At 41.8% G+C, this 112,247-nt stretch overlaps 3 protein-coding genes across 4 annotated transcripts; 1 reads left to right on the top strand and 2 right to left on the bottom strand.

The window, feature by feature from the left end:
• Positions 1-268: 268 nt before the first annotated feature.
• On the bottom strand, positions 269-18,691 carry LOC124112780 (elongation of very long chain fatty acids protein 7-like). The gene is made up of 8 exons (XM_046472920.2): positions 18,421-18,691; positions 11,745-11,837; positions 10,942-11,129; positions 8,879-8,959; positions 7,630-7,686; positions 6,676-6,781; positions 4,785-4,921; positions 269-905 (listed from the first exon to the last, which is right to left on the bottom strand). Exons 2-8 carry the CDS (start codon positions 11,800-11,802, stop codon positions 690-692), a joined length of 843 nt encoding a protein of 280 aa, XP_046328876.2. The 5' UTR covers positions 11,803-11,837; positions 18,421-18,691; the 3' UTR covers positions 269-689.
• Positions 18,692-58,919: 40,228 nt separating this feature from the next.
• Positions 58,920-87,715, top strand: LOC124112779 (neurensin-1-like). Of its 2 annotated transcripts, none has more exons than XM_046472919.2 (2): positions 58,920-59,472; positions 85,063-87,715. In XM_046472919.2, the coding sequence occupies exon 2, from the start codon at positions 85,111-85,113 to the stop codon at positions 85,840-85,842; it is 732 nt and encodes a 243-aa protein (XP_046328875.1). In that variant the 5' UTR covers positions 58,920-59,472; positions 85,063-85,110; the 3' UTR covers positions 85,843-87,715. The 2 variants fall into 2 exon arrangements, with proteins under 2 accessions (XP_046328875.1, XP_048255489.1); XM_048399532.1 differs by lacking the exon at positions 58,920-59,472 and adding an exon at positions 70,325-70,419.
• A 10,631-nt stretch (positions 87,716-98,346) lies between these two features.
• On the bottom strand, positions 98,347-111,843 carry LOC124112778 (phytanoyl-CoA dioxygenase domain-containing protein 1-like). The gene is made up of 4 exons (XM_046472918.2): positions 111,479-111,843; positions 102,212-102,428; positions 101,648-101,736; positions 98,347-101,149 (listed from the first exon to the last, which is right to left on the bottom strand). The coding sequence occupies exons 1-4, from the start codon at positions 111,603-111,605 to the stop codon at positions 100,797-100,799; spliced, it is 786 nt and encodes a 261-aa protein (XP_046328874.1). The 5' UTR covers positions 111,606-111,843; the 3' UTR covers positions 98,347-100,796.
• Positions 111,844-112,247: the final 404 nt, after the last annotated feature.

Below are 112,247 nucleotides of genomic sequence, written 5' to 3'. Positions count from 1 at the left end.
GTGGTTCAGCACTGAGTAATCAGCCCTCGATCCGCAATGGAGCAACCGTCTCATGTACCGTATTCAACATAATAAACGCCCACGGCGCTCTCAAAATTAGAAATAGGGAGCTCTTATGAGAATATTATTTTGGTGAAAAAAACAGAGTTGAAAGATAAATTTCGTGGTTTATGCTGATAGCCTGAAATGTTTATATACGACAGATATAATTTTCCAGAATTTAATTGCCCATAATTGAGGGTGCATATTACACACGAGTATGTATTATACACGAATAAATAGGTCTTGTGTACATTGATCAATCGGAAGGGGTGCTAATTGGGATTGTTCACTAGCCAATATATTAGCAAATATCGCTGTGGGCGCTTATTACGTCGAATACGGTAATGAAAATTCTCAGCAATAGTCCAATGGAACTGATTTACTGAAGCTGATTTGTGGAGTGCTGTGTCAACCACAATCGGTAAAGAAGACCCAGTGCGCCTGATGCCAATGAACCCATCTATAAATTAACAAAGGGTACCATAGAGTAACAACACAAATTTGAAGTATATTCCAGTGACGAAAGACCAAGCTACTATTACAAATGTGGTCACAGGAAAGGACAACGAAACAGACACGACTGGTTGGCGCATCTTGACATAAACTATACATCATCACTGGACTATTCGGTCTAATAAGTGCCTCGATCATCTTTCCTTTTTTAGTCCATTTCTTTTCACAGAGCCATTTTCAAACTTTTCTGATTTCGGCTTGGGTTTTATGTAAGCCTTCCTGTAGAAATCAGCGAAGAGGATGAGGAAAATGCCAGCATAAGCTCCGATCCAGTATATGAATAGCACGGGGTAGTCACATTCTCTGAACAACAGCTGGGTCGAGTGGATGACGACTAAGATGAACTGTGTCTGAAAGAATTGGCATTATAATAAGATAAATACATTAACACAAACTGGCGTCTTACTAAGTAATATGCTACCCAAAAGAAGTTAAAGAAATTGTCATGACAGATTAAATATAGTAACGTGTAAAGAATAAAGTGGTATATGAGTAGTGTATGTCCACATATTTTTCACCTTTTATTACCTATGAGGGCAAACATATTGGGGTTCCTAAAAATCATGTGCCCTAGGGTCATATCATGTCAAGAGACAACAGTGTATTGTTTCCGTCATACGGACGGCATTATTGAGGTCATTGCAATCTTATTGTGATGTGAGGTCGGAATTCTAGTGTATTGTTTCTGTCATATGGATGGCATTATTGAGGTCATTGCAATCTTATTGTGATGTGAGGTCGGAATGCTAGTGTATTGTTTCCATCATACGGACGGCATTATTGAGGTCATTGCAATCTTATTGTGATGTGAGGTCGGAATGCTAGTGTATTGTTTCCGTCATACGGATGGCATTATTGAGGTCATTGCAATCTTATTGTGATGTGAGGTCGGAATGCTAGTGTATTGTTTCCATCATACGGACGGCATTATTGAGGTCATTGCAATCTTATTGTGATGTGAGGTCGGAATGCTAGTGTATTGTTTCCATCATACGGACGGCATTATTGAGGTCATTGGAATCTTATTGTGATGTGAGGTCGGAATGCTAGTGTATTGTTTCCATCATACGGACGGCATTATTGAGGTCATTGCAATCTTATCGTGATGTGAGGTCGGAATGCTAGTGTATTGTTTCCGTCATACGGACGGCATTATTGAGGTCATTGCAATCTTATTGTGATGTGAGGTCGGAATGCTAGTGTATTGTTTCCGTCATACGGACGGCATTGTTGAGGTCATTGCAATCTTATTGTGATGTGAGGTCGGAATGCTAGTGTATTGTTTCCGTCATACTGACGGCATTGTTGAGGTCATTGGAATCTTATTGTGATGTGAGGTCGGAATGACGTCACCATAGAAACACATAATAGCTGAAGATTGTTGACGTCAATCGACAAATTGTTATGGTTCCGCTGCTGTTGCTGTCCTTATACGTAAACACAAAAATTTGTCTCTGTATGTAGACATCTTCTTCAGTAATGAAAAGAACATTATATTCGTGTTCCTGTCATACTCTGTCTACCACACTCGTCCCTAAATTCCGGCATAAACTGTTAAACAAAAACTTGAAATGTCTTGTGTGACTTTCAGGCTGCCTCTGTTGCTCTTGTCTCTACAAGTTACATACAATGTATTCCACCTCCTGTTTGTCAAGACAAAAGCCTGATAATACATGATGATGAATCCATCAACTTCATAACGTAGCAGTTAGTTCCTGCCATGCTGCACAAAGCTGGGGATCATGAACATTTTGGGGGATATTCTTATGAAACTGAATGTTTAAGTACCTTTCTCCGGATATGTATTCGGTTATCACCTTGAACCATTGTTGTAAGCTGTGCTTGTGAATTAGCCTTGATTGGATATTGAAATGTTGTTAGAAAGCATCCTGCCTTTGATGTAATTGTGTCAATCGCAGTGAGGTCAGTCAATTGTGTGTGAAGTGAGTTGAAGGATGAAAGTTTGGCAAGTGTGGGTGTGTTGATGTATTTTTTTAATTTTGAAATGTTCAAGTTATCGGGGTAATTTTATGCTTAATTTTGAAATTTTGGACTCCTTATGAGTTAAAGACACCCGGGAATTCAACACATTCAGTTTGACAGATCCTAGTATAAAGGATAATAATTATAGATGGAATTAACAGGGACTGGAAGGTGAGTTCAAGACAACCGGGAATTTGACACATCCAAGTTTGACACAATGAGGTTCGACTGTATATCACAGCAGCCTCGGAATCCCCAGTGCTGTTTGATATCTATGAGTGAGTGAGTGAGTGAGTTTGGTTTTACGCCGCTTTTAGCTATATTCCAGCAATATCACGGCGGGGGTCACCAGAAATGGGCTTCACACATGGTACCCATGTTGGGAATCGAACCCGGGTCTTTGGCGCGACGAGCGAACGCTTTAACCACTAGGCTACCCGACCGCCCCTGATATCTATGAGCCAACACATATGAGGGAACCAGTTTCAGAGAGATCTAAGTTTTCTCTCCTTTCTGCACTTTATTAGTATGAAGAAAGAAGTGATGGAGAGACCATACAAAGAAACACTAATCCCAATTGCATGTGACTGGGGAACTTTGCTTCAATAGCTGACTTCAAATACATCATTCCTCACTCTTTAGCTTTTTATCAATTGATTATCAAGTTTATCAAAAAATGCAAGAATGGATAAATGAAAGTGCCACATCGATTAATTAAGTGATGCTACATTGGGGAAGTTTCATATGAACACACTCATTAAATAACTAAAAACAGACATCTTTTGCATAATATATTGTTTACAATATCGTCATTACATTCATATCAATCATCTGGCGACTGTTTGTTGTTAAACACCTCACTCAGCAATATTCCAACTATATGATGTGGTCTGTAAATATATACAAGTCTGGACCAGACCATCTTCCTGAGGCAAGGGAGTTAACTGACTATAAAAGTCCAGTTTCCACCTGTGCTGAACTAGGCTGGAATTCCTGGGCTCGATCGTAGCGCCACCAGTGGCTATTACGAGTCATGTCCCTTCTATGCCTCTCCTAGGGACCAATCAGATTCCACCTCTCATATCATATGCAATTGCTTTGAACAAAATGGCGACACCCAGTCAATACGATCTGATCGATAATCAAGATCTATATTGTGATAAAACGGGTCTTACATCGCGAAGTGCATCAAATCACGTGAGCACTTTGATTAAAAACATGAAAAGATTTGGAAAATATCTGTTGACAAGTTGGCCGGGCACATGTTTTGCAAATCCTGCAATCGACCGAAATCTGCACGACAGTTTACGAACCGGATTTCGATTGCGTTGCGTGATTGTGATTGGACTATGCATAGACTCATTAGTCCAGCCAAAATGTAACTCCATAATACCAGCCTAGTTCGGCAAGGGTGGAAACTGGACTTTTATAGTCAGTTAACTCACTTGCCTTGGGAAGATGGGACCAGACAATCCAGTGATTGATGACAGAAACATTGATCTACTCATGTGGGATACAATGACATGCAACAACCAAGTCACCACATCTGACCACACAATCTCGTTAGTTGCTTGTAACGACAAGCAGGGGCTGCTGTAGACCAATTCTGAGCTAGATCTTCATTGGCGGACACAAGCATGGTTTGCAAAGACAAATTCTAACCCGGATCTTCATGGTGGAGATAAGCATGGGAACCTGGGACTTCACTGGGTGGCTCACCTACAGTGTTCCCGCTGACTTTTGAAACTGCCAATCAGGTGGACTGGCAACTATAACAATTACCAGTCCCCCCTAATTTTTGTCAGTCCCAGCTTTCAACAATTAAAAAAACATATTACCTGGTTTTAATTCTTTCAGTCTGACGTTCAATGCAATGATGTCTTCTCTGAAGTAACTTAGTTAGATCTACAAGTCATTCACACAAAGTTCATTCACACTTTTCTCTCTTTTTTAAAAAGAAGAAGAAAAAAGTCGATACAAATATATATTTAACCTCAAACCAAAGCAAAATGTTATTTCCTTGCATTAGAAATAGATAAGGGGAAACCCTGATGGTTACAGACAAGCTGACTTCATTTGAAAAATAAACTTATACGAATATCGCCGATGTTTGGTTCAACTACAAAGATTTATTAGGTTCTTTATTTGCCGGTCCACAGGGACTGGCAGTCACATGAATTACCGGTGCAAGTCTAATTTTACCAGTAAAAACTGGTAATTACCGGTAAAGGCGAACACTGACTTACTAGCTGCATGGACGTCATGTACTTCTTCCACCACAGGAACTTCTGGAATGCAGGGCCCAGGGCGGCCAGGAAGTAGTATGTGTACATCATAAAATGAATGAAGGAATTTAATAGTGAGTGGAACGTCCCAAATCCTCCTGTAATGTAGAAAAGACAACCGTGAATTACAATAAAGTTATTATAGAATTAGAATGACACATCTCTGTAAGGCCCTTATAAATTAATTATAATATTTTCATCAATTCCCGCTTCACTATCAAACACTGAGCATCACACAATTATATTGTCCCTATAAAGTACCAATTTGTGTGCCAATTTTACTTGATGAAATACACTGCATATATAACATTCAAACATTCCTGCTTCATGTGGATGGGGGCGGTCGAGTAGCCTAGTGGTTAAAGCACTCGCTCGTCACGCCGAAGACCCGGCTTTGATTCCCGACATGGGTACACTGTGTGAAGCCCATTTCCGGTGTCCCCAGCCCTGATATTGCTGGAATATTGCTGAAAGCAGCGTAAAACCATACTCACTCACTCATGTGAATCCCATCCATTGACTGTTAATGTACACAGTAGAGTGAGTGAGTGAGTGAGTGAGTTGGGTTTCACGCCGCTTTTAACAGTATTACAGTTATATCGCGGCATATACACAGTAGAGGTGTAACAAGACCGTTCGATACTATTGGCAGGATACGATTCGTATCCCAATACAGTACTTATATTTCATAAGTCGATATTCTTTTTGCAGGTCCCAACCCATAATCATTTGTTTTAAAAGCTCCGAGATCTAAGATGGTATACTGTAGGGCAGAAACATTTTGACCAGATGGTTCTGTGAATGTTATGCTATTAATAGTTAATCAGGAAAATACCGAGAATCTGGTCTGTTTTTTTCGCCACTAGAACTTGTAATGTAATGTATTGTGTGTACCGCAATACAGAGGTTGTAAATCGATGTATAGCATCATGGGCCTTGTACCGGGATACAATGCTGTATCGTTATACCAACAGTACACAGATGCCTCAAACCTTCCAATATAAGATTCCTGCTGCATCTGATCAATGAAAATTTTTGAAATAATAATCAACTAATTTATTGTGAGCCGATGCTTGTTTAGGATACCCCATGTAAATCACTATATTGTAGCCATGTGTTCACTGCTGGTATTGAAGTTGGCACTGTATCACTAAGTTCACCATCTGAACTCTTACCCAAACCCATTAATGTTATGCTCAAGACTATCTATGTAATGCAAGTTGCCAAAACCAGATGTGAAATAATTTTTACAATCAAACAGGTTTTGACAATTCTACAAGCTACTGAGAGTTGGATGTTAGTCAATTTTGACTTCAGCGTTTGCCTGAGTCACTTGTTGTCTCCCAATAACTAACTAAACCTTAAGTTTCATTCCAGCGAACCAAATCATTTTTAGAAGCTGTCCTACTCATGTGAAATTATTTATGCCAGGTGTTGACTGATTAGAAGTTTAAGTCACTAGATATGCTTGAGATGCAACTACATTACTCCATGTATAGTGAGTGAGTGAGTGAGTGAGTGAGTGAGTGAGTGAGTGAGTGAGTGAGTGAGTGTTGGGTTTATCGCCGTTTTTAACTGGGATTTGAACCCACAATCATAGGTTTCTGGCGTGTCCAAGGGACGCAACTCTGCACATGTAGAAGTACCTGAGACCTAGCACTAGTAACAGTAGCAGAACCAAAGGGTCTTCCCTTGAACCTAGGTCTGTGCTGGACTCTGTGAAACAGGATAAAAAGAATGTAACCAAGGTGTGTCATATTCTACCCACATGTTGGATTGTTGTGTGACTCCCACAGGGCTGAAGATTGGCCACGATGGCGGCAATAAATACATTATCGATGGCAACACTGACCTGGTACAAACTTGACTCCAAACCACCATGAGATGGGCATGATGCCATGGTGGAAGACATGGAGGAAGGATGCCTGATTGTACTTCTTCCTCAGGATGAAGAATATCTGAAAAAAGAGAAATAAGAGGTCAGTATAAAAAAATATTACCTGCGCTTAACTATGGAGCTAAAGAATCCTAATGTTACAAAACTGGAGATATTGGGAATCCCAAGATAAAATACGACAGAAAATCTTAGGGACCCAGACTCTGGTCCTGACTGCTACATAAATACTTACACATTTGATCACTTATCTTGAATTATACATAGCTGTGTTCTTAACATCCTGTGTATGCAATCGTTTTGGTATGGGTCGATAATACTTTAACTGGTACTCGCTCTGTCCATCTTCCTGAGGCAAGTGAGTTAACTGACTATAAAGTCCTGTTTCCACCCTTGCCGAACTAGGCTGGAATTATGGAGTTACATTTTGCCTGAACTAACGAGTCTATGCATAGTCCAATCACAATCGCACAATGAAATCGAAATCTGGTTTGTAAACTGTCGTGCAGATTTCGGTCGATTGCAGGAACAGATATTTTCCAAATCTTTTCATGTTTTTAATCAAGGTGCTGACGTGATTTGATGCACTTCGCGATGTAAGACCCGTTTTATCACAATATAGATCTTGATTATTGATCAGATTGTCTTGGCTTGGTGCCGCCATTTTGTATGAAGCAAATGCAAGTGATATGAGAGGTGGAATCTGATTGGTCCCTAGGAGAGGCATAGAAGGGACATAACTCGCAATAGCCACTGGTGGCGCTACGATCGAGCCCAGGAATTCCAGCCTAGTTCGGCAAGGGTGGAAACTGGACTTTTATAGTCAGTTAACTCACTTGCCTCGGGAACTGTAGTTCACCAAGAACAGTTTATATAAATCCTCCTTTTGCTGAAATCTTCCAAACTACTTACTGTGTCGAGAAGTTCTATAAACTTGGAGATGTAGAACATCCAGCACACTTTAGCCATCTGCAACAAATGTGACAGAGATAAACAGAGAATGACAACAAAACTGATTAACACATACAGCATTGACACCAATCATGCCTTACTGAGAGGACTTTTTTGACACAAGCTTCTGCAATATTCCAGTATAATCACAGTGGCCTGTAAATACAGTAATGTCTCGTTAATCTGGATATTAGGGATATTTCTATCTTTCCTGATACACAAAACTGACTCTCATAGTGTCAAGTGTATGCTTAAACAGAATGACATATCTGATAATCCCTATCAAAAGTGGAGTAGTATAGGTGTGTACATGTTTCAGTAAGAACTGCACAAACACATTTTGAATAATAATCTGTCAGGGATAGAAATTAATCTAGAAAGTCTACTAGCCCCAATAGTGATAACATAGAGCAATATCTCCTAAAATGTTTGAAATTCTACCAGCCCTTAGGATACCTCTAACATAAACAAAGCTGGCCTCAATCTCATTAAAATCAGATCTATGTTCTCGCTGCCGCTAAACAAAGATCTGAGGACATCCCGTCAGAACTACCTTTCGCGAACTTTGACTGATCACTGAAATGACCAACAAGAAGTCGACATCAGCCAATTAGAAAGCAGCTTCCTTGAGCTTTACGGCACTCGTTTCAACCTGGTGACTTCCATTTCACACTACGCTTGAAAAATGTGTTGACACAGTTCTCGATTAAAATTTTGAAAACTGAACAAACGAACATTCCGGAATGTCTAATATATAGTTGAGATTGTATGGCAGTGCTTCCCACGTACTGTGCAACGCTTCCTCCGTTCAAATGTTTATCCCACAGAAGCGAGAGATAGACCATAATTTTGACGGAATCAGTCGTACAGGCTGTAACTGTCGTTCGGAATACCCCGTGTGAACGTTTTCGAGGTTGCATTATTAGAAAACACATTCCGACTGTCACTTTCATGATCTGGTAAGCGACGCTTTGATTGGTTGGATGAAAGGTTGTTCTGACGTGACCCGTAATGGGATGTCCTCAGATCTTTCTTTAGCTATAGCGAGAACTAAGATCAGATTTTAATGAGATTGAGCTGGCCTGGGTTAGCAGGCCAGTGCTAATTTCTATCTGTCTCTATGTATCAGTGTCATGTATGAAGGATGTTCATCAATTCATGATGATGCATCGTCCAATCCTACCCAAATGTAACCATGACGACAACTTACCCTGACTGCTTGTGGGGAGTTGGAGTAGTCGACAGGTTGACATCCGAGGCTGTACCCTGCCATCCAGCCTGATGCCGCGAACTGGAACAGATGAACATCATGAACTAGAGGCAGTATAAGTACAGTGCTGTTTTACAGCGCAGTCAGCATATTCCAGCTTTGTCACAGACCTAGAAACATATTCAGGGTGAACCTACTCTAACGACAAGCATGAATCTGAGGACCAATTATCAGTTTTGTTTGTCTGCATTATTGTTTGTTGGTTAACGTCACACTCAGCAATATTCCAGCTATATGACGACGGTCTGGACCAGACAATCCAGTGATTTAGATCATGAGCATCTATCCATGCAATTGGGATACAATGACATGCATCAACCAAGTCAACGTGCCTGATCACTCGATCCCGTTAGTCGCCTCTTACTACAAGCATAGTTGCGTTTTACAGCACTTATCAGTGAAGTAAGTGTAATAGTAATGTAAATCCCTGACAATACGTTCCTCTGTGATCTGTGAATACAAAAGTCCTATGTGGTGTAGCCGCTAGTTTTAACCAATGACAACAAGCACAGGCCAGGTTCCAAGACACGACTCGGTTGACATCGCACAAACGGTAATGCTTCTTGCAATCCAGAGATTGAAATCATGAACATCGATCCACACAATTGGGATACGATGACATGCATCAACCAGCCATCAGCTAGCCTGACCATCCGCCTCTTACAGAAAGCATATTGAAATAATGGTGGTGATCACACACCAAATCAGTGATCTCATTGGAGGATAGGCAAAAATAGATATCTCTTTTCTTGTTATCCATTTATACAGTCCATAACAACAAGTTCTAACTGCACATGCACCAGTAGTGTCTATTCTGCCTTACAGTCGGAGTCCCCGAACATATTTTCCCTCGGCCCGGTCCATACTGTCATGCCATAATCCTAAATGAAGCAAGTCTAGATTTTCCACATACTCCATTACAACAGAAGGTATTGTGTTAATTGATCACTATATCCTCTGTGTGACAACTGGCAAAATCGGAGTGTGTGACAAATGGGAGCCTTACAACCAGCATTGGTTCCACACCATGGAATTACTCTTAGAAAGCATGAAGTCATAACCTACACCAAGCAGATGCATGTTAATGGTGTTTGAACTTGAATCAAATTTGCCAATTGCCTAAGCCTAGACTAACTTTAGCGCTGCTTTAAAAAGTATTTAAGCTTTTATCCCTATGTGTCAGCCTAATCACACTTTGGTGAAACCCAGGTATCAAAATTAGTAGTTGAACTCTACGATCAATGTATCCTAGTCCTGAGCCCATCCCAGTCCCTGAACATTATTATTTTCCCTTCGGCCCAGCCTTTACTGTAATGCCATAGCCCTGAATAAAGCAAGTCTAGATTTTCCACATCTAAATCTCCCATCTCACTGGGGCTCCTTTTCAAATTAAATGAAGTTGTTTCTTTCTTTCAAAATTATATATTTATTTTCCGAGACTAAGCATTCGTCTACAGTAATGTCATGCATCTAATTTCAAGGTGGACAGGTACCATATCAGTGCAGAGCATCTAACCTTTCAAAGAAATAGAAAGAAAAATGTCCATATATCATGTTATCAGAGTTATATTTTGTCTAACAAATGTCATATTTGGGATAACACTTTCTTAGTAAAGTACAGATTCTTGTACATTTTGGGGTTGATATTTGTTATATTTGACCACTTTCTAAATGGCATTGTGTGTTCATAGCTTTCGGCCATGGGAGCTGTGCCAATTTACGCTTGTCAGACGGGTACACAAGGTACGTAGTTTACCAGTTGTCAGACTTTTATTTTTGTGGAAGCCTCGGTGGCTGAGTGGGTTAGATCACTGACTTTGTGTGCTGGCGATTAGATGCCTCACTCTGGCAATGGGGGTGTGAATCCCAGACGGGACTCAACCAAAAAGTACGAGAATCTGTACTTTACTAAGAAAGTGTTATCCCAAATATAACACTTGTTACATTTGACCACTTTCTAAATGACACTGTGTGTTCATATATTTTGCCTGTTATAAACTAACCTCGATGAAACAATATGCTGAGAGAATGATCATGCAGAAGTTGTAGACCAGCATGACTTTCTTCAACTCGAGTGGCGGCCTGTTGCCCATCAAGGTCGGCCCCATCTTGATGATGACCACGTACAGGACGCAGATGAGGAAGCTGGGCCACGGGGTGGACATCATGAACCAGTCCGCAACACGCGGATCTTAAACAAACAAACAACTTTATTGGGGAACACTTGTTTTGCTTGGTTATTTACACAGAATGTATTGTGGGAGGAAAGCTGAAACTGATGAAGGTTTAGACGTTTGACCACTTTGGTGAAATCCATGAACACGTCTATGGTGCTGACAAACCTAGAAACATAACCTGGGCAAACCAGGATTTGAACCCACGGTTATAAATTTTTTGGCGTGGCCAAGGGACACCTCTGCAGAGTGAATTGGACCACCAGTGCCCCTGTATATCTTCTAAGGCACCGATACTATCATAATATGTATTCAATGGTTAAATGACAAACTAATTACTATAAGCTGATACTTATGTACATTCAGTCAGTCATACATCCTGATCCAAATATATAGTCTTCACATGCATACTATCATTATACAAGATCTTTTCACAAGGCCTTAGCATCATACAATTGGCTAAAGTTGTTGACCGCAGCAAAATTGAAGCTGAAGTTGCTGACTGCAGCAAAATTTGAAGCTGAAGTTGCTGACTGCAGCAAAATTTGAAGCTAAAGTTGCTGGCTGCAGCAATATTTGAAGCTAAAGTTGCGGGCTGTGCAGGAAAATTTGAAGTTCAAGACCTGACTTACCTGCTCTCAACATGAGGTCATCATAGGACTTGACAGCATCAGCAATTAGACTGGCCATGACGAAACTGGCACCACCCTCAGCAATGGTCAACCCTACAACACATGGACATTATGATGGGTACAGACTACACACTGAAGCATCGTACGACCTATAGATAACACTAATCACTGACACAGTACTAGACTCAGGAGTAGTGTCATGTTGGCCTTGAACCTTCTGGTGTCACTTATGTCATTGCATCACTTGACGCAGGAGCTGTCAACCTAGTCATGTTAGACTGTATCCCTATCAGTGGTTAAAGACATTCAGTGTCCGCATGACATGGACACTAAATGGTCTTGGCAAGTGAAAAAGTTTGAACATAAGTGAAGCAAGTTTTGTGGTGAGTTACAAAAGTTATAATCAAGCCACTGGCAACACGTTTTCTCCGTCTTGTCTGAAATTTCGCTGGCTAAGGGGTGTTTAATTTTAGAAGTTGAACCACTGAAGTGAATAGTCTATTCATTCCATATCAAAATTCGAAAATATATCATATGAACTGGTTCTGAATATTTCAACATAAAACATTTAATCTTATACATCAACAAAGACAAGATAAGAATCGTTTTTTCTTTTATATAAGAGCCCTCCCCTCTATCCCCCCCTCCCCCCAACAAAACAAGCAAAACAACGACACAAAAAAAACCAGACTGAATAATAATAATAATTTAAAAAAAATAAAAAATAAAATAAATATATCTGTGTAAAGGTGATAGCTCTATACTCAGAAAATGATTAATTGATTTTTTCCTCAGAGAAAAAACACATTACTGCTGACTTAAAACCAGATATAACTTATCAGCAAATCCACACTGAAGTATGCCACTTGTTCCCCTATTAAATATGGCATTATGAGATTGTGTATCAATACAAAAAGAACAAGGTGAAATGTGACAGCTGACACACTTGGGGCAGCACAGAAGCAAACAAGAACACAGCAATACCCAAAGTTATTGATAACATGTGAGTAAATACTCAGTTGCTCAAAAAAATGTGTATACTCCCAAAAGTTTTATTTTGCTTACAACATAATCGCTTAAGTCACTCCAACCCTCTGATTATAGAGCCATGGGAAACCCCTACATAGCATGCTGAAAAGACGACGGTTGACACTGTTAAACAAAATGAATACTAAAATACCATTTACTGCCAGTATGTACACAAGGTATAAAGCCACAGTTTCATTCATGATCAAGTCCAATCTACTCAAGGGTTTCTTGGTCTTCCCTAGCACGACCCGGAGTCATGTTACCTCAAGTATCAAACAAGTCAGCATATCACAACCTTACGATCCTGATATGTAATGTTGGGCTATAAAGTGTATTATTGCAGTTGCTGTGTTCAATGCCATGGTTCATATCTAAACTAGCAGTGCAATTTGAAATTTTAATATCAACTCAAAAAGTATCATGATAATTAAATATTTTGTGTTTTTATAGATAAATATTATGTGTAGATCTGCAATTAATTAAATTAATGCAAAATATGAACTCGGGTCATCCATTAAATGTTTAAAATTGAATTTTCTGCCTTCTCACTGTCCGCATTAGCCATAGTAATCTAAACTCTGAGGGGTGAATTATTTTTAGTATCGACATAAATAAAGTTGTATCATTATAGCATCAACATTAATAATTTTACACATAAAAATTTGTGATATATGATGTCAGATGACACTGTATTCGCACTGGTAAGAACTTTTCTCAGCATTGTACATGAAATTATTACCTCAACTTTTAGCCTACTAAAACTGAAAACTAACATGACTGTCCGCATATTCTTGTGTATATCATAAACAGGAAACAACGGTGTAGAAGGGAAATATAACTGCCTGGTATCTAGAAATGAACACATGTAGTTTCATTGATGTTTGAACTAAATTTGTTCCTTACAGCATGATCTCTGACAATAAGATACTTGTTGTCAATCGCTCTTTAATGCAACACCTTTGTCAACTTTCAAAGTGCCTGGAGCATTTTTTACAGCGAATACGACATTTATTCCCTCATTTTATCGTGTTTATGGACAAGCCTTTAATTTGTTTTATCCATTTTTAAATAAATGCTATCTTTGATAAAGAATTGTTTTACTAAACATCTTTGTGTTCTTATTTCCTTTACATGCTTCAATGGAAATTTATTTAAAAATTTATTTAAGAATGACACTTTTATTTTGTCCTGCTTTTTGACATATTTACCATGTTTACCAAAGAAATCTGTAAAATAAGAAATTAAATTGGTCTGGGCTTAAATTGGATACTTGCCATTTGAAGATACACAGGGATGAGAATAATTTATAAAAAAAACCACTGAAAGCTGCGGGTCAGGGATTACTAAATGATTTATGTGTATACTGTAATGGCATTTATATAAATAAAATGAAGCTTGACGTTACACTATTCATGAAAACTTCTCATCCCTGAATATAAACAGTAATAAATGAGTGTCAGCTTCAGTAGAGGCCATGGCATGACTACAACCAGCTGCCACAAATGTTGCTGTTGAGCCCAATAAAATATGAATAGGCCTGATACCACAAAATCATTAGAAACGTTGGCATGCTGGCTGAATATTTCAGTGTCTGACCATATAATGTTTTAGATCACTAACATACTAGGATATGCTGAACCGGTAATGCAACATCAAGACTGTCCAGATATAGCCTATGGCTGAGCCAGCTCATCGGCACATCCCAGTCCACATACCTTGTCAAAGGTTACTTGAACAATATTGATTGCTCGAGTCTGGGACAGAGTACACCTAACCGTCGTCTTATCAGCATGCAATATAGGGGTTTCCCATAGCTCTATAATCAGAGGGTTGGAGTGACTTAAGCGATTATGTTGTGAGCAAAATACAATTTTTGGGAGTATACACATTTGTTTAGCAACTGAATATTTACTCACATGTTATCAGTAACTTTGGGTATTGCTGTGTTCTGTGTAACAATATTAAAAGGATTTTGAATAAAATTAATAAAATAAGTTACAAACATAAGTCCAGATATACAAAGAACACTTTTTATAGCCAGACAGTGTAATTACATGACTAATTTGTGTACTTCGGTATGGATTTGTTGACATGGTATTTCCGGTGTTACTCGCTCACGGTAATGTCTTTCCATGGGGGGAAAAAAACATCAAAACTCATTAATTTGTGTATAATGCGCACCCCCTTCTACTCAGCTGTTTTGGGAAAAAAAGTGTGCACTACATCAAGAAAATACGGTACTTCATTGGGACTAGTCTATTGGTTATTTTTAAACCAATGAGACATTTCAGAAATAATTCTGTCTCAGGTAGCACCTAATTTGCTTCTGTTCATGTGCTGCCCCAAGTGTGTCACCTGTCGCATAGGCTCACAGCAGCAGTACACGGCTCAGTTACACTAAGCCAGACATAGCAGTTTTGTGCAGTATTCACTGCAGTAGAGTTTAGGAGAAGGTGATGCCTGCATTCAATCATGTAATAAAGATTTGTATCGATATTTGTGTACTTGTGCTGAAATGCTACAATGGGTTACACAAAAGTTCTCATATCTTGGATATTTAAAAGATTTCACTGTGTATTTGTACGCAAGCAACACCAAATTAATTGGGATATGGTGATTACAGTGTATATTTTACGCAAATACACAGCTCATCTAGAGCTCTGAATATATGACACTTAACGTAATTCCTTTCTTAGGTATCTTACAGAGTCTGGTATTTAACCAGACTGCCATGGGCTACTAAATCACAATCATGAAATAACAGGATTGACCTCAGATGCAAGAGATAACAGGTTTGACCTAAGATGCATGAGATAACAGGATTGACCTAAGATGCAAGAGATAACAGGATTGACCTAAGATGCATGAGATAACAGGATTGACCTAAGATGCATAAGATAACAGGATTGACCTAAGATGCATGAGATAACAGGATTGACCTAAGATGCATAAGATAACAGGATTGACCTAAGATGCAAGAGATAACAGGATTGACCTAAGATGCATGAGGTAACAGGATTGACCTAAGATGCATAAGATAACAGGATTGACCTAAGATGCAAGAGATAACAGGATTGACCTAAGATGCAAGAGATAACAGGATTGACCTAAGATGCAAGAGATAACAGGATTGACCTAAGATGCATAAGATAACAGTATTGACCTAAGATGCATGAGATAACAGGATTGACCTAAGATGCATAAGATAACAGGATTGACCTAAGATGCATAAGATAACAGGGTTGACCTAAGATGCATGAGATAACAGGTTTGACCTAAGATGCATGAGATAATAGGTTTGACCTAAGATGCAAGAGATAACAGGATTGACCTAAGATGCAAGAGGTAACAGGATTGACCTAAGATGCAAGAGGTAACAGGATTGACCTAAGATGCAAGAGGTTACAGGATTGACCTAAGATGCATAAGATAACAGGATTGACCTGAGATGCATGAGATAACAGGTTTGACCTAAGATGCAAGAGATAACAGGATTGACCTAAGATGCATGAGATAACAGGATTGACTTAAGATGCAAGAGATAACAGGATTGACCTAAGATGCATGAGATAACAGGTTTGACCTAAGATGCAAGAGATAACAGGATTGACTTAAGATGCAAGAGGTAACAGGATTGACCTAAGATGCAAGAGATAACAGGATTGACTTAAGATGCAAGAGGTAACAGGTTTGACCTAAGATGCAAGAGATATCAAAGATTCATCCAGAATTCTAAACTCAGTGACCATGGCAGTCAAACAGGGTAAAATGTTTTGCAAGGTTCTTACATTTACATGTTTAGAGGTCATTTGATTGAATGCACGAATCAGAAATGTGAAAACATGTCACATATGCAGGTATTCAACAAAGTAAGCATCTGATACTCCTAACTGGGATTACCTTCAGTTTAATTGTTGGAACTGTTACCAACATTCGTTCCTTTGAGTAAAAGTGTAAAGAATATTTTTCAAGTTTTGTTGCATTTTGGTTTACATTTCCAGCTGCCTCTGAGAATGTGAAGATAAACCTCTGGATATGGTAGGAGTAGTTTTCTAGTGCTGCAATGAATACACTGTGAGGCGAATACGATCAGTCAAGAGTCAAGAGTGTGGCGTTTAACATCAAACAAACAATAATTTGCTTGGGAGAGTAATGACGTAGGATGATGTTACCATGGTTACATGACACTACTGCATACTTTATGGATTCCTTGGATACACCTCTATCAGTGAAGAGTCAAGAGTATGGTGTTAAACAACAAACAAACAATAATTTGCTTGGGAGAGTAATGACGTAGGATGATGTTACCATGGTTACATGACACTACTGCATACTTCATGGATTCCTTGGATACACCTCTATCAGTGAAGAGTCAAGAGTATGGTGTTAAACAACAAACAAACAATAATTTGCTTGGGAGAGTAATGACGTAGGATGATGTTACCATGGTTACATGACACTACTGCATACTTCAAGGATTCCTTGGATACACCTCAATCAGTGAAGAGTCAAGAGTGTGGCGTTAAACAACAAACAAACAATAATTTGCTTGGGAGAGTAATGACGTAGGGTGTTGTTACATTGACACTACTGCATACTTCAAGGATTCCTCAGATACACCTCTATCAGTTAAGAGGGGTTAATGTTACATGAAATCACTTTTTGCTTTTAACACTCATGATAGAGGGTGAATGTCTTTTTACACCATAGTAATACTAAGCAATATCAACTGAATATTAAAAGAAATATACATATAAATTAGGGCTGGGACGAGTCCGAAGTTACTACCCGGGTACCCACCCCCCTATTACCAGACCCTACCCGGGTACCCACTGTAGGTCTCAAGAGATAGGTACAAAATGTCATTTTTTTTACCATAGCACTGGCAAAACATATTCAGATACATGTATTAAACAATCTGGTCATGCATACACCGAAGTTGACCCAAGATACGTATCTTTATTCAAAGATATGAAAAGTCAGAAGCAATGGGTGCATAGTCAGAAAGAAATGCAGACATTAGTGACTTGTAGTGTAACCATAGAGTTCTAGATATTTTTTGTCATTAAACAATATATCACGTGACTAACCACGGGCCCGGGTAGTCCTGTGGGTACCCGGGTCCTACTCAGGACCAACCCCACCCGTGTACCCGAGTTACCCGTCCTAGCCCTAAAATAAATCAAGTCTGGACCAAACAAATCCGTTATCTGGTTATACTATTAGCAATTGTATGAAATTAATTAAATAACACTTCTTTGGCGTGTTTATCAGCTCGGTCAATGTCCGTACCAACAGACGTGTATTTGTTTATTTTGGATATAGGCTATAGATCTACGGTTAGGTGCAAATGTAATTTTGTGAAGTCAAACCATAATTTATACTAACGTGCGTCAGGACATAATCGATTTCTTTATAAGAAACCGTCCTTTACACTGTACGTGGTCTGAAGTAACATTGCTGAGGCCAGGGAATGTTCACTAGGAGACAGTGCAGTGTTATGGCATTCAAGTTAGCCAATGCAACGTGCTTTCCTCGTGGTGTAAAAATAGCTGAAATAGCTCACCATTCATGATTGTTAACTGTTAATTTACCATCATGACAACTTCGGCATGTAGTGAAATAATACCAGAGATGGAACACTCACCAAATCCTGATCAAATTTCACCAAAAGTCCTAACGACGAGAATATATGCACCTTCGTCTGATCCCAGTGGGCAGGGCAGATATTCCCCCTCACAACCGGCTTGATAATGCGCATGCGCGGGCAGATTACTTCACGATCAGACGGGAAAGTGGAGAGCGTTAGTTATTGGCCAAGGTTGACCTCCCCGAGTGGCCTGATTGAACGCCGTGATTGACCGCCCCCTAATGGGTTATTGTAAGTCCTCATGCAGTACCGCTAACCAAGAATACGACAGCCTCGGTCAAGGACAAATACCCGTGACTGTCCAGTGTATTGCCGGATGAGATGTTTACGGTTCAGTAATTTTAACGGTTGAGTTGACACATCTACTCCGGAAATATCGAACATGCTGAATGGTTAGTTTATGAAATAGTATTTACCGTGTACATTAAGCTGTGTGTGATATATCTAACTGACTTCATGGAAGAGTATTGTCATGTTAAATGGCATGGTTTTCAAAGGGATATCAATCATTTTTTATACTTTGTGAAGATTTGCGTTTATCATGCACGTCCAGATTTCTTCTAAACCCATACAGTCGGTCAGGTCTGTTTTTGCTATGTGAACGAGCCAACAATCAAATTGCAAGATTCAAAATATAAAAAAAAACATGTGCTCGAATTAAACTTAGGTTTTATACCATATTGTTTTCTATGGTAGATCCATCAGGTAACTGACATTTTATTTAAACCATTTAAATTAATTAAGGAAAAGAATATATGGATGTCAACTTTTTTATTATTGAGGTGATGGAGGAGTAAAAATATACTCCGAAACATTGTGTTCCTCATAATAAAGAAGTTGACATCCATATATTCTCTTCCTTATGTGTATCACTTCTAAATGCCTTTCAAAGACCTCATTTAAGTAATTTTTTAAAAAAAAAGGATTTTACGCGATTTTATCTTTTTAGCACCTTAGCACCTTAGCGGAAACATGTGATATTGATCTTTCTAGGAAACAATGTTTTTTTCATTTTTTGGAAAATTGTTATTCACTGCTCTCCACCTAAACATCACCACAAACATCTTTCGATTGATGTTTTGTTTACATCGCTATACCCGAAATACCTACCCTGAACCTCATCGGCTGTGTTAGTCTAAATGTTATGTTACTGTCATCGATGTTTGAGATCAGAAATATTACATGTTTGGTGATCGTATTCTATGGGTGATTTAATGGCCGCATCGCTGAATGTAAGTGTAATATTAAGTGAAAGATGCGGTCGTTAAATATCCTTATCTTTGTGGAAATAAAAGACAATTCTGGACATGCATGTTAACGAGATTTATGTGACTCTGATTTTGGCGTTGACGGGGCATTGTTTGAAATAACATGTGGCATAATAAAATAATGTGTATCATACTATGCGTTGTCGGAGTGGTCGGGCTCAGAATGAAGTAAACCACTTGTATTTAACAAAGCACTATATGATAACTGTTGATTAAAAATAACTCTAAACACTCCACTACAAGACCCATTCGTCACCACTCGCCCCTTTCCGTAACCTGCAAGAAGACTCGTCCCCCTATCGATGAATGTTATGTGCGAAAATACGACAAACCAATCAGAATGCGCGTATGATTTCAAGTTCTTCGTCAAAGAATCCTACAGAAATAATTTTTGATTTTACATATATCTTACATCTAAAAATATACCCAAGACACAGTTAAATGTGTGCAATCATACTGTATAATTCCGCATGTCCCGATGTGCTTTAAATTGCATCTGAAATGTATATATAATATATGCATTGGGGAAATTAACCATTAGCAACGAGTTGACAATTGTTTTAGGTATGCCCGTTTGCGCTAAGACGGAACCCGGTCGCAAAAATGGCCATGAGAGGGACACGAGTCGCTATTCGGCTTGTCCCGGAATAACACGAGTTGGTCACGAATGTACAAGACCATGCGACCCACTGGCTAATTTGTATCTCTGAAAAAACCGATTCACCACAACAGCTTCGTTTTGAGTGAGATTCCAAATACACGACTTAAAAAAAGCTCTCCAATCAAATTATATTTATGTGCGAAATGAAATCGATGCGAATTTAATGATGGAGATTGTGACGTCACTTCCTAAACTGAGCCATGGTAACGAATGAGTCAAGGTGAAAAATACTATAATGAATGTTAATACACTGGATAGGCGAGGATGAGCCCGACCTCTCATAGTCAAATTTTACAACATAAACTCCGAATTCGGAAATAAAATGAAAAGTTGTTAACTTTATAGGAGAAACAGGAAACTCTATCTCGGCCGAGTGGCGAATGATTTGGGGATTATTGCTGTATGTGAGTGAGTTTATTTCAGTAAAGAGGCCACCGGCCCATTATACAATATGGATACCGTGGATTACAACAATAGCAGGCGCCAGATAATATAAGGGGTATACATAGTGAAACAATTGAATTATTGCATACCTTTGAAAAAACTGTTGTCGTTTCTTTAAAGCAAGAAAAATATATTTAGCTAATTTATTAATAACATGTTCATTTTGGCAAGACATAAGAGTGCAAAATTTATCAAATGAAGGTTGTGAATGGTAATACTTAGGTATAGGTATATTTCTTAGGTCTGAATAAAATTGACATTCAATGCAGAAATGATACTCAGTTTCAATTACACGGACTACACACAATGGGCATAGGCGTTCATCTCTAGAAAGACCAATTTTTCTACCTTCTTCAAGCATTAGGTTATGGCTAGAACAACGGAAAGAAGGCGGATTATTGGTCGATTACATTTCGCAAGTGGTGGTGAATATTGGACAATACATGCAGTAATTCCCGCTGAGTATTACAGTTTTGCTTCACGCTGACTGGCTGTTCCCTTGTATTCATTGTTTGTGAAGCGGACAATGGGAAAGTGACATCACCACAATGCTAATTCGCAAATAATTGAATTTTACGTCATTCATTGTTCATGACGTCACAGACGAGTTTACGTGACTATAAATCCAACAACAGTTTGAATGAGCTGATTGTCTCTCTTTGTGATCAGAAAACCCACATTTTTTGGTAAACATTTTCTAAGAAAACTTGCAACTAACTTAATTCGCTAGGGGACCCGTGAAGATCCTGGGTAGAATAGGTTTTCAGTAAACCGACCATGCTTGCCGTAAAAGGCGACTATGCTTGTCGTAAGAGGTGACTAACGGGATCACACATTGTACCAATGCGGGAAATTGAACCCGGGCTTTCGGCGTGACGAGCGAACGCTTTAACCAGTGGGCTACCCCACCGTCCATTTTACCTCAGGACGCCATGGGATATATCTATAATAGTGATACCTAAACAATTATGAATTACAGTTACAACTGGAAAAATGCCAATTGTTATCTTTATGTTTTCTATTTTAAATCTTAATGTGAACACTGAGAAGTGTAATGACTTAGGATGTTGTTTCATGACACTATGCATACTTCAAGGATTCCTTAGATACACCCCAATCAGTCAAGAGTGCGGCGTTAAACAACAAACAAACAATTCGCTTGGGAGAGACACCCCGTAATTCCTCTGAGCTTGTTGGTTATTCTGTAAATATTTTGGACATGGGCGTGGTTAATACTTTCAGTCTCATTTGAGAACAATATTTAAGTCTTGACGCCAATTTTTCATTGTTTAATTGTTTGCGAAACCACCTTTAATGTGAGTGAACTGTCTCAGACCCATTAAGATCCGGGTTAGAATTGGTCTTCAGCATCCCATACTTGCTGTAGGAGGCAACTTTGCTTGTCGGGTGGTCAGGCTCGGTGATACGACAGATACGACGCCACGACATGCATCGTATCTGTAGATCCTTGCTCACTGGATTGTGTGGTACAGACTCGATTATTTACAGACCGCCATCATTTAGCTGGAATATTGCGGCGTTAAACAAACAGACAAACAACAAACACTGTCGCAAATAACCGTTCATGCTGTTACTGAAGATTTTACGTGACTCCATTCTAACAAAATTGAGCTGATGGGTTATCTCCCATTTGTCATCCATGCAGGTCCCGTTCCACAAAGCGATCTTAGCGCTACGATTGTCGTAAGTCTGTGTTAAATTGAGTGAGTGAGTGAGTTCGGTTTTACGCCGCTTTTAGCAATATTCCAGCAATATCACGGCGGGGGACACCAGAAATGGGCTTCACACATTGTACCCATGTCGGGAATCGAACCCGGGTCTTCGGCGTGACGAGCTCACGCTTTAACCACTAGGCTACCCGACCGCCCTGTGTTAAAAAATGGGAGTTGCGATCGTCTTAGCGATAAGATTGTTTTGAGGAACGGGGCCCTGCCAGTTTTCACTTGAGTGTGGACATTATTAATAAAATACCAATAATAAAATTAAGAATAGAGCAGTCCCAATGAGCGGGCTCTCTCCCAGGAAGGAATACCTTGACCACATAGATACTAAGACAGAAAGATTGTCTTTGTTTCCTCAATTTTGAAAGTACAGATATAATATGCCAATCATCACTAAATACAATACATTGTTTATGAACAAGTTCAGTGAGGACACGGAAAATGCCGCCATATAGATGGATCTCTTGGATGTATCCAGGTGCCTGGCGTTCCCCTCTTCGTCTCCAAACACTCTTCCATCAACCCGAGACCGCCTCCGTGGTCTAGTTGAAGAGCGTCTGCCCGGAGAGCGGAAAGTCGGGGGTTCGATCGCCGACCGTGTCATACATTAGGATGTTAAATAATTGTACTTCTTGTTACCCCACCTGGCGCTAAGGGGCTAAAACAAGGAGTGGTCGGCTCGGAGTCAGTATACTGTGTCTGAGTGGGGTATTCATGTTAAACTACTGCATGGTATCTCGGTGGGATAGCACTATAAATCGGCATCAGTCCGGGCTAGTACAAGCAGCCACACAAACACACACACGTGCATGCACGTCGCTATATAAGTGCAATAATCTTGGACGCGACGTTAAACCCCATTTCACCTCACCACCTTGTTTGGTGTCGTCTAAGGGAAACCTGCCGCCTTACCGACATCGTCTTTCCGTGTGGTATCTCGTTGGGATAGCACTATAAAATCGGCATCAGTCCGGACTAGTACAAGCAGACACACACACACACACACACACACACACACACACACACACACACACACACACACACACACACACACATGCATGCACGTCAATATATATAATCTTGAACGCGACGTTAAACCCCAATTTACCTCACCTCATCTTCATAATTTGGAAAGATATAACTTCTTTGCCATGTACTCCGTAGGACAACATATGGAAATGAGAATAGAGAACAACCTACTACACATGCATTTTATTTTCAAAACTCGCAAGTAATAAATAGCTGGGAATAATGACTATTATAGATGGTAGAAAATAGTTTTACGCCCTTCCAGCACTATAAGCTGTTTATATTGTGGGGATACCGAGAATGGTCTCCCCAGGTACCTATTTGCGTCAACGGACCCGAGCCTCCGACTTGACGAACTAACGTTTGAAGTATATTAACATAACTCATGAACCTTTGCTATATGGAAAGGTCCGTACATGCAGCTTCAAAATTTACTTTTCAGAGTAAAGTCAATACAGATTGAGTCAATACAAAATCCTGGTTAATTAACCCTTGAAGATCCGGGGTAGAATAGGTCCTCAGCAACCCATGCTTGCCGTTAAAAAATGACAACAAACAAACAAAATTAACACTATACATACAACATGCCTGACATGGTGCTACATGTATTTTCCTGGCTTAGTATCCCCACAAGTGTTTACCTCCCACCTATTACAATTATCTCCCCTGACGTAGGGCCAACTCATTACTGGTACCAGGGAGTCTATATAGTCTTTGTATAGCCTCCCTGCTGGTACATACCGCTAGAGGCGCTGCACTAATCAGGCCAATGCCGGACAACGTTTTCGCGTGGAGAAAAGAATAGATATTTGGAAATACCTCACTTTCATCCTCACTGTGGCCCACAGCGAAAAGTTATGTTATGGATGGCGCTTCTAGCTGCGTAAATGCCAAATGAGAAAGAAACTAGCGCAGTTATATGGTATAATCGTCCCTAGGGGCCTGGGAACACGATGTGTGACATATTAGTCCAGTGGTTGTACCCATTTTGAAGTTACTCCGGAATATATCCAGACAATGACCATAGATAGGTTCAATGATTACTATCGATAACCAACATGATTTAACTCATTGTTTAGAGGAAATTGGCAACGCCAATGACAGCTTAGTTCATAAATCCCGGTATCAAACGGTATCAAGGACCACCCGGTACTTTCATATTACTATAGTTTGATCTTATTGCTAACTATAGGAATACGACAGAATCGGGTGGGTTAACTTCTTTTGGGGAGTATATATACTCAACAACGTACGTTAATGTGACGTGCACTTTGACAATGCAAGACGCTGGTTTTTATCCAGAGCAAGAAATCTACTCTATTCGGATGGTCAGAAGAAATTAAAAAAAACAACCCGAAAAAACAATCTGAAATTAAAATTCAATGCCGTCTGGTACTGAGACTCGGGACGTGGTGACCGTTGAAAGTGAGAATGGCAAAATGGCAATTCACAATTAAGTTAATGTCTCCTAGGAGCTTGGTTTGTCGCATGGAACCTACAAAACGTCGGATGGTGCCCGGGGCATGTCATTCCAAGGGGCAGTGGGGTGGCCTAGTGGTTAAAGTGTTCGCTCGTCAGGCTAGAGGCCCGGATTCGATACCCCACATGGGTACAATGTGTAAAGCCAATTTCAAGTGACTCCCGCCTTGATATTGCTGGAATATTGTTTAAAGCGGAGTAAAACCATGCTTACTCACTCACTCCAGATCCGAACTAGTGAGTCACGGAGATATTCGTCGATTCATTTCATCTCACACTTGCTATATTATAGAACATCGGGAAATCGAGCATTCCAGGCCATAACATTCACATTATTCTGCGCAAGATATTGCTGAGCAATGCGTGCGATATGTGGGCTGACGTCGTGTTGAACGTCAAACCACGGGGACGTACTGTTAGGAACGGGATGACGACAGACTGTATGATATAGAGAATCTCACCCGAGTGTCTTTTGATATCAAATATATCAACACGAGTTGATAAAAGTGGAAAAATTCCGAGGCTTGCCGAGGACTTTTGCCACTTTTATCAACGAGTGTTGATATATTTGATATCAAAAGACACTCGGGTGAGATTTTATTTATCATCCAACATCATTCTTCCAACTTTTTCAATTTGTAGACAGTAATTAGCAGTGTCTTCAGTGTAAAACGTACTGCTAACAGCTTCAGTAGCAGAGCCATTAGTGATGTCATTTGATTGTGATGTCATGGTAACCAGTGAAGCCACAATGGTCTGCAAAGCATTGTGATGTAATTTCATTGCAGCGATATCTACAGTGTAGATATCGCTCGACCTAATCCAAGCCATATCTCCTGTGGGAGCCAGTTTTGGATGATAAATTACGGTAACGCTGACTATTCAAGTTTCCTTTACTCATAATCAAACAAGTTATCTGCGTTAACCAACCCCCCACCAAAACGCTAATTCCTCCAAAGCGATCTTCTTCAAGGACACCCAACTTTATCGACGCAACCGTCACCTCGACGTCGGTATACACGAATACGTCCGTCACAACTTTTAAAGGGTAAGGGCAAAAACGGGAATTTATCTCATCTTCCCGAGGCAAGGGAGTTAACTGACTGTACAAGTCGAGTTTCCACCCTTGCCGAACAAGGCCAGAATTTCTGGGTTCGATCGTAGTGCCGCCAGTGGCTATTACGAGTTATGTCCCTTCTATGTTCCTTCTATTGACCAATCAGATTCTACCTCTGATATCACTTGCTTTTGCTTTAAACAAAAAGGCGGCGCCCAGTGATGGCGGTCTGATCGACAATCAAGATCTATATTGTAATAAAACGGGTCTTACTTCGCATCAAATCACGTGAGCACCTTGATTAAAAACATGAACAGATTTGGAAAATATCGCTAAGCTGACGGTACACATGCTTTGCAAATCCTGCAATCGACTGAAAACTGTACGGCAGTTTACGAACGATTTACTCGATTTTGACTGGACTATGCATAGACTCATTAGTCCATCCAAAATGTAACTCCATAATTCCAGCCTAGTTCGGCAATGGTGGAAACTAGACTTTTATAGTCAGCTCCCTTGGCTCGAGAACATGGACTCATCCGTAAATATTATGTCTCCAGGGGTTTGGAGGTGAGGTGAGGTGAAATTGGGTTTAACGTCGCGTCCAAGATTATTGCACTTATATAGCGACGTGCATGCACGTGTGTGTGGGTGTGGGTGGGTGGGGGGGGTGGGGGGGGGGGGGGGGGGGGAGGGGGAGGGGGCTGCTTGTACTAGACCGGACTGATGCCGATTTATAGTGCTAGACCACTGAGATACCATGCCGCAGTTTAACATGAATACCCCACTCAGACACAGTATACTGACTCCGAGCCGACCACTCCTTGCTTTAATCCCTTAATGCCGAGCACCAGACAGGGTAACAACAAGTACCATCTTTTAACGTCTTTTGGTATGACGCGGCCGGGGATCGAACCCCGGACCTTCCGCTCTCCGGGCGGACGCTCTACCACAAGACCACGGAGGCGGTCCCAGGGGTTTGGAACCCAACGCAATCGTTGATGTTGGCATTATGAAGGTAGTCTACTGTGACACTAGCTGTGTGCGGTGGAGCGTTGTCCTGTTGAAACAGCTCCCTCTGGCTGTCAAGAAGGTGAGGTTGAAGAATTTGATTCATGTAGTGATTTGCTGTCAAGTTTTCCTGAACCACAACCAAGTCATATGTCGTGGGGTAGGATATGCCCCCCAACACAATGACACTACCGCCACCGAATTTGCAACACAATGTGGGGCAAAACGCTCATTTGGACGACGATAAACACGTTATCTTCCATCTCGCCGGTAAAGAGGTAAGGCACTGCAAGGTATGGCACCAACGCAAGCGTCGATGTCGATGGATCTGTTGCAAAACAGGAACGATAACTGATCTTCTGTGTCGGATTCCAGCCTCGCGAAGATGGTTCCTGACAGTCCTGACAGCTATCCTCCTCAAACCAGGGATGCGTCCGTAGCTGTGGCATTGCGATGACGTAGGTGGAACAGTCGAATGTAGCGACCCTGGGCAGGGGTGGTAACTCTTGGTCGGCCGGTTCTCGGGCGGTCTGCAGCGAATTGAACTGTGTGTATCGGTCCCAAATGGTGCTGTGGTGGACGTTGAAGTGGCGTTCGAGAGAAGACTGCGAATCCACCCTTTGGATACGTCCTATGGTGATGTTCCGATCGGCAGCGCTAAGTCTCGGCATTTTCGAACTTGAAAAATGTTGACAATTGAATGACAAATGATTGGCTTATGCTTGCCTTTTATAGCCACTACCACGAGTTACAAATGCCATAACTTGCACGTGCATTTTGCTTTACTGTTTTCCTCCATGACATTTTTGAACAAATGTGAAAACAATGCCGTTTAAGACATTGCAAATCGACAATGGCTGCGTTTTGACGCACCGTTTGTCGAATATCAGGCCACCAACATTTTCCACTCACATTTATCCAATTTATATACCGGATTTTTTGTGTAGTCAGGTTCAATGAACTACATACTACCTGTGCGTTTTTTGTTTTGAAGAGTGTATTAGGACAGTCTGTAAATATTCGCATGAATATAACAGACACACTAACGGTCAAAAGGATGTGCAGGGTCAAAGTTTGTTTGTTTCATGTTGTTTAACGCCGCACTCACCAATATTACAGCAATATCACGGCGGTCCGTAAATAATTGAGTCTGGACCAGACATGGGTCAAAGTACTGAGTCAGTCAGTAATGGCGTGTGTTGTAAGTATCCGATCCCGATTTAAATCGCTCCATCCAATCAAGGCGTCCTCAGGACCCATGCTTGTCGTAAAAAGCGACCATGCTTGTCGTAAGATGCGACTAACGGGATCGGGTGGTCAGGCTCGCTGACTTGGTTGATAAATGTCATCGTATCCTAATTGCGATGCTCGTGATATCAATCACTGGATTGTCTCGTCCAGACTCAATTATTTACAGACCGCCGTCATATAGAATATTGCTGAATGCGACTTTAAACAAACAAACAAACAAACAAACAAACATACACAGCTAAAATCAACTATACACATTGTATTCGATTATTTGATCTACCGACATAATGTAATAAAAAGATATTTAAAAATCAGTTTTAACTAACAATTATTATGATGTTTTAAAATGATCACCTTTAGAAAAATGATAACTTTAGTTGTTAACAGTTTACACATAAAACAGCCGTATCGAGTAGGAAAGTAATAAAGAAAACGGATATTAACCAGCTTCCAAGCTGAATATCCTCACACGAATAGATATTTTCTTCACGAGAGTGTTATTACTAACATTCTGGTACACAAACAGAACCGATTTCATAGTCCCGCCCGGCGCTTTAGAGCTGCATAATATGCCAAGATTGGTGTTGAAGAATCTACACTGTGTCAAATGGTTTTTCAGTTTCCAACAAGCCTTGCAATCCTCTTCTGCCGACCTTTTACTTTTACATTGGAGAAAATCTTTTGTTTCATGCGTAGAGGATTCGTAGATAACGACCCTGTCGTTAGTCCAACAGGCATCATTGTGAAGATATACGTTACACGTTGGAAAACTCGTTATTAGGCTGTTATTGGTGAGTCTCATGTCGTGAAGAGCGGCCGACTATATGTGTACTAACCCTTCGGCATGTTTCGAGACACCCCATTTCAAAATGCTGCGGGTGTAATCGAAATATAAGTTCATTATAAAATATCCACGTGGAGACTCGAATTTTTTTTCGAGGTTTGTTCTTTCTGGATCCTGTGTTCAGCATCATGATGTGTGAAGAGCTTTGCGTGTCCTTGGCGTAGAACACATTGTCAGAGCAATGATCTACTTCCAAACTGCGTATGTCAGCTTTCGTATGCATAATGTGATGATGTTTACTAAAACACATGCTCTTCAGAACGTTAATCTCGGTTACATATTAAAGCATACATTTTATCGAAGACACTCGCAATAGGAGAAGACTTTTAAATTTTAAACCAGTGAATACCATAGCTTGTTTTTTTCTATTGAAAAAGTAAAGTTTATGTTTTTGATTTTTTTTATCAACGAAAACAACAAACATATTCTCGTTCCCTTCTATTTTCTGTCCCTGTGGAAACCTGCAGTTACATCGAGTCTTGTGACATGTTCTGGGTCTTGCTGACAATTGTGATGTTGACATGGAAGTCTGTCTGACGTTTGATATTGGGGATGTTGTCGTGGCCTTCGAAGTCGACGTTGAAGTTTCCGCTGGCACTACATCTTTAACAGTAATATAAACTGGAGGCGGTTTCGTTTTTGAATAGATGTTTGAATCCTTTTTCGTCACATAGTATTAGACGCTAGGAAAAGCAGATATTGTTGTGGGTCGGTCGGACGACAAAGTGTGTCCTTCAGATCTGGTTTGGTCTGCTGTTTGATGACCCCCGTGGTCAAACACTTGTATTTGAAACACACAATGACCGTTGTCCGGGTCCTTCTGTTTCGTTATATAAACGTACATGTCCGTGGTCCAGGTCATTTTTTGTTTTTTAATTCCATGCCTCGTGTCTTGGTTACAAACGGCACCGGTCTCTTTGTCGATGGTCAGTCTTACACAGGACACGCGATGACCCAGACACGCCCCCTGGCAGTCAGCCCAGCCTCTGATGGGTAACACTGATGTCGCCTTTAAAGTCTCGTTGTCATAGAAACCGTTCATTTGTATATCTGTTGCCACACATTTTGCGACTATGTAGAGAAGAACAATCACCATTCTGCACTCGTCTTGAAGACAATTAAAGATGCTCATGTCGTAGTCTTGAGGTAGACTTGAAGTACTTTGTTTTGCTCTTTATATGAAGGACCAGGAAACTGATTGAATACTTATCATATTTTCAAACAAAAGGTGCCCGGATACTCTGCCCGTTCTCATGTAGAAAGGTATCGGATTCTCATGTGTCATTCATGAATGACATCTCGCATGACAGTGTGAAAGGTGAACCGAATCTATAAGTTTACAAAATATGTTTTCATACATTTCCAACATAAACAGTTGTCTAAATATAGGCTTTCTGAAAGATAATTCCGAAATATGGCAAATGACGTTTCAGAACAGGAATTATTATCAAATATACACAGATCGTGTGGATTCCAGGCGAGTATCCAAATGCTTGTTGAAGAAGAGCAAATTGTGTAACATCTTTGCCCGACGGCCTCTATCGGTGCTCATGTTATCAACCAGTGGATTACTGTACCCAGACTCGATTATTTACAGATGTCGTGATATGGCTTATATTCCATTATTTTTGTTTGGTCAATCAAAGCAACTGCTTCTGACAAGTGTTTCTGGGAAAGTTTATAAAGAAACAAAGGATCATATTTGACAATGGCCAAGTGTAAAGCTTCAAACTACTCACTGTCATTCTCGCAACCCCAGAATTTATTTTGACACTGTTTTCATGTTCTAAAGCTTGTTTTTTATCAATTCGAATATGTTTTATCATTTTTGATAAAAAATTATCAGAACTGGTACTGCACTTATAATTAAAAGCAACAACACAATCACAATCATAAGAAATCTCTACTAAAAGCCATATCAAAAGGATATATTTATGAATCACTCTCAAATAGTGATGATACCAAGTGTTCGTGAAAAGCTGCCTCACTTGTGGCACCGTTCACAAACACTTGCAAAGGCAAGTCAATTGTTCACATGCAAAAAAATACGGGAACACACGGTCAAAGTCAAAATAGTGACAAATTTTTTGTCATTGATCGTCAAATTTGAAAATGTCCTCCATGTCTAACATACAACTTTTTGAAAGCTTTACCGAGGCCTTGAATGTTGTAACCTTGATCAAACAACTTTGAGCAAGGGTCGCATAACATTCTTTAAAATCTTCGTTGAAAAAGCATGCTGGATTGTGCATCAACAGTTGTGAAATGTAGACACAAAAGACTGCTACTGGGATATTGCTCGACTTAAAGAGAAAGTTGTCTGTTGAAAAGTTGAAGTAAAAGGAGAATAGAAAAAGAGTGCTTTGAATGGCTGAAGTCGAATGTCGTTAATGTTGCAGCGAATAAATTAGACCCTACTTCATTCACGCAAGGAATCTGTCTCGGATATTTGCATTCTATGTAAATGTATTTCAAAGTTCTTAAAAAGGCGGCTCGAGTCGATTCCATGGAAGCCCAGAGTGTTTGTTTTAAGTCGTTGATGCGAAACCTTTTGTTGTACACCAGCTAACAGTTAATGACTTGACCACTCTTGTTACACAGAGACAATATCTCAGTTTCAAACACGTGGGTGAGTGAAATGTGACTATGCTTGTCGTAAGAGGCTACTAATGGGAACGGGTGGTCAGTCTCGCTGACTTGGTTGATGCATGTCATCGTATCCCAGTTGAGTGGATCGATGCTCATATTGACAATCACTGCATTGTCTGGTCCAGACTCGATTATTTACAGAACGCCGTCATGTACCTGGAATATTGCTGAGTGCGGCGTTAAACAACAAACAAACAAACAAACGTGGGTGAGTGAGTGACGTTTTTACGTTGCAACGTCGCTTTTAGCAATATTCCAGCAATATCACGACGGGGGGACACCAGAAATTGGCTTTACACCTTTTAACCACTAGGCATGATGGCTTGTTTATCATACTCATTCATGATCAGTCACATAAAATGTCTGTTTTCTGAGATTGTTATGAGACTTTTTCAATTTTGAATGAACAAAATGCTTATTAAAATATATTGTGTTAAATATATTGTGTACTTGAACAAGAGAGTCAAGAAAGAGTTTAAGAACATTGTGAAAGTGAAAGTTCAAATCAAGACTGTTATTCCCAACACCCCGGACAAGTACTGAAGTAATTATTAACTGGTAAGCCCAGAAATGATGCGACCTGCGTCGTGCCCCCAGTAAATATGGAGTGGTATGAGTGTATACCATGGACAGCAGGTATTGAATTGCTCCGAAAGCTTGACGACGTGTGTGGCTTAAGCAGTGGCTGACCAGCGTGTACATCATCAGTCCTCGCGCCAGAGTGTCAACTGTCACAGTATCGTGCGACTGACCGCAAGGCAAGACTGCGGTGGAATTCTCTTTCTGTACCAACACCAGTGTTATAACTGCAACTTAGGAATTGTGTGAAGGAAAAGAATGAAAATAGGACGTTAAAGGCTCATTTGAGGTTTAGCAGTTCCTGGAACTTCAAGTACAGACTTTAAGGGCGGATCTAGCATTTTTGATAGGGAGAGGTCCAAAATACGAAGTCCATCTCAGATAATGTTACTGCATACAACATACTACATTTGGTTTTTAAAAGGGGGAGGGGGGTCGACCCCCACACCCGCCCCTCTAGATCCGCCTTTGGACTTAGTTGATCGGGTGGTTGGCCTGGGAAAGTGCGTCATCGTCCCCCATCGGCAAGGGGCCCTTTGTCCGAAAATCGCTCAAACATGCTGGGCGTCCAATTTTCCCAAATGTGCCTCAGTGTATTTTCAACACATGTGTCTACAAGTAAGCTGATTTCAAGAGGAGAGCTAGAAATAAGACATGCTGACCATTAGTTGTACGCCCGTAGGTACAGATAAATGGGATTTATTTAAATGTGAGACGAAGGGGAGCGCACAAGATTGAACCCACGGCCTTAACGAGATCCAACATTCGTTCCTCAATACCCTCATCAAGGTCGGAACCAATGCCGATTTCCGGGGGCGAACGTGGTTGTGTCCTGTGTTCGTGGTTGTCAGACATCGGAGAAACTGACGAGGGGCTGACAAGATTATTTTATACACTGATTATGCAGGAACAGCCTCAAAAGAAGTGACAACGAAACCGTTCACTAACTGAATTATGAAATTCTATAATTAAGTAAAGGCATTTCACTGTTTTGGTTGATGCTTTAATTCGATCACATGTTTTCGATCACATGTTTGTTTCTTTGTTCTTTAACGCCTCACTCAGCTATGTGAGTAATGTCTCAGTAATCGAGTCTGGACCAGACAATGCAGTGATTGACATCATGAGCTTCTACAGAATTTGGATACCTGTATCAACCAAGTCAGCAAGCCTGACCAACCGATCCCGTAAGTCGCCTCTTACGACAAGCATGGCTACTGAAGATCAATTCTAACGCGGATCTTCACGGGTTCGATCACATGTAGACGGAAAATTGGTTTTGGGTTGTTCAGATGACAATGTATATCTTCTTGTATTCTTTAGGTAGAATTAAAATGTTTTACTTCTGTCCTTGACCTCAATAAGAATAGACAGGAAACGCATTTAAGATTAATCTTTTTTTCACAAAACGTTTCCCGATTGCATATTTAAATTGTTATTGATGTCTCGAATAACGTTGTAAAAGGTCAATTAAAAAATCATGCACACATACAGTATTGATACTTGACCGGAAGAACAACACTTGTCGAAGTGACAAAAGTATTTGTTGAATATAATTTTGAGACCATTAAACTATCTCAGTCTGTGGAAGATTTCACGGGATAAAATTAAATCCAATCGGTAAGGTAAGATGGCATAGTGGTGGGAGTGAGTGAGTGAGTGAGTGAGTGAGTGGTATATAACTCATCCAGAGATTTCAGTGAGTGAGTGAGTGGTATTTAACTCATCCAGAGATTTCAGTGAGTGAGTGAGTGAGTGAGTGGTATTTAACTCATCCAGAGATTTCAGTGAGTGAGTGAGTTAGTGAGTGAGTGAGTGGTATTTAACTCATCCAGAGATTTCAGTGAGTGAGTGAGTGAGTGGTATTTAACTCATCCAGAGATTTCAGTGAGTGAGTGAGTGAGTGGTTTTTAACTCATCCAGAGATTTCAGTGAGTGAGTGAGTTAGTGAGTGAGTGAGTGAGTGAGTGAGTGAGTGGTATTTAACTCATCCAGAGATTTCAGTGAGTGAGTGAATGAGTGAGTGGTATTTAACTCATCCAGAGATTTCAGTGAGTGAGTGAGTGAGTGGTATTTAACTCATCCAGAGATTTCAGTGAGTGAGTGAGTGAGTGGTATTTAACTCAACCAGAGATTTCAGTGAGTGAGTGAGTTAGTGAGTGAGTGAGTGGTATTTGACTCATCCAGAGATTTCAGTGATTTCATGGCTGGTCAGTTTAATGTATGAGAAACACCGGAAGCGACATTTATACGTTCACTGCTGTGGTGAAACCCATAAGAATGGGTGCCGAGAAACCGGGGTTCACAATCGAGGCGTTGCTGGCACAGATGAAGGAAGCTGTCGAGCCATACCTAAATGCTGGAAGACCTGAAATAGTTGTTAACCTAATTATATCACAATGGAAGTCCCTTTCTGAACACGACACCAATGTTATAACGGCCACAGGAGGTAAAACACTCGTTTGGGGATCAATCATGCATGCAATGGATTGGGCGTCTATTAGACTAACTTGATGAGGCTACAGGCTCGGTGACACGGTTTATTGCCTGTAATTGTACCCGGACGGCGTGGGACGCTGAACATAGAAACATAACTTGGCCGAATCGGGGATTCGAGTCCATGATTACAAGTGTCTGGCATGCCTAAGGGACGCAACTCTGCACAGCGCGCAACAGCGCCTAAGACGGCTTGGCCACCCGTGCTTCCCAAACGATGTCAGTGACAAATCATGAAATATTGTATATATGACACAAGTTTTCTGCCCTTAAAGTCAATATACCTCCTGGAACGGTTGTGTTGTATTTTTAACGACCATCTGCCATGAACACGTTGTTTTTCTGTCATGTGTACGGTAAGGGTTTACAGTGCAAACACATCCTTGACCTACCACCTTCGCGTGATGGAGTGTGGGTGCAGATGAAGGTGATCGATCTCAGACGAGGGGGAAGTACATGGGATGGCGACCATAGCAGTAATGAGACGCTGGTTCTTCCATAACCACATCAAGGTTAGAGCCAAGGCCGATTTCCGGGGGCAATCCGTGCTCGTCCATATCAGATCAAGAGACAATGAACGTCTCTTAAAATTTGACCTGACCTTAGCGACTAACACTACTTTAATACGTCGTCGTCGTCGTCGTCGTCGTCATCATCATCATCATCATCATCAGCAGCAGCAGTAGCATCATCATCATCAGCAGCAGCAGCAACAACAACAGCAACAACAACAAAAGCGAAAGTGCTATGTTCAGCAGTTTGACCTGTACTGATGGTACCCCAAGTTGGTGCTATCTTTAGTCGTATGCCCGGAAGGTGGCACCCAGGAAGCACTGGAATAAGGTAAGGGGTGGATGTGACGGGACAAGAGTTAGGGGTGGATGTGACAGGAGTAGAGTAAGGGGTGGATGGTGACAGGAGTAGAGTAAGGGGTGGATGTGACAGGAGTAGAGTAAGCGGTGAATGTGACGGGAGAAGAGTTAGGGGTGGATGTGACAGGAGTAGAGTAAGGGGTGGATGGTGACAGGAGTAGAGTAAGGGGTGGATGGTGACAGGAGTAGGGTAAGGGGTGGATGTGACGGGAGTAGGGTAGGGGGTGGATGTGACGGGAGTAGAGTTAGGGGTGGATGGTGACAGGATAGGGTAAGGGGTGGATGGTGACAGGAGTAGAGCAAGGGGAGGATGGTGACAGGAGTAGAGTAAGGGGTGGATGGTGACAGGAGTAGAGTAAGGGGTGGATGGTGACAGGAGTAGAGTAAGGGTTGGATGGTGACATGATAGGGTAAGGGGTGGATGGTGACGGGAGTAGAGTAAGGGGTGGATGGTGACAGGATAGGGTAAGGGGTGGATGGTGACAGGAGTAGAGTAAGGGATGGGTAGTGACGGGATGAGGGTAAGGGGTGATGGTACCATGAGTAGGGTGAGGGGTGGATGGTGAAGGGAGTAGGGTAAGGGGTGGATGGTGACTGGAGTAGAGTTAGGGGTGGATGTTGACGGGAGTAAGGTAAAGCATGGATGGTGACCGGAGTAGGGTAAGGGGTTGATGGTGACAGGAATAGAGTAAGGGATGGATGGTGACAGGAGTAGAGTAAGGGGTGGATGGTGACAGGAGTAGAGTAAGGGGTGGATGGTGACCGGAGTAGAGTAAGGGTTGGATGGTGACAGGAGTAGAGTAAGCGGTGGATGGTGACAGGGGTAGAGTAAGCGGTGGATGGTGACAGGGGTAGAGTAAGCGGTGGATGGTGACAGGAGTAGAGTAAGGGGTGGATGGTGACAGGGGTAGGGTAAGGTGGGGGTGGATGGTGACAGGAGTAGAGTAAGGGGTGGATGGTGACAGGAGAAGAGTAAGGGGTGGATGGTGACAGGAGAAGAGTAAGGGTTGGATGGTGACAGGAGTAGAGTAAGGGGTGGATGGTGACAGGAGTAGAGTAAGGGTTGGATGGTGACAGGAGTAGAGTAAGGGGTGGATGGTGACAGGAGTAGAGTAAGGGTTGGATGGTGACAGGAGTAGAGTAAGGGTTGGATGGTGACAGGGGTAGGGTAAGGTGGGGGTGGATGGTGACAGGAGTAGAGTAAGGGGTGGATGGTGACAGGAGTAGAGTAAGCGGTGGATGGTGACAGGGGTAGGGTAAGGTGGGGGTGGATGGTGACAGGAGTAGAGTAAGGGGTGGATGGTGACAGGAGTAGAGTAAGGGGTGGATGGTGACAGGGGTAGGGTAAGGTGGGGGTGGATGGTGACATGAGTAGAGTAAGGGTTGGATGGTGACAGGAGTAGAGTAAGGGGTGGATGGTGACAGGAGTAGAGTAAGGGGTGGATGGTGACAGGAGTAGAGTAAGGGATGGATGGTGACAGGAGTAGAGTAAGGGGTGGATGGTGACAGGAGTAGAGTAAGGGGTGGATGGTGACAGGAGTAGAGTAAGGGTTGGATGGTGACAGGGGTAGGGTAAGGTGGGGGTGGATGGTGACAGGAGTAGAGTAAGGGTTGGATGGTGACAGGAGTAGAGTAAGGGGTGGATGGTGACAGGAGTAGAGTTAGGGGTGGATGGTGACAGGAGTAGGGTAAGGGGTGGATGGTGACTGGAGTAGAGTTAGGGGTGGATGTTGACGGGAGTAAGGTAAAGCATGGATGGTGACGGGAGTAGAGTAAGGGGTGGATGGTGACAGGAGTAGAGTTAGGGGTGGATGGTGACAGGAGTAGGGTAAGGGGTGGATGGTGACTGGAGTAGAGTTAGGGGTGGATGTTGACGGGAGTAAGGTAAAGCATGGATGGTGACCGGAGTAGAGTAAGGGGTGGATGGTGACAGGAGTAGAGTAAGGGGTGGATGGTGACAGGAGTAGAGTAAGGGGTGGATGGTGACAGGAGTAGAGTAAGGGGTGGATGGTGACAGGAGTAGAGTAAGGGGTGGATGGTGACAGGAGTAGAGTTAGGGGTGGATGGTGACAGGAGTAGGGTAAGGGGTGGATGGTGACAGGAGTAGAGTAAGGGGTGGATGGTGACAGGAGTAGAGTTAGGGGTGGATGGTGACAGGAGTAGGGTAAGGGGTGGATGGTGACTGGAGTAGAGTTAGGGGTGGATGTTGACGGGAGTAAGGTAAAGCATGGATGGTGACCGGAGTAGAGTAAGGGGTGGATGGTGACAGGAGTAGAGTAAGGGGTGGATGGTGACAGGAGTAGAGTAAGGGGTGGATGGTGACAGGAGTAGGGAAAGGGTGGATGGTGACAGGAGTAGAGTAAGGGGTGGATGGTGACAGGAGTAGAGTAAGGGGTGGATGGTGACAGGAGTAGAGTTAGGGGTGGATGGTGACAGGAGTAGGGTAAGGGGTGGATGGTGACTGGAGTAGAGTTAGGGGTGGATGTTGACGGGAGTAAGGTAAAGCATGGATGGTGACCGGAGTAGAGTAAGGGGTGGATGGTGACAGGAGTAGAGTAAGGGGTGGATGGTGACAGGAGTAGAGTAAGGGGTGGATGGTGACAGGAGTAGAGTAAGGGGTGGATGGTGACAGGAGTAGAGTAAGGGGTGGATGGTGACAGGAGTAGGGAAAGGGTTGGATGGTGACAGGAGTAGAGTAAGGGGTGGATGTTGACGGGAGTAGAGTAAGGGGTGGATGGTGACAGGAGTAGAGTAAGGGGTGGATGGTGACAGGAGTAGAGTAAGGGGTGGATGGTGACAGGAGTAGAGTAAGGGGTGGATGGTGACAGGAGTAGAGTAAGGGGTGGATGGTGACAGGAGTAGGGAAAGGGTTGGATGGTGACAGGAGTAGAGTAAGGGGTGGATGTTGACGGGAGTAGAGTAAGGGGTGGATGGTGACAGGAGTAGAGTAAGGGGTGGATGGTGACAGGAGTAGAGTAAGGGGTGGATGGTGACAGGAGTAGAGTAAGGGGTGGATGGTGACAGGAGTAGAGTAAGGGGTGGATGGTGACAGGAGTAGGGAAAGGGTTGGATGGTGACAGGAGAAGAGTTAGGGGTGGATGTTGACGGGAGTAGAGTAAGGGGTGGATGGTGACAGGAGTAGAGTAAGGGGTGGATGGTGACAGGAGTAGAGTAAGGGGTGGATGGTGACAGGAGTAGAGTAAGGGGTGGATGGTGACAGGAGTAGAGTAAGGGGTGGATGGTGACAGGAGTAGGGAAAGGGTTGGATGGTGACAGGAGTAGAGTAAGGGGTGGATGGTGACAGGAGTAGGGAAAGGGTCGGATGGTGACAGGGGTAGAGTAAGGGTTGGATGGTGACAGGAGTAGAGTAAGGGGTGGATGGTGACAGGAATAGAGTAAGGGATGGATGGTGACAGGAGTAGAGTAAGGGGTGGATGGTGACAGGAGTAGAGTAAGGGGTGGATGGTGACAGGAGTAGAGTAAGGGGTGGATGGTGACAGGAGTAGGGAAAGGGTGGATGGTGACAGGAGTAGAGTAAGGGTTGGATGGTGACAGGAGTAGAGTAAGGGTTGGATGGTGACAGGAGTAGAGTAAGGGTTGGATGGTGACAGGAGTAGAGTAAGGGTTGGATGGTGACAGGAGTAGAGTAAGGGGTGGATGGTGACAGGAGTAGAGTAAGGGTTGGATGGTGACAGGAGTAGAGTAAGGGGTGGATGGTGACAGGAGTAGAGTAAGGGGTGGATGGTGACAGGAGTAGGGAAAGGGTTGGATGGTGACAGGAGTAGAGTAAGGGGTGGATGGTGACAGGAGTAGGGAAAGGGTTGGATGGTGACAGGAGTAGAGTAAGGGTTGGATGGTGACAGGAGTAGGGAAAGGGGTGGATGGTGACAGGAGTAGGGAAAGGGTTGGATGGTGACAGGAGTAGAGTAAGGGTTGGATGGTGACAGGAGTAGGGAAAGGGGTGGATGGTGACAGGAGTAGAGTAAGGGGTGGATGGTGACAGGAATAGAGTAAGGGATGGATGGTGACAGGAGTAGAGTAAGGGTTGGATGGTGACAGGAGTAGAGTAAGGGGTGGATGGTGACAGGAGTAGAGTAAGGGGTGGATGGTGACAGGAGTAGGGAAAGGGTTGGATGGTGACAGGAGTAGAGTAAGGGTTGGATGGTGACAGGAGTAGGGAAAGGGGTGGATGGTGACAGGAGTAGAGTAAGGGGTGGATGGTGACAGGAATAGAGTAAGGGATGGATGGTGACAGGAGTAGAGTAAGGGGTGGATGGTGACAGGAGTAGAGTAAGGGGTGGATGGTGACAGGAGTAGAGTAAGGGGTGGATGGTGACAGGAGTAGAGTAAGGGGTGGATGGTGACAGGGGTAGGGTAAGGTGGATGGTGACAGGAGTAGAGTAAGGGGTGGATGTGACGGGAGTAGAGTAAGGGGTGGATGGTGACAGGAATAGAGTAAGGGGTGGATGGTGACAGGAGTAGAGTAAGGGGTGGATGGTGACAGGAGTAGAGTAAGGGGTGGATGGTGACAGGAGTAGAGTAAGGTGGATGTTGACGGGAGTAGAGTAAGGTGGATGGTGACAGGAGTAGAGTAAGGGCTGGATGGTGACAGAGTATAGTAAGGGGTGGATGGTTACGGAGTAGGGTAAGGTGGATGTTGACAGGAGTAGGGTAAAGGATGGATGGTGACAGGAGTAGGGAAAGGGATGGATGGTGACAGGAGTAGAGTAAGGGGTGGATGGAGACGGAGTAGAGTAAGGGGTGGATGGTGACGGAGTAGGGTAAGGGGTGGATGGTGACCGGAGTAGAGTAAGGGGTGGATGTTGACGGGAGTAGAGTAAGGGGTGGATGGTGACGGGAGTAGGGTAAGGAGTGGATGGTGACAGGAGTAGGGTAAGGGGTTGATGGTGACCGGAGTAGAGTAAGGGGTGGATGGTGACAGGAGTAGGGTAAGGAGTGGATGGTGACAGGAGTAGGGTAAGGCGTGGATGGTGATTGGAGTAGGGTAAGGCGTGGATGGTGACGGGAGTAGAGAAAGGGGTGGATGGTGACGGGGTTAGAGTAAGGGGTGGATGGTGACGGGAGTAGGGTAAGGGGTGGATGGTGACATGAGTAGAGTAAGGTTGGAAGGTGATTGGAGTAGGGCAAGGGGTGAATGGTGGCTGGAGTAGGGTAAGGGGTGGATGGTGACAGGAGTTGGGTAAGGGGTGGATGGTGACGGGAGTAGGGTATCGGGGTGGGTGATGACGGGAGTAGGGTAAGGTGGTGGAAGGTGATTGGAGTATGGTAAGGTGTGGATGGTGACAGGAGTAGAGTAAGGGTTGGATGGTGACAGGAGTAGGGTAAGGGGTGGATGGTGACAGGAGTAGGGTAAGGCGTGGATGGTGATTGGAGTAGGGTAAGGCGTGGATGGTGACGGGAGTAGAGAAAGGGGTGGATGGTGACGGGGTTAGAGAAAGGGGTGGATGGTGACGGGAGTAGGGTAAGGGGTGGATGGTTACATGAGTAGAGTAAGGGTGGAAGGTGATTGGAGTAGGGCAAGGGGTTAATGGTGGCTGGAGTAGGGTAAGGGGTGGATGGTGACAGGAGTTGGGTAAGGGGTGGATGGTGACGGGAGTAGGGTATCGGGGTGGGTGATGACGGGAGTAGGGTAAGGTGGTGGAAGGTGATTGGAGTATGGTAAGGTGTGGATGGTGACAGGAGTAGAGTAAGGGTTGGATGGTGACATGATAGGGTAAGGGGTGGATGGTGACGGGAGTAGAGTAAGGGGTGGATGGTGACAGGATAGGGTAAGGGGTGGATGGTGACAGTTGTAGAGTAAGGGATGGATAGTGACGGGATGAGGGTAAGGGGTGATGGTACCATGAGTAGGGTGAGGGGTGGATGGTGAAGGGAGTAGGGTAAGGGGTGGATGGTGACGGGAGAAGGATAAGGAGTTGATGGTGACTGGCGAAGCGGTGGATGGAGACAGGGGTAGGGTAAGGTGTGGGTGGATGGTGACTGGATTAGGGTTAGGTGTGCATGGTGGCTGGAGTAGGGTAAGGGGTGGATGGTGACAGGAGTTGGGTAAGGGGTGGATGGTGACGGGAGTAGGGTATCGGGGTGGGTGATGACGGGAGTAGGGTAAGGTGGTGGAAGGTGATTGGAGTATGGTAAGGTGTGGATGGTGACAGGAGTAGAGTAAGGGTTGGATGGTGACATGATAGGGTAAGGGGTGGATGGTGACGGGAGTAGAGTAAGGGGTGGATGGTGACGGGAGTAGGGTAAGGGGTGGATGGTGACATGAGTAGAGTAAGGTTGGAAGGTGATTGGAGTAGGGCAAGGGGTGAATGGTGGCTGGAGTAGGGTAAGGGGTGGATGGTGACAGGAGTTGGGTAAGGGGTGGATGGTGACGGGAGTAGGGTATCGGGGTGGGTGATGACGGGAGTAGGGTAAGGTGGTGGAAGGTGATTGGAGTATGGTAAGGTGTGGATGGTGACAGGAGTAGAGTAAGGGTTGGATGGTGACATGATAGGGTAAGGGGTGGATGGTGACGGGAGTAGAGTAAGGGGTGGATGGTGACAGGATAGGGTAAGGGGTGGATGGTGACAGGAGTAGAGTAAGGGATGGGTAGTGACGGGATGAGGGTAAGGGGTGATGGTACCATGAGTAGGGTGAGGGGTGGATGGTGAAGGGAGTAGGGTAAGGGGTGGATGGTGACGGGAGAAGGATAAGAAGTTGATGGTGACTGGAGAAGCGGTGGATGGAGACAGGGGTAGGGTAAGGTGTGGGTGGATGGTGACTGGAATAGGGTAAGGTGTGCATTGTGGTAAGGGGTGGATGGTGATAGGAGTAGGGTAAGGGGTTGATGGTGACAGGAGGAGAATAAGGGGTTGATGGTGACTAGAGGAGGGGTGGATGGAGACAGGAGTATGGTAAGGGGTGGGTAGATGGAGTAGACTAAGGGGTCAGTTGTGACGGGAGAAGGATAAGGAGTGGATGGTGACTGGAGTATGGTTATAGGTGGATATATATGGATTCCATACCACTCTTATGGAATAGAAACTATAGGTAAAAGTCGAGTTTACATCTGATAGAATGACCTCAGACCTCTCGCGTCAGAGTGTTTTCGTTTACGAAACACGTATGATAGAGATGTTCTCTAAAATCCGAATTATATCGACAAGTATTTTGTGTATGCCATTGTATGACATAGCCCAGTATCCCTATCAAAGCTTGGGTGGTATATGTTATAGGAAAAAAACAGTTATGAAGATTTATCTACATGTTGGCTTCACGGCCACAGAATCAATCCAACAAAAATATTTTTTTCTTTCGACACACGTCATCCACGTGCAATCTGCTTATGCGCGCAGGCTGCGGCCGTCTTTGAACTTCCTCTTCACGAGAGATCTCTATCAAATCTTTGACACCTGTATCGGCGGGCACGGTCAGCTAGAACAGAGATGGACAGGGCTGAAGGGAAACTAATTGTGAAGTAAATCGCATTTAGAGTAAAACCATTTCTTGTTTCCATAGCAACAGCGATCCACGTGCGACATTTCCTCCCACGTACCTGTGACTATTTCTATTTATCTTCATTGACGTTCACTAGTTGCGTTTTGGCGATCTAATCAATACTGTGTACAGGAACAAGGATAATGGTGAGGTGAGGCGAAAAGGGGTTTAACGTCGCGTCCATGACTATTGCACTTATATACACTTGGCGACGCATGCCAAGACGGTAACAACTCGCGTATAGTGTTACGTAGTAAATTATTAAGTTAAATTACCTCCCTTTCTCAGCTGACGTGGTACATCGACCATTCCAACTGTGGTTAAGGATTGCCTGTCTGCTGTTTTTGCCTGAACGGTTGATTTAAAGTTTGACGGTTAAAATGTTAAAATGATTGTTGTGGTTGATTTTAAACATATTTACATGATATAGCTACCTAACGTGTTAATGTGAACTCGATGGTTAAAGATACATTAGAGGGCTCGGTTGCTCCCAGTACTCGGCAGGGGCGTAGCGTAGGTGTGTGTGTGTGTGTGTGTGTGTGTGTGTGTGTGTGTGTGTGTGTGTGTGTGTGTGTGTGTGTGTGTGTGTGTCTGCTAGTACTTGCCCAGGCTGGTGCTGATATATAGTGCTAGTACACTGAGATACCATGCCGCAGTTTAACATTTAACCAGTAAACTGACGCTGAGCTGACCGGTCCTTGTTTTTAGCCCCTTAAGGATAATGATGTTGCTGCTGATCATGATGTGATGTGATAATGATGCCGCTTTGAACAGTATTTCAATTATATCATGGCGTGTTAACTTGAAAGCCGAAGTCATGCAAGTCGTAGACTTTTTCAAATATGGCAAAACCCTTAAACACGGGAATTAGAAACAAAATGAGTAACCCTCGATCCCAAGATTATAATTTCCTTGCACGTAAGAGACGCACGTCACCTTAGACTTCTTGGCCACTCGTGTCCCCTGTACAATGTAGGCTCGAACCCGAAGCCATTTTAAAATGGAAATCATTTCGAGATAACCAGGAGTTGATAATAGATCATGGCATCGATGTGGATTCCGAACATGGATTCAGACCATGGATTTAGACCATGGACGGGCAATAAAGTGATACAGTCTTACTTTATATATCGAGTTAACAATATTCCAAGTTGGTTCCAACTTAATGTAAAAAAAACGACTAAACAGGTAGTTAAGGCTGAAAGCATGATTAGAAATACCAACTGTATCTAACGTAACAGTGATACATCGTTTAATTCGTTCGCCATTAAATCGATGAGTGTAACAATTGGCGACAAGCGGAGTGTCGATATTAAACCACGGTGTCGTTTAAGGTTCATTCCAGTTATGAAGTTAAAGAGTGGTGGAGTTAAACGTTTCATTAACCATTATAAATATAAATGACACCAGAAATAGGCTTTACACATTATAACCGTATGGGGAATCGAACCCGGGCACCAGCACTGCCGACGAGAGAGAGAGAGAGAGAGAGAGAGAGAGAGAGAGAGAGAGAGAGAGAGAGAGCGGGAGGGAGAGAGAGAGAGAGAGAGAGAGAGAGAGAGAGAGAGAGAGAGAGAGAGAGAGAGCAATATTAGGGAGGAGGACACCAGAAATGGGCTTCACACATTGTACCCGTATGGGGAATCGAACACTTTAACCACTACCCCACCGCCCTAACTTGAATAGTAAGTCAGAGAAGGAGTTGAGTTTAACGCCGCTCCTTTCACCACACACAATGGCCATGGTGAAACCCAAACAAATTCATGGCAGAATGAATTATAGTATTTATTTTTCACTCATTTTCCAAATAATACATTCATCGTTCAGTTTTATCGTTACTGATGATATCTGAAAATAATTATCAACAACAAACATTGGTCAACGGCATGGAACTGACCGAACAATGAGTAAAACCGGTTGACGATCGGTAGCTCTGAAACGCAACCTCTCTGCAGTCGTCAGCGTACCGCCTTCCCGCGGCGTCATGGCCGGCTAATACGACCACGCTTGCTGCGGTAGATCCTTTCAATAAGCTGGCGGACATACAGTCTTGTAAGATAATAAGGGCCAAATGACAATACACATCATTGTTCGAGCTGCCGAAGCACAAATCACCTCGCAATGAGCTTAAAGACAGATGACACTGGCCTCATACTGCTTGGGAATAACAATTATTCCGAAGACACAGAGCATTCAGGCGGTTGCATTTAACACCGATGGGACAGAGCAGTGACACGATTTAAACCTGGCAACATGAAAGGCCGTGGGTTTGTAGGACGTGTTTGTTGTATCGGCAAGGTAAACAAACAAGGTGGTGAAAGTTGTTGACCCTCAGGGAGATACCATTCGTCACTTCAGTTACACAACCGCTCAGTTCGGCCGAATAGTTCACACAATACAACCAGATTTGAGAACCTTGTCTCAATTTAACGAGCCATTGAGTCGTGTCTAACGCTGAGATATAGTTACCTAGGACGGACAATGCCTATTTAAGCCCGACCCAGTGTTATAGCAAGTGGGGAATACAAGTTGATTTCAAATGTTCGTGAAAAGTAGACAATAAATCAAATAACCAGCCCTAGTTTATCTAACTCCATTTCAATATCATCACTATCAATGTGATACCACACTACGGCTATTTAATTGTCCTCGCCTCTCTTGCTGCTGCTACTTCACTGTCATGTTTCTTCTGCTGCTGCTACTTCACTGTCATGTTTCTCCTGCTGTTGCTACTTCACTGACATGTTTCTCTTGTTGCTGCTACTTCACTGTCATTGCTTCTGTTGCTGTTACTACTTCACTGTCATGTTTCTCTTGCTGCTGCTACTTCAATGTCATTGCTTCTGTTGCTGTTACTACTTCACTGACATGTTTCTCTTGCTGCTGCTACTTCACATTCATGTTTCTCCTGCTGTTGGTACTTCACTGACATGTTTCTCTTGCTGCTGCTACTTCACTGTCATTGCTTCTGTTGCTGTTACTACTTCACTGTCATGTTTCTCTTGCTGCTGCTACTTCACTGTCATAGCTTCTGTTGCTGTTACTACTTCATTGACATGTTTCTCCTGCTGTTGCTACTTCGTAGTCATTGCTTCTCTTGTTGCTGCTACTTCACTGAAATGTTTCTCCTGCTGTTGCTACTTCACATTCATGTTTCTCCTGCTGCTGCTACTTCACTGACATGTTTCTCTTGCTGCTGCTACTTTACTGTCATTGCTTCTGTTGCTGTTACTACTTCACTGACATGTTTCTCTTGCTGCTGCTACTTCACAGTCATTGCTTCTGTTGCTGTTACTACTTCATTGACATGTTTCTCCTGCTGTTGCTACTTCGTAGTCATTGCTTCTCTTGTTGCTGCTACTTCACTGAAATGTTTGTCCTGCTGTTGCTACTTCACTGACATGTTTCTCTTGTTGCAGCTACTTCACTGTCATTGCTTTTGTTGCTGTTACTACTTCACTGTCAGTGTTTCTCTTGCTGCTGCTACTTCACTGTCATTGCTTCTGTTGCTGTTACTACTTCACTGTCAGTGTTTCTCTTGTTGCTGCTACTTCACAGTCATGTTTCTCTTGCTGCTGCTACTTCACTGTCATTGTTTCCGTTGCTGTTACTACTTCATTGACATGTTTCTCCTGCTGTTGCTACTTCGTAGTCATTGCTTCTCTTGTTGCTGCTACTTCACTGACATGTTTCTCCTGCTGTTGCTACTTTACTGACATGTTTCTTTTGTTGCTGCTACTTCACTGACATGTTTTTCTTGTTGCTGCTACTTCACTGACATGTTTCTCTTGTTGCTGCTACTTCACTGACATGTTTTTCTTGTTGCTGCTTCTTCACTGACATGTTTCTCCTGCTGTTGCTACTTCGTAGTCATTGTCTATCCTGCTGCTACTTCACTGACATGTTTTTCTTGTTGCTGCTACTTCACTGACATGTTTCTCTTGTTGCTGCTACTTCACTGACATGTTTCTCCTGCTGTTGCTACTTCACTGACATGTTTTGCTTGTTGCTGCTACTTTACTGTCATTGTTTCACTTGTTGCTGCCACTTCACTGTCATTGTTTCTCCTGCTGTTGCTACTTCACTGACATGCGTCTCTTGTTGCTGCTACTTCACTGTCATTGCTTCTCTTGCTGCTGCTACTTCACTGTCATTGTTTCTCTTGCTGCTGCTACTTCACTGTCATTGTTTCTCTTGCTGCTGCTACTTCACAGTCATTGTTACTCTTGCTGCTGCTACTTCACAGTCATTGTTTCTCTTGCTGCTGCTACTTCACAGTCATTGTTTCTCTTGCTGCTGCTACTTCACAGTCATTGTTTCTCTTGCTGCTGCTACTTCACTGTCATGTTTCTCTTGCTGCTGCTACTTCACTGACATGTTTTTCTTGTTGCTCCTACTTCACTGTCATTGCTTCTGTTGCTGTTACTACTTTACTGTCAGTGTTTCTCTTGCTGCTGCTACTTCACTGTCATTGCTTCTGTTGCTGTTACTACTTCACTGTCAGTGTTTCTCTTGTTGCTGCTACTTCACAGTCATGTTTCTCTTGCTGCTGCTACTTCACTGTCATTGTTTCTGTTGCTGCTGCTACTTCACTGTCATGTCTCTCCTGCTCTTGATACTTCACAGTCATGTTTCTCTTGTTGTTACTACTTCACTGTCATGTTTCTCCTGCTGTTGCTACTTCGTAGTCATTGCTTCTCCTGTTGATGCTACTTTACTGTCATTGCTTCTGTTGCTGTTACTACTTCACTGACATGCTTCCCTTGCTGCTGCTACTTCACAGTCACGTTTCTCCTGGTGTTGCTACTTCGTAGTCATTGCTTCTCCTGTTGTTGCTACTTCACTGTCATTGCTTCTCTTGCTGTTGCTACTTCAGAGTCATTGTTTTTCTTGCTGCTGTACTTCACAGTCATTGCCTCTCGTGCTGTTGCTACTTCACAGTCATGTTTCTCCTGCTGTTGCTACTTCACTGACATTTTTCTCCTGCTGTTGCTACTTCGTAGTCATTGCTTCTCCTGTTGTTGCTACTTCACTGTCATTGCTTCTGTTGCTGTTACTACTTCACTGATATGCTTCCCTTGCTGCTGCTGCTTCACAGTCATGTTTCTCCTGTTGTTGCTACTTCGTAGTCATTGCTTCTCCTGTTGTTGCTACTTCACTGTCATTGCTTCTGTTGCTGTAACTACTTCACTAACATGCTTCCCTTGCTGCTGCTACTTCACTGTCATTGCCTCTCTTGCTGTTGCTACTTCACAGATATTGCCTCTATTGCTGTTGCTACTTCAGAGTCATTGCTTCTTTTGCTGTTGCTACTTCACTGTCATTGCCTCTCCTGCTGTTACTACTTCACTGTCACTGTTTCTCCTGCTGCTGCCTCTTACTGTCATTGTTTCCCTTGCTGCTGCTACTTCACTGTCATTGTTTCTCTTGTTGCTGCTACTTCAGAGTCATTGCCTCTCTTGCTGCTGCTTGTGATGAATGAATGTGGAAGCGTGTGTGTTTTGGTCACACAAGTATGACACTAAACATAGGGTTTAAATGCAGCTTTCAATAATTATTATTTTAGTCTTTTTCACGGCGTGTCTGCTTGACGTTGGGGTAAGCCATGTCGTGAACGTTTACTAATTTAAAGGAAACTGCGGGACCCCCCACCGCCCCTGCCAGGATCTGCTGATAAAGGGTTCGAATACCAAGAGTTCGAAAAGGACATATCCCACATTGAGTTAATTGCCTTTATCATTTCTGGTTATTGTCGATTCCAAAACTCTACTGTAGTTAGACAAATGGTCTGTTATTCTAAAGTAGTTTACATTTGGACCGAATTGTAGCGTTGTGCAATCATCAATGGCCGAGTGGATTCTGTAGCAGATGATGTATCTGCGCATGATGCTTGTCGTCAGAGTCCACAGATCGGGTGGTTACCTAATGCACGATCTAGACTGATTGAATGTCACCGTGTTTTGCAAATCCTTAAAGAATATTCCCTTTGCCTGCTCAGCTCGTTTCCGTTAAAGCTTAACACATCCTAATGCGGGATGACGCTCGCTCACAGCTATGACCTTTCGACGTCCCCCGCCGTGATATTGCTGGAATATTGCTAAAGCGACGTAGAACCATACTCACTCACTCAGCACAGAGAGTGTAATCAGTGAAAACCTAACAACGACCCTTTCGTCCCATTACAGGTGGAATAAGGCGCATATTAATTGAGTCTATTTTTATCCGATACCCGAGCTGGAAATGCTCTTGTTTGACATCCGGTATCTACGTAGAGTTTGTTTGTTTAACGTCACACTCGGCAATATTCCAGCTATATGACGGCGGTCTGTAAATAATCGAGTCTTGACCAAACATGAGCATTTGGATACGATGACATCATCGACCAAATCAGTGAGCCTTACCACCCAATACCGTTAGTCGTCTCTTACGACAAGAACCGTGAAATTCCGGGTTAGAATTAGTTTTCTGCAACCCATCTTCGCTGTACAGGGTACATAACGTCATGTTGTAGCAATTGTTTACCTACATCAAACTAAAAATGAGTGCAATGTTGTCTGACATTCAGTCTGCAGAGTTGCCTCCCGTACGCGTTTCAGGATACTATGATCATGGGTTCGAATCCCAGATTTGTATGTCACACCATATCCTTGTTCGCGGGATTCATCAACATCACGCTGATTCGGTGTGATATTACTGAAATAAGGTTCAACGCGGCGGTATAAAAAGATTCAAACCAGAACGAGACTATACAGTATTAAATCTTTAATGACGTCCCAACATGCCACGCATGAGCTTTACTTAAACGACCATTCCAAGCAACAGGCATGACTAGAGTAGTGGAAAATCAACGGAATCAACGGTAAAATTAACACGAGTACCCCTCAATCAGTCTACCACAAGAGTTCATCCAACACGAACGCCACATTACTACTTTCTTCACGTCTAATGCAGCCAGATACGTTTATAGTTTCCGACGAAGATGGTGCAACGGTGTGAACACGTCTCAGCCAATACGGACGTAGAAGACGACGTTTTAAACACACAGCCACGTCAATGCCCCGGGGGGTGGCTGTTTGGTTCATTTCCCTCTCAATGTCTCCAATTACCTTGTACCACCCCCGGGCCAGGGAAGACGATTGCGTACCGCCACTCCAGTACTTAGATTCCTAGAACTACATTTATGTAGCGTCTTTACATCCACTGTGGCTTCACAATAACGGCCGTGTCTTTTCTAATGGGATTGTATCTGTCTAGCTGACCTTATGTGACAGGGTTGTCATTTGGAGACAGGCATGCACCCACACAAGAAGTGATGTAGATGTAGATGATAGATTTAGATTATTACCATGAGTATGATGACGTCATACAACTCGAAATTAGGACAAGAAGACTCTAACGTTTGCTTGAACGAGATGAGGTGAAATGGAGTTTAACGTCGAGGCCAAGATTATTACACTTATATAGCGACGTGCATGCACGTGTGTGTGTGGCTGCTTGTACTAGTCCGGACTGAAGCCAAATGTATAGTGCTAGCCCACTGAGATACCATGCCGCAGTATCACACGAATAACCCACTCAGACACAGCATACTGCCTCCGAGCTGACCTGTCCTTGTTTTAGTCCCTTAATGCCGAGGGCCAGACAGGGTAACAACAAGTACCATCTTTTAACGTGTTTTGTTATGAAGCGGCCGGGGATCGAACTAAAAAAAACCCACTAATTTTAGTTCGTTATATAACCGTAGTTCATTATAAGCATATATGCAGGATATATACAGCAAATGTCCGTGACCAAAAAAACAGTACGTTATAACCGTCAGTTCGTTATAAGCGTGTTCGTTATAAACGTAGTTTATTGTATATTTAAACGATTGCCTTATTAATTTGGGGTGCATGTGGTGTGTGTTGGGTGGTGGAAGCATAAACAATGTTACATAAAATTGAGGGGGGGGGGGCACAAAATATCTTACAGTCCTAAGACCAATCTTACAGCCCACCCCATCCCACCACCCCCAACCCCTCCCTCTATCGTATTTGTTTGTTTGTTTGTTGTTTAACACCGCACTCAGCAATATTCCGGCTATATGACGGCGGTCTGTAAATAATCAAGTCTGGACCAGACAATCCAGTGATTGATATCATGAGCATCGATCCACGCAATTTGGAGACGATGACATGCATCAAACCAAGTCAGCGTGCCTGACCACCCGATCCCGTTAGTCGCTTCTTACTACAAGCATTTTCGCCTTTTTACGGCAAGCATGGGTTGCTGAAGACCTATTATGACTCGGATCTTCACGGGTCCTATCGTAATTGACCAGTCCCTAATGAAAATTTCTTAATATTCCGTAAACTGCATTTGTCTTCAGACAATTTGTTCCCAACTCTCATTGGGCATTGAAGGGTATGATCAGTCTTGCCACGCCAGTGAATCACGTGTGATCTCGCGAGAGTGCTGGTGATGCGCTGGTATTTTAGATGGACCGTTTTACCAGCTGTGAAAGGAAGCATCGATACCAATTGAGCCAATTCCTCGTCACGTGGAGTAGTCCAAGAGGACTTAAATCGTAACCTACTCCATCTGAATAGGATTAAAGTAGATTCTCCTACCGAAAGTAGTTCGACCCATGTTTGCTGAACATGAAAGCGAGGGGAAATATTGTTTCACGCCTCACGCGTGCGTGCGTGCGTGCGTTTGTGTGTGTGTGTATGTGTATGCGTGGCTGCGTTTTTTTATTCGGACTTATGCCGGTTTCATAGTGCCAGCACACTGAGATACCATACCTAGCCGACCAGTCCTTGTTCTATCCCCTTAATGCCGAGCGCCAGGCTGTGTAACAAGTACCATCTTTTAACGTCTTTTAGTATGAACGCAGCCGGGTTCGAACCACTGACTTTTCGCTCTCCAGGTAGGCGCTCTCTCCACTATACCACGGAGGTTGTGTTGAATGCAGATACATAATACCAGAGACGCCAGAGAATAACCAGTCTTCATCATCCGAAGAAACAGATTCAACTGTACGTTAGGCAAAATAGCGGTAAGAATTATATGAATGGATCAATGAAAATCAGTGATGATGTGTTTACAAAAAAAGGGTGAGAAAATAATAAAGTATAATTTTATCAGTGTTATGCATTAACAGAAAAGTCACACTCGAATAAACACACACACACACATACATGCACACAGACTCAAATACACACTCGCGCGCGCACACGCATGCACGCAAATAAACACACGCGCGCACACGCACGCACACACACCACAGAGATGATCTGATACCCAGCTGTCACTGGCAGACCTGACTGGCACTGCATGTCCACAATACATCACACAAAGACAGCGGTTTAACCACTTAGGCTGTCTTCGAGAGGTGTATGCCATGAGGTAACCTGCTGTGCTTAGAATTCAGATATATGTTGTGATTTGGTTTAGGCTGGACTGTAACCCGAAGGCTATTGACATCAATTTGAAACCCGCCAGTATTCAGAATGTTTTCCTCGGAAGCAACGACTAGCTGCCATTGTGTTCCCGGATGTTTCTGTTTCAAAATACCCCAGTCTCGAGACACACACACACACACACACACACACGCACACACGCACGCACGCACGCACGCACGCACGCACACACACACACACACACACTGATGTACTGACACATTAACAGATAATCAGACATACCTGCAGGCAGACATACAGACATACAGACATACAGACAAACAGGTAGACACACGTACAGGTTGACATACAGACAGACAGGTCTACTTACACATACTGACATACCTATGTACATGTAGATACACATACATACATACAAACATACATACAAACATACATACATACATACATACATAGATACATACATACATACATACATACATACATACATACACACACACATACATGCATGCATACATACATACATACACACACACACATACATGCATGCATGCATACATACATACATACACACACACATACATACATACATACATACATACATACATACATACATTTAATTTTTACAAGTTTTAAATCAAATTTAATAAATAAAACCATATAGAAATATTCTTTAAGTGTTGACTAACACCAGTACAGTTAATTTTCTGGAAAAAATATCACTAACTTTTAAATTGAAAATGAAACATATGATAAAATCAGCTGAGAGATACGTTTATTATGACCCTCAGTGTATTTGGGTCTTATTCGGTAATTCGGTAATTAGAACAAAATGACATCGAAATAATATGTAGCCGAGTTCTCTATTTACAAAAACTGTCTGGTAAATGTGTAGGTGTCAATTTGAAATAAATTAAGTTCGAAACATTTGCATTTTCAAACAGGAAGAGTATCATTCGTTGGCTTAAAACCCCAAAGACCAAACAGATCTCGCCTGATACTGGAGACTATCACCACAGACAAAATATATTGTCTCTGAAAATATATATAGCATTTCAGAACTGGACATGATTGTGTTAGCAACAGATGTAGTGGGCTGGTGTTATTGGAAGAACGTGCAGTGAGAAAGCTATTTTCGACCTCCGAAGCAGAACATTCCGTTCCAATCTCCCCCGGCTCCTGGAGATTATACCAGTAATGTCGGGAAGCCGCACGAATGCCCGTCCGGATAATGGGGACCTAGAAATCATCAGAAAGTGCAATGGGAATCTGAGAGTTGTACATGGATTTAATTTTTCAATGAATTTATTTGAACGCGTTAACGTTAAAGCCATAGCGACCTTGTTCTGTAGGTAGTGTTGAAACACTACCATCAGCTTTTCATTCGATTCCCGCAACGAAATCTTTCGATGTTAATAAACATGTATCGTACATATAACCATGTGCTCAGTGAATGTATGAGTGATTGAGTATTTCATTACGCCGCTGTCGGCAATGCGTCGTCTGACGATATTAGGGTGTGGACCAGACAAACCAGTGATTTGGATACTTTGACAAACATTCAGCCAGGCCACGTGTTGCAACCACCGATTTCAAGGTGAGGTTAAATGGGGTTTTAAGTGCCAGCACACTGAAATACCATGCCGCAGTTTTACATGAATACCCCACTCAGACACAGTATACTGACTCCGAGCCGACCAGTCCTTGTTTTAGCCCCGAGCGCCAGACAGGGTAACAACAAGTACCATATGCTGGTATTACGCGGCCGGGGATCGAACCCCGGACCTTCCGCTCTCCGGGCGGACTCTCTACCACTAGACCACGGAGGCGGTCAAAACATATGATAAAATACAACATTAAGTTGCAAAAATACATAAAAGCGAACATAGTTTGCATTAATAATTACATTACCCCCACTCCATAGCATAACGTGAAGTAATATTACTGGGGGCCAATTTTACCCCTGAATCACCATGGCACGGTAAGATACAGTTCACGTTCACAATCATTCGAAATAACCGAGTTCGCGACAACCAGGGTAAACTTTCATCATGGATCAAAGAAAATCGAGATGAAAATGTTTATTGATAATATAAACTGCCGGGCAAAAGAAAGTATACACTTGAAAATTGGGTTTAACTTACGAGCTATAAATTTTTATCAACACATTACTGGGCTGAAAATTATGGAATCCGAGAAGGGACATTGTCGCGTTGTCGCCTTGTCGTCCTTACAAAAACAAGCAAAAAGAGTCAAAATCAACTAAAGCGCGACAATATGACAATGTATCAAACGACATTTTGGCCATTTGTCGCATTGTCGCGCTTTGAATAAGCTCTTTTGTTTTACCAAAAGGCGACAAGGCGACATTTTTGTCAAGGTCAAAATCGTCGACACCCAAATACACCACCATCGAATAACCATTTCTTGCTTGTGTCACTTTTAGCCACCAACTTATATAAGCCGACATTTCCGATGTCTTACTACCGTGTCCCTGTATCAAATATTATTGAACATTTGTATTGCGCATTTAAACGCAGAGCAACAGCTCAAATGCGCTTAGACCAATATTGATCTAGCCAAAGGCTCTCAAGGAGAGACAGATTTTGAATGTAGTTTGAGAATAGTTTGTCAGATATTCTGTTCTCGGTTTTCTTGTGGTACATTGTTCCATAGCAATAGGCCAGTGTGTTGAAATGACCTATTGCCATATGTTTTGGTACGTGACTTTGGCACCACTAGCAGATGTGGATCTTCTGATCGGAGAGAACGTGCGGGCTTGTATGGTACTATCAGTTCCTGTAAGTCTGCAGGAGCCAAACTTTGCATTGCCTTGTAAACCAGAGTGAGTAGTTTAAATTGCACTCCTTGTTGGATTGGCAGCCAGTGTAGCTCAGTCAGGATTGGAGTGATGTGATCTCGCCTTGGTGTTCTTGTCAGAATTTATGGAGCTGTATTCTGAACACGCTGTAGTTTTTCTGCATCCTTCTTTTGTATGCCACAGAGGAGCGAATAACAATAACCCAACCTGGAGACGACAAAAGTATGGGTCAACAATTTTGTAGCCTCGACTTTGACATACAGTAAACGACGTTTATAACGAACACGCTTATAACGAACTGACGGATATATAGTACATGTTTTGGTCCCGACCTTTTGCTGTTTGTACATGTATATATGCTTATAACGAACTACGTTTATATCGAACTAAAATCAGTAGTCCCCTTGAGTTCGTTATAACCGTAGTTTACTGTATCTCCTGATTTGCCCGATGTTGTGAATATGGTAACATGAACATTTGCATGTGACTGTGATATGCTTATGAAAGAATGGAGATCGATCTTAAACTGAATAAGTAATCTCGAACGCTAATCACGATACGGCCGTGTATCAGTCAGCTCGCGGTTTGATTGACGTGAGGCAATATTGCAGGTCTACCCCGGGGCCTAAACTATACAGAAATGGAAGATGATTAGCAGTGACCAAAGACAATTATTGGTCGTCCAGTACAAACCATCTCACGGAACGGAATTGGTGTCATATTATTTCCGATCCGGCGCTCGAAAATTGAATCGGAAGCAAACCATGTCCCATCCTTCCGCGTATGCGGCCTTAGTCCATGAGGGCTTCCGTCAGCTTGTTGTAGACAGTGCTGACCACGCCCACCTGGGGATTAGGTTAAAATTACACCACCTTCGGTATATTTCCTGTAACCGTATCTGATAATATTTTTTGACACGTGTAATATATTTTAATCGCACTGTTATCCCCTATGATTGTGTTGAATACAAACAGAAGGCAGCAGCTAGGTCTCAAATGGATTCCGCAAGTCACCCCGGAACGGGTGTTGACTGATTTTGGATGACGAAGAATGTTGAATGTGCGGTGTTGAGATGTGAGCGTTAACTGTTGGACTGCTGAATTCTAAAACATGGGTGTTGAATGTTTGGAGTGGAATTTTGAATTTTGAATTTTGAATCCTAAGTGTTGGGTGTTGTGCATTGGATGAGGGTGTTGGATGTTGTATTTTGAGAATGTGTGAATGGTTTAACCAATAATAGTGAAATCAGTCATAAGGCATGCTCTACGGGGTGATATGATCATTAACATAACTTAAACATGTATATTCGAGGTGTAGTCAACAACATGGGTACACTGTGTTCCCTGGTCAAAGAAGCATCCAACTCACTCACTCACTCGCTCACTTTAATCGGTCTTTAGAAGCAGTGCTTGTCTTAAGATGCGACTAACGGGATCAGGTGGTCAGGTTTAACAAGCCATGCTTGTCGTAAGATGCGACTAACGGGACCAGGTGGTCAGGTTTAACAAGCCATGCTTGTCGTAAGAGGCGACTAACGGGATCGGGTGGTCAGGTTTAACAAGCCATGCTTGTCGTAAGATGCGACTAACGGGATCGGGTGGTCAAGTTTAACAAGCCATGCTTGTCGTAAGATGCGACTAACGGGACCAGGTGGTCAGGTTTAACAAGCCATGCTTGTCGTAAGAGGCGACTAACGGGATCGGGTGGTCAGGTTCGTTGATTTGCTTGATGCTTGTCATCGTATCACAATAGAACGATGCTCATGATCACTGGATTGTCTTGATCAGACTCGATTATTTAGTGACCATCGTCATATAGCAGGAAGATTGCTGAGTGCGGCGTTAAACACCAAACAAACATATAAATAATTCAGGTAAGACCAATGGCGCATTTGTACCAAATACCCGCCTCATTTCCATTTGTGTCGATTTCAAAGTCCATCTGCTTTTTGTTTCAATGAGTTTGATCCAACGCCTGTTTGAAGTGTATGTCTGTAATATCAAGGCTATGGGAGTCTTATTTGTTGAGTTCGCCCCGATTATGTTTCTAGGTTTGTCAGCACCATACCCGTGCTCGTGGGTTTCACCGAAGTGGTAAACGTCTGAGACCTGCATCACTTCGGGCTTTCCTCCCACATTAAGCTGACACGCCGCGATATAACTGGAATACTGTTAAAAGCGGCGTTAAACCCAACTCACTCACTCACTCACTCACTCACTCACTCACTTATTTGTTGAAGCTTGTAGACGTTAACCATTTGGTGAAACCCACTAGAACGGGTATGGTGCTGAAAAAACCTTGAAATTTAAGGGTGGCGAATCTAGGTCTTGATCCCTCGAACACAGTTTTTAAGAGACAAAATCCTTCTCAGCGATTGCGGTGCTATAAACACCACAGCCACCTGTGGCCCTACACCGACAACAGCAGTATGCCCAATAATGATATTCATTATTGATTGAAATAGCTCGGTAAACGTACAAGTAAGATGCGACAGAGATTTATTGGTGAAGCGCTTGGCACCAGGATACAAAACTGATGACATGTTGGATCTGTCAGACCCAGTGTTTTGCTCTTTATAATTGGACAATTATATTTTTCACATGATCTAAAGATCGAAAAGAATAAATTGATACTTTGTATATTGATCGATGTGTTTTAGGTCGTATTGTGGGTTTCAAAGCTCTAAGTTTGGTCTCTATTCTTTTAGAAAACAAATCTTGGTTGAAATCAAGTGGTTTATGCTGTAATCGAATTATCTGAGATATAGGGTATCAACGTATCTAACCCTACCGCTGTTATTCGGTTTTCAAGGCTTTGTGAGCAGTTAACAAAATGTCTGACATGGTGTGGAGGTATCGGTGTTATGGGCCTCCACTGGGTAACTGAATCACTGAATTGTCTGGTCCAGACTTGAATGTCTTCAGGCCGCTGTCACATGGTAGAAGTACTGTCAGGTGTGGTGCGGGTTCAGCAACGAACAGAAGTGACTTTATCTGCAATTTGTCTGAGTGGCGGGTGCTACGGAACAGCCAGACATTCTTATACTTTTCATCACAGATTTTCAGTGATACATTCATGTAATTTTCACCACTATTTTGCCTTTAAAGCCCAATGGGTTTCTTTCGGCAGATAATCGAGACTGGTTATTGTCTAGCGCTGACGTTATCTGTCTCTATATAATTGAGGAGTTTTGTCCTATTAACAATGTTTTCTATACAAGTGTGAAAGATGTCGTTGCCATAATCATTGGTTACTATGACATTGCCAAGGGTCTCTGTGACGTCATCAACTGTTTGTGCGTTGTTACCGAGTTTTCAATGCTGATAAGGAAGGTCTGTTATTGATTGAGGCTTTTTGATGTTAGGGATTTTTGTGCTCTTACGTGGACTTTCTGTGTGAGTATTACGGGAACCTAGAAGTGACAGAATTCTTCTTGTTGACAACCTGTCATGTTTGTGTGATCGCTGGCAATAATCACCCTTACACCAAGCCAAAGACAAAGCTGATTTTGGCAGCTTAATATACTCACAACTGACCGATAACAGTGGACCGACGTGAGAAGAGAATTAATTCTGACGCGTTTTTCCCCGCTAGTATCACCAAGCACTATAAACACCTCACATGGCCACGCTGCTGAGAAACCGGCGGTCAATGAGCTCCGCCGTATTTGGCATACGCCTCGCCCTTTGTCAAGGACATTGTCGCGCATGCGCAGTGCAATCTCCTGCCTAATCGATATTGCCGTGATATTGGATGTGCCAAGTTGTGGCATGGCCTCCGTATCGGGAGCGCTCGCTACAGTATAGGGAAGCGTGCCATTGACGGTCAGTGCAAGGCGAATAATAACCCTAGCCATAGCTATGGAACTGACCGCTATACGGTCAGCCGAACTTCCTCCACGCGTATAACTGGGTTGTACCGCAAGGAAACACTGCGACCATAATGCCGGTAAGTGTACTTTAATTGATTTCATAATATTCCAAAAATCTAATTGCCGTATCCATGGTGATAAATGGCACCAAAAACAACAGCCTGTTTTGATGGTTAAGCCGCTATTAACCTCTTGGTGAATCAAGTTTGTATTTTTATTATCGCTTAACTCCCCAAGCTTTGATCAATCATTTGCCACTTCTGAACCCAGGTCTATTAAGTCGCACGGAACATGATCAATTCGTGAAATTCCCCCTTGTTTGTGTGAGACGCGATAGAAAGCAGCCTACGCGAATGTTAACGACCTGTCCATCAATTTCAATGACCCGGTAGAATTATCCTGACAGATTTTGATCGTTCCTTGGCCCAAATCCACATATTCCTATGACAATCGTCAATAATAAAATACTTGTTTATGTGCCGTGCAAGAACTTCAATACAATTACGCTAGAGAGCAGGTTATTGTGTGGGTGGGAGGTGTCATTCCATATGTATTGGTTTTGTCATCAATGGTTAAGCCGTGTCATTGTTGGTTTATTGGGTGTTTATGACGTATCCCTTTGTACGCTAGACTGCCGCAACCAACACATGATAGATACAGCAGAGAGTCAGTTGTTGATATCATTTGCTGAATATTTTACCTCGATTCTATAAGAATGTTTTTGTTCAGTGAATCATTGAATATGTGAATGAATCATTGGGACACATATGTTCAAGCACTTCGTTTGAAATAGTGTTCTCTTCAGGAAATGTTGTTTGGATTTCATTGGATAAATTATAATAAAATAATGTTTTTGTTTATAAATGTGATGGCACGTTTTGAAACTTATGTTAAATGCTTAATTGAAACGTGTGCTTCATGACGGAAGAATTTGTTCTGATTTGCCAAGCTTGACCATATGTCTTCCAGTGTGGGTGGCCATAGTGCCCGGATACATCTTGAAGCCTAGCGATCCTTTTGACGTTTAAAACCCCCCATTTAACTTAATGACTGATAACATTCTTTTAATAGACTAATTTTTGCCTAACAAACTATTTCCGTAAATATGTTTCAGCACTGTTGTATTTTAAGTGAACAGCCTTTAGCAAAAACCATGATCCGGCCTTGTTGCAGTTCCGTTCCGGTTTTTGTATTTAATTATTATTACGATGTTTGGTTTAATATTTGTGACAGTTAACAGTTGACAGTTAAGATAAACGTTTCATCAGCTGTATGATTTGAAACCTTCGCTAGTTTGACAGGAAACATTACTCCGTTTTTACCTAACCCGTGGAGGCCAGTCCTTGCTGAGGGATTGCTGGTCCAACATTAAGCATGGCCGCTGTTATCTGTCTTATCGCCGTCAGTGCAGCAAATAGCAATCAAACATAAACTACCCGGACCTATATTAAACGAATTACTTCAATATATTGATAAAATGAAAATGAAATTCCGGACCCTGTTAATCTTGAACAGTTGTGTGTAGTGTTCTGTGTGTGATGCGGTATGTGTGTGTAGTGTTCTGTGTGTGATGCGGTATGTGTTTGTAGTCTTCTGTGTGTGATGCGGTATGTGTATGTTGTGTTCTGTGTGTGATGCGGTATGTGTTTGTAGTCTTCTGTGTGTAATTCGGCATGTGTTTGTAGTCTTCTGTGTGATTCGGTATGTGTATTTTGTGTTCTGTGTGTGATGCGGTATGTGTTTGTAGTCTTTGTGTGATGCGGTATGTGTGTGTAGTGTTCTGTGTGTGATGCGGTATTTGTGTGTAGTGTTCTGTGTGTGATGCGGTAAGTGTGTGCAGTGTTCTGCGTGTGATGCGGTAAGTGTGTGTAGTGTTCTGTGTGTGTTGCGGTATGTGTGTGTAGTGCTCTGTGTGTGATGCGGTATGTGTGTGTTGTGTTCTGTGTGTGATGCGGTATGTGTGTGTAGTTTTCTGTGTGTGATGCGGTATGTGTGTGTAGTGTTCTGTTGGTAATGCGGTATGTGTGTGCAGTGTTCTGTGTGTGATGCGGTAAGTGTGTGTAGTGTTCTGTGTGTGATGCAATATACGTGTGTAGTGTTCTGTGTGTGATGCGGTATGTGTGTGTAGTGTTCTGTGTGTTATGCGGTTTGTGTGTGTAGTTTTCTGTGGGTGATGCGGTATGTGTGTGTAGTGTTCTGTGTGTGATGCGGTATGAATGTGTAGTGTTCTGTCTGTGATGCGGTATGCGTGTGTAGTGTTCTGTGTGTGATGCGGTATGTGTGTGAAGTGTTCTGTGTGTGATGCGGTATGTGTGTGTAGTGTTCTGTGTGTGATGCGGTATGTGTGTGTAGTGTTCTGTGTGTGATGCGGTACGTGTGTGTAGTGTTCTGTGTGTGATGCGGTATGAATGTGTAGTTTTCTGTGTGTGATGCGGTATGTGTGTGTAGTGTTCTGTGTGTGATGCGGTATATGTGTGTAGTGTTCTGTGTGTGATGCAGTATGTGTGTGTAGTGTTCTGTGTGTGATGTCGTATGCGTGTGTACTGATGTGTGTGATGCGGTATGTGTGTGTGTTCAGTGTGTGATGCGGTGTGTGTGTGTGTTCTGTGTGTGTAATATGGTATTGATGTGTAAGATGCTAATTGCCTGGGATGCGGGCCTCTGTAGGGTGTGGTATATATACGGGGTGCCGGTGTGCGGTTCTGTGTGTAATGATATTTGTGATGAGGGCCTCTGTATGTAGCGGTCTGTATATGGAATGCGGGTCTGTGTGTGTGATATGCTATACTTGTGGGATGCGGTTCTGTGTGTGTGATATGCTATACTTGTGGGATGCGGTTCTGTGTGTGTGATATGCTATACTTGTGGGATGCGGTTCTGTGTTGTGCATTTTCGTGGTATACGGTGGTGCGGATTGTTTGTTGGATGGAGTTCTTTGAAGTGTGTTGTATATTTATGCGGTGATGGTATATTTGTGGGGTGCGGTTCTGTGTAGTTGGGTATAATTGTGGGATACGGTTCTGTGTAGTGTAGTATATTTGTGGGACGGTGTTCTGTGTAGTGTTGCGTATATTTGTGGGATGCGGTGGTTTGGTATATTTGTGGGATACGATTTTGTGTAGTGTGGTGTATATTTGTGGGATGCGTTTCTGTGTAGTGTAGTATATTTGTGGGGTACGGTTCTGTGTGGCGTGGTGTATATTTGTGGGATGCGGTGGTTTGGTATATTTGTTGGATGCGGTTCTGTGTAGTGTGGTGTATATTTGTGGGATGCGGCTATGTGTAGTGTGGTATATTTGTAGGATGCGGTGGTGTGGTTGATTTGTGGGATACGATTCTGTGTAGTGAGGTATATTTATGGGATGCGGTTCTGTGTAGCGTGGTGTATATTTATGGGATGCGGTTCTGTGTAGTGTGGTATATATTTATGAGATGCGGTTCTGTGTAGTGTGGTGTATATTTATGAGATGCGGTTCTGTGTAGTGTGGTGTATATTTATGGGATGCGGTTCTGTGTAGTGTGGTGTATATTTGTAGGATGCGGTTCTGTGTAGTGTGGTGTATATTTATGGGATGCGGTTCTGTGTAGTGTGGTGTATATTTATGGGATACGGTTCTGTGTAGTGTGGTGTATATTTATGGGATACGGTTCTGTGTAGTGTGGTGTATATTTGTAGGATGCGGTTCTGTGTAGTGTGGTGTATATTTATGGGATGCGGTTCTGTGTAGTGTGGTGTATATTTATGGGATGCGGTTCTGTGTAGTGTGGTGTATATTTATGGGATACGGTTCTGTGTAGTGTGGTGTATATTTGTAGGACGCGGTTCTGTGTAGTGTGGTGTATATTTATGGGATACGGTTCTGTGTAGTGTGGTGTATATTTATGGGATACGGTTCTGTGTAGTGTGGTGTATATTTGTAGGATGCGGTTCTGTGTAGTGTGGTGTATATTTATGGGATACGGTTCTGTGTAGTGTGGTGTATATTTATGGGATACGGTTGTTTAGTGTGGTGTATATTTGTAGGATGCGGTTCTGTGTAGTGTGGTATATATTTATGGGATGCGGTTCTGTGAAATGTCGTGTATATTTATGGGATGCGGTTCTGTGTAGTGTGGTGTATTTTTATGGGATGCGGTTCTGTGTAGTGTGGTATATTTGTGGGATGCGGTTCTGTGTAGTGTGGTGTATATTTATGGGATGCGGTTCTGTGAAGTGTCGTGTATATTAATGGGATACGGTTCTGTGTGGTGTATATTTATGGGATGCGGTTCTGTGTATTGTGGTGTATTTTTTTGTGATGCGGTTCTGTGTAGTGTGGTATATTTGTGGGATGCGGTTCTGTGTAGTGTGGTGTATATTTATGTGATACGTTGGTGCGGCATATTCCCGGGAATAGATGTTAGTCAAGGAGACCGGGAAAAACCTTATAGTCACAGGAACACGTTTCAGGTAAAAGGGATCAGCTAAATAATGTCCAAATAACCATTACATCCGTATTGGGCTATGTGATCTATCATAAAGGACCAACCAAATTTTCAGTAATTTAATTACCAAATTTATAACCAAACATTCGCATTTATTTTAGCATTCAGTTTCCCGACAATTTCAGCAATTATGTACCCCAAAGGCTTCTGTGTACACGAGCACTCTCTGAATCAAATTGACGCAGTGCATCGTAGAGAAAGTTAATCTTCATCAAACACTACAATGCACTTACATGTAGATTTGCCCCTCTAAACGCTCTCATCGCATGTTAATCAAAAAGAGTTTCATTTCTCTCAATGGTTACATTGTCATCGGCCGTATTTACATGGGTTAAGTGTCAGCTGACATCAAACAGCCATTAGTAACGTCATTCTGATTGCTTGGCCTCCACCCGCAATCAATACATAGTCGTAATAAGCGATGTCCGTGTTTAGCTGGAGGACTGGTGTACCGTGATTTGTGGTCTGTAGGTACATGTTCACGGTGTAGTTGCAGTTGTACACGCTCACGTCTGTGGCGACATTGTAGTCAACGGCTGCCTATGATCTTGGACCATGTCATGCTTTCACATTGTTAAACACTACAGGGATCCGTGGGTGAGAGAGGGAGGAGCGAGAGGGAGTTTGGAAATGGTGCTGGAAGCTACAGTTTTTCATCAATGGGGATAAGCCAAATGGACTTACATATGAGGCGTATGACGTCAATGTCACAATGGAGGAACTCAGCCTTCGGATATGCCATAAATACCTATGATTAAAGTTCTTCACACAAACATATGACGCGTTGATATATGCTGGGAGCGGTTTATTGTTTTGATGTTTCTTTCCGCCTTGGATATTTTCCATTGCCCCTTAAAGCTGCCCGTCGAAGTATGTTTTACTGATCGTTTTCTTCAGGAAGGGCGGATAACTCTGATACATTTAATGTATCAATTATTACATCTTATTTTTAAGACCCTTACTTTGCGTTCTGCATTCGTGACCAACTCGTGTTATTCCGGGACAAGCCGAATAGCGACTCGTGTCCATCTCATGGCCATTTTTGCGACCGGGTTCCGTCTTAGCGCAAACGGGCATACCTAAAACAATTGTCAACTCGTTGCTAATGGTTAATTTCCCCAATGCATATATTATATATATATTTCACATGCAATTTAAAGCACATCGGGACATGCGGAATTATACAGTATGATTGAACACATTTAACTGTGTCTTGGGTATATTTTTAGATGTAAGATATATGTAAAATCAAAAATTATTTCTGTAGGATTCTTTGACGAAGAACTTGAAATCATACGCGCATTCTGATTGGTTTGTCGTATTTTCGCACATAACATTCATCGATAGGGGGACGAGTCTTCTTGCAGGTTACGGAAAGGGGCGAGTGGTGACGAATGTGCGTTCTGTTGACCCCCTGAAAACAAACAAACTGCGACTTACTTTCTAGAGAATTACAGACTTATTCAATGTCATTGTTGTCGGTGCGTCGCAGTTGCAATGCAAGGAAATATCTCGTTGAATTTACTGATGTTATCGTAAATGACAAACATATATATAATATATGTGATGAACAAAACCTGTCGGCAGTAATTGCAGTTTTATCACATCAAAAGTAGGACACCACTTTGCGTTCACATTATTTTAATCTTTTCAGGTTTCATAAAAAACCTAAGAGAGATTTTTAAACAATAAGAAGTATTTTTATATATCTTTAGCAACGTAAATCAAACGTTTATTGTATGTCAGACAGTCCTTGGCGTTGAATACCGGACATTATATAGCGGCTATTCCGAGACGAAAACAATGAACATGTCCCTAGCTTCCACTCTGGGCTGAGGTAATCTGTTTTACGGAGCTACGCGAGACGCTCCTGACTTTTATGCCAGTATTGGCGGATTGGTGATCTGAATTTCAAATCAGGGGTTCCGACTGCCGTTAATCCAGCTGCCGGATGACAGCTATGTATAGTTCCGATACTCGTATGGGGATGGGACTGGAGATACAGAATTCAGTGTCAACCAAATAAAGATGAGTTTGGATCTGGTGCGAGCAAACCACGGGTGATGTTTTAATACCATTAATGTTTAAGGGGCAGTTTAGAAGGTGTAGTGTCAATGAAGACAGATCCGACTTATGGATTTAAACTTTATTCTTTATTCATTCTGTTTCGTGCTTGTACCTTTCAAATCTCGTTTCGTTCAGGGTCATTAGGATCGGGTATATAGGCAGTCCTAGAATATTTGATTCTTGTCATTCAAACACCACTTTGGTTGTCTGTTGATTTTTTTTTATAAGATATATTAATATAACATAAAGTAATATCCTATCTAAAACGTCTTGATTTCACAACAATACACTAGAAACAACGCCTAGATTAGATTGGGTGGGGTTCAGGGTGCAGGCGGTGGAGTATATACCCCTTTTAGACAGCTTCAGTCTCTGTCGGCGGCACGGGTGGCCCAGTCGCCTAAGGCGCCACAATTCGCTGTGCAGAGTTGCGTCCCTTGGGCACGCCAGAAACCTATGATTGTGGGTTCGAATCCCGGTTCGCCCCGATTATGTGTCTAGGTTAGTCAGCACCATTCCCGTGCTCGTGGGTTTCACCGAAGTGGTAAACGTCTAAGACCTGCATCACTTGGGGCTTTCCTCCCACATTAAGCTGACACGCCGTGATATGACTGGAATACTGTTAAAAAGCGGCGTTAAACCCAACTCACTCACTCAGTTTCTGTCGTTATAGATAACTCTTAGTGTCCGATCTTCGTAACATTTGAAATCATATCTCAGTCAAGGATACACTAAACTAATGAGACGGAATACACTGGCACAAGCACTACGCCAAGATATCATCGAACTATGCCGGGTATTGCAAGGATTCCTATATACATATAAATGGTCAATGCCATTGGCACAATGAGACAAAACAAACATATTACACATGTGATGGATGTAAACAATAGTCTTTTCATTTAACGATGACCAATGTCTTAAGAGAGTTAGCCAATGTTTATAACTTCAGTTACGATATCGAAAAACGATCTGAGATTCGAACAAAATATCAATGGAAAATGTTAGCTAAGGGAGACGACTCTCCAGGACGAATTGTCTCAGACCAATGCCCTTCATCAATCGTTCCCCATCGTTCGTCATGTAACTTGAACACGCAATAGGCTTTTAAATCGAAGGTCAGTTCCAGCTTCTGATGGTGGAGACCCGAACACTTTTAATACGATACATCAGCTTCTTCTGGGGAGTCTGATTGACGAGATAAGCATAAAAACCATTTCCTTTGACAATAGCTAAACACAGACGCTCAGATTACCAGCTTGCGTTTTTGTCCAAAAAGGTCATATTTCAAAAATCAATTATGGGTTTATGTGCATGTTCGTCGCGTACACCGTCATAGATGTAAGGGAGGTTTGCGTGCACTGAGAACTTATGTCGGCCGTTGTCAACACGTCCGTCTATTAGATTGAGCTAACGAAGAAGTACTGCAGGATATTGCGTGCACTCTTGTTCTCGCAGATCTCAAAACCACCGTGAGGGAGACCAAGGATTGGTACAGCTAGCCATTTTATCGACAGGGCTTTGTGCTGTGGCTAGTGCATTCGCTTGTAGCATGGAAGATATGGAGTCGATTTCCCAAATGGGTAGAATTAGAGAAGCGTAATATTAAATTCCCCATCATCTTTGCTGAAAGGATACTTCTACTGAAATATCACCCTCACTATTTTGTATTAAAAATATGTGCTACTCAAAAAAGGTTAAGGACGACCCGTCCTTTCCTATTACTATACAGTAAACTACGGTTATAACGAACACGCTTATAACGAACTGACCGATATAACGAACTTATTTTTTAGTCCCGTCCATTTGTTGTATATATGCTGTATATATGCTTATAACGAACTACGGTTATAGCGAACTAAAATTAGTGGTCCCTTTGAGTTCGTTATAATCGTAGTTAACTGTACTTCATATGTCATGGTATGACAGATTAACCACAGTAATATGAAAGAATCGCGTGATCCTTAACTTTTTTTCAGTAGTATACAACTGGAAAACAATGTTTGTTATGAAATTAAGAATGAAACATTAAATAAAATAGTTTTTTTCTTTTATATTTTTGTCTGCATTATGAGGAAAGATTAGTAACGAGGCACAACTCCGAGTACAACATTCTACGTGCGTGTAGAAATGCCCGCGTGGGATCCCGTGTGAGGACAGACGGCGGGCACCTCATGCTTGTGAGATACACTAAAAGTGGGTTCGGGTGCAAAAGTTCTGTGACTTGGTTGATTGCGTGTCATCGTAACCGAACGTTGCTCATGCATTCGGCAATTCTCGCGCCTTTCCGTAACCGCAAGGATGTGAGGTGAAATTTGGTTTATTGCACTTATATAGCACGTGTGTGTGGGGCTGCTTGTACTAGTCCGGACTAATACCGATTTATTGTGCTAGCCCACTGAGATACCATGCCGCGGTTTAACACGAATACCCCACTTAGACACAGTATACTGACACCGAGCCGACCAGTCCTTGTTTTAGCCCCTTTATGCCGAGCGCAAGACAGGGTAACAACAAGTATCATATTTTAAGGTCTTTTGGTATGAGGATCGAACCTCGGACCTTCCGCTCTCCGGGCGGACGCTCTACCACTAGACCACGGAGGCGGTCGTAACCGCAAGGAAGACTCGGTTGTGGATGTAGAAAACGGATCAACTTGTGGGTATACAGGATCATAAGTAAACATGCCTCCTAAATATAATCCAAAGATACTTGTATACAACCTTTTTAAAATAAAGTTACAACCTGGTGACACTACAACGCACGAAGATTCCCGCACTAGAATCATCATGGCTGTCCTTGACTACAAACGGTCATTGAATTTGCCAAAAATATATTAGATATCGGCGTTCACAGTCACATACCACTACCAGTTACAAGTTTTCTGTGACGTTTCCATCTGACAAGGCGTTCACGGTTGCAGACTGCATGCTGGGATGTTTACATCACGTGACGGTCATGTGCTAGCGAAGTCAACGGGTCAAATTTAGCCCTGGCTAACAATGGCTACCAGTAATTTCAGAGGTCTATTTTCAGCAGAAATGACAGATCGTGTTCAGAGTGGCTGCTCATGCTATCAACCTCTCGTTTGTGACGCAGACCCATTTATGTACACGTTGTAGCCCTGTAGCTGGAATATTACGCCCTGAAAATATCATTCACGCACTCGCTTATCAAAATACTTTTGCCAGTTTAACCAGTTTGGAAACAAATCTTTCGTCACGATATGGCTGAAATACTGCCGATGTGACTATAAATCTTAACTCACTCACTCACTAGAAACATATGTTATTTGATGCTGCTTCTATGGATGCAACGGCCAGTGCCGTATGAAACGCAATCTTCATCTCTCATCTCGTGACATGCAGTCACAGTATACTGACTCCGAGCCGACCAGTCCTTGTTTTAGCCCCTTATTGCCGAGCGCCAGACAGGGTAACAACAAGTACCATCTTTTATCGTCTTTTTGTATGACGCGAACGGGGATCGAACCTCGGACCCTCCGCTCTCCGGGCGGACGCTCTACCATTAGACCACGGAGGCGGTCCAGGGCCTTGTAAATACTAGTATCTACCTGTCTCATGTGCCCTACAGCGGAACTGTGTAATAACATGCATGAATTTACCTAATGTTTTTGACCCGTGAAGATCCGGGGTAGAATAGGTCTTCAGCAACCCATGCTTGACGTAAAAGGCGACGATGCTTGTCGTAAGAGGCGACTAACGGGATCGGGTGGTCACAGGCTCGCTGACTTGGTTGATGCATGTCATCGTATCCCGATTGCGTGGATCGATGCACATGATGTCAATCACTGGATTGTCTGGTCCAGGCTCGATTATTTACAGACTGCCGTCATATAGCTGGAATATTGCTGAGTGTGACGTTAAACATCAAACAAACAAAACTTATTGTTTCTACATTTATAAAGGCACAACAGAAATTTGAGTCTACAACAATGTTGATGAGTGATATTTAATCTACACATAAATTCTGATATGAAAGTTTTATTATATATTTGTATATTGAAATGCATAGAATAGCCCAAGCCCTCCTTGTTCTCAAGGCCCTGATATGTCAGTGTGACTGCTATAGACAGAGGATCAGATAGTGCGGTCAGATATTGACTGATCAGGAAGAGATTATTTTTAGCACCACCTACATACATGTATGTCATATGTCGGATGTGCAATTTGTATGCAGAAACAAATCCATTTGAATATCTTAACACTCTAATCATTATCAAACACAAACGTATTCAAACCAGATTTCCTCGACACACCTTAAACTCACCCGTTGTTCTTGAACCTTAACTATACACCACGGCCCTGTCATCAACGGGATGGAGCCAGAGACTATACACACCGTGGGCGTGTCTGTCGTCACTGAGGTCTTTATTGACGCTCATAGTATTGTCTCACGCATACTTATCATCTGCCAGTGTTATTGACAAGCGTCAGTCATGGAGCTTCTCGGTGAGTTTGTCAGCTGGTCTTGATATGTACATCCTCTGTGAATGTTCATAGCATGGAAGTAGCACATGCGTCTGTAATTGATGTAGTTTGTCTGACTTCCCATCTCTGTCACTGTCAATAAGGACTCTATGGCTGTGATATTCCTGTTGTAAGGTTTCGGTTTGTGTTGGATGACGTCTTTGTCAACGACGCCTCTGGTTGCCGTCGTGTGTATATTTCAGTCTGCCGTTAGGGACTGGTAGCGAGTTTTTCATCATTCACAATGGACAACAGGGCTTGTACTGGTAACTGGCATTTGCTCATTCACAATTGACAACAGGATTTGTATGGATTTTCAATTTCCATGTTTATCGTTGACGTGAAGGTGTTGAGACGAGTACCCGTGTCCTCTAGGAATACTGTTTCTGTCATAAAAGAGTTGAAAGTCCATATAAAAATATGATATTACATATATTTCGTTTATTATATACACGTTTAGTTGCATGTATTACATTTTGTTAAGTATATTACAAATATATGTACACCAATATATATCTGTCTTGTTGGTTTTGTATACATATTTACATGCATATATTTCCGTCTTGTTGGTGACATGCATATATTTCCGTCCAGTTGTTTTGTATACATATTTACATGCATAAATTTCCATCGTATTGGTTTTGTATACATATTTACATGCATATATTTCCGTCTTGTTTTGTATAACGGTTTACGTTCAATTATACCCATCTTGTTGCTTTTGTATGCATATTTGCATACAGATATGTCCCTCTTGTTGGTTTTGTATGCAAATTTGCATGCAGATATGTCCCTCTTGTTGGTTTTGAAGACAGATTTACATGCATATATTTCCCTCTTGTTGGTTTTGTGGACAGATTTACATGCAGATATTTCCCTCTTTTTGGTTTTGTAGACAGATTTACATGCGTATATATCCTTCTTGTTGCTTTTGTATGCAAATTTGCATGCAGATATGTCCCTCTTGTTGGTTTTGTAGACAGATTTACATGCATATATGTCCCTCTTGTTGGTTTTGAAGACAGATTTACATAAAGATATTTCCCTCTTTTTGGTTTTGTGGACAGATTTATATGCAGATATTTCCCTCTTGGTTTTGCAGACAGATTTACATGCAGATATTTCCCTCTTGTTGGTTTTGTATTACGATTTACATACACATATTTCCCTCTTGTTGGTTTTGTATTACGATTTACACGCAGATATTTCTCTCTTGTTGGTTTTGTATTCAGATTTACATGCAGATATTTCCCTCTTTTTGGTTTTGTAGACAGATTTACATGCAGATATTTCCCTCTTGTTGGTTTTGTAGACGGATTTACATGCAGATATTTCCCTCTTGCTGGTTGTGTAGACAGATTTACATGCGTATATATCCTTCTTGTTGGTTTTGTATGCAAATTTGCATGCAGATATTTCCCACTTGTTGGTTTTGTAGACAGATTTACATGCATATATTTCCCTCTTGTTGGTTGTGTAGACAGATTTATATGCAGACATTTCCCTCTTGTTGGTTTTGTATTCAGATTTACATGCATATATTTCCCTCTTGTTTGTTTTGTATTACGATTTACATGGAGATATGCCCCTCTTTTTGGTTTTGTAGACAGATTTACATACACATATTTCCCTCCTGTTGGTTTTGTAGGCAGATGTACATGTACCAATATATCCATTTTTTTAGTTTTCTACACATACTTATTTCTATTTATATACTTCTTGTTAAATATGTGCCATTGGTTGCATGTATGCTTCTTGTTATGTATAAACCTCTGAATGAATTTGTTTGACATTTTCCGCTCTTTACTGTCTCGTATTTGTGGTGGAGTGTCAACAAAGTCATACGAATGGTATGGAACCCGGGTGTTTGGCGTGACAAGCAAACGTTTGACCTACTAAGCTACCCAATCCTATTGGGTTGTGGTGAGTTAGTGTAGTTTAGGTGATCGCCAGATACTCTTCTTCTGTAGTACTGACGTAGTACGCAGGAATATTGCCGTGGTTTGCGGTTTCAAATTAGCGGAGACATATACATGAGATAAATGAACTTGGTTGGAACGTCCCGGCATTAATTGGTATCTTCAAAACAAAATGTTTTGCGCTCATACTCATAGTCAGAAAACCAGTCTAAAATGGGGAAATCAACCATACCACGTGACCTGTTCATATTTCCGGTGTGGACAGAACAGTATGGAGACGGGACGACAGACATATCTTTAGTGATATCTTTCAACAGAAGGAAAAATATTTTCTACTTATCTAGCGACATCGAAGTGTACTTATTTAACTCAGCGTATCTGTCCTCTTGTGTAACTGTTTATAGATCGATATGCTTACTTATGCAATGATCAGTCCATGTGTACTGTATCATCATTAGTTGCCAACTAGTCACGTCGCATCAAACAGAATAAACCAGTTCTTGATTATACGATGAAACTAGTTGAACCATCAATCCATTAATATGTAAACGGATATTACTGACTGGGGGAAAAGAACCTATGTATTTCCGTTTGCAACAATGCTTAAATTCCAAATGTATATACATGTATATTCCTGAAGTAGAAATAGTAAATAATTGTCATGCTTCACTGATAATTATCTTGATGATGTAATTTATGCAAGAATCTGTAATAACGTATGCAATAGTCACAGTTCATTTGAGACGAAACTGACGTCATAAAATCACAATGAATTATTTATACAAATTGATATAAATGGATTCTTCAGTCAGCGATCTGGGGTAGCCTAGTAGTAAAAGCGTTCGCTGGTCTCACCGAAGGTCCGGGTTCGATTCCCCACATGGGTGCAATGTGTGAAGCCCATTTTGGGAGTCCCCCTCCGTGATATTGCTGGAATATTGCTGAAGGTTGCGTAAAGAGCATGATAGCATGCTCATTTAGTCAGCGCTTGATATATGACGAAGGTAGATAATGAAAGAAGTACTGGCAGTCGGTTATTTCACCTCGGCAATGTCATTTTAAGTTTTAGATAAATTATACCTTTTATTATTATAGAACTAGTTCTAAGACTCCTCAAGCCTCCAACAACAACAGTGTGGCACTGCAGTGAAGTTGCGTTGGCGTGTCCCTGGGGCATATTCATTCCGTGGTGTTGGACAGCATAATCTGTCAAGTCTCCGCAACCAATTGCTGCATTTATACGCCCATGCTATAACTAGTACACGCACACTAGCGTCCCTGTATTAATCCCGAGATCAGTTTCTCATTACGCTAACCACATCACAATATAAGCTGGTCAAAGAAAATTTATTTATTTTGCAATTTTGGTGAAATTGTGAAATTTCAGAATCGATCGTTTCCTGTTTGAAGTAAGTTCTGCTCTCAAATTTAAATTCAAAAATGGAATCGTGAAATTGCACCGGGGGTGTTATATTAAATTTCTGTGTTTTATTCCATAAATAAGGTATGCACAAGGAACGAACGGAATTCAATAATCGTCCGCGGGGACCTCTTCCAAATGTCAACTTGATGTACTCTTAGACTGATTAACGCACACAAGATCTTTGATTACCCCATTCCACGACACGCGTTGTGTGCATAACAATAATGGCCTCGGGGATGTAGCCACCATTCAACAGCAACCTGGACGTTGAAAACAGTAATGTCTGGTATGTCAATGAATATTTTAATCACCACACTGGTGGCCCTGTCGTCTAGATAAAGGTGACAAAATGTATTCCATATTCATAAGAATTCTCTGCTTAAAAGTACGATTCCGACTATATAATGAGCATGTGTTTATTAATGGTTACCAAACAGAGAAAATACCTGACGCTTGAACCAAGATGGCACCCGTCACAAACACATGCAAAGGCAAGTCAACTGTTCACTCGAAAAATAGGGGAACATATGGTACAAGTCAAAATAGGGAATGGGACCGGATATAACTGACCATAGGCTGGCCAGAAACCTAAACTCCCTGGTTCGAATCCCAGATTAACTCTGATTATGTTCCTAGCACTGTACTCGTACTCGTAGGTTGCACCAAAGTATTAAATGTCAAACACCTGCATCACCTCGGGTTTCTAACACACACCGGGCTGATACGCCTAGATAACTGATGATAAAGCAGCGTTAAACCAAATAACAAAGAAGCATAACCAGAGCGAGCCGGATTCGAACCCACGATCACAGGTCTCGGCACACTCAGGGAAACTGTGGCGCCTGTGATGGAAACCATTGCACATTCGTGACCACTCGTGTCGTTCAGGACAGGTAATGGGAAGGGATGGAGAGGTGACGGATGTACATCGTCATACGTGTAGCCTGTTCTATAGGACCACACATTATCACACCATCACAGCCAGAGACACCGCCAATGCTTCTACATCTACCACAGCTTCTAAAACTACTTCTACACCATCACCAACACCGGTACATTACCCACCTCTCTTGGGGGACAATAACAGTGTTATTGCTTATCGAAAATGCTATTTGTTACATGCCCAAAAGGTCAGTTTACAATCTTATTGCCCGTCACCTCAGCGGATGGTATGACTCCTGGCTTTTCACGAACTCTTGGTGTCATCATTATTATCATCATTATTATCATGTCATATGTATATGATATAGTCAGAATCGTACAACGGACTCTTCTTTCAGACGAGATTTCTTAGTGATCCATTGATATAACCGAGGAGACTTTTCACAATCTATTTTGCCGTTTACGTCCACTGGAATCTGTTACGGCAGATAATTGAGACTGGTTAGTCTGGCATTGACGTTTTATATATGGTTATGTAAAGGATATTGTCGCTTGTATTAATTATATAAAGATATTTAACAATAAATGTGATGACGACGGCGTTAAGGATTTTGTAATGCATCACGTCATCTTATTAATTTGCATTATCAGCATCGATGATGTGTTTCCATGTAAAGCCATCGAGCTATCGGCAACCGCCGTCTATGTAAACTAATGGATGTGTAATCTCATGAGAAACAAATCCTGGCTAGCAGATGCCCACCAGAGACAATATTCTCGCACTAAATCAATCCATGACCTTGTATTATCGACTGTCTATATTTAGTGCTTATTGATTGTTTCTATGATGAGATGATCCCTGTCAATTACCGTAATTGCCGCCAACACAGCCATAATCAATGCCTAGCCACCATCACGTTTGTTCCACAATGCACCGGAAAAAGCCATTTCCGGTACAGTGTCTTCGATTTGAATCCTGTCTGTGCTGACAGCCTATATTTATATATAACAAGTAATGCCATGTCTTTTAATCCCTACATCAGACATACTACGTAATCCATGGTGATTCATGAGAAGTGCTAATATAAACAACAGCTGTATAATTATGTAGAAACATAATTTGCTTTTTTGATAAAGAAACAGACGTGCATTTAACAGTTATGGAAAAGAATAAGCTATGGGAAGACATTGAAAAGAATAATAACTATTCCAAATTATACACATTGGTTACAAAAAGTATCTCCGATGCATTTCCATATTTTGACTTCTGCCAAAAGGACCCGTTTTTTGCCTAATAAATAAATGTCTTGCCTTTGCATGTGTTTGTGACGGGTGTAATTAAATGGGTAGTCTCAGCTCACAAACACATGCTCGAGATATAGTCGGAATCGTAGAATGGACTCTGCTTTTGATCCAACTATTACATGTATGAGATTGCTGACTGCAACGTCTCTATATGAATTTTGATATCTTTAAGAGGCTGTCGTATCAATGGAGACAGCGTTGACATTGACATTGACAACTTTTTTATTGTTCATTCTTCAGTTCATTCTTCTTCTTTATTCAATGTAGTTATTACCATTAAGACCATAAAACTAATTGAAAACTTTATTCGAAGGCCTTCTATGCTGTAATCCTTTGACGTAAGACGCGATATGAAATAGTCGTAGAAAGATGCTGCTTGATTTAACCTCAACAGTCATAAGTCATGTGGTTAATGTTTTGAATCTCTGAATCTTTATATAAAGATTTAAATATGAAACAGGTGGTTTCCTTGCTCTCTTTTATTTCTACTTGAATTGGAAAATTAGTTGAAGGGAATTGGCTAGTTGACCATTATTAAACGACATTTATCTGAGAACTACAGTTAAACCCAGAGCTACAGTTAAACCAAGAAGTACAGTTAAACCAAGAAGTACAGTTAAAACCGGGCTTGCGAAATTAAATCCTTTATAAAATAATCATCATTGTCATTAATTTTGTATAAGTTCAAACAACAAGAACGAAAAACTGCACACACGGACCCTAGTGAAAAGGTTAGTTTATCACAGTAACTATTTTCACTTTTTAAAAGTAATATCGATAGTCGATCTAGAGATTCACACAATTCTACATTCTATCAATCATCACGATAGTAGACTTTGGAATAGATACAGTCCGTTTTACATGTCGACAGTCGATCAAGTAAAAGATAAAAACTATAGTGTTGTAAGTATGTCTGCCTAACAGATGAACGAAACCAAATTTAAACGAATTTCTGTAGCTGCATCCCTTTTAGGAACTTCACTAAAGGACAAGGGGAATACAGTAAACTACGGTTATAACGAACTCAAAGGGACCACTAATTTTAGTTCGTTATAACCGTAGTTCGTTATAAGCATATATACAGCATAACTTCAGCAAATAGTCGGGACAAAAAAGTAAGTTCGTTATATCCGTCAGTTCGTTTTAAGCGTGTTCGTTATAAACGTAGTTTACTGTATACTAACGAGATGTACACAGGCTCTTTTCCACTTTCGCTGGATAACTGTCCTTGCGCTCTTCCACAGTGGCTCGGGGACGGTCGGGTAGCCTAGTGGTTAAAGCGTTCGCTCGTCACGCCGAAGACCCGGGTTCGATTCCCGACATGGGTACAATGTGTGAAGCCCATTTCTGGTGTCCCCCGCCGTGATATTGCTGGAATATTGCTAAAAGCGGCGTAAAACCATACTCAGTCAGTCAATCCACAGTTGCTCGGCAGTGAGATACAGTTACACGCGGCTTCAGGTATCTTTCATCGACGCTAACAAGACGAAATTTGTCCACCAATAATCAATAGGGCCACATACACCATCAATAGACACTAATTATTATCATGACCATCGGCAAGACGGCTTATGGAGGCAACTCGGGAGAGTATTAACTTGACTTTGCCAGAGTACAGACGCGTTGTAAATCATCTGGGCTGAAGGTGAGGTGAGGTGAAATTGGGTTTAACGTCGCGTCCAAGATTATTGCACGTATATAGCGACGTGCATGTACGTGTATGTGTGTGTGGCTGCTTGTACTAGTCCGGACTGATGCCGATTTATAGTGCTAGCTCACTGAGATACCATGCCGCCGTTTAACATAAATACCCCACTCAGACACAGTATACTGACTCCGAGCCGACCAGTCCTTGTTTTAGCCCCTTAATGCCGAGCGCCAGACAGGGTAACAACAAGTACAATCTTTTAACGTCTTTTTGTATGACGCGGCCCGGGATCGAACCCTGGACCTTCCGCTCTCCGGGCGGACCATCTGGGCTGAAAGCAAATATTTGACGAACAGAACATGAAGGCACGTTAACTCTGGGCCTGATTGGGTTTAGATTTGTGCTGCGCATCGTGTCACACAAATGGAAAAACGCGAGACAAAAGTCCTTTGGTCAGAGAGAAAATCATTCTTTATACTTCGAGACAAGCCTATTTGGAGACAAGGGCGCTTGGCTTCGATACTTCGATAAACTGTCACATTACCTTATTATTCTACCGGGTACCCATTGGGCGAACAGAGGCATATTTCGAAAGTCGCTTGTCTGAGAAGGATCTACATGTACCATGAGAGTCAGTTTGGGGTAAAACCAAAGCGATAGAAACTCTCAGTAGTCAAGCTGCCGAACACCGTCACCCATCCACCTACTATCCGCGACCAACACTGTTTGACTATGCCTGATTTGTGACCTGTGCGCTCTGGTTTGATGTAAAACCTCAACGTGTTTTGAAGTTTGGGAACGATAAAATCAATCGTCTTATCCTATGTATCGACTCAGCTTATTTCGACCCTTAAATAATGCCACATATAGAATGATCAGGTCGGGGTTACTCAATAATCATAATCAGGTCGAATCTGGGATAAACACTCACAATCACTGGATTCTGGACGACTAAAGGGACGCTACTCTGCACGTCGATTTGTTGTGCCATTGGACAACTGCACCATAATTATGTATTCACTGCTTTAGACTTCACGATTTCTTTCCAATTGACTAGGGTTGTCGTTTAAGATTGCATGGAATTCAAACTGCACTTGAAATGCCATCAGCTGTACTCCATAGTTTGGTACACCGTCGGCATTGAAGAAAATACCGAAAGCGTATTCTCAAATAAGAATTTAATGATGCATAACTCTCTGAAGTATCAGCACGAAATAGGTCTCCGTTTAAAGTTACTTTGATATCTGATCCTAGTGTTTAGCAAGTGTAAATATGAAACAGCAACGCCATAGAATAGAATCAGTCTCGATTATCTGTCGAAATGGAATCCATTGGGCGTAAAATGCAAAATAGTGGAGACAATTTTTTATGAATGATTCCCCCCAAAAGCAGTTAGGACACCAGGTGTTCTCGAAAAGGGGAAAGTAGAAAGTATGTCCTGCTGTATCGGTAGCATTCTTCATAAAATGTGAGCCTTTATTTGTTCCCTAACGCCGAACAGCGTACGTCGGCGGTCTGTAACAAACGAGTGTTGACTGGACAACCCAGTGATGGGCCAGTTGGTGTCATGTGACACCATACCACGTTTATTGATTTTGTTGAAACTAAAAATAATCTGTTTAATCTCGAGATTAAGGATATAGATGTCGAGTTTGTTTGTTGTTTAACGCCGCACTCAGCAATATTCCATCTATATGACGGCGGTCTGAAACTAATAGAGTCAGGACCAGATACTCCAGTAACTGATATCATGAACATCGGTCCACGTAATTGGGACACAATGCCATGCATCAACCATGTCAGCGAGCCTGACCACCCGATCCCATTAGTCGCCTCATACGGCAAGCATGGATTGCTGAAGACCTATTCTACCCCGGATCTTCACGGCTGGAGCAGATGGATACAGATTAGAGTAGAAGGATATAGATGTCGAATAGATAGATACAGATTCCAGTAGAAGGATATAGATGTCGAAAAGATGGATACAGATTCCAGTAGAAGGATATAGATGTCGAATAGATGGATACAAATTCCAGTAGAAGGGTATAGATGTCGAATAGATGGATACAAATACCGAGTAGAAGGATACAGTTGTAGAGTAGAAGGATATAGATGTCGAATAGATGGATATAGATTCCAGTAGAAGGATATATATGTTGAATAGATGGATACAGATTCCAGTAGAAGGATATAGCTGTCGAATAGATTGCTACAGATGTTGAATAGATGGATACAGATTCCAGTAGAAGGATATAGATGTCGTATAGATTTCTACAGATGTTGAATAGATGGATACAGATTCCAGTAGAAGGATATAGATGTCGAATAGATTGCTACAGATTCGAGCAGATGGATATAGATGGATACAGATTCCAGTAGAAGGATATAGATGTCGCGTAGATGGATACAGATACCGTGTAGAAGGATATAGATGTCGAATAGATGGATACAGATTCCAGTAGATGGATATAAAAGCTTTGAAAAACAAAACGAAATATTTATAAATATCGTAAACTGATCCGTCGATCAATACATTCAATGTAGTTATTTCCTGTCAACAATATAATTTACTAACTGCTACCAACAAGCATCTTTATGCTCCTTATTACATCAGCCGGGCCCTCTTGGAATTTCCACCCATACGTCTACAAAAGCAATCGATTTGCTGTTGAGAATGAAGTAATCTGTTTTAAAAATTAGCCCGTTAATAACCCTCTAAATATTGACGCCTGTCAGAGTTGTTGCTGTGTCAATATGGCCGATACCGCTCTTTGTGGACAGCAAATAGAGCGGCCGGTACCCTGCGATCGCCAACGAGATAAACACACGGTTCGTACGCTGCACACGAAAACAGCGATCCAAATGCCAAACATCCGCTGTGTTTTTGTCTGAAAATATATAATTGGATGTTCTCATATATGAACGCCGAACTGAATAAAGAAAAATATCTATCCTGTTTAGATATTGTGAAATTGATATAACAGAGTGAGTGAGTGAGTTGGGATTAACGCCGCTTTTAACAGTATTCCAGTTATATCGCGGCGTGTCAGCTTAATGTGGGAGGAAAGCCCGAAGTGATGCAGGTCTCAGACGTTTACCACTTCGGTGAAACCCACGAGCACGGGTATGGTGCTGACAAACCTAGAAACATAATTGGGGCGAACCGGGATTCGAACCCACAATCATAGGTTTCTGGCGTGCCCAAGGGACGCAACTCTGCACAGCGAATCGCGGCGCCTTAGGTGACTGTGCCACCCGTGCCCCGATATAACAGAACATTATTAATACTAAATGGAACAAGAAGGGTTGTTGAGTGTTTGATAAACAATAGTTCAGGGTGTGATCGGGTAAAGCTCCACGAGAGGTTGATCGTAGAATCATAAATAATACAATACATTATCCCCTAAAATTCTTGAAAAAAATGTGCTTCATATTGTTGGAAAAAAGAATTTGTCACAAAAATTACTTTGATGCAATGTGGGCAATAATGAAAAAATATCTGGTTTTGAATCTGTAAGTGAAAAAATATCTGGTCTCAAAACAAAATCCGTTGATGATCGGTCCCTCGTTGTCACTTCGGTGAAACCTTCAGCACTGTTAGAGATTTGACAACGCAAGGCTAGGGTGGTCCTGTACGGTTGTTGTTGTTGTTGTTGTTGTTGTTTGTTGTTTAACGCCGCACCACTCATCAACATTGTTGTAGACTCAAATTTCGGTTGTGCCTTTATAAATGTAGAAACAATAAGTTTTGTTTGTTTGATGTTTAACGTCACACTCAGCAATATTTCAGCTATATGACGGCGGTCTGTAAATAATCGAGTCTGGACCAGACAATCCAGTGATTGACATCATAAGCATCGATCAACGCAATTGGGACTTGATGCCATTCATCAACCAAGTCAGCGAGCATGATCACCCGATCCCGTTAGTCGCCTCTTATGACAAGCATAGTCGCCTTGTCCTATACGGGCATGCATGTGGCCCTTATTTGAACCCTTGACCAGAACATCCTGGTATTGCTAAGGGACACAACTCTAAACAGGCGCTTCACCAACATTTCAGACATGCATACGAGCCCCCAGTTCCGTCTGGAGGTAAATACATTGATTTTACTCTTCGACAATCATGGAGTTGTTGACAGACTGGATGCAGCTGTCAAACTCTCTGGGCTTCTGCCGCGTTATCTGTAATATCCGTCTTGGGTTGCCAGGAGAACCACCTAGTCATTTGCGTCACATTTATGAGTTTGAGTCACGAAGACACCTTTTTAGAGAACGCATCATGTTATTTGTTCTGTTTAATGATTTATGGCTTCGCCTTTCGACTTCATGCTCATTTGTTTGATAGAACCCTTGAACACGGAAGTGTGCACGTTATGAAAGCGGACACGAGCCTGATGATTAGACCTGAAGAATCCTCACACAACAATCATTTGGATGTTTTCGGTTAATAATGAGTCGGTTTATACAGCCACAACTTGCTTCAAAATGTTTTTGTTTGTCATTTTATCGTTTCGCTGAGCGAATAATGAGAACACACCGAACGACTTTCTTCATAATTGTGTTTTTCAAGTAATCTTAGCACACACACACGCACACGCACACGCACACACGCACGCACGCACGCACGCACGCACGCACACGCACGCACACACACACACACACACACACACACACACACACACACACACACACCTCTGTCTCCATTTATACCTAGGTCTTATTATGTATGTAAACCGCTGGCCAAAGAAAGAATACACCAATGTTTGATGGCTAAAATGAAACAAGAAATTGTCATTTGATGATGATTAAGATTCGGGTATTTGGTGATGTATTTGATACGGGTATCACAGTTGTGTCTCGGATCTTAACTTTGCAGTGATTCGGTGACTGTAACCCAGAAACGTTTTCATAACGTTTATATTTTTTCGTTCAAATCCAATTTTCAAGTGTATTTTTGCCCGCCAGTAAATATGCTCAATGCTAAAAAACGCTAACGCCGATTTGTGAGCTGACATTTTCATTAAATACATCATTATGTTATAAAAGAAATGTATTGATCTGAGATGCATTTCAACAAAGGTTATTTATTCGATATATTTAGATGCTTGTCTCTGGCTCATCAGCTGTCGTCATATTTTGCGTTACCATGGATATTTCTCAGACTTTCGAGCTAGCGATTGCAAGTGATACAAACATGACATTCTGAGGTAAACAACAGCTCTCTCACCTGCGTCATACTCGACACGACAGACCTCTGTGAAGTTCCTGTTTTTTTCTGATTTTCACCTGATACACTGCAGCAGCATCGTTAGGGGGTTCTCTCTCTAGTACAACAATCCCCATCTTATCCCATCCTGCATGCCCGATTACCGTTATAATTTCCGTCGCCTGAAAACCACAGTGATGTAACTACAGTATTGAGAAAATGGCTGTTGAAGTTTTGAGTTGTCATTTTATCCTTAAATAATAAATGAACCTGTAATTTGAACTATATTTAAGTTTGGATATCAGAAGCTTATTTTTGTTAGTTTCTTTCTTACATTTTTAAGGATTTCAACTGGCAGACTTGTAAGTTCAAACGCTATCTCAAACAGAAAACGTGCAGCGACAAGAAGGATTTATCTCCACTCTTATTCATGATATAATTGGTTTAGTAAGATTAAGATTTAGTTTCAGAGTCTTCGAACTCTTTTTGACATTGAAATGGAATAACGGACTATGTTAAGAATAAGGTGTTCATCTAATTTAATTGAAAACACAAGATACAGATATATTTTACGCTTAATGATACTGGGTTGGAGACTGAAACCACCCATTTCAACTGTCCGCTTAATGTCACCTGACTTAAAAACGGTTTGTCATTGGACAGTGACATGGACTAGTCGGGAACTCTGTTAGATTTGGGACTTAGAACAACTTGAAAAATCTGAAGAGTCGCTTTCTTTTCATGTTTCAGGACCAGACATTTGTCAGAAGTCAGAAAATGATGTAAAATGACCCATGAAACAAACCCATAACTTGAATTTTAAAAAGTGGACTCAGAACACTTAAGTTTGGTTTTTAGGCGACAATATGTTCATTCTATTAGGTCAGAAAAACAGCATTCGAGTTTTCATGATTTTATTCAAACTGATAGTGTAGAGAGGTAGGATTTTACTTTTTCAATTTTTAATTTTTGATATAGCAGGTTTATAATCTAAAAAAGTAGACATGGTTCATATTTATTACATGAGTCACCCACGTTGCATTATGAAGTGTGTTGAGACGCTCTCTGTGTGCTAATCTTAAACATTTTGAATGGCCTGGTGCGTGCAAAAAGTCGGAATATGATACAAAAACGAAATGCAATTTGACTAAAGCCGTATCTTTGCGCTGCTAAAATGATCAAGGGATTGGAACAATTTTCGGGGCCCTCGAGCCATGAGGAACAAGATATATCTTTTAAAAAGACTCACGATACAATGGACTCATTCGATCTTTACTATAGCCAGGTGTCGGAAGTGACGTCATCATTTCGGCCTTTGTAGAACTTAACAAAGAATTACGCGAGTGTAATTTGGTAGGACGGCTGGTTTAGGTACGTGTTATTCGCGCCAGACGAAGCTACTGTCCTGGGTGTTTAGCATAATAAAATGAGACACTGGGTAGTCGTAGAAATGTACACAGTCTCAAGGGTAACGCGATCACTTGTCGCGTGCTCGATTCCTAATTAGGTATTGAACCAGAAGCTGATTTTTTCACATATTGAACTACAATGTATGTAGGTAAAATGTTTGAAACCTATTTTTGGCAAGCCCTGTTTTTATTTTTCCAAAGTTAAATGTCGATGTATGTAGAGTGTCAGTCCCAGAGTCGCGAAGTTGTTCCCGTGTTCAGACATCATGGACGTATGATTTGTCTTAATTCAAATTGAGTTCTCACGAGGCTACATACAGATGCAATTTGGCCTCAATCCAATAAACACTGTCCACACCTTGAATACGAGTCTTGTGTTCAAGCGGGAATAACGCTTTGACTATTTCAAGGCACAAACAAGTTTGAGTCTCTTCAAGCAGAAATTTATGTGAAATACAATCTGAATAAAATAGAACTAGAGACGAGGCGCGTTTCAGACTGAATCTACAGAGGATACGGCTTTGTCGAGAAAACATTTATGATATGCTTCTCATATTTCAGAGACTATTCACATCAATCGTACACCGACCATTACACGCTGTAAAACCTCAGTTCTAATGTCTTTGAAGATGGCGAAATCAAAGTTGTTTTCAATAATCATTCCAGCGGCTTCTTGTCAATCATTTGTCCGATCGGTTAGAAAGAGAGATATTCTACATTCCCAACTTAAACATAATTTGTACATCTTGATTTTGTATTCTGACGTCTTGTTATATTGATTATTTTAAGTCTTTCAGCATACACTATTACATGATTTGATCTGGCTTTCAGATGTGACCTCGTTCTGCAGTGCCAGAAGATCCCGCTAGAGATCGCCGCATGATGTCTGGAGAGCGGAAAGCGGTATCGCCGATACCCGAGGAGTACACGGAAATTGCCGAAGAGAGGCACGAACTTCCGGCAAAGCGTCACAGCCGTGGTCGGATCCATGAGTCGGACCGTCCACCTCAGAAGAGAAAGCGGAGCTGCCCGGATTATTTCGGGGTGAAGTCGTACCTCCACAACTTCTACGACGCCAGCGCTGTGTACAAAGACCCCATCATCTACGAAGACGATGACGACCTTCGGTATCTGTTGGCTCCGTATCCCCGTCGTCGACGATGTCCCCCGATATGGTGGAAGATCTTCATGTGGGTTGGAGTCAACCTACTCCTGTTTGGCGTCATCGGGATCCTCGTGGGTTATCTGGTTCCCCCCAAACACCCCCTCGAACGCGTGGACGAAATCCACGACATTGCCTTCGTAGACCGAAGTGCAGAAGCTTACAATACTACACTGGATATGTGCAAACTCATTGGCCTTATCTTGTTCTGTGTAGGGGGGATAACTCTCGCCATGTCACTCCTTTTCCCAAGCTTCCTGTCCCACTACTGCGATGATGACGGTCGGGACGAGGCGATCAAGGTGCCCCTGAGGGATGGGGAAAAGACGCCCCTTAGTCCAATCGAAATGACCATCCCCTCGTCATCAAAGGTCAGAAGCGTTCAGCCTGCTCGGAGAAGTCCGGAATCCGTCATGACACAAGGGGGAACCAAGTCGGTAAAGGACTGAACAGAAGGGAGATCACTCCTGGCTGCGACTTGATAACGACCTGGATTATCTCCCTTGACTTCGATGACTACGACAAAATGTTGTGCTAATATCATTGTTTGGTTGGGAAAGTGTTTGGGATGTCAGGAACTGATATCCTTGAAGAATTCGAGAGGGTGTAATTCTAAATATCTATGAAGAAGGCGAATACTTCACAGCATGTGTCACGTACCTCAGAGTCAGATATGGTACTAGAGTACTAGTAACCTCAGATGAAGAGTATTCAGCTCGATTGTGTGTTATAGTCACAGAGGGTGCATGCGTTATTGTGATGAAAAGGTGTTCACTGCACGTGGAGAGAAATAGCGAGACTGATGCGAGAGTAACGGCGATATAAGATTGAGGCTCCACGCGATGTCCCTCAACGCCTGACCGGATTAAAACTATACAGAATATGTCATTGTAAATGTCAGTTTGTTTTAATCAGTAAATATTTTGTTTCATACAACTCAGTATCACCCGGATATAATATGCTAGTAGTTATCACGTGTGTATTTCGTGAAATCAACATCATTGTCCTAAAACATGTTTGCCATCAAGGTCAGTCACCAAGGTCAAACATCAGAAAGAAATCTGGCATCGATATTCATGATCATGCAAATACTCTCTTTTGAAACGACTTGCTCCTTAAGGTTTTCAAAGAAACTGGCTAATGGCGTTCTTCGATCGTAACCTACTAGTATAAATAAATAAAACAGTATTGAAATATGAAATTGACATTCCGATTCGGCCCATCATCATTGTCACTGACCAATAGTTACATAATCACATCGCCCACACTTATCAGAAACTCTCGTTATCGATTCCTCTCTCGGCTTGCGTAGAACTACCAGGACAATTTGCTAAGTGGGAAAACAAGCCTTGCCGTCAGGTGTTTATATCAAGACTACACTACCCGATAGTTTCTAGTGAACAGATCTGGTCGTTATATTGTAAAAAGTCTCCCAAAGTGCTTAACCCTTTTGGTGCTAATCCAGATGATCCATTTCGGATTAACTTCAAAACTGAATTTAGAACTTATTAATCTGGTCAAGAAAAGGGTTATAAGATTTTTATTTATTTTTGTAGATGTTGCCAAAATTATTTGAGTTCGATATCCGATTGTATCACGCTACATTTCAATGAACCAGGGAATAGAAAAATCTTTCCCAAAAAAATCTTGTATTTTTTCTTACTAATCATAATGAAAGTTGTCAAGAACTATATGTTTTTCATGTTTATGTGTTTTCATTTCGACCTATGTTTTGGGGTAAAACCCCGTTAACTGTGAAATATCAAAATGATTGACAATCTCAATTCGGATACTTGATAAACGACGTTAAGAGAATTACCTAACTCCATCGACTGATTTTCAATATTTCCTGGTTTATTCGTATAATATATGAAGTACGATTGTGCCGAACTGTAACACATAACGAACAAAATATGCACACCTCGTGCAATGGCTATCAAACAAACGTATATCACGAACATAAATGTATTGTTTGGTACAGATCGACACATCCGGACTTTCTTCATGTATCATTTTGAACCTGAAACTCATCCCCATGTAGACACTGCTGAGGTCTGTCAGAATGTTAACTATATTTTGAAGTCTGTTCCCAGTGCTCCGTACAGTAACGTGCGTTGTGTGTATGTGCGTGTGCGTAAATCCAGTCCAGATATGCTGGAAACACGGGAATACGATTCTGTTAAAAAAACTAAGGTAAGGTTTCTGTCGAGTTTTCTGACATAATTGGCTGTTATCAACCGCATGTCAATAACACAGCGCCTCGACATATGTCAATGCACGAGGAATGGGATTGCTAGCTTGAAACATCAATAATAGCAATGGGGGGGGGGGGGGGGGGGGGGGCACGGGTGGCCCAGTCGTCTAAGGCGCCGCGATTCGCTTTGCAGAGTTGCGTCCCTTGGGCACGCCAGAAACCTATGATTGTGGGTTCGAATCCCGGTTCGCCCCGATTATGTTTCTAGGTTTGTCAGCACCATACCCGTGCTCGTGGGTTTCACCGAAGTGGTAAACGTCTGAGACCTGCATCACTTCGGGCTTTCCTCCCACATTAAGCTGCCACGCCGTGATATAACTGGAATACTGTTAAAAGCGGCGTTAAACCCAACTCACTCACTCACTTAATAATAGCAATGGCAAATAACAAACATAAATTATATCGCCTTAGCGAATCTATCATAAAAGCGTTTCTTTATCACTGAACTTTGAGGAAAGAGTGGTGGAAACATAATTTTTGGACGTGCTTATTAATTATATGCTGAATGACTGTCAGGTAAACTATCGACCCACCCACTAAGAGTCTTTGTAAGAGTCCAGGTCAGGTAGGTTTAAAACAGTTTTGAACCTGCAACAACGATGTCTATATTGTCCAAGTGCAGTCTCTGCTTCAAATAATATTTTCTCGAAATGTTTGACGTAAAAATAATTATGTTGATTATGTAAACGCCTGGGCGTCAACGTCATGAGCATCTGAGCAACATCCCCACGGTATCAGTGAACAGAGGAACACGTCTGTGAAAACACGTTTGCATATCAACGAGATCGCTGTTAACAGTTTGATCACCACTACTTAAAAGTCAATTCTAAACTGATTTCTGAACTGTTTTTCCATACTTCAGAATTGTTGGAGACATTGAGCCTCGTTTTCAGAGCGCCTCGTTCCCGTGTTACCGGTATTTCAAGGTCACGTTGTGAGGAGGACATCCTAGTTGATTTGTGCATGTGTAAGTCCGTAATAAACTGTTGGCAATGTTAATATATTTCGTTTTCATTGAAAAATAGTTTAATGATATCAAGTAATTTAACCACAGGTCGGCTGTCAATGCTCGCCTTTGTTTCCAATGATTTGTTGCAAGAACGACCATCCTCGCACTTCCGGCAACCCAGCACTTATACCGGATATAGAACATTCAGTTCAAGAAAGACGGAAACTCCGAAAATAACGTTTCTCGGTCGTAACGAGTATTTGATGAAGGTTGCGTGACTTTGACTGCAGCTGCGTGTCTGAGACTGCGATTGTCTGATTAAGATTGGATGAAGGCGTGTATGTGTGTTTGTCATTTGAAAGGTAAGGTTCAAGTACGTATTACACAATCTCCTGTAACATGTGACATTAAGTTTGCCTACGATACACTACGATAAGAGGGGTCAGAGTTTGGAACAACTCCTACTCCGTGCTTATCGGAATCCGCCTAAATGTATTCTTCTAACCTGGCATACATGTAGAAGATCCACAAAGTTATAGAAAAAGCAACAAAAATATTACAAAAACCTATCCTTGTTCCTAGTTATGTATTTAATAGTGTTTATATTATTAGAATTTAAACAGACTTCAAACGTTGGGTCTTCTATTACTCATTACTTTGTTTTGGATATATTACCCCCCAAAAAAAACAACAAAAAACAAACAAAACAACAACAACAACAAAAACCAAAAAAAAACCAAAACCAAAACCCCCAACAAAACAATACAAACTAGACTAAAATAAATTTATTTTTAAATCCAGAATAATATACCATTATAATACGAATACTGATAAAGACATGTTTTTCTGGTGACAGCCATAACAGTTTCAAATGATTCTGAGACAGATTACAAGCTTGGTCATTTGAGAACTACAAAGAGCAAATATAATTACTACGTTCTTGATCCGAAGACAAGGATTCACCCGGTCGCCAGAGCAACGAAATAATTTTTAAGCCATTAATCGTCGAAGAATCCATCAGCTCCACAGATACCACATCTCACGAAAAAGCACCATGCCTCTTTTAACAACAGTAGGCTCAACTAAATTGCGAAATACGAACGCAAATCAAACACCCTCAATTAACGAGCCAGACTGTTTAACTGGAAAGAAGCATTGATTATGTGAACATGGCGGTGAACTGTATGCGCGTGAGACACCGAAGTCAAGTCAGGTTGCCGAGCGGTCAGCGAAATTGATTAGCAGATCGGCACAGACCATTATTGGTATAACATCGGCATGTGTGGGAGGGAGTGAGGGACCGCGATCGATAACCAGGGGGAAACGCCAGTGCAAAGTCTATTTCTGACCGAAAAACATCAATATTTTACTTGAAATGTCACAACACTTCATGTTGTGCTGTAAGGGACATTGACACCCGTTTGTCGGAGTTACATCTGGACATTCTATTAACACCGATGATTACTTGTTTGTTTAATGCATGTTTTCTATACGATTTCACGAAAACCTCGGGCTGCGAGTCTAAAGTTGGCTGTACTTAGAGCGATATACGGGCCCAGTAAGCGTGAACTCGGAGCAGGTACACTGTATATTAATATATCTATAACCTTTCCAGTTGAGGTTATATCAAACAACAGGCTAATTACTCTGATAATGAATCTATTTTCAGTACAGAAGATGACGCGTTTGAAAGTTCCATCATCGTTCACGGTGCTCATGCCGCGGTATAGAATGTGTCCGTTTATATCTATTGATCTGCCTTACAACGTATTAGATTCTGTGCATCGACCCAGGTTATAATTACCTGAAGCTGCTTTTGAAAAGGCCACGGAGATGTGTTAGTATATGTGGGACTTCTATATCGGAGGCAGTTGGGTACCCTAGGGGTTAAAGCGTTCTCTCGTCACGACGAAGCCCGGATTCGATTCCCCAAAAGGAGGAATATGTGGAGCCCATTGTTAGTTCTATTGATATATGTGGACTTTTGTTAAAAGTGCCATACTCACTACTTCATCTAACGAGATAGAAAGGTTTTATATATACTATTCAAAAGAAGTAAAAGAAGACTTTTGTTCATATGACTAAGGTTAATCTGTCGTGGCTGGCGGGTATTGCCACACACAACATTTCAATTGTGGGTGTTCTTTAACTTGTTTTGAGTAGTATATTTGAGTAAACTGGCCTTTTTCATAAACTAAACCAGATCCGTGTGCGTGCTATTTTACGCCGCATTCAGGCACGACTAGTGTAAATACCAATGTTTGGGCCGGATCAGGCACAATATGCATCAGTTAGTGCTACATTTGAGAGGACTAACGTTCATACTTTATATAACGACAGTGAATATGCTTTATAGTTAGGACACACTTTTTAAAATTGTTTCACGGATTTATTTACAGGAAAATACCTGTCGGTAGGTTGGGAAAAAAGCAATTTCGTTTATTTTTTGTTTTCTGCTCCACTGCAAGTCGGCTGGTATAAACATACATATGGTTTAATGTGGGAGAAGACTGCAACTCGGCTGGTATAAACATACATATGGTTTAATGTGGGAGAAGAGACTGCAACTCGGCTGTTGCTCGAAGCAATGCCAACATGAGGAATCAAGTGGGAATACGATTGTGCATCTATGCATGCTATACATTTCAGGAATACAACAAACTTAATTTGACTCATGTTTAATATGACAACTTTACTGGGCCCTTGGTTAGAAAATATGTTTTGTGTAAAAATATGCCATCAGCTTAACGGCGGGATGAAAAAGGAGAAAACATTCTGAATGTTTTCTTTCCATTTCAACAAAATTTACAGTCGGTGGATCCGTAAAGCAAGTCAAACATTGTGCGGCCTCTGGGGTTATGCAATAGGGCTGTTACATCGCACTTCATGGGAGAAACTTCCGGTTCCGGAGTCATCAGCGATGATCACCGAATTCGGGGCTCCCCCTGATCCCCATAAACTCTTAGACCCCATACATGGCTCTTGGGGGAGCGGTCGGGTAGCTTAGTGGTTAAAGCGTTCGCTCGTCACGCCGAAGACCCGGGTTCGATTCCCGACATGGGTACAATGTGTGAAGCCCATTTCTGGTGTCCCTCGCCGTGATATTGCTGCCGGAATATTGCTAAAAGCGGCGTAAAACCATACTCACTCACTCATGGCTCTTGGGGCATCTTCTTTCCTGATCCTGAACAAAAATTCCAAACCATCTGCTGACACCTCTGTTATTCAGTTGTTTGTTGTTTTACGCCGCACTCAGCAATATTCCAGCTATATGACAGCGGTCTGTAAGTAATCGAGTCTTGACTAGCCTTTCCAGTGATTGACATCATGAACATCGATCTACGCAATTGGGATACGATGACATGCATCAACCAGGTCACGGGTGTTGTCATTCAGGAATATACATAGAGAAGAGGATATTAACTTATGGTGAGTGAGTGAGTGAGTGAGTGAGTGAGTGAGTGAGTGAGTGAGTGAGTGAGTTTGGTTTTACGCCGCTTTAAACAGTATTCCAGTTATATCACGGCGTGTCAGCTTAATGTGAGAGGAAAGCCCGAAGTGATGCAGGTCTCAGACGTTTACCATTTCGGTGAAACCCGCGACCCCGGGTTACTGATTGTTTGTTTAACGCCATGCTCAACAATAGTCCAGCTATGTTACGTCTGCTTGTTGATAATCGAGTCTGGACCAGACAATCCAGGGATTCACATCATGAGCATCTATCTACTCAGTTGGGATACGATGTCACCTTTTATGGTGTGCCATGATTCTCTTATGTACTTTGTTACACGGTGGTTATTTGCTGATGACATGCATCAACCAAGTCAGCGAGTCTCACCAACCGACATCGTTAGTCGCCTCTTACGACAATCATAGTCGCCTTTTACGGCAAGCATGGGTTGCTGAAGACCTATTCTACCCCGGATGTTCAGGGGTCACACAGGGTACTGGCACATATAGGATACGCACCACTGCACATCGTACTGTACGACAGCGGTGACATTGCTTGTAAATAATGATAGCAAGCGACCTGAGCGACAAGGTATGCAGAGTTACTTCCCTTCCATACAGTGTGCCTGTTGGAGTTGGTTACACACAGCCAACTGTCTCCCATGGAGTTCTTTTGTGACGTTATATTTACAAAAATAATAGTTACGCCTTCCACAGCCAAACGATGTACATATAAGTACTGCCTGGCATTAAACTTTCGATAACATCGCAAATTGTGGCTGGTTTGTCCCATTCGTGACCAACTCGTGACAAGCCGAATCTTCTTACAGGTCACGGAAAGGGGCGAGTGGTGACGAATGGGTTTGTCCAGCTCCATTTCCAAGTACAGGAAGCTAACCACACCAATCCCAGTTCCGCACCAAATGTCACCTACTTGAAAATATTGTTGACATTCTCCTGTGTCAAGTTGGGTATTCATGTTAAACTGTGGCATGGTATCTCAGTGGGCTAGCACTATAAGTACAAGCAGCCATACACACGCAGGCGCGCGCGCGCACACACACACACACACACACACACACACGTGCATGCACGTCGCTATATATGTGCAATAATCCATTTCACCTCACCTCATCAGGCAATAAGTACACTGCCTGAACATTTACTCCGACTGAAATGTTCAGTCAATATACATACTGCCTGAAAAATGAGACTGGATTTTAGAAAGATTGACTGAAACGAATAAGACTCCTTAATGTATTTTCATTTTAATTTGGATCTATTTTCATCTTACGATGATGAAAGTAACTTCTGTAACTAATTATAAATGTTTACACAATGAATTGATTGGTTCTTGAGTGAATGAGTCAATATACATACCGATTATACACACTGACTTTAATAATATACATTGTTATAACAGTGCCTACTTCACATGGAATTTGTATGTTTAAACCAATCGAAAGGATTTAAAAAGTACAATCAAAGAATATGTTATAACGATATACATATTATGTGTTGTTTCTATAATATACTACTTGGCACAGGTGGCCCAGTCGTCTAAGGCGCCGAGATTCGCTGTGCAGAGTTGCGTCCCTTGGGCACGCCAGAAACCTATGATTGTGGGTTCGAATCCCGGTTCGCCCCGATTATGTTTCTAGGTTTGTCAGCACCATACCCGTGCTCATGGGTTTCACCGAAGTGGTAAACGTCTGAGACCTGCATCACTTCGGGCTTTCCTCCCACATTAAGCTGACACGCAGCGATATAACTGAAATACTGTTAAAGCGGCGTTAAACCAAACTCACTCACTCACTCACTTTGATATACTACATTGCATTGTAACAATAGGGTCACGACGTGCAACAGCTGATGTGAACAAGGTCATTTAGTCAGCCTTGTCCATCGGTTTTTCGGTGAACATCAAGAAAAGTAATATTCACAGGCTGCAGGAGAAAGAAAAAACGTAATTAACAGTCACAATAATACCCCCGCATCAAAAATATGTTTTGAAGGAGCTTTATAACTATACAATTACCGCGCGAGTAGGGGAGACATAATCATATATGCTATCAAGTAGCTGTTACAGTAGATGGCGAAATTCATTACAGAGTAATAATTCATTGAACTGAACTATTTACAAGAAACGTGCATAATACAGTGAAATCCCGTTACCGTTCCGAGTAGAGTCGTCCGGGTTAGCATGTGTCCGGATGAACGAATCATGGGGGCGTAGTATGCTTGTAAACACCCCCCCACCCCCCACACCCCCCACCCACCACCCCCCACACACACACCCACACACACCCCCCACCCACCCACCCCCCTATAAGTAGTCCGGACACACGCCGGCGCAGTGATGACTCAGTATCAGCAGCCATAATAATAACCCCAATACACGTGGTCCTTAAGCATCATCGGTCGCGGAGAGTAGTTGGATGGGTGACCGCGACCGGCAGATTGACCCTTGAGAGTTTCTAGAGCTTCGAAATATGCCTCTGTTCACCCAACAGTAAAATGGGTACCCGGCGGCAGGATGAGATAGTATCGCGCCTGCTAACCTTCTAGCGCCTGACGAGCAGTTTGGGTTGTATACTCCCCAGGGTGCTGAGAATGAAAGTAGACTGGTATTGGTCGATTTTTTAGCGCTTCTTACAGTCACATAAAAATAAATCGGAGTAGCCTCCCATTAAATAGACGCTTTGCAACTTAAAGTAAGTGATAGAGTGAGTGAGTGAGCGTGGATTTACGCCATTATTAGCAATGTGCTATCAACGTCACGTCGAGGAACAACATTCATTGTACCCATGTGGAAAATCGAACCCGTGCCTTCCTCGGTGAGAGAGCGATTTCACCAGTGGGTTTCCCCTGCACACGCTACAGTGAATACGGAGCGATTCCAGTCATGCTGCACCCGTACATTGATGATAGAAAAACAGGGATTTCGTATCAAATAGTACTATCATAGACAAGGGAGAGAGGGCTGCTCGATGCTTATACGACAAGTGAGAGGGATAGAGATTATATAGATATATCAACACACGTAGATGCATTAAGGGCAATGAAATATAGATAGTAGGAAAGCTCGACAGCCAGCCAGACACCAGGACATACCCTGGCACGCACGCACGCACGCACGCACGCACGCACGCACACACACACAGAGGCAGATAGACACACAAAAAAACCGCACAAACATACGGACAGGCAGGCAGACGTAAAGACACACACATATACAGATATACGGACTAACACACACAAAAATACCGACATACATACCGACAAACAAACACATGGACGGACATACGGACACAAACACACACACCCAAGCAGACAGACACACTCATAGACATACAGACACGTGCAGAGATACAGATAAGACTAAAAAATACAAAAAATACATTTGTGATGTAAATATTGTAGATGGTGATGGTATTGTGTTCGTTCAAATGTTAGCAACTGTTTCTCCTTGCTTTTAGCATGCCCAGTCAGTAATATCCCGAATGTAAATGGCCATGAGTTGTTTTTCCTTATGTATTTTACGTGACTTTTAATAATCTAATCTTTATAACATACAACCGGAAATAGTTGAAAACCTTTATTTTCATATGTCCCGAATTTCGGGGAAATATCCACACTGGACTGTCATATATTGAGGATATCAGGTGTTCTCGAAAAGGTGAGCGTATCCTGCCCCACCGGCGGCAACCGTCACAAACACATGCAAAGGCAAGTCAATTGTTCATCTGAAAAATATAACACGGCGAAATTACTCATTCCTGGAAAGCACAAATGGACGTGTGCCAAAATGATGACAAGAATCCGTTCATAAATAATAATTGTGACCTGTTGACAAGAAAGGATTTTAACCATTTGGTAATAGTCAATTTGACACCCTCAATTTTCATTAAGAGATGACATTGAACAGCTCACGAAATGTGTTCTAAGACATGAATCAGCCAGTTCTACATGTTTGTAATTACACAGGTTCATAACACGGCTAGACGTAAAACTATGGCAGAAAATACATCAAGGGTATTTATCGACATACATGTAAAATGTAGATATTATACACTTGACAGTCGAAGATTATTTAGAATTAAGGTTTGTAGAATATATTCAACGCAAACACGATATGTACGGTATTTCAGTCTTCTGTACTAATATACGACGCTTAAGTGGCACAGGTCGTCGCATGGGTTTCGTGAAGGCACACCGATGGTTATAATATAGAAGAAACGGATCAAGGAAGTAACACTTCTCTTCAGAGTTGCAGATGTTGAACCGAAGACTTCTGCGCATCATAATACGTACAAGGTTAATGGATGCCGAAAGCGTTGCTCATTTCATGTGCTTACGAATGACTATCAAAAAGTAATACTACCAGATGTTCGCGAAAAAATTAGCATATCCTTCCTATCCAATGGTCAATATAGAGAATTGCATCGGACATCACTGTGGTAACTGGAACGTCAAGTGTGGACATGAAATGTAGACACCAAATGCCGGTGCTGCTGGAATATTGCTCGACATAAAGGATGGTTAACTATTTGATAGCTGAAGTCACTTCCCTTGTCATACAGACTTGTGGAGAATGCTTAGTCACTCTGAATAGTTATGCATATATCTAAATATGAAACAGATGAGGCGGCTTCACTGGTCTCTTGTATTTCTAGCTGAGGTGGGTAAATCACCGGAAAGCAATATACAATGTGATCGTTATTAAACGATATCAGATAATAGATGTACCTGAAGCTTAAGTTAAACTTAAATTTCGATTCATATGAGTGAGTGAGTATGGTTTTACGTCGCTTTTAGCAATATTCCAGCAATATTACGGCGGGGACACCAGAAATTGGCTTCACACATTGTACCCATGTCGGGAATCGAACCCGGCGTGACGAGCTAACGCTTTGACCACTAGGCTACCCGACCGCCCATATGCTTAAAGAAACAACTCAGCAAACAGCGGGGGCACAGTTGGTATCCATTGGGATGCTACTTCCTGCCTACATGTCCTAACCCCCATTTCACACATTGTTTTCTCAGTAGTGAGTGAGTGAGTATGGTTTTACGCCGCTTTTAGCAATATTCCAGCAATATCACGGCGGGGGACACCAGAAATGGGCTTCACACATTGTACCCATGTCGGGAATCGAACCCGGGTCTGATCCGTGATGAGCCAACGCTTTAACCATTAGGCTAACCGACCACGGCTGGGGCAGAATGGGTTTATTTCATATGTTTCCTCCCCATTATGTTCCATATTTGAAGGTCCTTCGAATCCCGGTTCGCCCCGATTATGTTTCTAGGTTTGTCAGCACCATACCCGTGCTCGTGGGTTTCACCGAAGTGGTAAGCGTCTGAGCGGCGTTAAACCCAACTCACTCACTCACCATATTTGAAGAACTTACGAAGGTTGCTATTATCGACAATGGAGAAGTCACCTGTTCTTACATGACCTACATGTTCGTAGCAGTATGATAAGTCTTGGCAGCTACAATTAGTGGAATGTACATCATGAGCTGCCAAGTCCGGACAACAACATGGATGATATGGTGTTCGTAAAGAAAACTGAAACCGTTGGTGGTTCTTGAAATATGATACATTGTAGGACATTTAAGGAACTGCCGTTTTGTGTGATAATGTAGCTTAAGTTTAAAAGCAATAGTTTTCCTAAGTAGTTTGATTTCATTCAATGACAAAAAGTGAAGTCTTGTACTCAGTACTGTCCCAAAGGGCAATATATTTCCCTAATCAGTAGTATCATTTGGTACTTAGCATCGTGGCCGCATCCTCGTCTTTAAGTGGGATGCCGGAAACATGTTCAATACATTAAGTAAATTATTCCTTCATACCATGGGCGATGGGTTAGCCTAGTTGTTGAAGTGTTCGCTTGTCACACCGAAAATCCGGGTTTGATTCCCTACATGGGTACAATATGTGAACCCATTTCTGGTTCCCGCTCCGTGAAAGGGCTGGGGTATTGCTAAAAGCGGCGTACCCCTTCACCCCTTCCTTGTAGTCAATGTCGTTAACCGATCACCGCTTTAGACGCCGAATACAAGGCATATTGGGACTTATGCAAATACAGTGTGGTGCCTCATCGTGGTTAGTATAACATCTCCAGGGTAAGTAACTATGGTTTCGCGGAGCTTTTAGAAACATTGTAACAATGGCACAGCGAGGGGTATCTAAAATAACGTCACAGCGTACTCATTATGGGAATCGAACCTTTATAAATATATGACAAATTTGTCCCCCATCGCCCCTAATGTGCACATCAATCAAGACAAGGAGAAAAAGTAATTTTTTATTTCAGAAAATAAAACAACACAAAGAACACACAATATTCATTACAACATGAAGTGACATACATAAAAGCAAAATCGTAAAAAAGGAGTTTAAGGCAAGAAATAACATCATGGATTTTGCTGACATTACCTTACCCTGGCAAAATATGACATTGAACAACGTCAATGTATATAATAGTTTCTACGTTTGGTATATTACCCTGTTTAACCTAAAATACATGTTTTACCCATTACGAAGAGAATGGTATGTATACAACAATCAATGTACACCAGTAGATACAAATCGCCACCCAACACGGCTTGTATGAAGGGCAGTTTTCGAAGGTTACTCACAATAATAACGAAAATAAAAAAAAATAAACAAGGCCGACCAATACAATTGGATTCGATAAAACAAGACAAAAACAATTTTAGTGTTAATTTTAAACCTTTTCTGCACAGCTGTGTTGTGAAAAATAAAAACATGTCAACAACCGCTGTCACATAGCTGGATTATTGCTGAGTGCGGCGTTAAACAACAAACAAACAAAAAATGTCAACAATAAAACTTTAACAAAAATCGCCTCATGACCTTCACAGCAACCTTGAGGGATGATGCATGGGACAAAGAAACAAAACTTTATAAAAAAAAATTTTGAAACGAAAACAATAATTTTGGTATCAAAATAAGGCCCTTTCATTATTCTCACAAAGTGGAAATTAACAGAAAAGTGGTTTTAACAATTGGTGCCACGTCCTTTTCTACCCGTCCACAGGAAGGTCTTACTGGCTTGGCCTAAAGAAACAGTCATATCTCTCTGGATATGGGATAACATATTGATACGGTTTCCTATATATCACAGACATTCACACACAAAACCCAGACCGGTTATACACCTTTTACATAGTTATTCGCATTATGACTATTCACTCATTATGATTGACATTCACTTCGGCATTCACATACATATAATACAATTACTCAATGATGATGAATAATAAGACTCTAGGGAAACCGGTATCATATTCAGTTTTCTTTGTGCATCCCGATAAAAATCGTTTTGGTATTTCTTTAGATCTAGCCTTGCAACGGCTACTGTTTGTTTTATCGTCGGAAAATGAAATATTAAACGATAGTAAATTCTGGCTATGACGAGGTCGCATATAAACCGAATAGTCGGTGATTTCGAAATCGTACCAAATCCATCTGGACTGGAAAATAACATTCCTGGTAATGTGAAGACGAACTTCGGATAAAAAAGGGATTTTTTTCGGATTTGTTTGTGTATATTCGATGCCAGATGTGGGTGAGTGAGTGAGTTGGGTTTTTTGCCACTTTGAACAGCAAGCCAGTTATATCACGGCGTGTTGGAGAAACGGTGCGGGTCTCGGACGTTTACCACTTTGAGCACTGGTATCGGGGAGAGCCCGGAATCGAACCCACAATTATTGGCTTCTGACGTGCCAAAGGGACGCAACTCTCATAAGAAGCCACAATGCAGACGTGAGGGCCATGCTGTGCAACCATGTGTTTCGTTAGTATAGATTCAGTATAAACCATAGACGGCTAGTAATACTAGGATACAAATACTCTTTAGCGTTTGTTTCTTACATTTAACACGGAGAGAACGGCAAATGATGATACAATCTGCAGAAATACATCACCTAAAGCAATATGAAAAATACATGAATTATATATACTACTCAACTTTCGATGAGGTTATATAGGTTTCATTAGGTTGTAGCTGTATCACTAGGGGTACATGTTCTTTTATGTGCGTTAGGTTTTATACTTCGAGTTTGAGGCGAGTGGCATAAAACCTAACGAGGGACGCATAAAACCACATGTACCCTGAATGATACTGATACAACGAATTTATCTTGCCGACAGGTTATAATCTGCTGTTCGATTGACTCGAAAAATGCTTGTGGCTGTTTGCTTCGTGGCGGGGTATATAGGATTTAGACTTCCGCCCAGAAATATATATCTCAAAGGAGGGATCGTAGTATTTTATCAAGATCACGTGAACCATCATTCTGGCATGGAGGTATGGTAATATATGTTTTACTCTTACATATACAACATTTAAATTTAGTATGACGTGGAATGATATGAATGTGCCTATCAAAAGTTGAGTGGTAAGTGTGAGTGGTTTTTAGCTACAGCGCATTTAATGGGCGAGCACTTTAGAACATTCATGAATGATATAGTATTTTTACATGCTTGAAAATAATGTAACGTTTACAATCAAAGCGAAACAGCAACACTTAACAGCGAACCGACAAAATATATGTATTGGTGCTAACAATCACAGAAATAATTTACTGTCCATGATTATTTAAAGTATTTGACAAACGTTTGAGGCTTAAATGGTGCTGGGAAAAAATATTACACCACGACCAAAATATATAAATCTTAACTCATTCTCAACAACACAAGAAGATATTGCTAACGGCTTATTGTTTCCAGTCAAACCACGCAGGGGCATGGTCCTCGAAATTCTTGTGCTCGTCAGTCCCAGAAACCAACACGGTGGTGGCGAACTTCCGGGGACGAGTCTCGTCTACGATTGGATAAGTTGTCGTTGCTATGTAACGGATAACGAAGCCACAGCGACGTCGGTCTGATTTGTTGGCCTGACTGCCGTGCACGATGTGGCCGTGGTGGAGGGACATCTGGCCAGCTTTGAGTGGACAGTGGACGGACTTTGTTGCGTCATACAAGTGGGGTGGGATCTCTTGATTGGATGTGAGCAAGTTACCCTTGGTATCTGTTTGGTCGTGCTGCAGGATTCCGCTCTTGTGGGTTGCTGGGAATGAATGAAAAAAGGTTACTTTTGTTTTCCATCACGTATGTCTGTGAAGGGCAACCGTTATTCTTCAGCAGGTCTTGCTTTTGGTTGGGTAATGTTAAATCTGCAGGGACAGATTCTAATTTTTTTAATACGTAGATCGTGTTTTGTATTAGCATCAGATGGGGCGATGTTGAACATTAACAAAAGGGAAATCACAGCATTTTTGGCGGCTACAATAGTTTCATGAGATTATGAGAGTAGATGGCGACGCACAAAAGTCAACGACAAAATCAGAAACGTCATGATTGATGGCGCGCGTCAAAAAAATATTACAAAAGTACAAACGGAGTATGAACCATAATTTAAAATAGTTGAACGTAAACACCTTTCTGTCATAATCCACACTTGTCTGCTACTTATATAGTTACTGGCACGGTAGGGCAAGATTGACGTATCTCCGAGAAAATTTTACTGTTCAAATATTTATATGGAATTTGTTAAGCCAGTCTCTACCTGGAATGACGATCATGCAGCCGTTCTCCACGTCAGCATCGTCGACAGCCAGCCACACGCTGACCACGTCTCCCTCGACGCCCCAGTACCTGCAAGTTGTCAGTGGCCAGTCATGGGTCTATGACTTTTACACGGCATTAAGTGTTTGCCGGGTATCACAGTGTGTTCTACAAAGGTGTACTGGTGGAAATATCATTGAATCAATCATCTAAATATGACAATTGAAAACTCGAAGTGACGCCTTTTCTGTAAAATAGTCAATAACAGAGTTGTATATGTATTCAGATACAGATTATAATAGACGGGTCTGAGATCGGAGACCGATCTGCCGCCAGATGAATCTCGAAAGAGACGTGTAATTTACTACTTCCGTCCTACTCCGTTGGCGCATGCGCACAGAAAGACAGTGTTTTCGTTTGTCTGTCGATGTGAACTCGAGAATAAAAAAACCAACACTTGTCGCATCTTCTGTATATAACAACCAATAACTAAACCTAACTTTGGAAATGATCCCTAAAGGCGGTCAAATATGCAGGAGTTATATTTATGTCTGATTTAGCTCACCTTACATCCTGATGCCAAGCAACGAAGGCCTCCGAGCCGTCCTTCTGGGGTACTTCTTCGTTGGGGTATTTACAGATGAACCTCGAGTCAAGCAGGATGAGGTTGGAGCCCAGGATCTCCTTTAAAGGCTTAAGGACGGAGGGTTTAGTGGCCACCTTCAGCACCCAGGGGTGTTCCACGTGAACGTTGTGCAGGTTGTACTGGGCGTTCTCCTTGCCTGCAATTGTTTTTGTTATCATTATTTAATTCAATTAGCAGGATATTATTATTATTATTATCATCATTATTATTATTATTATCATTATTATTATTATTATTATCATTATTATTATTATTATCATCATTATTATTATTATCATCATTATTATTATCATTATTATTATTATAATTATTATTATTTACAGATTAAAATAAAATATGCAGCAAAGAGTGTTTGGGTGATCCTGGCACAGTCAGGCTGGTTAGGCTCATCATCAGCTCAGGGCCCTTGCCCCCCCCCCCCCCCCCCCCCTACACGCAGCCCAGAGAGCGATTGGGACTTCTCCCAGGAAGCGCTGCCTAGTCAAACCCACCCAGACCTTTTCGGAGAATGTGAAGATTCCCCAACACTGCAGCCTTCTGCATTACCCAGATTGTCAGAAAGGCTGTTTATAAGATCTTGGTACGCCCTGGAACCATCAATTTCGTAGGGGCGATATCCCGCAAATGCTGCATACATTTGACGGCATTGGTACAAGCAAACCATTTGAGGATTCGAACATTGTCGAAGTCGGAAAAGAGGTAAGTGGCACTCTGACACTCCGGCACACGCCAATTTCGTCAAAACGGACCAATGAAAGATCAAATTATTAATTACATTATATAATTCTCATGTGTACTGTATTTATAAAGTGGATTCGAGTAGGCTTGAACTAAATGACTCGGTGGTATGAGAAATCATAGAGCCCGACATCGCTGCGCGCAGCTATTATTATTATTATGATTATGATTATTATTATTATTTAATTCTATTGGCAGGATAGTACAAATTAGTACGGTGAAACCCATTAATAAGCACGGGTTTGGTGCAAACGTCAGAACGCGGATCACAATGGGGGGAAATGTGGAACTTGGACTCATGATCACCGGATCCTGGTGTGGTTAAGGGTCATAACTCTGCACTGCGATGCACCAAATCCTCATGACCGTCTGTGCCTTGACACTCGGTTCAGACACAATACAAAACAATAACACGAGGTTGAAACAAATTCACTTAAACAAATCAGTTTGATTACAATGTGCCCACCATCTGTTTCACGTAGCATTTAGTCATTCCCAGCAATATCGCTTCTGGGGTCACCCAAAATGGGCTTCACACATTGTGGATACTTGGGGAATAGATCCTGGGCCTTTGGCTTGACGAGCGAACGCTTTATCCCCCGCCCCCGTCCACAACACGAGTCGGATATTTGTTAAAGTGGTACATTGATCACAAGATTCTGTTCTGATCTAATGGTGAGTGAGTGAGTGAGTGAGTGAGTGAGTGAGTGAGTGAGTGAGTCGGATATTTGTTAAAGTGGTACATTGATCACAAGATTCTGTTCTGATCTAATGGTGAGTGAGTGAGTGAGTGAGTGAGTGAGTGAGTGCGTGAGTGAGTGAGTGAGTGAGTAAGTGTGGTTTCACGCCACTATACGGGTCCCACTATAAACACTCGAGTAAACTAGGGTTTAAACGAACTCAAAGGGATCACTAATTTCAGTTCGTTATAACCGTAGTTCGTTATAAGCATATATACAGCATATATACAACAAATGGCCGGAACCAAAAATAAATTCGTTATATCCGTCTGTTCGTTATTAGCGTGTTCGTTATAAACGTAGTTAACTGTATTACGAATTCCCGTATTCGGGCGTGACGAGTAAACCCAAGCTGACCCACTGCCCATAAATCACGGTGAAAACCACATTTCTAAATAACGATAAAAGTTGTTTTCAGAATGTTGCTTTTCAGAGTTTGAGGAAATATTATGAACTTCCTCAGCACATCCCAACTGTTTTCAAAGCCTTCTTCCGACATTTGACCTTTACATAACTGACAACAGTGAAACTGCTTTCAACACTCACACTAAAGTAAACCCCAGCCGGAAGAGAATCCATTTCTCTATGTGAACAAAGACAATAGACACTGCAAACACGAAAACGTCTTTTTTTCCGTATTTGGTCATTGGACGGAAAAACGACTAAAAATTCATTAAAATTGATTAATTGGTTAGCGTCTAGAAAGTGTCCGGAGAAGCGTCGAGTTTTCAAGGGTAAAATGGACGGAAAAACGATGCTTTTTGCTCCGCCTTGTACAACTGTTAACGGCCAATCAGATGGCGCTGGTCCCCCCGACGCACGTGATGCCCAAGGCTTCCTTTCGGAAGCATCAGGTTTCGTTTTTCTGGCATGCCTTGCTCTAGTATCTGTCGCGCGCAGTGTAGCGAGATTTGCTGATTAGTCAGTTTTAGGATATGTAACATGTTAATGGAATTCAGACACGCGCCAAGAAGTCAAACCAAACCATGTTACCAAGTTTATTGAGATAACATATCCCTCCTCTATGCACAGTTACCTCTATCGGATAATGGGTTGTGTTTCATTTAGTTATAACAGTAACTAATTTTGTAATGTGAAGTTTACACGATATAAAGCTTTTCCATAGGACGAGAGGTGGGTCACATGGCGTTTTTCACGTGACTGTATTCTTGAAATTACGTAAACACTGACTACTCCCACATTCCTGGGGAAAACCCTGGAATTCCCTAATACGAATTCATACAGAAGCGTTGTTTCTCATCATTTAGACCCTTTAATTTTGAACGTAGCGTCTTAGCATACTCTGGGATAAGTCATAAAGTTTGGTTGCATGCCCGTTTAAGGATACCCTCGCTACAACCCATCCTAGAGAAAAGAAGAAGAAAAAACCCCAAAAAATCCAAACTATCGTAGTGACAATCTACAGCAATCTATGAATTTACCTTAGTATCTATTTGACACATCTTTACAATCACCTTTCAATGATCGGCCAATTGATCAGTGATGACAAAGGCTTGAAAATCGCCACAGGTTAATTAACAACTTCGGAAATATCTCCTGTCACGTTTATCGTGTCGGCCATTTTGACGTCTTGTACTTGATGTAAATGTATTACGACGCCCTGTCATTGTGATTGACTTACTGAGATAGTTCTTAACAGGCCTTCTCATCTAATGAGGATGTTTTTTTGGAATACATTTCTTGAAAACAAACTAATACAGATGCTCCTCGCTTTTTGGGGAATTATTTTATTCCGGAATGGCCTATTAAAGCTAATAGTAAATCAAGGCACCATGCGTGTATATGATCTGTTATTATATGTGTTTAACAAATACGGTTTGGGTCGTTTATAAAATACACTGACGCAAGTATATTCTAATCAAATCAATTGGATAATTGAATATGCTTTATTTTACATATTACATAACATCACTACACAAAATTTGGACAGTTGCAGTAACACACTACGGTGATCGCATTAAACACCACTTTGAACAGTATTTCAGTTATATCACGGTGTATCAGACTGATGTGGGATAAAAATCCGAAGTGGTTCAGGCCATCCAACGGGTGTTCGCGAAAAGGTGATCGTATCCTGCCACACAGGTGGCACCCGTCACAAACACATGCAAGGACAAGTCAATTGTTCACCTGAACCTGAACACACAATGATGCCCGTCCTCACTATTACCGAGCATGTAAATTATATTGTCCGTCAAAAACATGGACGAGTATAAACAATAGGTTCCTACAGGTTATACATGTCATACATTTGACAAAATGTATTGACTCATGACATTATTGTTAATCACAGCGTATAGTCTCGGCATGCAGATGAACTCATTACCCATCCCATTATTGATAATTCTTCTTGAAGAGCTATAGCGCATTTTTACATTTTATCTTTAAATTGGCATGTTAGACTTCTATTGTCGCGTTGTCGTATTGTCGCATTGACGCCCTTACAAAACAAGCAAAACGTGTCAAAATTAACCAAAGCGCGACAATTCGACAACGCGATATTTTGGCCATTTGTCGCATCGTCGCGTTGTCGCATTGTCGCTCTTTGAATAATCTTTTTCTATATTTTACAAAAGGGCGACAATGCCGTAACGCGACATTTTCAATGTCAAAATATGTCTCGTTGTCGCATTGTCGCCCCATCACAAATGTGTATAAAAGGCGTAAAGTTCAGTTAATGTTACAGTTAGGGAGCGGTAACCAAGTTGTATCTGTCTAAACCTTCCAGCACATTGTACATATCCTTCGTATGAGCACTGTATATATTGCGCACTATGTTTCCACAATGTGAAGCTTCAACTGTAAATTGTTCATTTTCATTATGCAATATTATGTATAACTGTATGTAGGGAGAAGGCGGTAATAAGTGCTGCACTTGTGCCCAATCCCTTTGTCTTTTTGGACAATACAATATGTATAATAATAATAATAAATATAGCTGCAAAGCAGCAATGGTGGGCTCCAAGCTATACTGTGCACAAACGTCCATGTTCAAAGCCTCAAAGGGTTTCCTTGTACCAAATCCCTCAAATTTAGGCACCACTTGTAGGGTATCGCCGCTACGAAATTGTTGTGTGCCGGGGTGTCCAAGTCTGTTTGAAAGCATTTCATGCAGTGGATTCAGAGGAGATAGTATTTGAAGACAGGTACCCAAAAAACCTGTGAAAACCTTAAATCCAATATGGCTGCCAAACCATGTGACCAATGACCAAAGTCAAAGAACAAACGATGTCAAGAAACTGAAGCAGCAGATACATACAAGGTTTGAAAGTAAACGGACAAACGGTTGTGGAGCAGCAGGGCAAAATATATCGTCCAAAAATACTTGTTTTTCATTTATCTGCCCTTGTCCGTTGGGCCTATGGCCTTGTGTTTTTTGGGGGAATCTAGTACTCAAAGGTCTCCATACACACACAAAATTTGAACAAAATCGGGCTAGTGGTTATTTTGCTAGCGCTGGTACAAAAATCGGCGGAATAATAAATAATAATAAATATAGCTGTATAGCAGCAATGGCGGGATCCAAGCTATACTGTGCACAAACATCCATGTTCGAAGCCTCGAAGGGTTTCCGTGAACCAAATCCGTCAAATGTAGGCACTACTTGCAGGGTATCGCCGCTACAAAATTGGCGTGTGCCGGAGTGTCCAAGTCTGTTCTTACCCCATTTCCGACCTCGGACATGTTCGAATCCATTTAAGGTTTGCTTGTACCAATTCCGTAAAGAAATAGTCACCGGAAATCACCACAACGAAATTGGCGTATTCCAGGGGTGTCCCAAATATTAATCAAATATTACCACCAAAGGAGTTACTTTAGCAGGCAACCAAAAACAAACAATAAGATGCATATGGCACACTAACTTCATGAAAACTTTCAATAGTTTCTGTGGAGAACCTTACAAGATATGATCTTCAAAGTAGAGTTTCAGTGAAAAAAATGATCAAAATCAAAATCCAATAAAAAATATCCAAAATCGGCTAACAGAGTTTGATGTGCTATGTAAGGACTCTATTCTCAGAAAGTGTGAACACATTTCATGCAATGGATTCAGAATAGTATGCATTTAAAAACAGGTACCCAAAAGACACTGTGAAAACCTTGAATCCAATATGGCTGCCAAACCACGTGACCAATGACCAAAGTCAAAGAACATAAAATGTCAAGCACCCAAAACAGCAGACACATCTAAAGTTTGAAAGTAATTAGACAAGCGGTTGCGGAGCAATAGGGCTAAATATAACTTTAAAAATTGCTTATTTTTCAGTTATCTGCTCTTGGTCTTTGGGCCTACGGCCTTGGAATTTGTGTGTTATCTGGTACATAAGTATCTGGATACACATACACAATTTGAATGGAATCGAGACAGTGGTTAATATGCTAGCTCTGGTACAAAAATCGGCGGAATAATCATAATATTAAATCGAACGAGAGCACTGGGACTCTTCAGCTTTTCGGCTTGGTGACTCTTTAGGCTGTAACTTCTTTGTCAGTTGAGCTCCATTCAAATGGATGAGCGTTCTGAGTTCGTCAGGGCCCCGGTTTTATGTCGTATTGCTGAGATAAAGTGCTAAACCTGTTTCCGACCTCGTCCATGTTCGAATCCTGAAATGGTTTGCCTGTACCAACGCCGTCAAATGTAATGAACCGCTTGTCAGACATCCCCACATGTGTCCCAGTGTGTTCTTAACCCATGTTTGACTTCGACCATGTTCGAATCCTCAAATGGTTTGCCTGTACCATCGCCGTCAAATGTAATGAACTGCTTGTGAGACATCACCACATATGTCCCAGTGTGTTCTTAACCCATGTTTGTCTCCGACCATGTTCGAATCCGCATATGGTTTGCTTGTACCAACTCATGCAAAAGATAGTCACCGTTTGCAGGACATCACCACTACGAAATTGGTGTGTGCCAGGTTACCCAGTGTGTTCTAAACCCATTTACCACCAAGACAATGTTCGAATCCCGATAATCGCCTCTTAAGACAAGCATGGGTTGCTGAAGACCAGTTCTAACCCTCATCTTCAAGGGTAGTATTCATACTGCAAAAGACACTTGACGGTCAAAGGGAAATAACCCTAGGTTTTCTGAGCGATGTATTCGGTATTTTGTCAATATTACCACCAAGCGGTGTTACTTTTAGCATGCAACCAAGAACAAAATATCATGTACATATGTCCGACTAACTTATTGTGAACTTTCAATGGTTTCTGTGGAGAACCTTACAAGATATGATCTTTGTATAAAGTAAAAATTCGGTGAAAGCAATCATCAAAATCAAAATACAGTAGCGCCGTCACCAAGAAAGATATCCAAAAACGGCTATGGCAATTTGTTGTGTTCTGTATGGAGACAATTCTCAGGAAGATTGAAAGCATTCCATGCAGTGGATTCAGAGGAGATAGTATTTGAAGACAGGTGCCCCAAAAACCCTGTGAAAACCTTAAATGCAATATGGCCGCAACTAAATATGATATCCAAAAACGGCTATGGCAATTTGTTGTGTTCTGTATGGAGACAATTCTCAGAAAGTTTGAAAGCATTCCATGCAGTGGATTCAGAGGAGATAGTATTTGAAGACAGGTGCCCCAAAAACCCTGTGAAAACCTTAAATCCAATATGGCTGCCAAACCATGTGACCAATGACCAAAGTCAAAGAACAAACAATGTCAAGGAACTAAAGCAGCAGATACATACAAGGTTTGAAAGTAAACGGACAAACGGTTGTGGAGCAGCAGGGCAAAATATATCGTCCAAAAATACTTGTTTTTCAGTTATCTGCCCTTGTCCTTTGGGCCTATGGCCTCGAGTTTTGGGGGGAATCTAGTACTCAAAGGTCTCCATACACACACAAAATTTGAACAAAATCGGGCTAGTGGTTATTTTGCTAGCGCTGGTACAAAAATCGGCGGAATAACAAATAAAAATCATAATAAATAATTAATCGAACGATTACAATAGGGCTTCCAGCCTTTCGGCTTGGAGCCCTAATAAATAATAAATCGAACGATTACATTAGGGCTTCCAGCCTTTCGGCTTGGAGCCCTAAATAATAAATCGAACGATTACAATAGGGCTTCCAGCCTTTCGGCTTGGAGCCCTAATAATAATAAATAATAAATCGAACGATTACAATAGGGCTTCCAGCCTTTCGGCTTGGAGCCCTAATAAATAATAAATCGAACGATTACAATAGGGCTTCCAGCCTTTCGGCTTGGAGCCCAAATAATAAATCGAACGGTTACAATAGGGCTTCCAGCCTTTCGGCTTGGAGCCCTAATAATAATAAATAATAAATCGAACGATTACAATAGGGCTTCCAGCCTTTCGGCTTGGAGCCCTAATAAATAATAAATCGAACGATTACAATAGGGCTTCCAGCCTTTCGGCTTGGGGCCCTAATAATGAATCGAACGATTACAATAGGGCTTCCAGCCTTTCAGCTTGGAGCCCTAATAAGCAACCAATGTATTATGATCAGGGTCCATTGGTATCCCTTCAGCAAGTTCGAATCATGTCCTAACACATCTGTTTTGGCATGTATCACGCGCTATACAGTCGAACCTCGCTTATCCGGACAATTGCTTTTGCTAAAATGTTGTCCGGATAAACGAGTTTTTGGATATCTGAATACCTTGTTAACTGACCAGAAGTCCTTCCCCTACCTCAATTCTACCGAGGCATATGTGAAATGAATGGCAAAAATATGATTTATGAAGGATTGACCAATTACTAATAAAATACGTTGTGCTGTACAGACTAACACAGCATGCTGTGACAGCGCACTGAATTATTGAAACGACTGAATGCATATGTAGCCTAGTTTAGACTATGCACTTGTTTTGTATACAGATGTGACTGCGAGGTTAGGGCAACCTGACACACATGAGCATTAATAGCCATGTTTACCGCTACCAGTTGACTGCCCAGATTGAACTCTTTCATGTGTGAAAAATGTTCAATATCTTAATAAGTTATATCACTGAACACTGGTCAAGGTGTATTCAGTAAACAAGGATCTGAGGGGCTGTATTTCCTTCATCGAACACACGCTGCGTTCATCACAGTTTGTGACTTTCTAATCTAATTGGGAATCATGCAGTTGCTAGGCTTACGGATACTAACGAACAAGCACTTGTATGGCAGGTAGGTTTTGTTAAGATTTGTTATCTTGTCTCTCTACCCTCTACTTCCTTAATCACAATTTAAATCCTAAATAGACTTTCGGGCCTAACACTGTGGCAATTTTAGACCCTCTGTTTCTGTATTTATTTGAGCTCATTTTCCCTAATGTTTACATCATCTCATAAGACTAAGTCATCAATGATGTCAAAGCTGTCTGACATGTTTCTTATGAACAGTTTATGAAGCTAAACAATATCCAAGTGACTTAAGCACAAAAATATGCGCTATCCATTTGATCGACGTTTATATGTGATTTTTGTTTAGATTTTAGATTTTTAGAATCGCAAAATAGCCGTGAAAGTTACTGAATCTCAGTGATGACACCAGTTGTTCGCGAAAAGGGTAAGCATGTCCTGCCCTACAACTAGCACCCGCCATTCACACAAACCAAGTCTTATCGTCCCTTGGTATAAGTTGAATAACACTTAAAGCATAGCCATTATCTTCGCACAAAACCAAATTTCAACCGGATATCAATTCCATTTTATAAAAACTTACCAATACTTTTTTCAAAGTCATTGAAATTCTTTCGCAGATCCAGCGTCTCTTCTTCGTTGAGAACGGACAGACCGCATATGTAGCCGTTAGTGTCGAAAAATTCGGCCACGTTTTTAACATCGGTCATCGTTAGTTGTTCAGTCGGCCGCTTGTTAACGCAGTGATATGGATTTGACAGTTGTTGTGTGCTAGATTGCTAGATCGCTGTATTTATAGGAGACTAACCGGAAGGTACAGCCACGCCTTCATATCTGGATACGATTGGACTGCAGTGGTGCAAACATACTTCTTTTTCAAATACCTCTATGTTTGGGTCACCTTGTGACGTGGGGCAATGCGATTCCCCTTTTTTAAAACCCTCCGCCTCTGAATGACCATTTCTAGATGTCTTTCGTCTTCTTTGATTTGATTGGTGGAACCGGCGTACGTGATTAGGAACCGTTTGACTATGTGACACCTTGAAGGGCAAGGTGTACTTGTGACCAGCGTCCGAACTGACCCTTCAATCCCCTTGAAGGAATGAAAGCAGGAAGCATTGAGGCATGTTAGAATCCAGTCGACATAATACCCAACTGTGGGGGTAACTAAGTTTAAAGTTATTTCAATCCCTTGACGTAGAGAGAAGGAAATAGAGGAAGGGAGAGACAGAGACACTGACAACTAGCTACAGTCAGTCATAACCGTGGTAAAGACGGGGAATCTGTCAAAACTGTAAAATGTACATGGATGTGTATATGAAATACATTAAAGTTTGGGTAAGGTCTAGTCT

This window comes from Haliotis rufescens, unplaced genomic scaffold, assembly GCF_023055435.1.
Source record: "Haliotis rufescens isolate VD_foot unplaced genomic scaffold, xgHalRufe1.0.p SCAF_2, whole genome shotgun sequence".
NCBI classification, from domain to species: Eukaryota; Metazoa; Mollusca; class Gastropoda; order Lepetellida; family Haliotidae; genus Haliotis; species Haliotis rufescens.
This window is presented reverse-complemented; position numbering and strand designations above follow the sequence as displayed.

Coding starts and splice junctions, on each gene's coding strand:
- LOC124112780 (XM_046472920.2), bottom strand. CDS start 11,802: ATGGCCAGTCTAATTGCTGATGCTGTCAAGTCCTATGATGACCTCATG. Junction 11,130..11,744: donor TGACCTCATGTTGAGAGCAG/GTAAGTCAGGTC, acceptor TGTTTGTTTAAG/ATCCGCGTGTTGCGGACTGG. Junction 8,960..10,941: donor CAGCATATTGTTTCATCGAG/GTTAGTTTATAA, acceptor CATCTGTTCCAG/TTCGCGGCATCAGGCTGGAT.
- LOC124112779 (XM_046472919.2), top strand. CDS start 85,111: ATGATGTCTGGAGAGCGGAAAGCGGTATCGCCGATACCCGAGGAGTAC.
- LOC124112778 (XM_046472918.2), bottom strand. CDS start 111,605: ATGACCGATGTTAAAAACGTGGCCGAATTTTTCGACACTAACGGCTAC. Junction 102,429..111,478: donor TGACTTTGAAAAAAGTATTG/GTAAGTTTTTAT, acceptor AAACAATTGCAG/GCAAGGAGAACGCCCAGTAC. Junction 101,737..102,211: donor GCTTGGCATCAGGATGTAAG/GTGAGCTAAATC, acceptor GACAACTTGCAG/GTACTGGGGCGTCGAGGGAG.